General features: G+C 46.1%; 3 protein-coding genes, 1 non-coding gene and 3 pseudogenes across 14 annotated transcripts; 3 read left to right on the forward strand and 4 right to left on the reverse strand.

Annotated features, from left to right (window-relative positions):
* Positions 1-2134: 2134 nt before the first annotated feature.
* Positions 2135-24181, reverse strand: LCA5L (lebercilin LCA5 like). Its single transcript, XM_053917226.1, is given in 9 exon segments — positions 2135-2939; positions 5250-5367; positions 5533-5639; positions 6899-6983; positions 13355-13492; positions 16112-16626; positions 22617-22748; positions 22751-22762; positions 23019-24181. Coding segments are annotated over 9 exon segments (2154 nt in total). The 5' UTR covers positions 23344-24181; the 3' UTR covers positions 2135-2217.
* On the forward strand, positions 3204-3415 carry LOC112309660 (small nucleolar RNA U3). The gene has a single exon (XR_002975288.2). It is a non-coding gene; the product is annotated as a small nucleolar RNA U3 (small nucleolar RNA).
* Positions 10018-11087, reverse strand: LOC139440663 (hsc70-interacting protein pseudogene; annotated as a pseudogene).
* Positions 24182-30389: 6208 nt separating the features above from the next.
* On the forward strand, positions 30390-67857 carry SH3BGR (SH3 domain binding glutamate rich protein). 5 transcript variants are annotated; one of them, XM_071220538.1, is made up of 7 exons: positions 30390-30409; positions 45446-45631; positions 47169-47249; positions 53904-53978; positions 54869-54961; positions 64702-64831; positions 67413-67857. In XM_071220538.1, the coding sequence occupies exons 2-6, from the start codon at positions 45545-45547 to the stop codon at positions 64795-64797; spliced, it is 432 nt and encodes a 143-aa protein (XP_071076639.1). In that variant the 5' UTR covers positions 30390-30409; positions 45446-45544; the 3' UTR covers positions 64798-64831; positions 67413-67857. The 5 variants fall into 5 exon arrangements, with proteins under 5 accessions (XP_071076639.1, XP_071076638.1, XP_071076636.1 ...); XM_071220537.1 differs by lacking the exon at positions 30390-30409 and adding an exon at positions 32071-32166; XM_071220535.1 differs by lacking the exon at positions 30390-30409 and adding an exon at positions 34533-34820.
* A 9140-nt stretch (positions 67858-76997) lies between these two features.
* LOC128780278 (SKA complex subunit 2-like) lies at positions 76998-77375 on the reverse strand (annotated as a pseudogene).
* Positions 77376-110875: 33500 nt separating this feature from the next.
* Positions 110876-114558, reverse strand: LOC112308832 (tropomodulin-2-like; annotated as a pseudogene).
* Positions 113500-141463, forward strand: B3GALT5 (beta-1,3-galactosyltransferase 5). 7 transcript variants are annotated; one of them, XM_053917256.2, is made up of 7 exons: positions 113500-113592; positions 117081-117170; positions 122543-122669; positions 125347-125435; positions 126416-126494; positions 137383-137542; positions 138179-141463. In XM_053917256.2, the coding sequence occupies exon 7, from the start codon at positions 138179-138181 to the stop codon at positions 139112-139114; it is 936 nt and encodes a 311-aa protein (XP_053773231.1). In that variant the 5' UTR covers positions 113500-113592; positions 117081-117170; positions 122543-122669; positions 125347-125435; positions 126416-126494; positions 137383-137542; the 3' UTR covers positions 139115-141463. The 7 variants fall into 7 exon arrangements, with proteins under 7 accessions (XP_053773231.1, XP_053773235.1, XP_053773240.1 ...); XM_053917260.2 differs by lacking the exon at positions 125347-125435; XM_053917265.2 differs by lacking the exons at positions 122543-122669; positions 125347-125435.
* Positions 141464-142680: the final 1217 nt, after the last annotated feature.

Here is a 142680-nt window from a genome sequence, read left to right on the forward strand (position 1 = left end):
TCACTTCTAGTGGACACTTGTTTAGAATTACACATTTACCGCTCTCTCCTATGAGACCCTGTATTTCAAATCACTTTCCCTCTGCTTGAAGTTTATCTGTGGAGATGGGGGTTCACAAGCTGTTCCTTGCAAAAGCAGGCAGCAGGCTGGACTCAGCCCACAGGCTGCGGTTTGTTGACTCGCCCATGTGTTTTCATATTGTCTCTGTATCTTTTCATGTTACAATGGTGGGGTAGTTGTGACAGAGGATTTACCTCCTGTGAAGCCTAAAATATTTACTCTCTGGTCCTTTACAGAAAGAGTTTGCTGACCTTTGCTTCTGAATTTCCTTCAGTGAAGAGCTAATGCTGGCCGTCTCTGTTTTTGGTTCTCTGAAATTGTGTCTGTTTCTTCCTTATACTTGATCGCTTTGGAGGGTATGCATTCCAGGATAACAGCCCCAGCATGCTGAAAGTGCTGTTCCACTGTTTCCTGTCTTCCATGGTTGCCGCTGAGAAGTGCGGTTGTTGCTTTGATGAGAAGCTGCCTTTGGCTATGTGATTGCCTTTAAGATTTTTTCTCCTTGTTTCTGGCGCTTTGTAGTTTCATCTAGCTGGGTGTGAATTTCTCTTTAGTTCAATGTCTGTTTATTTTCCTGGGCATTTATTGCGCTAAATAATTGGATTGAAATCTGTTGTCAGTTCTGGAAAGTTTTTGGCCTTATCTAGATATTTAGCCCTGCTCCATTCTGTCTTCCCTGTTCTTGGGAAATGGAGTAGATTTTGTTAAACTTTTCGTTCTGTTTGCGTCTGCTAACCTCCCTCCCCTATTTTCCTGTGTCTCTCTGCATTTTGACACTGATCAGTTCTTCAGGTCTGTCTTTTACTCTTCATTCTTGTCTCATCAGCTCCTAAGCCTGTTTGTCAATTTAAACTATTATGTCTTTGAGTTCTTTGTCACATATGCTGAGCTCTTGTTCTTTTTATTCACATTTGTTGGGAACCACCCTGCGTGGTTTCAGAAGTTGTAACCACCCGCTGTGGCTAAGGCTGAGTCAGAGACCTTGGGACCATAAGCCACTAAGGAGACAATGCTTATTTCCCTGGGAGGGGTGCCACCTCTGCCCCCTTTTACTTCACCCTGCTTGGCCCCAAGCGGATGACCAGTTAGCCAATGACGGGTAAGATTCCTCAAGGGAGGGACAACCTAAGACAGGCATGGTCAGGAAGAGGCCCACTGGGAAGGACTTGGGGTGCTACAGAAAAAGGGGGTGATGGACCCTTGCCCCTCGGCTTTGACATAGCCTGAGTCCTCAATCTGTCTGCAAGAAGTCTCCTAATCTCTTGGCTGCCTTACTTCCCCTGCCTGACCTAAGCCTGAAACAATGACAGAGGTCGGTGAGGCACTGTGCTGGAACAGGCAGTTCCCTGGGGGTGATCAGGCCTAAGAAAGAATGTATAACGTCCTGTGAAACCTGCTTTGCTAAGAATGTCCTCAGTGTTCTGATAAGGGTCCAAGCATGAAATGAGTTTGTTTCCCAAAGTCTTATAACCCTTTAGCTAACTGACCCTGACTCAGAATAAGCCCTCAGAGTTCTTTGTATGTTATCTGTTGTTTGATCCTTACTGCCTGACCATGATTGATGAGCTTTACCTGTATTCCTGTGCAAATAAACCCAATAAAGCCCATTGAAGAAAAGGCTCTTGGCCCTTCTCCTTTGAGAGATTGGCCACCTGTCCTCCCCAAGCAGATCATGTCTTGGTAGACTTATTCTCATCCATGGTGGACGGGGGTATCTGCGGGCAGAGCCCCCTGCCCCCCATTTTCAAAAACTACTTTTATTTCTTTAAACATTTATTTTCTGGGTACAATAAATAATTTATTTTCTGGGTCCAGCAGGCGAAGTCTTTGCAGATCTGGTCCTGATATGTTGTTCCTCTCGGTTCTCTTACCACCTTGTTTTCATGTGTTTGGTGATTTTTTTTTTGGACTGTAAGTTTTTTTTTAAACTCTGGCAACATCTCACTTATAGGGAAAAAAGGTGTAGTTTTGCATTTGACCTGCTGTCATTAGCTAATATACAATGGACTTTAAAAATTAGAGCAGCAATAAATAAAACCTTAGTTACCCAAAGTCAATGTGGTTACTGAAAACACAGACACACACACCAAACTACAAAGTTAAAGGCCCAAAAGAACTAGACTATCAAACCAGAAGGTAGTAGAACATCAATCTTGTTTAAATAATTATTTTTATTTTTCCTTCTGTAGGTGAAGATGACTTAATAGAGTTCACCACAGTCACTTTCGAATCTCCGAAAGCATTGCTGGCGGAGGCCTGACGGGGGGGTGGCTGAGGCATCTTCGTACTTTTCCAAGTCTCCCCAGGCCCTTCAATAGCAGCACCGGCCCGGTCATTTTTAAAGACATAGCCCGACCCAAAGAGCTCCTCCATCAGACTGCTTTTCTTATCCCTAAAAGCTGCACCTGTTGCTTTGGTTCCGGAAGACTTCCCGAAAGAGGGCTCATACGCGCTCGCAGACTGCTCTGGCTTCAGGCCCTCTGCACACCCGCGCTGCTTGCCTATGCTGGGGTTGCATCTCCTGGGACCTGGGGTTGGCCCACCTGAAGCAGGGAGCCCGTGGTGCAAGTTTTCCGTAGCTACTGTAAACGAATAACGCTTTCTCTGTCTGAGGAGTATTTTCGTATTTGGAGCGCCATTTTTATTCGGTGCCTCGTCCATGTCACTTATTTGTAGACTTTTTTTTACCCCTTCTTTTGCTGCTTCATCTTGCTGCTGGCCTCCCCGTTCAAGGTGAATGACTTGAATTCTTTCTGGCGGTAGTTCTTGTTTTTTTTCTAAAGTGGTTTTCTTCTCTTGATCTGCTTTTTTCTCTCTCCGTCTTCCAGTATTCTCCAGAGCTGCTTGTACTTTCAAATGTTCCTCTTCCTTTGATAAATCTGTATTAGAAAAATAATCAATTTGGGGACCTTTAAAATGAATGGACTTGTATTTCAAGATGGCATGCATGTTTGCCACATTTGTTTACACCTCCTGACAAGCACAGTACAGTGACAAAGAAGGCAAAAAAATAAATGTATACGGCACTGGAACATGGGCAAGACACTATTAACAGGCACAAAATGTCGCACTCTCTTAGAACACACCGTACGATTGAGAGGAATGAAACCAAAAGAAAAGTGATGTTCATAAAGAAAAATTTGAAGACTGTACTCTCAGGGATCATGTCTACAGTTTGTTACTAGCGAAGTTTCTCTGAACGTGTAGAGCCTGCAACCGTGAGGAGGAGGTGCAGTGCTCTCTCCTGAGTGGGAAGCTGGCTTTTGGTGTTGCTTTTGCAACTGCCAGTAGCCATTGATGATCGCTCTTCTCTTCCTTTGGAACAGTAAGAGGGAGAGAACACAGTCTGAGTGGTTTCTAAAAAAAAAAAAAAAAGAAAAGAAAAAAAAATTGCCTATAAGGTCTTACTAGAAGTTCCAACACCAGTAGCTGGATGTAGTGCCAGTTAGGACAATGAGGATATTTTTCACCCACCCAATTGGCGAGTAATTTCCAGAGCTGGTGAGAATATGGGGAAATTGGAGCTTCCATTTCCCATTGGTGGGTGTGCAAATTGGCATAGCTTATTTAGATAACATTTTGGCAGTATCTGTCACAATTTTATATGAATACAGTCTTAGCCACAACAACTTCACTTCTAGGACCAAACCTTACATAAGGACACAATATGTAGCATAAGGACGTTACTGAACATGGTTAATAACAGTGAACCGTCCTAGAAGCCTGGCAGATCAAGGTCAAATAAATGACGGTACGTGCAGCCTGTGGAATTCCGGGCATTTGTGATAAAGAATGAGGTGGGTGAACAGGCCTGGACAGGAAAATGTTTCTCGGTATGTTGTTAAGTGAAACAGCCATGTCAGGAAGGGTGGTCCTCTCCCCGTCCTCGCCTCTTACGGGCAAAGACACACCCGAGTCCCGATGCACAAACGCGCAGAGACCACCCAGATATTCATCACTCGAGACCGCTGTTTGATTACAAATCGGAACGCCGTTCATTTGTGGGGACAGTGCTTGGCATGTAGAGAGCTGGCAAGCTTTCCGTGTGAACACATTCTAAAACAAAACTATTCATGTTCCAGGCAAATAAAAAAGGAATTCTAGTAAGAGAAGAAATATGTTTCAAGAATTAGTGGTGAGCAAAGAAGCCAGCAAGATGTATAGTTAATTCTAAATGACTGTTAACGTTATGCCCTATAACCCTTAAATGTTAAAGTTTGGAGACTGGTGGAATGCTTGTTTCCCACCTCCACCGCTTGCAAGCCCACCCGCGTACCTCGTCCCTTGTCTGGGTTGTGGCACCGGGCTCTAGGTGGCCTCCTTGAGGAGGTGGATCTGGTCCCCCTGGTGAAGTGCAATCCCAGGGTGACAGCTTCACCAGAGACAGGGCCACCAGTCCAGAGTCAAGGAGGCTTAAGCATTAAGGGCTGGTGTCATGGAGACCCCTGGTGCTCTCCATCCCTGTGGCAGCGAATGCCCGGTGAGCAGGTCCTTGGCCCGTCTGGGCGGTGGCCTGATGGAGGTGTTGCCCTATCATGTGCCACCACCTGTGTGGGCTGAGGGCTCACTTCACCCCACAGAAGCGATCCACCCTGACCTATGCCCAGAGCTGCAGGGGAGCTCTGGGGATCATGGGACAGGAAATCCCGAGCAGCCCATTCTGTCTGAACAGCTGCCTTCCGGACCTGCTGAGCAGCCCTGCCAGATGCCGTGTGCTGACGGGCTCTCTGCACCCAGGACGGGACAGGACCTCACCCTGACTGGGCCCTTGTCCCTCTGGGAGATGAAGCCACGGTCTGTGTCCAGCTTATCCCTTCCGGGAAGTCTTCAGTTGGTCTCCGCTAGTGGGAATGTTGCCCTTTGCTCAGTTAGCTGGGTTTGGTTTGCCTCTCTGTCTGTCAAACCTGAGCAGGTTGTTGCAGGGTCCATTGAGGATAGGGAACGGAGCGGCAAAGCAAGGGAATGAGTAACTGGCTGAGCAGCGGTGGTTTCCGGTGATGGGGAGGGGGATGTGGCTGGGAAGGGCCCACAGCGTGTTCAGGGGACACTAATGCTCTATTTCTTAGGACAGTGGCTACACGGTGTTGATTTTACAATTCTTTGAACAGTATGTCTTCTGTGTGTACACAGTAATTCACAGCTTAGAAAAATCAGTAAGAATAAATATGAATTAAAAGCTGTTAAATTACCTTCATATTTTCTCTCGGAATCTTCTTGCCTTGGTGGTTTGCTGCTGTAGCGAGGAATTACATGGGCTGTTTCCGTTGGCTTTTCTTTATGACCAGCATTTCCTGTTGTCTTTTTACCCTGTAATTCAGAAGAGCAGCAAAACCTCATCTTTTGGGTGTAGATACTTTTAAATTGTATTTCATGCAATGACTACAAACACTTTTCGCATAGAACGAGTGACTGTAGCCTATTTTTGTAAAGGTTGGTTTAATTAGATGCTACGAGATTTCAAGCGGGCTATACCTTGGTTATCAAAGCTGGAGCGTCTTCCGATTTCTGGGTTTCCTGGTGTCTCACACTTGTAAATGAAACACCCGTCCTGTCTGCTTGTACTGATTTCGTTGAAGAAACTACAGAACAGGTACATTACACATAAGAAACATATCTGACATTTGGAAGCAATCTTGATTTTTTAGTATAAAATGACCAACACTGCAACATAATAGAACAAAGTACACTAGATACTTTCTAAAACTTTTCAGCATAGGTACCGCATTTGCTGCTGTTGTGTTTCCCCTGCCGTTGCCCTTGTTTGGTCTTGCGTTGGGCCACCGAGCATACGGGAGTCCGGGTGGCCGAATCCAAAGCAGGCAGGCATCAGGTGGGCCTGCGCTGCGGTCTGAGGGCCTGGCGGCCCCCGCTTGCAGACGGGGTTCAGGGCTCAGGCGCCCGGCTGTGAGCAAGCCCCCCACCCGCGTTGGAGCTGCCCCGCTGAGCGGTTAGGTGGCCCAGGCAGAGGTGCGTGCCCATGAAATCTAGGCCGCCCTCTCCCTGGGGTATCATCCCGCTTAAATGGCCCGGGGCTGAGTGTATCACGGTCTCCGCTGGCTGTCATTCCGGACTGTAAACCAGAGGCAAACGAGGGAAGGCCAGGGACCTTGAGGCTGTCGCTTTTCAAAGCGGACGTGGTGACTTCCACCGAACCTGGGAGAGCGCTCCCGTCCTGCTTTCTGAGCAGAACCTGCGCTGGGCGCTCGTGGGGCGGGAAGTGAGGACACCTGTCCTGAAGGAAGTGCGCTGCTCGGGAGTAAAGAGGTGCCGGGTAACGATAGTGGCGACAACACGGGGACCTGACAAGCGTGGTGCTGGACAAAAGGAGCCGGGCACAGGGGGCAGCCACCGGTGACTCTCCCCGTGAACACAGCGACAGCGGGGATGTCCCTGTCCTGACCGCGGGGGGTGGGTACGCGGGAATAGATGCGCATCTGTCAGAACCCACCGCCTGGCGCACTTCATGCAGATGGGTGCGTGGTGGCAAGCAAACTACCTAAACAAAGTTGGTTTTCAAATCCACACCCTGGCTAATAGATACTCTTAGAAAGGTCAGGATTTGGCAGCCACTTCGCTTGGAGCTGGAAGCTCGCTCCTTCGACCCGCAGTGAGAACATCCGGGACCGAGCAGAGAGTGGGAAGGCAGGAACGTGCATTTTTCTGTTCTTTTCTAGCTGTTTCAACCTCGGCAGTTTCTTTATTCTTCTAGAATCACAAAATGTGTTTTAATGCCTAATAAAATGATCTTTAAAATATCCACTATTTTGGTGATATAAGTTAGGAAAATTCGACTAGATTCTTAAGAATAGACTTTTGAGGGAAAATAATTAAAATGTACCTTTTGGATAATCTTCTCTGTCGTGTAAATTTTTCAGTATCCGATTAGCATAGATGTTTTTAATTTCAAGCTCTCTATCCTTCTCCTAAAGAGAACCACAGTATCAATTTTTCTATAAATATTTGCTTTTTATCAACCTTGATTTCTTCTAAAAAGCAATTTAAGTGAGTTCAGTATTCTCTGAGTAAAATCTATAATTCTAGCTGAAATAGAAACAGGCCATATCACTGTATTTCATTCCTGACATCAAAAAGCACTTTTTCGCAGAGTGACAAAATCTTGTGATTGGGACAATATTTTTGAAAAGTTTCCAAGCCAGCTTCTGTCATTCCCCCTCCCCCCCGACATTTATTATTCTTTCCCATGCTCCCATACAGTGGCCACTAGCCGCGTCGTGATTTAAACTAATTAAAACATAGAAAAGAGTGAAATCTTACCCTTTGTAACAGCACAGATGGACCTAGAGGGTATTATGCTAAGTGAAATAAGTCAGAGACAAACACCACATAATTTCACTTATTTGTGAAATCCAATGAACGAAATAAATGAACAAACAAAATAGAAACAGACTCACTGGCACAGAGGGTGGACTGGTGGTGGACAGAGGGGGGTGGTTGGGGGCTGGGTGACAAAATTGAGGGGACTGAGAAGTACAAGCCGGCTGTTACAGTACAGTCGTGGGGATGTAATGTACAGCACAGGGAACAGAGTCAGGAATATTCTAACAACTACGTGTGGTGCCAGGTGGGTGCTGGAGATATCGGGGAGGGGACACTTTATAAAGTGTGTGGTTGTCCAACCACTAGGCTGCATACCTGAACCAATACAAAATAATATTGAAAGTAAACTGCAATTGAAAAATAAACTTAAAAATAAACTAATTAAGATAAAATTAGACAAGCAACTCCGCCCTCAGTCCCGCTACCCACACTCCGCACAGTCGTGGCTGGTGCAGACAGCTGTCCATGGTCACAGAGCGCCCCACCAGACAGGCCTGCGTTCGCGCGGCACGGTCACGGACGTCGCCACTCAGCTTCGAACCCCGATATTCTCTTTAAAGTCTCGGCAAAATGAAAGGTTTGAAATTCTAGCTTGTTGAGAAAAAACCAGATTTGATTAAATACCAAGCACGCCTTCTTACACATACATCGCAAGGTGAGCCTCTCAGACTCAAGGCCACTGAGTTTTAGTCAAAACCCATCAACAGGAGGTGGGCCTACGAGTTAAGGGTGTCCCCCATGTCTGATCAGAGAGGAAAGCCCAGGAGGAAAGGGCCCAGGGGTGGGGCCCAGGAAGAGACAGAAGAGATCTTGATATTTAGAGGGGCAAGTTTTGATTATCTGGAAAATTCAGTTAGAGAGTCAGTATGACCTTCAGCCCCAGAGAGCAGGAAGAGGCAGGTCAAGAGCTGCTGACTGACAGGTTTAGGATGGCTGCTGAGGCCAAGAGGTGACAGGAAGGACAGTCCTTCATGCTTGGAACTAAGGTTTAAGTGGTGGGTCACAGCCCTGGCTCGTGTGGCTCAGTGGATTGAGCCCTGGCCTGTGAACCAAAGGGTTGCCAGTTTGATTCCTGGTCAGGGCACATGCCTGGGTTGCAGGCAGGTCCCTGGTCGGGGTTGCATGAGAGGCAACCACACACTGATGTGTCTCTCTTTCCCTTTCTCCCTCCCACCCTTCCTGTCTAAAAGTGAATAAATAAAATCTTAAAACAAACAAACAAACAGTAATTAGTGGTGGGTCACAGAGCTGGGCCTGGATGCAGAACCAAAGACAGCAGGTTCAGAACACAATCCAGGATACTTGTGGGTGAGTTCAATTGGTTAATCCAGAGAAACAGTAAGAAGAAAATGCATATCTAGGAACGCTCAGGGAATCCCTGTGGACTCTTGGTAGGGAAGGACACAGGTGCAGAGTTCAAGGGGAAGCTGAGTCACGGTGTGGAGCCACATTGAGGTCAGCCCAGAGGGCTTCTGGGGATTGGAGAGGGAATGAGGTCTGAATAGACACCACCTCTTTGGCAGGGGTAAGCGCTTAGCCTGGATGTCAGCTGGGGTGCAGGACCCTGCTCAGAGCCATGGAAGGCTGGCATCCATGCCCTCACGGTGGCCCATGACCTAGACTCGGGGCTGGGTGACTTTCCACCATCCACTCCCATAACTCCTTTCGTCTTGTGAAACGGAAACCCTGTCCCCACTAAACATTAACTCCCATTCGCCCCTGCCCAAGCCCCGGGAAACCACCACTGTACTCTGCTTTATGACTTGGACGACTCAATCCAGGTACCTCATGTAAGTGGGATCACACAGCATTTGTCTTTTTGTGACTGGCTGACTGTGCTTAGCATGCCGTCCTCAAGGTTCACTCATGCTGCAGCAAGTGTCAGAATCTCCTCCCTTTCTGAGGGACTGAACTCCATTGTTTCATGTACAAGACATTGCCCTTACTGGTTCATCTAGGCAAATGCAGTAGGTCAGGAAAATTAACTCGTTGTAAGTCTCTTGGAATGGTGTTTCTCTGATATCGTATCAGCACTGGAAAAACAGTGGGCTTATTTTTTTCATTATCATTTGGATTTGGGGGAATGCTTTTCAATTTTTTTTTTTTGCATTTCCTTTTGCTTCATAATATGTAAAATATTTACAAGGTTCCAAAGTCATATTTACCAAAAGTATAGTCAAGAAATCTAGGCTCTATACCCATCTCTTCTGCTGTAGTATCTTCCTACTTCCATTGTTACCCTACTACTGCTTTTCTTTTAAAAATAAAAGCTAATATGTGGATATATTTGTATTGCCTTCTTTTCTTACTTTCTCTCTCTCTCTTTTTTTTTTTTTAGGAAAGAAGAATGTAGGGTTTAACACACCCTTTTAATTTGTTTTTAAATATTTTTAATATTTAAAAGTGTTTAAACTTTCTAATTCCCAGTAGGAAAACATTACCTGAAAGAATACCGTAGCAGCAAACCACTGTCAAATGTTGCAACTTCATTTGGGGCAGTGGGGTAGGGACCCTCCTCAACGTGCCCCAGCCTTATTCACAAGCAGGCCAGAGGTGCACTGGTTAGTGTTATTCTATATCCATTGCGTGATCCAAGTTGCTTTTCCTTCATCAAGGGCTTTATCTGTCAGAAGGGTATGATGCTTGACCTCCAGATCTGGCTGACAATTTACTGATGAGATTCATAACCTTTGGCTCGCTCTGATATTTTGACGTATTTGCCAGGTTCTGAGCCACATCCTGGAAGGCCACCATGACTTCTGGATCCTGAGTGACGGCAAGAACCTCTGGGTCACTGAGAATTTCCCTGGGCCCAGGCGCTGCTGCCGTACCAGGCATTCCTCCAGGAAAGTCACCTGGAAAAGAGCCGTACTGTGCTCCTGACTGTCTGGCTTCTTCCCTCCAGGCTCTCTCAAGTTCTTCCAGAGCCTTCTTAACCCTTCCATTCTTTCTTTGATCTCTTGCTCTTCACGGTTCAGCTCACACTTGCTCCGTTGTTCTGCAACTTTCTGGGCCCTCAGTTGAACTTCTTTCAGCATTGCACTGGCCTCTTCATCATAATCTAATGTACACGCAAGGGCACGATCACGGGCTGCTTCTTCCCAATGGCCCAGAAGTCTGTGTGCTTTCCCTTGCCCTTTATGAGGCTGAGCTGAATCAGAATTTGTCCCAATAGCTCTGTCACAGTCTCAGATGGCAGCATTTGGCTTCTGTAATTTGATGAAGACACTGGCTCTCCTGGCCCACTGAGTGGCCCAGCGAGGATTCAGCTCGATGGCACCTGTGAACAAGGTGATGGCTTTCTGCAGTTCACCATCACTTAGGGCATCAACGGCAGCCACGTTTTATCGTTTGCCTGGTGCCTCATCTCGGTTACCTCTGCATTTTCACCTTCCACTTCTTGCGGGTGTCAGGGTCTGCTTCAATCACATCCTCATTGTCAATTGCTAGATCACTTTCCTCGCTTGATGGTTGGTCTGTCTTTATGTCTGCCTCCACCTTGTACTGTTTTTCTTTCCTTATTTTCTTCTGATTTGATTTTATGAGGAGCAGGTGGTATTTTACCTCCCATGCTCTCTACCCACTGCCTAAGGAAGTGCATTTCCTTGGGATGCAGAATGCCTGGATCCTGCCTGCACATTTTCACGAAGGCCCGAAGCTCGAAGCTCGCTCAGTTTGCAGGGATCCATGCCTGGGAAGTGGTGGGAGGCAGCAGGTGCGGATTAGGATGCTAACTCGGTGTGACCATGTGGAAAGGGGCTGTATTGCCTCCTTTTCTTAAATAATAGCATACTATACAATTTCCTCTGCCTTCTTTTCTTCACTTATCAATATATCCTGGAGATTATTCCTTACTACCATATGGATTCCTCATTTCTTTCTACATATGCATAGAAATACATTGTGTGTAGGTTTATTTACTCTTTAAAAATAAATTTGGATCCTACTGTATATAGGATGTTGTATCTTTCTTTTCATTAAGCATTTCATTAAGTATTTCTCCTGTTAAATTGTTTTTTAATGACTACATACTATTTATATGCATGCATATGGCGACATATGAAAGCACAAAATTTATGTTAAAATTCCCTGATTGTGTCTCCTATACATGTGTGTGTATATGTATGTATGTTTGCCTTGACCAGTGGATCTTAAAGCTTTTTCTGTTAGCTTTCTAAGCTGGTTGCTATGGTCATGTATAGGGAACCGTTCCATGTGGCCTGGGGAATGTAGCCCAGTCCTATTGGAAAACCAACAGGCGTGAATTGGCACACAGGAAGCCAAACCCACGGATCGGTTTTCCTGTGGGAAACCAGGCCTACATTGTACCTAGGCTTCTATGAGGCTTGCTTTTTGCTAAAAATCCCTCACCCTGGATTGAGGCAGCAAATGTTTACTGCGTATCTTTAAAGTAGCTTTCCTAAAGTCTGTACTAAACCTCCCAGGTATGGAGTGTAACCAGTTCAACCACCTCTCCCCTTGCATCTGCAAACATCCTTTTCTTTGAGGTAATTAGCAACATTCTTTGCTTTGTTATCTGTAGGAGACTGTGAAGGCTGGCGTCATAGCAAAGGTTGAGTGCTTGCCAAAGCCGCACTGGACTGCTTGTATCTGCTAGGCGGATTCAGCCAGCAGCTGACGACAGCAGGGACCCGCAGGGGTTGCACAGGAAGTAGATAACTGAAAGCTTCAGCTGAATGTGCTGTAACTTTTGCAGAAGACATACGTTATCAGTTAGATAGCCTGGGAATGGACCGATCTGTGCCTGCAGCGTCTCCCTAAGTTTGCAAGGCGTCCTTGAGCTCTATCTAACCAACCGCTGTCATATGAGCGTGGAGACCACGGTCAGGGCTCATTGTCTCTCCACCAGAGGACAATGTCCCACCTGGTCCCCGCTTTTCCTTAAACTATCTGTGTTGTGTTTTTCTTCATCTCCTGTTGACCCCACTCAGGGACCCCCACTCTGTGCTGGTCGTAGCAGTTATCTGTAAAAGATAATCGCCTACAGCCAACCTGTGCATAGTAAATGAGGACCATCCTTGATGTAATGTACCCAGAAAAGTAATAAAAGCCTGTCCAGGCAGGGGCTGGGGCCCTCTCTCTCACTTAGAGAGTGGCCATGCCATCCTTTGTTCTCCACAGGACTTCTGCAGTCCGTGTGAATTTGTTCATTGCAGCCGCAACAACATGGACCCCGCGGGGTGGAGTCCACCTCAGTCATGTCCAATTTGGGCACAGTCCACTCTCTGAAGCTCCCTAAGACTCCACAGAAGGAAGAACCCAGTCTTTCCATGCTCTACAGAGGGAAAACCGACAGCCAGCTCTCCCCCCTCATCCTCTTCTCCTGCCTCTGAGTGCTCTTGAGGCTCCCGGGGAAAGGTCTTAATAAATTTCTTGACTCAAAGAATCAAGCTTAGATTTACTAGATGAAGCTTGGTAAAGCCATACTTATATTTCTTAAGTGTCTTATCTAGCTTTTCCAACTCATGGGACATTTTAGAAATCTGGAAGGCAGACATAGCAAAAGTTTGAAAAAATATTTTTAATCCTCATTTTTAAAACACACTTTAGAAGACAGTTTTTCAAGCCTATTTGCAAATTACTCTATTTTAATATTATAAGTTAACTTTTAAATTTAAAAACTTATTCTGGGTTCCATTAAAATATTAAGAAAATATAATAATATTATGTCATGTGATGAAATAAAAACAGTACAAAGTGCTGTCAATGAATAGAAGAGAACTTTACTTTCGCTAGTGAAGTGCACATTTACCAGGCTGCTAATTTATTTTAATAATTTCAGGCCCTCCATCTGTTCATATGGCTGTAGGGAAAACTGTTGAGAAACATATTCCCCAAGTTAAATAATTTAAAGATATAATAGGCATAAATAACTCTGACAATTTGGGAAGCAGAATTTCACACATTTTGTTACATTTCGCTTGAAAAGAAGTACCTTAAGTTTTTGTTGAAGGTGTCTGACTTCCTTCTGCAGAGTCTCCTTAGCTGTCTGGGCAGCTAACGTCTTCTGGTTCTCAGCGGCCAGCTGCCGGCTGAAGGCCTTACTCTTCAACCTCAGCTGCTTCTCTAAGCTCTGAAAACAGTATGTATTTCAACTCTGTAACCAGTATACTTTTATTAAAAGCATCCATTTTAATGGAACTAATTACATTTAGGAGAAGTGCAAATTTTTAGTACAATTTTAGTGATGACTTGTATAGGGGACATACAGTAGAAATAAATATAACCACAAAAATCCAAAATCCCAGATCGTGATTTTAGAGAATAAACGTCATGTTTTGAACCTAATGTTGTTATGTTCTGGAATTTGAGAGAACAGTTTTTGAACACGTTCTGAAAATCAATGCACATAACCAATGTCGGCTGTTAAACCGAGGCAGTCCTGCTGACACGAAGCACTCAGCTACCTTGGCGTGGTGTACAGCGAGTCCTCACCTGACAGGGTCAGTAAGTTCTTGGAAACTGTGACTTTAATTGAACGATGTATAATGAAACCAATTGGTATAGAGTTACATTCCTATGGCATCGTTCTGGTCACAAAAACATCACCAGCCCTCTAAATAAAGACTGAACACACCCTAATATTAAACACTCACATAAAGGTAAGCTATACATACATTTAAGAAAGATGAATAAAAACAAGATAATTCCTTTCCAACCCTCTGATTCCAGTTCAGGGTCATGTGTGGCCAACAGCTCAGGGTGCCAGTCAGGAACTACCCTGGACGGGATGCCCTTCCAGGGCAGGGCACACTCACACCCACACCCACTCATGCTGGGCCATAGGAGACACACCAATTCCCCTCAAGTGCACATCTCTGGGGTGCAGGAGGAAACCAGAGTCCCCAGAGAAAGCCCACGCAGCCATGGGGGGAAATGCAAACTCCTCAGAGACAGTGGCCCCTGCCAGGAATCCATGATTTTCTCCCATCAATGTTATAATGAAACAGCGTTGAATGAAACGTTATTTGAGGACTTGCTGTATTCTTTAAAAATCCTCCAAGCCCCTCTTTCTGAAGGGCTGCCCAGCATCGGCGCAGACCACCGTGGACCGCGATCCTGATGACTGGGACGGAAGCTGTCACAGGGACTCGCAGGGCCTCATGCAGACAGGGGAACAGCTGACAAGCGCTACCCACCCACAGGTCTCGCTACTGCAGGCTCGCCTGTCTGGAGGGAGAACTGTGTCACCGGAGAACTATTTGGTTTAGGCTTTGACAGAGGCATGGCCAAAGGCCTTTTCTTTCTTTCTCTCTTTCATTTTTTTTTGTAAAGTGTCATTTCCCTCATTGTAAATTTAGTCCCTTCTCATTAAAGGAAAGTGGGAAATATGGTAAGCTAAAACAATGAAATAATCACTAAAAACCCCACTCCTTAAAATATTAACCGTAAAAAAAATACGTGTTTTGGCTCACATTTCCCCTCCATAAAATGTCCTCCAACCAAGTGCTTCTGATAAGAAAACACTCAATTTCTTGAATTCTCTTTGTTTTGTTTATAGATATAAAAACATGTGTACGTACATATGTGTAGGTGAGATAAGAACACATTTACTTCTACACGACAGACACGTGCTAACACGGACGCGATATTACCCGAGAGGCCTGATACAGGAATTGTGAGGTCCTACTTGCGTGAGTGAAAACAAAGTTACTCATTGTTTTCTGTCGCTCACATGTCCAATTTAGGGGAGAAAATTCTCTTTGAAAATAGAGGAGGATTTTACCAAAGAAGAGATAACTGAGATTTAAAAAGTGAGTGAAATGAATTGATATTTTCTAATTATTTCAAGATCATGGAAAATACTGGTTTCTTACCATAGCGTATTAAAGAATTAAACAGTAAATTAATTCCACTTATGTGTTTATGTCTAAAGAGACCCAAACCTCTGATGGAAAATAAGCAGAATTCTCATTATAATCAAGGTACTCTACTGAATTATCCCTCGGATGGAATCCCCAAGCTTTGGACAATCATCACTGCTAAGGAAAATCAATCCATTTGTTTTTTCAATTATTTTCATTCCTTTTCCCTCTCTGTTCCCAGCAGTATTATGTGGGAAAAATTTCTATTTCTAAAATACCCAGATGCCTATGTGGAGGTGACTGGACAGACTGACGAGGGAGAATGTAAGGACAGGGACGGAAGGGATGTGCCCTGAGGCTTTCAGGGAAGCAGTCTTTCAGCAAAGAGTTTGAAGACCAGGGTTGGTTTCTCAGGCAGGTTGTATACAACACAGCCCAACACAACACAGCCCAACACAACACAGCCCAACACAACACAGCACAGCACAACACAGCACAACAGCACAGCACAACACAGCACAGCACAACACAGCACAACAGCACAGCACAGCACAGCCCAGCCCAGCACAGCACAACAGCACAGCACAGCCTTTTCAGCAGTGAAAGGTAAAAGGTCTCTACTCAGGAGAGAACCGCCCTGTCCAGTACAGAGCCTGGGGGCTTGCTCTCTGTAACAGAAAAGCACTTCCAGATCCCAGCTGTTTCTGTCTCTCCTTCAGGCCCACCTTCACCCCGCACTTCCTGCCCCCTAGTGGACAACAGCCCCATTCGAAGGCCTGCAGGGCAAGGCCCTTGGCGAGGCTTTGTTACGGGGGCGCAGAAGTGCTCCTGTGCCCCTCTGTATTAATTCTGGAACCGTAAGGAGTCTAGGCCCCTGCAATACAGACCTGTAGTTTTTGGTCATTTTCCTCCATTTTTGTTGTAAGAATAGCCAATCTTTGAGTAAGTTCTTCCCTCTCTGCAAGACTTTTGTCTTCAGAAAGTGTCTGGAGTGCCTGCAAGGCGTCTTTGGTCTTCAGCAATTCAATGTCGGTGTCTCTAAGTTTCCGAGATACAGTTCTTTCCTTTTCTTTGGATTTCCTAAGTAGCTGCCTTAAATTTTTAACTTCATTCTGATGTTTAACCATAATCTGAGGTACATTATTCTGTGAAGTCTCATATTTCCCTATAGCTTTCAAGTGCCTAAACTGAAGTTGTTTCAAAAACTGGTTTTCCACGACTGTGGCTTCCAATTTACGGTGTATGTCAGTTAATTCATTTTTCAGTTCTTTAATTCTGTGGAGTCTTGCTGAGAGTATGCGATGAGTCACAGCCTCTCTTCTCTGGACAATCGCATTGATTTTAGAATTTAAAAACGATGCATTCCAGTTGTGCTTTTTTTCAACTGAGATTTCCTTCTGGCCTGTTGAGCAGATAATCCAGTTTGTTACTAGTAATATCTCTATCTCTATAGATATGCAGATACGCAAATATAAATGTATGATACCCCTGTCTCCTGCACAGGCACACATGCTAATGGAAACGGGAAGGGAGAGAACTAACGTCTGATGAATACCCATGCGTGGGCTAGGTACTCTATATACGGATATCCCATTTAATACAAGTCTTTTAGGTCGGCAGTAGCCCACGCTGTAGCTACACATTTTTAGTCTGCTGTCCAGGGCTACATAACCGCAAGGCGACACAGTGGACCGAAAGCCAGGTCTTCTTTGACTCTGAAACCAATACTTCTTTTACAAAGCTCAACTAAAATTCATGATAATAGGTAACATTTATTAAGTGCTCACTGCATGTCAGATACTGAAGTAAATGCTTTAGAGAGATGATCTGATCTTCTATAACCTTCATTGTAAACCTTCTAACAATGTTATGAGGTAATGAGAGTGTAACATTAGAGCCCAGTGTTATGTATGCAGATCTCACATATTCAAAAAGACCCTTTAAAAGCCATTGCATGGCCTAGAGTATCTATATACAGACATCCCATTTCTCAATAAATCCAACAAAGACCATTTTTCCTCCATCACTGTGGCACTAAATAAAGTGGTTAGGGGGCTTGTGTTCAGGGGTTTATTTTAAACAAAATGTTTCTAAACAATATTATAACAAACTTATGAGTATCAGGTTTCTATAACTGAATTTGAGAATGTCAAATGTATGTGTAACATGACTGTATTGTTATTCCCATTTAATTTTTAATTTTTATTTTCTTTAAATATCAATTTGCTGTTCCATTTTTTATGCACTCATTGGTTGATTCTCATATGTGCTCTGACCAGGGATTGAACCTGCAACCCTGGTGTATTTGGACGATGCTCTAAACAACTGAGCTACCAGGTCAGGGCCTGTTATCCCATTTTAAAGATGAACAAACTGATGCTTAGCAATGTCGCTTGTCAAAAGCCACAAGGCTAGTAAGTGGGACAGAACCCAGGTCTGCGTGCCTCTGTATGATATGTATGTATGTATATGTGTGCCTCTGTGTATGTAAACACACAGGCATGTGCACACACAGCAGTAACTCATTGTTAATTCATTCTGGAACTCATGACAGGCGCTGAAACCGATGAGTACTGAATGGTTGGCGAGCCACCTCCCGTGAGACTGACGCAGGGCCCTCTGTTTCACTGTGAGGGAGGGGTGCCGAGTGGTGAGCAAGCACCGAGTGCAGAAACATTTTTTTCTCGTCAAAATGAGAACACAGTTTGATGAGTTCTGAAGCCAACAAGTACTGAGGTATGACTGAATTAGTATATCTATTTTCTGAGAGAGAGAGATTGAAACTGAACTGTAGAATCTAAAATACCTGTTCCCCATCCTGTGGAAAGAAGGGAGCGTCATGGCCAAGGTCACTGGAGCCCTACCCTTAGGCTTTTGGCCAAGCGTGGACACATCCTCTGAGACCTGGCTTAGTGAGTTTGCTATGGGAAAGTGACTGCCTGGGATGGAAGCAGTGAGCCAGAAGAAGCAGAGGGTGCTTGCTGGGAATAAAGCGTTTGAGTCTGGGCTGTGACAGACCACATGGACTTGACTGCCCTCACGGTATCTGCATCACATCAAAAATTGATGAACCGTCTTTACACATGTGTCTCCAGTGGTACTTATTTTCCCGCTGGTGACGATTCAGGAGGGGCTATGGTTAGATATTTGAGTATTTGGGGGTCAGCTTTTGAGGACAATGAAAACTGGAAGGCAGAGCAGGCCAGGCCCCGACACACACCAGAAGGCCGGCGAACACGTGCCGTGGCTGTGGCAAGGTCACCACTTGAATAACTTGGGCACTGGCTAGGGCAGCCCTAGACCCTGGCCATGTGGATCAGGCCCGATTAACATGGGTGGGTGGCGACTCTCATGTTTCACATCATGTCCAGCATGACTGAACTTCATCTCAACCTGCAATGTCTTCCAGCTCTTGGGTGATGTGACCCTGGACAGGAGAGGGAGTTCCCAGATACTAGAAGGGTGAGGGATGGGGGGGTCACATGGGCAGGGAGGCTTGTGTCCTTGTCTCATGTGTGTTCAAGTGACTGGAGGGTGGGCAGTTAGAATGGGTGGGCACCTGGGGACTCACCCCTGCAGCCCTGGGGCACTGCCAAGGCCACAGGCCGGGGTGTGCATGGAGCACATGGGTGCTTTGCAGAAAGGAGCTGTTAGCCTTTTAAAGGTCACATAGGCTCAGACAACGAACACAACTAAGTGAAGAAAATGAAGGACCAGAGGCCCTTCCCCAAATGTTCTTGTCTGCACGAGGCCCTCCACACGCCTTCCATTTCCCAGACACACCTGCGGGCAAACGTCTTGTCTGCACTACTGGGGGGTCTGAGAGGATGAGCCAGTTTGCTTCAGAAAGGTAAATGTGCCACTTGGCATTTGAGTGGTAGACAGCAAATTCACATTATATAGATATCACACATACTTACGTAACTATAAAGCTTACAGAAAATTAAAGTATAATTTAATCCTCAATGGTTTTATATCCCATTATCCTAACCTACACATAATAAGGGTAAGACTTATAATTTCTCACTTCACACAGTTAAGGCAGATTTAGCTCAATGATAAAAATACTTAATATTTTTTATCTTCACCCAAGGACATTTTTTTTTTTCATCAGAGAGAGAGAGAGAGAGGGAGGGAGAGAGAAAGAAAGAGAAACACTGATGTGAGGGAGAAACATCAATTGGTTGCTTTCTCCTATGCACCCAGATGGGGGGATTGAACTCACAACATGGGTATGTGCCCTGACTGGGAATCGAACCTGTGACCTTTTGTTCTACAGGATGATGCTCCAACCAACTGAGCCACATGGGCCAGAGCAGGATACTTAATTTTTAAACCACTGAACTAAACCACTCAATTTAAGTTACTTCATCAAAAATGTGTCCATTTAAGTCCATAGTGAACTGAAAAGGCACTTTTCACATTACTTACATGGCACTGTGCTCTTCTGGACAGTTCTAAGGGTGTGCCAGCACTCTCCCTTCACCCGCTCCAGCTTGCTCCCTCCTAGGGCCACCCTCACCCCCAATCCCTCCCGTTCAAAGGGCTACTGTCCTAGCCCGTGCTGTTTCCTTCCCCTGTCCTCCCCGGCCCCGTCTAGTCCCTCTCCTGGTCTCTCCCTCTTTGGTTTCAGCATCTCGTTCCCTTCCCCAGGCCTTCTGCGCCCTCAGTCTGGTTCGGCTCCTTATCCGGAGCCGTGTTCCCACTCGCTCCTGTTGGCCTGCCCTCCACCAGGTTCCCTCTCTTCAAGGTAACACTGTATTTCCCCTTAACGGACTCGCCCTCTTCCGCAGAGGACTAGGGTAAGGGGAGGGGCCAGGTGAGGGCCTTTGCCCTCTCTGATCTCCACAGCTCCCACAGCAGTCTGTCCAGGAGGGTCTCTTCACCACCCCCTCCACCTCCACCTTCCACCCGCCCCCTGCAGACGGCAGGGCAAACGGCATCCCAGCACCCGATGCGGTAAAAGGACCTCCTTTCAGTGGGCCAGTTATTTTGGAATGACTATCACACATTTTGGCATTGTACTGACAAAGCACGTTAAAGGAGGACATACAGGGGTGAGCAAAAGTAGGTTTATAGTTGTGAGTGTGCAAAACACAGAGTTTATTCTTGTATTATTATTTATTAACTATTGTATTATTTTCCATACAAACTGTAAAACCTACTTTTGCTTCACTCTGTATAATTGAAAGAGTGCTGAAAATACATTTTCTACGAAAGAAGGAAATAACCAGCTTTTGAAGATTAAATTGGAGAAATATATTGCTTGCTACTTATCTTTTTATTTCAGAGAGAGGAGAAGGGAGGGAGAATGAGATGGAGAGAAACATCGATGTGTGAGAGACACATCAGTTGCCTCTCACATGCCCCCAACCGGGGACCTGGCCCATAACCCAGGCACGTACCCTGACCGGGAGTCAAACCTGTGACCTTTCAGTTCACCGACTGGTGCTTAACCCACGGAACCACACCAGCCAGGACTGATGTTACTATTCTTTAGTGAATTCCAGGTCTCCATTGGTGTCTCCTAATCCAGTGTTCCCAGCCCCCAAGGATCAGACACCTACTTTCAACACATGAGAAAGCTGAACAGACACTGAACACCCACTTGAGAAGGGGCTGCACTGGCTAAAAGATTAAGCCTCTTTGCTTTGGGTTAGAATTATATTAATTACTTGCTGCTTAAATTTCTTTGACAAACACTTGCAAAACACGAGCTGTAAGAGAACAAAAGAATGAAAGGATAAACCTGAAAGGATGAAAGGTAATAATTTATCATTCTGTGACAAAGCTTAATGTTACAACAAGTGTTTTATGTTCATAATGCACTGGTACAAGGATCCTCAGTAGCATATAATTTGAGTTAAAGATGCACCCAGCCCCGGCTGGGGCGGCTCGGTGGATTTAGCGCAGGCCTGCAAACCAAAGGGTCGCCGGTTTGATTCCCAGTCAGGGCACATGCCTGGGTTGTGGGCCAGGTCCCCAGTGGGGGGCACGTGAGGGGCAACCACACATTGATGTTTCTCTCCCTCTCTTTCTCCTTCCCTTCCCCTCTCTGTAAATAAATAAAATCTTTAAAAAAAGATGCACCCAATATTTAAAATAATTTCAGAGTATTTGTACACAAAAGCGTCCCCTTTAGAATTCTGACAGTTTAGGTGGCTGAATTAATTTAGCTTGCTCCCGATTTATGAACAGGTATCTTGCATAAAACACATAACACACAGTAAAGATCTGTAGAACAAATACATGAGAAATTGGGTTTTAGAAGTTAAATTTTAAGGTGCTTAGAACTCAAAACGCAGTTTGTTTGTCACAGAAAGTTTCACAAATGCTAACTGCCCTCTCTCTGTCCCACGAAGCGCAGACGCAGTATAACATGTGGTAGGGATCCACGATCCCTGGTCGTAAACCCAGGAAGGGGCCACACCTTCCTGAATTTGGGGGCTTTATTTTTTAGGGTGCATGTATGGCATTTTCCACGGTGCTTCCATCCCAGTAGGGTCAGGGACAGCAGACTTGAATCAAAGCATAGTTTTTGAAATAAATATGACTATTCACACTAAGTGAAATAAATAAAGACCAGTCTCATGTCCATTTCAATCAGGTTTCTGTTGCTAAATTGGTTTTGGTGCCAAAGATTGGAAAAGTGTTTGGCGTTCGGAGCTTCGTGTGTTTCAAAGGCAGCTGAGATCTGTGCAGCTGCGGAAGCTGACTGCTGTGCGTGTTCTGCCGAGACTGGTGACCACCCTAGACGCCGGAGCCCACTGCGAGGGCAGGCACCGCACTTTGCATCTCCTGCCCTTGGCCTCGCCAGTGGGTGCGGGGCTGCCACCTTCAGACAAGGGGCTTCTAACCTTTCAAGAATCTGCTGAAAGCTGTGGGCCCTTCTCCCTAGAAGAGTTCACAAATGCAAACGGACAGAAACAATGCTAGCGTTTCATGCGGTTCACAGGCGTGGGGCTCAGATTCAGAACCCCCGCTCTCTAGCTAGGAAGAGGGGAACTGAAGACGCTAGACGACTCAGAAGAGGCAAAGAGGGTCCTAGTCAGGCTGGGGGTGAGAGGTGCATGTGCTCCCCACTCCCCAGGCTCTATTTTCCAGCCATTGACTGAAGGCCATTGTCACTGTCACAGTGGGAGAGAGTCTGGCTGTTTCTGGCATAAAGAATAGGTGTGAGCCCATGACTGCCTAACCTGGGGGAAGTAATCCGTCTGGGCCGGGAGGCAGGAAGGAGGAGACTGGGGCTGTCACAAGGCTGGTTCTAATTTGGACAGTTAGGAGCTGATGGTGATGGTGATGGTACTTCTAAAATCCACCAGGAAATGACATTATCAATAACCTTTGGAGCCACCTCTGTTTCCAAAGATAATCTTTGCTAGGATGCCTCACTGGACTTGGAGACCATCTTCTTGGGCTGTTGAGGCAGGAATTTATAGTTCATTGGTAATTCAAACTGTGATTCTTCAGCCGAGAAGAAAGGCAAGAAGCCAGTGAAATCCAGGTAGAGTGGTGCTCTGTAACAGGGCCCCTGTTAACTAAAAACGGAACCAACCTCACTAGTAGGCCCCAGTAGTAAGCCGTGCAAGAGGGTGTTACATTTTCCACCTAACTTTCTGTTATTTTCTTACTTCCTCTATTTACTAACTCCTTCTATAACACTTCATTTAGAATGCACATTTACAATATGGAAAAATAATAAAACGGTATGGGCCGCTTCCAATATTAGTGCATTAAATAATAATGTCATTATAACCATACCTTTGGTCTCGGTTGCGACATTTAGCTTCTTACCTTTAGGTTGGGAGACTTTAGAAATGCAGTTTTTCTTCTCCCCCTTTTTCTCCTTCACCTCAGGCTTCTCTGAATCATTTCTATGAACGGCTGTTTCTGAACATTCAGAGAGAAAGTCTTCCGAATAATCGTCGTAAGAACTCAAACTCCTGAAGGAACACGGAGATTGGCTGCACCCCACGCTCCTGGAGGAAGCGTTGCGGTTCCCTGGACCAGCGGCCGCGCTGGGGCTGCCCCTGTGCTCTGCCGATGGCCTGCTGTTTTCGGAGGCCACACCGGGGAAATGCTCGTCCGTGTGGGTTTCTGCTGTACCGGCCAAAGACATGGTAAACCTAACAGAAGGAAAGTATCTTTAGATGTGTAGCTATTGACGTTGAAACCAACCTATGCTTTATGGTAGGTAACTATAAAGAATCATTAAGAATGCAAAATAACACCTTATTTTGAAGTACTTTCTGGAAACATTTCAGTTTGGTTTTTATATTTTTCTACATAAAATATAGGATGTCTAAGCCTAGACTTTGGTGAAATTATATCCACAGGTAATATAAGATGCAGTTCATATCGATCGGGTAAAGACACTGACGACAATTTGTGAATTGGTGCATTATACTCTCCTTCTCTCGGCCTGGCTGTTTGTTGGCATTTTTTTGCCTTGGTCAGGGCCGAAGAAAGTGACCGTACTCACTGAGTCTGGGTGGCCGGGGTGGAAAGTGGCGCGTGCGACCCCCAGACGTGTTTGTCCAGGCGCCCGCGCTTGCACTGACTGAGGGTGAGGTCGCGCACCTTCGAGGTTAAACATGGAGATTAGGGTTAACCTACTTGATTCACGATGATAAGGGTTTGTATGTTTTAGTTCAGGAAATTCGCTTTCTTTTTATGTTTTACTGAGACTACAATAACATGAACGTGATTTCCCTGCTCATATTCAACATGATGGCAGAAGCAGCAGTTCGGGAAAACATGCGAATCTGCATCAGAAAATCATCCAGGGGTGGGAACTCTTTTGAAGAAAATGCACCAGGTGAAAAAATATCCATGTGTTTCGCAAATAACCAACCATATTTTCAATTATACAAAAAACAAACTTTTATAAATAATGGATTTGGAAAAATCAAACTGAGTTTGTCTAGTTATCATACAGGACCCGGCAGAAGGAAGGCCTGAGTGAGTGTGGTTGGTAGGGTAATAATATGGGTGTAATAACTTATAGTTTTAATTTGAACACTTCACCTAAAATGTCATATGCTGTGCTTGAGTGTGATACTGTTGTGTTACAGAATTACATGCTTGTAACTTTGTAATAAAAAAGGGGTGTTATTTGTGCCTAACCCTGTATGTTTAACTCTTCAATGTGAAAAGTAAAAATGTTATTTGGGAACTAAACAATAGTACAGTAGACTTCAAAGAAATATATTTAAAAGATAAAAACAACAATACAATTTGATGGTGTGATCCTAATATCTAATCAGGGGCATAAGGTGCCACGTGGTCAAAAGTCCCGGTAACCAAAGGCCACGACTGGAAAACTAAGACCTGCACAGGGTCACACTTCTATTGTGTAGGGGGGGTTAATTCAAACTAAGTACAAGTTAAAGTACTCTGAACACAGTAGTTCTTCATTCACAGATCGGCAATGTCTTAGAGAGAACAGGAAATCAGACACTAGAAGGGCCGCAAAGGACGCCCTGAATAAAAGGAACTTCGATTGGAAACCAGGCGGCCCTGCATCTCCGTGCCGCTGCCGCAATGAGGCTCAGTGAGGCTGCTCCCTTCACACCCACCTCTCGCAACCGCAGTCTGAGACACACCTGCCTCCCAGGCCTCTAAAAGGAATGTTTTCCCCTTTAAAGTTCTCAACTCTCCTGTTTTTATCAAGAAAGCAAAAGAGAAATCAGCTATCATCATGTCCTTGCCAACAGGAATCTAATACTACTCTCTCTACTCAGATGTTTTTCCCCCCGAATGTTTCTTCCTCCTTGTGCATCTGCTTGACGTTCTCTTCTTCTGGTGAAATACGTCGGGCAGCTCATGATCCCCTACTACGGGAGTCCTAGCCCAAATCTTTGTCTTAGTAAGGTTAGCATTCTACTTAGTATTTAACTGGTGTTTTGACTTCCTACGAGCTGCGTGCACATCACGTAATCCCAGCCACACAAAGGGAACAGGCTCAGACAGGATATGACTGTCCATGAACATGATTGTCCGTGTTTTCCAGCTTCAAGGTCAGGGCTGTTCTCATTAAGCGTCACCATGGCAAACTACACACCGGCGGTGACATCACCCAGTCCTAATTAGGAACTGACCTGCCCAGACGTTCTGCCCTGTGACTGTGGGTGGAAGCACAGGCAAAACCCCGTATTTCTGAAGCTTTACGTCTGGATTAGGAGACCAAGATGCTGGTGTAAGAGACCCCGATGTACCACAAATGTTCTGCTGCACCCCTCAGAGTCTCTCCTGTCCTCAACTCTGGGAGCCCCTGCCTCCACCTCTTCTTGCTCATGACCTGAGCCCCTAACTTCCTCCCCATGCATCTAGACAAAACCAGATAGCCTGAACAATGGTTGCTAATCTGCCGAATAATTTGTTTTTTGACCAGTCAGTTCCTGACACAAGCTAAACTTTGGCTGACCTCCCCTCCTCCCCTACCTCAGAACACTCCTCTGAGAGACCGCCTTGTGCCAGCATTGTGGGACAACAGCCTTGGCTGAGAGTTTTTCATGTTCCAGTCACAAACTGTCCCGCTGCTACAGTACCGGGAGTGTGCCAGAGTAGGTGATGGGCAATTTGAAGGCTGACAGACTTGGGTTTGAAGCTGGATCCGTTACTTAGTTAAATGATCTTGGCCATTTGTAAAATGTGAATAAGAAGCTGATTTCACAGTGTGAATAACAAGCTGATTACAGGGGGGAAGTGACTGGAAAGTGCCCCTCCTAGTACTGGCCACATAGTAAGCAATCAACAAACAGCAGTCCCCTTTTCAGGAGAGCCATTCTGGGACAGCCGGCACCAGGGCTGCCGAGCGCACCCTGATGCTTGCTTGGGACAGACGCGACCAAGAAAGAGCCAGCCCGTTTCCCCACCGACTGTCTTACCTCGAACGACTCCTGCAGCAATTTCATTAGACTGAAAACTCCCCGAAGGTAGATACTGGCTTGTCCCGGTCATCATGCCAGGCCTGGGGTGCTGCTGTCACACGGCCACTACGTGTGAATCCTTGGAGGGTGACCGCACAGCCCCGTCCACTGTGTGCCAGGCACAGAGGTAGGAGCTTACATACATTAGTTTCTTAAGCATGACGACAGGGCTGCTTAAGAAAATAGGTATCACCCACCCTCTTACAGAAGAGCAAACTAAGAGGCTCAGAAAGGTTAAGTAACTTGTCCAAGGCCACAAAAAGTGCGGGAGCTGAGTTCTGAATCCCGGTCTGTCTGCCTTTAACGTTGTTTTCACTACACCATGCTGCTTGACCCAAAGTGGACACAGTGTGACCCAACTCATTTATCACTGCAACCTGAAGGGGTCGGATTCTGTGAACACTCGTGGTAAGCCTTGGGGAAGTACGTGCTGCTTGGCTTGCATGATTTTACCTCTATTCCAGGGTTCAGAATCGTAGACTACACTGAACATAACCACGTGCTCCTCAATATTTTAGGTCAATCCGTGTAACTCACTCTGAATTTGAGGTGATAGGGACAGTGAGTTGGGGGACACCGTCAGGTTTAGGGGGAGGGAGTGGTGCCCTCTTCCATTCCTAAACGGGAATGCTGAGGCCTAGGCCTGGCTGCACCGCACCTGCGTTTCTCAAGATTCCCTCTGAGTCTCAGGCGCTCCCAGGGCTGGAACTGCCTCGACTGTCCAATGCGTCACACAGCGCAGAGTGCACCCTGGTCTCTAGTTTAATGAGTGTTGACATAACCCAGGAGAATACCCGTTTTCTCACTGACCTGATAAAAAGTCGTTGATGACTACTCCCGGGCCTAGAACTACACTTTTAGGTTGATTGCATTGATTTAGAGTGCCTTTGTATTAATATAGATCGGCTATACCTCACCATTGTTACCAGTAAAAACATGGCTTTCTGATTATGCAGCACATTATTGAAAGATCCAGGTCTTAGGCCAGCTGCCTGGCGTTATTCTTAAAGAAGTGGTTAATTAAAAGGTGAGGCGAAGAATGTTTACTTAGTGTCTGCTGGGCATGGAGGGTATGAAGAAAGCCAACTTCTGCCCTCGGGGATGTGCAAATAAGCAAAGTTAGCAATCACGTAATTAATGCCTGTGGTTAGCAGGCTGGGTTTTGATTTACGGCGGTGCACAGGTCGGATGTGACAGCGTTCGCATTTTGAACCATCAGTGTTTACAGTGTAACGCTGCCTGTTTTTATTGCGCTTGGAGCATAATTTCAGTATGTCGCCATCGCTATTGGGTTTATGGTAGTTTCTCCTCTGTTGGGGCTCAGAAACATACCCACGATTAAAATCACTGTTCTAAATGGAGACGTGTGATCCAGCTGACGATGATTTTCTGGAGCACTCCATGGTGGAGCGGCAACTCCCTGTGACGGTAGCAGACTTGTATATCATGTCCATTGAATTGCAGAATTAGAAATAAGAACATTCAAGATTGAGAAATACACCTGGAGCATTCAGTTCTGCTTTTGCAACAAGGCGGACGAGCAATGAACACCTGCTGACATGTTTAAAATGAATGAATGCATACCTGTCGTTCTCTATCAACCTTTCCAAAGATGCAGGAAGATCGGCTATATGTTCTGGGCGGAGGGTTCTTCACAATACAGTATTTATGAGGTTTCCAGGATAGTACTTTTTGACATGCTTTGGTCTCTTTTTTAAACAAAGAGTATATTGCAAAAAACCTAGAATGATATTATAGAAAGAAAGTGTTAAGTTCTCATAAATAAGTATGGAAACCTGGAGTAAGATACAGGTGAAGAAAGTGGACATTTAATAAGTGAGGAGGAACAACAGGCCGGATATCCGTCTGGAACTCAGAACAAAAGTGAATCCTTATTTCATTCCTACAGCAAAGTAAACATAAGAGAATTAAAAATGTAAATGTTAAAAACAAACCTGAAAAGAAAACATGGAGCATGATAAGAAAGCAAACAGTTAGTAGAAACAGTTGCATAAAGATTAAAAATTTTTTACTATGAAAAAAAACAAGTAGCAAGGCACATCAGCAACTGGATAAACTACTTTCAGTACGAATGAAAGGAGCTGAAGCAGACAAAGGGTATGAACACATTACAGGGCAGGCATATCACAGAAACACAGACCACTGAGGATATGCAAGGTGTTCAAATGAGTTCCGCATTAATTGAGTGGAGGTGAAGACAATTAGAGTCCAGTCTCCTCCATCAGAATGGCGAAGGTTAAAGAAGCAGAGGAGACGCTGTCACCGTAACTATGATGGACAGCAGTGCTGACCCCGCAGTCAGTCCTTGAGAAAATCAGAGAACGAGGCCCATCTCCGTACGTGTGGACGTGTGAGGGTCTCCGAGACACGTGCATTTTCTAATCGATGTCTATGTGTAGCTCAGCATCTGCCGCGGTAAAAGGAGTTAACATTCCATTTCTAACGTTTGAGACTTGCTTGGCTGTAAAAAGGAATGAAGTCTTACCGTTTGCAGCAGCATGGATGGACCTAGAGGGTAGTATGCTAAGTGAAATAAGACAGAGAAAGACAGATGCCATATGACTTCATTTATATGCAGAATCTAGAGAGCAAAATGAATGAACAAACAAAACAGAAACAGACTCATAGATACAGAGAACAGACTGAGGGCTGCCGAAGGGTTTGGGAAAGTGGGTGAAAAAGCTGAAGGGATTGAGAAGCACAAATTGGTAGTTACAAAATAGTCATGGAGATGTGAAGTACAGCACAGGAAATATGCATATTGTCAGTAACATTGTAATAACTATGGGGTGGTGCCAGGCGGGTACTTCAAATATCAGAGTGATCACTTTATAAAGTACATGATTGTCTACCCACTACGCTGTACACCCAAAAGCAATACAAAATAATAGTGAAAGTCAACGGTAATTGAAAAATAAAATTTCAAGAAAGGAAAAGAAAAGATTTAAGACTTGCATTTGATACTGTGGGGGGCTGATTCATTCCCACCCCCCTTGATGTCCAGATGCTCATTCCCAGACTCTGTGAACCCCCAGGCCCTGTGCAGAGCCTGTTACTTCACAAAGCAAAAGGGACTTTGCAGAGTGGTCGATGGCTGGGTCTCAAGGCGAGACTGCCCTGAATTGTCCTGGATTAGCCACCTAGGCCTGGTATAATCACAAACACCTTTGTTGGGCAGAGGGACATGGGAGGAGTTGGAAGATGGCACTGTGATGCTGAAGAAAGCTGAAGAAAGGCGCTTCACTGTGGCTGCGAAGATGGAGGAAGAGGTCAGAGGCCAAATACAGGCTTTTCTGTAAACTAGAGAAGGCAAGGGAATGGGGTTTCCCCTGGAGCCTTTAGGGGGAGCTTAATTTTTAGCTCCATGAGACTCATTTCAGACTTCTGACTTCCAGAACAGTAAGAGAATAACTTTGTGTTGTTTTAAGCCAGAGTCTGGGGTAATTTTTTTTTTTTTTAATAGCAGCAATAGGAAACTAATACAGGATACCTTGAAGAGCACCAAGAATCAGAATGAGACTAAAAGCAGGCTGTGAAACCGTAAATGAAAGTCACTCCTATAAATTTGAAGAAGTCAAAGAAGAGGGGGAGTTCAAAGGTTTTGGGGAAGTAACTTCTTGCTTCCAGAAACCGTCATCTGGACCACCTCCAGGAGGAAGAAGACGGCTGGCAGGGGAGCCTGTGGGGCTACAGGGCAGAGTCTCTCAGCACATTGGATGGAGACCTAGAAAGGCTGGCGGCTGTGCAGAGGTGTGGTGGAGGCCGCCAGCAGGTTGTGAAAGCAGGGTGTGGGGGTGGGGGAAGGCTGTGGAAGGCTAAGGGGTGACAAAGGTGACAGGGAGCTGGCGAGGTCAGGATGTTAATTACACAGAGCAAATAAGTTAATTGAGGAAATACGTAAATAGACTCCTGGAGGCCAAGGTTCTTCGTGCCTGAAAGGGCTTTACTTCTATATAAACAGGGAAGGCTAGAAGGAACCCCCGGTGTTGGATTAAAATAGGACATATTGGGTTCCCATGGACACGTGTATATAGATCCAGGAACTCAGATCCGTGTATGTGCACATGCAGGTATCTCTGTGTGCGTGGTGTTTCCTACCTCTGCTCTCTGAGAAGGCCTAGAAGCGATGACACCCCAGGAGCAACGAGCACAGTGAGCGCCACTCCCCAGTAAGAGGAATCAGGGCTCCTGGCAGAAGTGGATGGTTCAGGCCTGGGGCAGGTGAAGTTCAAGGTAAGGCTGGTGTGTGGGAAAGGACACAGAAGCCAACCTGAAGCAGTCTGCACTGGTCAAATCCAGGACATCTGACCATCACAATAAATGAGGGGGATACGGGAGAAGAACCTATTAAATCAAATAGGAACCCACAAGTCCATACTGATAGAAATAAGTGGGAAAGTTCTTCCTTATGGTAGAATGACAAATACATGTACACAGAATGGTAGAAATGGGTGATGGCTATTTGGCATCTGTCATGGAAGTAGCTGCAACAGGCAGGAGTTGTCAACAGATGCTGAAGGGCAGTGAATGGAAGTTCGACAAAGAGCAGGATTTGGCACAAACACGAAGGGGAAGGTGGTGACCTTGTGGGGAAACCTGGCAGACACCACCTTGACCAGGTCATCGGGTTCATCCCCAGTGGTGGGACAGGTGGACCTCATGTCTCCCTGTGACCAAGAAGGGTGCAGGCTCATTTCTTGGTCTTCCTATCAGGAGCATGGCCTGAGTAGGGTCATGAGGACACACCAGCCTGACCCAGAATGAGGGCCTCCCACAGAACGAAAGGCAGGATGTTAAAGGACTAGGCAAACTCTTCCCTGAGCTTATAAAAACAATATCATACAGGTAAGATGATTGCGTATCTCAGGGCACTCAGGACACCATTTCAAACGTGTATCCACTTTTGAGATGATATGTTTCCAGATTTTTGCTTCAAAAACTTGGTCACTCTAATATTGAAGGAAAGTTTAAGAATTAACACTGATTAAGAAGAGACGGAATATGCTATACAAGAAAAAATGTTTCTCTGGAAAGGCATCCGAGTTATACATAGTGCCAGCTCTTCTGTGGCAACGGGCCGTTTGTCCTCGGTTGTTTAATGTATGTTATTAGCTGAATGGACTGCTAAAATCTGGTCTAGCATGGAAATCCTTAAATAAAACATATCTTTAAATTAAACACACACATATACATATATGCACACACACACACGAAATCTCAAGCTTTGATAACACGGACATGTGCTATAACTTTAAATATAAAAGTTAGGTAGGTTTTGGTCTTTTAACAATTTTATATATTTTATTTTTGATAAAAAGCTTGAATTTTTCACCAGACAGCATGCCAAAGTAGTGACTTCAGGGTTAGAAACTGTACCTCTGCTGCCACCAAGTGGCGAGAAAGGAAATACACGTTTCCAGACGCGTGCATTTTAGCTCCCCCGCCACCGCCACATTTCTTGTTCATTTTCAGTGTTGACTTATTTCCAGTAGCAATTTCATTCTTTCTACTTTAGTAAAACTGTACTAAATTAACGCCCATTTGATATGTCTTACATGTTACACGTTCATTTCATTCATTCTTTCAACACATATTTGGGAGCTCACCATCTGCCAGGATCTGTGTGAGTTGTGGGCATTAATAAATGGAAGCAGAAATGTTCTTGTTTTTTTGTGGAGATTATGTGTCGGCAGTAAAATAGTCACAGCAGTGACTGTTCTAAGTGTTCTCAAGGAAAGAGGCACCACTCTGTGAGGACATAGTTGACAAAGAAATCGGAAGCAGACAGTGACCTGGGAAGTCCTCCGTAGAAGCACCAATCTGAGCTATGAAGGGTCAGTGGGGACTGAGTAGGCTGAGAGGAGTGGCGGGGCAGGAGGAAGAACGCCGCAGACACTGAGAGAAGACTGGACCAAGGCCTGGCGGGTGGACGAGGCCCACAGGGCTGGCGCGCAGTGAGAAGAACCAGCAGCTCCACAGGGACGTGGGGGGTAGGTGGAGGGAGCAGCTGCAGGGCCACGGGAGGGCATGCTCATGATCTGAATCACTAATCCAAGAGCAACAGGAAGCTAGCAGTAGGCAAAAGAGGGAGACTGGGGAAGGGATGATGTGACAGCGCCGCCTCCGAAGAGGTGAGCCTGGCTGGTGTGCAGAGCGAGGGCAGGCGGGCAGAGGTTGCAGAAGGCTGGATAAAGGGAGGCGGGAGTTGGGAATGACGAGCCAGGGACTATGCAGAGATGTGAAAGTGCACAGGAGACGTCACCAGGGCTTGGTGATCCACTAGGTGCTGGGGTGGCGGAACACTCAAGGAGGAATCCCAGTTTCCCACGGTAGAGGTCCCAGTGGGTGGGGCAGTGGGAGATTGTTTGCTCTTGTGCGTGTTGAGTTGGAGGTTCCTGAGAGGTCTTAGCCAGCGATACCACTGAGCTGGCGTGAACACAGCGGTCTAGCTCAGAGAAGAAGGCCCAGCTGGAAGAACAAAGTTGGGGGTCATCAGGGCATCACTCTGTGACTGACAGACTCGAGTATCAGTGCCCAGGTACTTATTACCGAAACCATCAGCACCGAGGTGAGCATTTGTCTCCATTTCAATTGGCCTCTTTTGGTGCTTCTCTAAAAACACCAAAGAAGAAAGGGTAGGGAGCAAAGAGCCTAATTTCCTATGTGACTTTTTTTTCTTCATTGGGAAGAAGTCCACAGACTATTTTATCCTTCGGAATAGCCAGTTTTAAAGTTCTGGCCATAGTTCCATCCAGCGACACTGTCATATGCCCAAGAAAGCCAAGGGACATCTTTCAATTTTTAGCTTGTTTTTAGTCAGGTGCTTATGTAGCTTTGTCTACCTGGTTTTTAAAGTTGCAATTCTCAAAATATGTACTAAAAATTGTATTTTTATCTATAAAATTCACGTGCAGTTTTTCCTAAACCCACTCACTCGAAGTAATAGAGAAAGGGGAAATTGCCTAAGACTGTCTGCATTCAAGGTCGGTGGGGCAGTGGTGGGGGGGGGAGTGGCTGGAGGGCGCAAGCAGGGAGACCAATTAGGAGGCGACTGAAATAATCTGATGATGGTGCCCAGAGCAGGGTGGTGACAGTGGGGGTTGGTAGAAATGGAAGGACTGCGCATCTATTCTGGGTACATTTTGAAGGACCTGTTGATGGACTGAACGTGGGGAGGAGGAAAAACAGCAGTCAAGGAGGACCAAGGCCTGGGCGACGGGGAGAATAGTTTCTAGTACCCAGAGTGGGTCAAGGTGTGGCAGGAGCAGGTTTGGGAGAATGTCAGGAGCTCTTCTGGACCTGCCCGGTGTTGAGGATGCCTTAGCCATCTAAGTAAAGGTGTGGGCAGGTGTGAGAACAACTGTCTGAGGTTCAGGGGAGGGGCAGGGCTGGAGATACACTTTTAGGGCTCGCTGGCATTTAGATGGGCTTTGAGTCTGTGAAACTGCACGAATTCATTTAGTTGAGTTAGTGTAGATGGGGAAAATGTTCAAGGCCACGTTCAGCCGTGAAAAACGGGTCTAAAACAAGGTAACTCTTGGCACAAGCGCTCCAAGGCTGCGCGGGTGAGGGACAAACACAGCAGACACTTGAAAGGGTTGAGAGTTCCACGGGCTGGGGCTGGGGAAATGTCCGCACTAAGGTGGGAAGTAAAAAAAGAAAATCCAAAAACAAAAAAGCAAAAGCAAGTAGGTAGATGCAACACTGAAGAGCTCAGATTCAGATATCATAGAAAAATATCTGCGGAAGCCTGCAAGTCGGGGGGAGGGGGCAGGGTGGTGTGGATGTGGTGAAATTGCCCCCTAGGGCCGGGGTGACTGGAGGCTGTCCGAGGGCCTTCCCCAGGCCGTACCCGGGCCGGCTCGGGGGCAGCCCCTACCCGAAAGCCCCCGGCGGCCAGTCCGCGGGGCTAGCGGGACCTCAGACGGAGCGGTGTGGTCTTGCGAGTGTGTGGCGTGGGTGCAGTCACTCTCTGGGCGCGGGAGTGGCACTAGGCCGAGCTGGGCAGGAGGGTCCGGCCGGACCACCTGGACCACCTGGCTACGTTACCAACTCGAACGCGGGCGCAGCACGGAGGCCGAGCCGGGGCCAGGCGACACCGCAAGGCCCGGACACTTTGGCGGGAGTTTTTGGTTCGGGCTCGGCCGGGACCGGGGCTGCAGGGGGCGCCGGCGGGGCCGTTACCTGCTCCGCTTCGTTCCCGAGGCAGCACCAACCCCCCGGCCTCTCGGCTCAGACTTGTCCCCTTGGAAACCAGCCCGCGGGGTCTCTTGGGACAGGCTGCAGGGGAGGAGCCGGGGGCGGGGCCGTGAGGCTCGTGCGCATGCGCACTGCGGACTGTGTCGGCCAGGCCAGTGACCGGGTTTGGTGGACCGTGGAGCGTGTCAGGTCCTGCGTTTCTCTCGGAGGGCGAAGTGGGATGAGCTGTGCAGACGTCTGTAAAGAAGCCGCCTGCCGCCCTTCTCTGTGGCCCGGCGTGAGGCGTTCCCGTAGGCGCGAAGATCCCGCTGCTACGTCCGGCGCTCGGTCGTTCTGGCCCACGCGCCGGGTGTTTTGAACCCGAGTCCAGGAGCGAGTCTAGCTCCCTGCCTGGGAGGGGCGGGGGCCCAGAGCAGAGCTCCCCCGAAGGCTGCTAGGCACGCAGGTGTGGGCGCCAGGTTCCCTGGGAAGGGGGTGGGCCCAGGCTGGCAAGTGTAGACGCCTGGTCTTTGCCTATTAAACTCTCTCTGTAAAGTTGGATTTCTTTGGAGAGAGAACATCTGATCACAAAGCAATCCACGTTTGGTGTGGAGAATTTAGAATAAACAGGTAAGTGCCAAGAAAAAGTAAAAATCAGCCCTGGCTGGTGTGGCTCAGTGGACTGGGCGCCGGCCTGCGAGCGGGGGGAATCACAGGTTTGATTCCCAGTCCGGGCACGTGCCTGGGTTGTGACCTGATCTCCCAGTTGGAGGCGTGCAAGACGCAACCAATCAATGTATCTGTAGCACATTGATGTTTCCCTTTCTTTCTCCCTCCCCTCTCCTCTGTAAAAAGTAAATAAATATAATCTTAAAAAAGAAAGTAAAAACCATTTAGATGATGGAATGCGTTTTAACGAACATTTACAGTATTCTCTTCCTCATTCCTACCCCCATTGTATTGCTGCCTTGTGTGCTCATAGGTGAATCTTGAGGTTACCTCTGTTTCCTTAGGATACATTCCTACAGGCGAAGCAAGGCAGAAGGGTTAAAAGTTATGTGCACACTGAGGCTTTCTGGAGGTGATGAAAGTCCGCCTTACAGGCAAATGTCTCCAGTCATTAACCCACATTGGGGATAATCTTACTTCTTTTTGAAATGCCCGTTTTATTGTCAAAACTGGACATCTTTGATTTTATTCACTTCTTTGATCACTAGGAAAGATAAATATTTTTCCATATGGCTAGTGGCCATTTGTACTTATTTTGTGATTTGCCTGTTCTGGCCTTTGTCCATTTTTGCACTAGGTTTATTCATCTTTGTAAAAATCATTTGTTAGAATTTTTGATGTCCGTGAAACCCAGTTCTGTGATATATGTTGCAAATATTTCCCCCAATCAATTACCTTTTAGTTGTGTTCACAGTGTATTTTGATATTTGTGGAGAGTCAGATTTATCGCATTTTCCCTATCTGGTTTTTGCATTGGTTTTTCTGTAATAGGGGCAGTGCACACACCCAAGCAGACTATTTCATTCCAGTATTGCTGGGTGGGTGGGGCACGGCTTTCCCTTCCCATCACCACCTCTTCCTCCAGTGGATAGCCCCTGTTTCTGCCTTTGAAAGGAGTGCTTCCTTCTCATGTGGAAGGGAGAGAGGTTCTAGGGGTACAGAGTTGAAGAAGTGCCTTTAGTTCTTACGGTGGTTCCCTCCATCATGCTACAACCCAAACATACGCATGTGTTTCTCTGTATCCATTTCCTAAGGTGGCTGTGTCGAATTGCCACAGATCTGGGTGGCTAAAACCACAGGCATTATTCTCCTGCAGTTCTAGGGGTGAGAAGTCTGAAGCTGGGGCCCATGCTCCTTCTGCAGGCTCTTGGGGAGAGCCTTCCAGCCTATTCCGGCTCCGGTTGGCTGCTGGTGTCCTTGGCTGTGGCAGCACCTCTTCTGTCTCGGCCTCTGTGTTCACGTGGTGTTTTCCTCCACGTCTCTCAGGTGTCTTACCCTCTTACAAGGACGTTAGTTCCTGGAGTTAGGGTTCCCCTGGCACCCAGGATGATTTCACCTCGAGATACTCAACTAATTTCATCTGCAAAGACCCCATTTGCAAATAAGGTCACAGTCTGAGATTTTGGGTAAACATGCATTTTGGGGTGGGGGGATGCTATTCAGCTCACTGCGGTCACTAAGGTGGTCACCGCTGTTGTTCTACAAAATGAAAACATGCCTTTATGTCTTGTTTTAGATTATGCATGAAGTTAGATAAATCAAACATAGCGTCTGGTTTCCTTTTTCCATGAGGTCATCCAAGGATCTCTGCGAAGCTTGGAAGCCCATACCTCATACTTTTATTGTTAAAATGAGGTCAGATCCTCCTTTTTTCAGTGTGTCCAGAGGTACACTTTAAATATTTTAGAGTCTTTATCAATTATACCTCAGTAAAGCTGGAAAAAAGAAAATTCTGTTGAAATGGATTCAAATCGAAAAATGTTGTCATTTGCCTAAAACACCAAGGACCAGTGAGGTGAAATGATTAGCCTCCTGCACCCCCACTGGATTAAACAGCTTATTTCTGAAGTGCATTTTCTAAGTCAGAGATTCATTGAGCTTTATTTTAGGATTCGTTTGGAATGTTTGGTATTTCTATTAATTATCTTGAAGCTCATTGGTATCCCGGTGATAAATTAAAAGGTCTTCAAGCTAGAGTTTTCAGATTTCAAATTTGTACATTTTCATGGCATTAGTAAAAGGATAAACATCTAAAAGTAATTCACAGTGAAAAAAGGGAGCTCTAGGAATTTGAGAGTAGCCTGTCAGGACTTTTTCTGGTGTGGTTTGCAGATAAATGGGTTTAGTTCAAGTCTTGGATACACCATTCACTGTTCCCATCGTCTCCCATTCTAAGTCCTCATCTGGGAGTAGACATATTGATAGAGCCCAGTTTTAGGGTGTTTGTGCAGATGAAGGAGTGGTTTATGCAAAGCACTTGGAGCAGGCCTGGCATGGGGCAAACACCGAAAAATTGTTAGCTGTTACTTCAAGCAGGAACTGTATGTCCGCCAGGGTGTGCCGTGGGAAGTGGTGCCCCGAAGGCAGCTTTGCCTTACGTGATCAGGGGAGGTATGTGCCCTAGGGCACGTGCGAATCCAGCTGTGGTTCATGTTACTAATTTACAAAATCAAGAAGTGTGCATAGCTTCTTGCTTTCTGAATAACATCCGGAGAAAAAGAACATGCTCACGTGACAAATTTTAAGACCCAGGTATTGAAAAATATATGTCAAAAATTGTATATCCTCAGTATAGAAATTTTGAAAATACAGACGACGAAAAGCGACAGTGACCTATGATCTTTGGTGGGCTTTCAAATAAAATTTACGATGCTGGTGGCTTCCACCCGGGGCACCATTAACCATCTCCGCCCAGGGCCTACTCTGGGGAGTGGTTAGCTTGGCACGTTGAGGCTGAGTTACACTCTGGTGGAATCATCTCAACCGCTCGTCCTGATGTAAATGAATTTGAGCTATAGTCCAGGGACAGGGCACCCTTTCTCATCACAGGCACCTGCCTGGGTGGGAGGGCAGCAGGCCTCCAGGCCTCTGGGGCATTGGCAAAGGGCCGTGCATAAGCCTGGCATTCCTCCCTGTTCCAGGACGCCAGGGCTCCACCTCCACCATGAGGAGCAAGGGACTTCAAAAATAAGAGGCTCAGGTGTTTAAGAGGACTGGATATCCCTCCTGGGGCCTTTGCCCCTAATGCCCTTGATCTTGATGTTGCAACCCATCAGATGAGTTGGTGGCCAGCATTTGGGCTTTTTACTAGATTTTGAATTCCTCCAACTTTGAACATTATTCAAATTATGTAAATAAGATGGATAGAGCCTGTGACAAACAGATCAGTTAACACCCCTCCTCCCCCGCCCCAGCATAGTGAGAGAATTTGCTCGTTGAAGGCCTTGCACTGATGCGCCAGCCACGGTCTCCCCGCCTCGTCTGGGGTGTCAGTGAAACTTTACCCATCCACGACCTGTCAGTTTCTGTTCTTTAAACAGAAACAGGTGGTCAACGAGAAAGTGGAAATAGGCCACTCATAAAGGAATCTATTGTATGACTGATTTTCTTTTTGGGCTGCCAGGAGACTTTAAAGGAAGGAAGCTGCTCTAAAGGAAGGAAGCCGCTCTTCATTTATTTAAAGGCCTTTGTGGCTCTTCGGACCCTGCCCGTTGTTTGCCAGAAGCCCTGTAAACACAGGGCTTTTTTGAGCCTTTTCTGAGGCTCAGTTGGTGTGTCCTGGGCCTTTCCAGCCCCGAAGAGCGCCTCCCCCTTTCCTAGCGCCTCCTCTGGGCGCCCGGCCTCCCTCCACCCCAAGGCATCCCTGCGCAGGGCTGTGATTGGTGCGCGGCGCAGCCTCGCCTTTTAGGGACTGTTGTCGGGCATTTGAAGTGATAAGGGAAAGGGTCCAGGGACTGCTTTTATCAACCAATCAAGCATTTTCCTGACAGGTCCCCAAATATTCCCGGGCCAATGGAAAGGATAGCCCAAGATGCCTGGGCTGCTCCCGGGAGAGGCAGATCTTAAGTTGCAGCAGGAGGGGCAGCGGCGCAGAGGAGCGCTGGGCCCCGCCAGCCCCGCCAGCCCCGCCTGGCGCGCTGGGCTGCGTCGCTGTCAGGATTTGTCTGGCGCCGCGTTCCTTCACAGGGGTGTGTTGGGGGGAGTCCTCTGCCCGACTATCAAAATGGTTATCAAAGTGTTTGTTGCCACATCTTCTGGGTCCATAGCGGTAGGTGTCCGTTGGAATTTGTGGGCTTTCGTCCTAGACTATTTTCCGAGTGGCGCAGACTCGGGAAGGAGCGGGATGGCCCAGCGCTGGCTTTAAATGTCTATTTGACGAGTGTGTAAGTAAACGGCGGCTCTGCAGCGAGCCTGCGTGCCCTTGCTGTCTGCGTTTGTTTTCACGGTGTTGAGGAAGTGTACAAAGTGTGTAAGCTGGGTGTAAGCTGGGTGTGAAAGGAGACACTGAGGAAGGGGGCGTGTTTGATTCTAGACTTCTTAACAAGGGATTTGTGTCCTATTGTGTAGCATATGTTATGGGATCAAAGGCTTTTTCTTGTTTGTGGAGTGCTTTTGCCATTCATTCTGCAGGATTTAGATAAAAGTTGCAGAGAAACGAGAGCTGTTTAACAGTACCGGGAGCTAGAAGACTAAAGCGACTCCTGGGTGTAATTCTTGTGTATGCGGTGTAACCCTACCAAAAGTGTAACACTATTATTTGAGGAAAATGATGTCACAGTGACAAGAACAAACATCCCTAAGGCCACAGTTTTGAATTCTCCAGGAATCCAAACGGACCGAAAATAGGCACTACATGCTGACCCCGTAGCAGTGGTTTCGTCGGGACCAGGCTGGGAATCAGCCATCCACCTGTCCAGCCCCAGCCCCCATTCTGGGCACCAGAGACCACCTGCCTTCAGAGACGGGGGCCGTGGAGGGATGATTTGGGCTTTGCCACTGACATTTGGACCCGCATTTTAGCAGGAGTTGGGGAGGCTGTGGAGAGAAAACAGTTTAATTAATCCTGAGAGCTGGAGACCAGCGAGGGGGCTGTTTCCTTTTATATCCAGGTCCTGGACCGGCTCGGGTGACAGCTAGGGTTTCAGCACTCACTGAGTCAGGAATGGTAGCGTAGGTGAGCGGCTGGCGGATCAGCTCCAGCGGCAGCTATTGAAGGCCCCGCTCCTAGTTCACAGGGATTCCAGAGAGGGCGAGGGGAAGACGAGGGAAAGAAGCCTGCCCACCCATTCTGAGCTCCCCGATCAGCCATGGCTAGTGATTTCTAGAACATCTTTTAACAGAAAAAGATGAGGAAAAATTCCAAATGTAAAACTCTGCGAAGTATTTCGTGGTTGTTGATGACCTCAGAAACTTTGAGCTGACCTGCAATGAGCCCACATTTTTGGGTTATTTAGTAAAAAATAATTTTTGAGGAAAATGGTTTTAGTGGATTTTAAATATGCTGTTGATGTTCATTGCTGGAAGCTTTACCACTCACCTGCCCATCTTCTGCATATTCTGCCGACCAGATCAGAATGGTCCGGTGCATCCTTCTGGAGACAATGAATAAATTGATGGATTTTTAAAGGATTGTTTGATGTCCTACATTCCTAGAGTTGGAGCTTGATTTCGTTAGCCTTGGAGCATCTGGAGAGGTACCATTTGTTCCAGGATCTTGGAAAAGCCACATTAACTCTGGTTCCCTAAGCAAATGTTTTGGTGACACTTGTAACCATGTGACCTTGGAAAAGTAATTTCACCTTGCCAAGCCTCAATTTCCTTATCTGAAAATGAGGATACAAATAATACTCCTCTGACAGGGTACCAGGAGGACTTAGGATACAATAGGCCAGGGGGCCTGGCATGGTGTCAGGGGCTTAATCAGTGATTAACAAATAGTATAATTATTAATGTCCTAATTATTAGCTCTGGTTAGTTAATATTATTGTTATAACTATTAGTTATTATAATTATTAGTTAATATAAATCCATATTACTGTAGTTGTTATAATTATTCATTAACATTAGTAGATCTGAGTCTCTGATGATTATTTTTCATAAGCATCATCCCAAGCCACATAAATAGAAGAATTTCGGTCCTATCCTAAAGAAAGAGAACTGGTCATTTCTGTAGTGTCGGTTTGAATGATGAATGATTTTTCTTGGGTGGGGGTGTTTTATGCAGAAGCTTCTTTGTAGGAGAACCTCAGGGCAGATGCTGTGACTTAGGCTGTGTGTGGGGTATGGGTCTGTAAAAGCTTTACTCCTTACGTCTTTAGCCTGTGTACTTCAAAAAGGAATTCTCGCCTGCGACCTAGTCAACAGGGGCGAGGCGGCAAGGCCTTTGTTGGATGAGTGAAATACACGTAAAAGGAACAAATTGTAATCTCTTTAAGAGGGATTACATCTATGCTCTGGGTATTATAGTGCAATGTTAACAGTTGATGCTAAAGTGAGGTTTTCACGGTGGAGTTTGGGTGAAGAGACCCTGGCAGCGAGAGAAGGCCTGTGCCCCTTGTGTGACCCTCCTGTCTTCCTGAAGGCCACTGTCACAGGGGGCTGGGGGACAGAGGGAGAGAGGATGGTCCTCACCATTTCCAATATGCACAGCTCTGGAATGTCAGTCTTTGGGACAGACCCTCACAGGGCTCCTGGGTCCCTCAGTCCTTTCTCCAGTCTTGAGTGAGTGTGAACACAGTGGGAAAACAGGCTTTTAAATTTGATGGATCTGGGTACAAGCCTTGGAAACTATTTTCATTCCCTGGCGCCTCAGCTTCGTTATTTTAAAATGGTGATCGGAGTTCAGAGCCAGCATGGTGATCAAGGCAGGTAAACGAGGTAGGCGTGCGGCTGGGTGTCTGACAGAGCAGGTTCTCACCTTGGGGTATGACATGCTTCTCCACGCATCCCCTTCCTGGGTTCTCAGCAGGACCCGTGAGGAGGGCGCTCGCTGTCCCTCCTGCAGAGGAGGCGGTTGGCCCGCAGAGCGCCTGCTCGGACAGCATCCTTCTGAGCCAGCACGGAAACGCAGGTCACCTCTCACTCAAGTGCAGTGTGCTTTTTACTACAGTACAGTGATCTCGGTTGGAAAGGCTCCCAACTGTACGAGACAATAAACAGGCGAGTGTCCCAAAGATCACTCTGACACATTAGTGGGCCCGACTGCAGCCGGGTGACTTCAGGACAGAGCACAACACTTTTGTCTGAGTAACTGTGACAGGGCAGGAAGTTCTCTGAGCCAATGCTGCTGTCCCAAACGAAATAGACCCCCAAGGACCCCCAGATCCTCAAGAGGGTCCACACCTTTCTGGGGCCACTGTTGGCCATGGTGCCCTGGAGCGGGAAAAAGGGCGAGAAGTGGAGGGGGCAGTGTGTCTGGTGAGAACTTCTGGGGTGCTGTGCCTGCCCCTCCCCCTGAAACCGTGAAGAGGAGACGCCCTCTGATGCCTTGTTCCTGGGGATCGGCTCAGGAGGACACATGGAGAAGAGCTGCGCTTTGACCGAGGGTCAGGGGGGCTTCTTGAACAGAGACCCCTCTAGGGGGAGGGCTGCAGGGGAGAGTCTCCCTCACTGAGGGTGAGCATCAGGGTGTGGGCAGAGGCAGCCATGCCAGCCAGCTGAGCTCACGTGCTCCCTACTCCCCTCTCCCCTCCCCTCCCCTCTCCTCTCCCCTGGCCTCATCCTAGGACCCTTCTCCAGCCCTGGCAGAACTCCAGGTCAAGGGCTCCAACAGCCAGATGCCTATGCCTTTGGCCCCATCTAAGTTACTGGTGTTTGGGAAGTACCGAGGGGCACATTTAACTTTTCTTCTCTTTCTCCGGGTGGGGGCTGAGAATAGCATTTCATATAATATGATGCACCTGACCATCGTTGACTTCCTGAAGACGCAATTGCTTGTCCCGTGAGAAATAAGGGTAAACAGGTCTTCCCTTCCATCTTCCCCGTCTCTGATTTTCTCACAGAAGAAACATGTCAGGACTTTGGAGGTTTCCCATCTATTCAGAAATCATGGGCTGAAGTGAAACCCTTTTGTGCAAGTCCTGGGGGATGATTGACAGAGATGAAAATAATGTTGGAGAGGTGGCAGCGGACCTTGGCCAGGCTGGTTTGGCTCCTGGGGGGTATTTGAGAAGGAAGGAAGACAGGGGTTTGGACAGAATAAAGGATGCTATCTTTTGAATATTTAATTAAAGGTACACCTGCCTAAAATGAAGACACCTGTACTCTTCAAAACAGCAAAATTATCTCTGAAAATACCTAAAGGGATAAGTAATGTATAAAGTGGCACAAGTAATTTTGGACAGGTTGGAAAGTATGTAGAGAAAACATGATTCATTGAGATGATAATTTCGTCCAACAACCTGTCATCAGGTCTGATGGGATTTTGTAATGTTCAGAAACTGAGCCTCGAAGCTGTGGAGTCTGGAGCCCAGTTTCTGGAGGAGGGGCGGAAGGTCTGGGCACCCCTCTCAGCACGGCCTTGGGAGAGGGCACAGGGCTGGAGGAACAAGCAAGTCCTCCGGCGGTTCCGGCAGACGCGGCGCTGAGGAACGTGCCAGCGCGCTGACGCTGGGAGCTCCAGGGAAATCCTATCATTCCCCATCGGGCTGTATGACTCTTATTTTTATATCTTGCCCACACTTGCCCCAAACTGAACCACATATCTTGGCGTAACTCTTACTGAGTTTGAGTGTTGTGCTGTGGCTAACAACCACCTTTAATTTATTAACCTAATGCTTTTATTTGCAATATCCTTGGTATTGTACCATTGGTTATTGTACCATTTGTACCATTGGTGGCACAAATGTTAATTAAAAGGTAAATGTGTAATTACTATTAATATATGTGTATATGTAACATATATAATTTATGTTAAAATCAATATTAATTTATATTATATTTATAATTAACATAACATATATAATCACATCACCACCCCAAATGAACTTGGGCTTAAGCATCCAGGGCTTAAGCATCTACACATACCTTACTTTTCCTTTAATTAAGAAAGAAACACTCAAAACTGAAGTCATTGATAGAATCATTCATTTTTGCAAAAATGAATAAAATAATTTTTGTTGGCATACTAACCTCTATGAAAGGAATCAGGTTTAAAACCATTTTTAATGTCTGGGTTTCATTATTAGACAATATTCAGAGGACTTAAAAATTAAGATATTGGATATTTCATGTCAAAAATACTTACAATTTTAAACTTATTTTAAAAAAATGACCATATTTTGCCTTTTATTATCTTTATCTTGTTACATATCTAATTCGTGCCAATGAGTTCTTTACATTTTCCTTTTACCTAAAGAAACAGCTTATGAACCTTTCAGATGAAGAGCTTGGCACGGTGTCTGGTGCAGATTAGACAGTCAATAAGCAAGTGTTGATTGATTATTCAATTGATCACTCTGGAACAGAGGCATCAAACTCATTTCCACCGGGGGCCACATCAGCCTCTCGGTTGCCTTCAAAGGGCCGAATGTAATTTTAGGACTGTATAAATGTAAATGTAACCACTCCTTAACAGTTAAGCGAGAGCTTGGTGCTGCCACTGGGTAGAAACAAGGTGCCGAGCTTGGTAAAACAAGGTAGAGGGCCTGACTCGGCCTGTGGGCCTTGTGTTTGCCACCTGTGCTCTGGAAGTTTCTCCCAGATGTTAAAAATCTGCAGTCCAGAGTCTGCTGTAACCTGTTTACCAGTGTTTATGAAAGGGCATCACGCATTTCTGGGAGAGAGTTCTTTGACTGGAGAGAGAAAATTGTTGTAATTCTTTCTGGAAAGGGCTTCTAAGCTTTAAAGATGGCCACCTTCATAAGAAGTGGCGGTAGGTGGAACAGTCACTCACCTGGACCCCGGGCTGAGAGAAGGTGTGGCCTTCAGAGCTGGGTGTGAGCAGGAAGGGAGAAACCTCTGGGAGAACAGAGCTGTTTCTCTGCATTGCTCTTGTGGGTGCCGGGAGAAAGGTCCACCAGCTTTCCCCAGCTTTTTCTCTGTCCTTCCCCTGCCAATGACCTCCACGCGGGGTTTTCAGTTTCCTGTATTACTGAACTCCTTTTGTTCAACGCGACTCACGTTCCTGTGTTTATAACTGTGACTGAGTGCATTTGTGTGGGTATACTTGGTATTTGAGTTGCATAGTAAATTGCCTTTTTTCTGTTTTCTTCTTGGTCTTCTCCCAATCATCATCTTTCTTTTTAACCAATTCTTATTTATTTTTTAGCATTAAAGCTTAGGAGAGAAAAAGATGTTGAAGATCTCACACAAAAGCTGTGATAAGAGCATGTCTCTTCTTACTGGGTTGGTTATACCATGATTTAAACATTGATGAGTTTAAAATTTCAGAATTTAAGTAATCACTCAGCTTATCCTTTATAATGAAGAGGTGTGATATTATTGTTTTCTTTGAATACTTAGTGAAATTATTTGTGTTGTATAATATAGTTGGATAAAGGATTTAACTTACGTAAATATAAGCAAAACATTAAAAAAAAAAAAAACCCAGTCTAATAGTTATCTTTCTCTTCTCTTGACCAGATTAGGAAAAAACAACAAGAAGTAGTGGGCTTTTTGGAAGCTAATAAAATCGACTTTAAGGAATTAGACATAGCCGGTGATGAAGACAACAGGCGGTGGATGAGAGAGAATGTTCCTGGAGAGAAAAAACCTCAAAACGGGATTCCTTTGCCTCCCCAGATCTTCAATGAAGAGCAGTATTGTGGGGTGAGTTTTGGTTTCTTGGAAAATTCTTCTCGCATGTATGTTTCTCAGAAATTGGTTAAAGCGGATGACTTTTGAGGCAGCATTTGAAGTTGTTCACAGTTTTCAGGTATGACCTATTTCTACCATCCAGTATCTGGATAGTAGGTCCCTTGTGAATAAGCTATTATTTGAGACTTACAACATGATGGAAACAGTAAAATGATGATTCAGAAGTTCTTGGGATTATTCTGGGTTCCTTATTTTTATTTGAGGAATTGAGGGCACTTTTCAAACACAGTGTGCCTTTAGTTGGAAGGGGTTGCAATCAACCTGGCAGTGGACACACGTGTACCCCGGAGGCACAGGGTAGTTTTCACGTTTATCAAGAGTGATTTGCAGAAGTCACGTCTTACTGTGGATGTAAGATAAATGTGCGTAAATGTGTCTAAATGGTTTAAAACCAGTTCTGGACATTCTGATTGCAACAGCAGTTTTATTGTATCCATTTAATGGTTCATTTCACCATAAAATCCCTTTTCCTTCAGAGTTTACAGATTCTATTTAGTAAGTCAAATTGTTGAAAAGGAGGAACATATACAAACTCAAAGGACTTTAGAACCTGAGAACTGGGAGTTATCTCAGGGGTCGTCTAAGCTTCCTAGGTCACTTTTCAGATGCCGCAATGTAAGTGGCCTGTATGTGGTTTTAGGTTTCTTGACACACGTAAGGGTAGGGTCAGCAGTAACGCGGCTGAGTTGGTTTGAGTGGTGGCTGGCTCAGGCGAGGCCACCCAGGCTCCTGTTTCTGGGTGAGCCCTTCTGCGACACTGTTGAAGCTGCGTCACAGCCCGGATGACGAAGATTGGCAGTAATAAAGTAGTCTGGGGGAAGATCTTTTGTATTTTACTGATAAAAACATGGAACTCTTCTGAGTTGTTGACAACTACACTACTGAAGAGTTGGTTTAGGGCTGGATCCCCGGTGGAGAGCTGACCCCTGGGTGGGGTCTGAGGTGGGGGTGGAGCTTCCCTGAGCTTCAGCTTTCAATGGACCGCTTGGTTTTAGATCACAGTTTCCTCCATTCTGCCCAAACAACCTCTGCTTCAAGCCCTCTGTGATCTTATGGCTCCTGGTATCGGAAGGGCCTGAGATGAGTCTGGGCCCTTGGAAGCTACTAGAACAACAGCAGGTTGTTTTAGTCTCTGCTGATCAGCCCCAAATCCCTAGGGCCAACCAGTAAGGAAACCAGCTAAAGCTGTGAAACTCTTGGAGAAGCCTTTTACTGTGAACACCTATCTGAGTGTTGTTAGCAAATTCCTGAGCACGAACAGTGTGCGTGTGTGTGAGTGAGTGAGTGAATTCTCACTGTGCTGCAGTAGGCATATTAAAAGTGTGTAAAAACAAATGTAAAGTTCACAGATTTCTTAACTTTGAGTCATCTTTGGCAGAGCAAATCGGCATAACCTAAATTAATGACTAATAAAAAAGAGATCAACTTAGGTGAGTATCCTGGCTCACAAGTGTGCAAAGTGTTTAAACATTCTTTTTCTTTGTTCCAGGATTTTGACTCTTTCTTCTCTGCAAAAGAAGAGAATATTATTTATTCGTTCCTGGGTTTAGCTCCCCCGCCAGGCTCACAGGTAGGCTTGAACACCTACCTGTGAGGTAGGTGCAGGTTATAGTGCAGGTTATAATACGTGAAGACAGAAATCAGCAGCGAAGACTGTTTAATAAATGATGATATTTAAATTAAATGATTTCAATACACTCCTTATTCTGATGAACTCTTATGCATAGAGATAATGCAAAGATTTTACTAACACGTTCCAAAACTATGCTTTTCATATATATATATATATTTTTTTTAAGTTTAATTTTAAAAAATATTTCTTTTATTTATTTTTAGACCGAGGGAAAGGGAGGGAGAGAAACATCAATGTGTGGCTGCCTCTCATGCACCCCCAATTTGGGCCCTGGCCTGCAACCCAGGCATGTGCCCTGACTGGGAATCGAACCAACAACCCTTTGGTTCACAGGCTGGCACTCAGTCCACTGAGTCACACCAGCCAGGGTGCTTTTCATATTTTTGCTTCATTATACTGTGTTATACAATAAAAATAGAAGTAAAATAAAACAAATGAAAGTTTTACAGTACCTTTAAAAAAGAAATATCGTTGCATTCAATAATCTGAAGTGTGCTAACTAAATGTGTGAAAATATTGTTGTGTTTATGAAATTTTGTCATGAATTCTCATATCCCTTATATTAGTTAATTTTATAATGATATATCACCTGCTTTAATTCTTTCTATTTAAAACAAATTAAACTCTGCTTTTTTAGTCTGATAAAGAGGGAAAAAGTAAGAGCTAGACTCAAGAACAAGGTGAGTTTCATTAGTTTTTTTTTTTTCCCCCTTCCAGTACGGTTTCATCTGTGATTATATATAATTACGTCTATTAAATAAAGAATTGTGCTAATAAAGTTAATGTCATGAATTCATCCAGTGATGATCACCCAGCCTCTCTCGTTGCAGCGACCCCTGCATTCCTCCCCTCTGCCAACAGACCCATACAGGACTCTCCGTAGACACAAGACAAGCACACGTTTATTTGACTCGTTTATTTCGCTATTCATTTGTGTGCTTGTTTGTGCCCAGCTTCATTTCTAAAGAGATATGCGATGACTGAGCCCAAATTAATTCTCACTATAGGAGAAACAACTCAAATCCACCTTGTAGAGATGGGCTTGTCCCAGAGGCATGTGTCTTCCATAAGTCAGCAGTCTTTGGGTGATGACATTGAGGCGTCCTAGTACTTAGGCTAACACCTGCAGGCCTGGCACTAACGCCTTCCCCAGACGGTAACACGTAGACTCCCCAGTTGGCTAAGGGGATATAAGAGGCAAAAACCTTCCTTTTTAATGGAATACCTGGCTGGCTTTGGCATCTTAAATGTAGCCTATTACATACACTTTATTAAGAATTTAAAACAAGTACTAAAGGGTATTCCATGCAAATTCATCTTTTTTTACTTGGAATTGGAGTTTGGTTTAGGAGTGTGTTAATGGGTCACGTTAGTTGAGTTATTACATTTCAGGGCTGGTGCCTTCATGTTAAGGTCCATTCCTTGGTGGCGACACTGAGGTCACTTGTGTCATGGTGGGTGGAGGGAAGAGTGTTGTAGGCAGAGAAGAGCAAGTGGAAAGGCCCTGAGCTTGGAGAGATCTACGGCCTGCCAGGGGCCCATGTGCTAGAGCTGGGGGAGGGCCCCCCGGGAGCCGGCAGCGGCAGGCGGGCAGCGCCCTGGACCCTGTCTTAAGGGCAGTGGAGACACTGTAAGCGTTTTGAGCAGAGGGGTAAAGGAACCTTACTTCCTTCTTTAAAACTCATTTTGGCTTCTGTGGGATGAATGGATCAAAGAGGTACAAGCTACGATAGTCATTCAGATGAGATGTTGTGGCTCGGACCGGGGTGGTGGGGATGGAACTCTACAGAAGTGGGTGACTTTAGCGTCTGTTTTGGAGGAGGAATTGATGAGACTTGCTGATGGGCCTTTGCTAAGACCTTTGGTGCTGTCAGCGTTGCTTGGGTTTGCAGGTGTTTATGTGTGCACATGGGAAAGTCCTTCAACTATCCTTTGGGAAGACAGGCACTTGATTTATGGAGATGATATTATTTGTCACAGTGTCTTTTTGTAGTAAACAACATTGTGGAGAAGTCAGCAAGGAAATTAATCTCACTAGGGCTAAAAATAGACACTCTTGACAATTATGTAGACATGTACCCTTATAAAGTGATAGTAAGCACCACAAGGAGCATTATTGCTTTTAGAAAATTTTTCTCATCTTAGGCAGGCTGTGCCAGACCAAGTACCAGGCTAGTTTTCCCAAGAGGGCTTTCTAAGTGTGCTTCGTCTTCATAAAGTCCACCTTCGTTCTTTACAAGCATCTGGTCACATCTGATTAAATGAGCATCAGTTTTAATCCCACGCTCCAGTGGAGACCTTGGTTGCATAACTGGTTTCCAATTTTGCCCTAGTAATAGGGGATACAGATTTTCATTGAGCCAAGGCAAGTAACTATATTGCCATAACGAATAAAAGGGCTCAGTAAGAATTTTTAAAGTCTGGAGGGGTGAGGCAGAGAGAATATCATTTACAAACATTTCCTTTCAACTTACAAAAGTAGAGTCTGCTACACTGTTATGATTCATAAGAAGCTTAAGAGGAAAGACAGAGGGCTTCCTTATGTATCCAGAATATAGAACATTAAGGTGACGTCAACAATATTGCGAACAAAAGCTGCCATCCTCCCTCATCGATTCATTTAGTCCTGTGGACGTAATTCTTGTTCCACTGGATCTGGGGTGAATAGTCTCATGAGCCCATCTGCCCCTTGACCACAGTTCTGGAAATCCTGACTTAGGGTTGCAAAAGCTTCTAGGGAAGCAGCAAAGTAAAACAAGCTAAGAAAAACATCCCTGGATGACCAAAGACCTGAGATGACTGTGCTTCATTTATTACTGATAATTTTCAGATGTGAAAGGCTTGATGAGAATATAACGAGAATGAGGCACCTGCCAAGAAAATGTGGTGGTTTCCGCGGTGTGCAAACAACATAAAAAGTTAATCCAAGAAAGTTTTAGATAAAATGTCTACAAAGGCTATTTTCGAAGAAGACAGCAAACGTTATACCTTATTGGTAAAAATGGACGAATACAGGAAAAATATTGCTATAACGTAATCATCTAGACACCTACTATACTGCAGATATATGAAGCATATGTACCATGCAACGTTCCATGAGTGCTAAGCGTATTCTTACCGTGTGTCGTAGGGATGTATCAACGCTCTCACATAACGAGATTCAGTCGGTCTGGAGTAGGCCCTGAGACCTATATATGAATAAAACTGCTTGTGTAGGTGATGGGCGTCCCCAGCTGAAAACCACTGTCCTAACACGTGCTCCACTTACTGAACTCGTTGTGCCATTACTCAGAATTGCTTTCCACGGGAGCCCCCTAGTCATACCAGAAAAGGAACGTGGAAACCTTTGATTGCATGTCACGTTTGGCTAGATCGAAATGAAAGAAGTTGAGTCATGACCTCATTAACACTTAAAGCAAGTACCTGAAGTTATGGTTGATGGCGTGTTCCGTCACTGTCGAACGCCAGGCTGTGAAGCAGCAGGATCAGTGTCTCCTAGGCATTCTTTGAGGGGAATGTTGCTAAGATGCCACTGGAAACTGCCCAGTTGTATTTATAGAGAGAGTCCCTGCAATCGGGAGAGAGAAGTCCAGTCATGACAGTGTTAGAGCGTGACGTGCGCAGACTGCCGTTGGGGTTGACCACTCAGTGCCAGCACTTGTGTGTCCCGGTGGGTGCTGTCCTCGTGGGAGCCCCTCAGGGAGTTCTGACATCACAGCAGCAATACCGACATTGCTCCAAAGAGGTTTCAGGCCCTGGCTTGTGCGGCTTAGTGGATTGAGTGCTGGCCTGCCAACCAAAGCATCGCTGGTTCAATTCCCAGTCAGGGCACATGCCTGGGTTGCGGGCCAGGTCCCCATTAGGGGGTGTATGAGAGTCAACCACACACTGATGTTTCTTTCCCTCTCTTTCTCCCTCCCTTCCCCCCTCTCTAAAAATAAATAAATAAAATCTTTAAAAAAAAGAGAGAGAGGTTTCAGATCTCATTTGCGTCCTGGAGGCATCTCCTAGCAGAAGCTGCATTTTGAGGGTGCACCCATGTGTGGTGACGAAGACACTGCTAGTATATCTGGATAATACAATTTTTGGCCCCAAATGACGTGTGATTAAAAGTTTTGATACTTGTTTTCTGGTACGGTTAGTGGGCTCCCCTTGAAAGCAATTTTGGGTGGTGGCAAAAACTGTTTAAATAAGGGCAGCATGTCCCAGTCACGTGAAGGAGGAAGAGCAGACAATTCAGATGCCTGCACATGAAGGAGCTTGAAGGGAGGAAGCAGAGGGAGACTTGGAGAAGAGTGGGTGAGATCCATAAAAGACATGAATTTGGAGTGAAAGCATGTTCTGGAATTTCCTCATTTACAACTGCGAGATGAACAGCAAAGAACACGGACACTGTCGAGGGCCACACTCTCGTTCAAGAAGATCAGCAGGGGATATACTTCAAACGTGAACCAAAACACAGAGAAATAGAAATCACGAGGGAAAGTCAAGAGTTGAGAATCAGGTCTCCAACACAGGAGACCTGGTGTGTGACTAACGGGAGTTCCAGAAAGAATGAGTAATCAGAGAGATCTGGGAGGGCCTTCTGGTTGGAGACGAGGTTGATTCCTCCCCTGCAGCCCCTTGTCTCATGACTGTGCAGGAAAACCAGAGAGGGTGCTGCCCGAGGAGTAGAAACTAGAGAAGAACCCCTGATAGATGGAAAGCAAAAACCGTTGGTTTGAAGAAGGGAACCAAGGTTCCAGTACGGGCCAAAGCCGGGTGTGGCTCTCAGGGCCCTCCACACCCCCAGGAGGTGTATTCCAGCTGTAGGTGCTGGCTCTGGGCATCAGTTTGGAGTAGCCGGACAGGTGGAACCCTCTCCCTCACCTCCATGCTGCCCTTTGTCCTAGCAGTGGGCAGTGGGCAGCAGAGGTGCCTGCCACCTGGGTGGAGTGGTGAGCGTGAGCTGGGTGGGCAGGCCCCGGGGAGCTGCTCTTCCCCAGGAGGAAGAGGGAGAAGGGTAGATACTGGCAGCCAGCCTCCACCCTGGGTGTACATCAGAATCCCTGGGTACCTGTTAAAGTTATAAAAGGGACGGACGGGCTGCCTCTAGATCCATGAAGCCTTAAACTCCGGGGTGGAGGTGGAGAGCTCCCTGGTGAATTCAAAATGCTTCTAATGTTGAGAACCACTTCCACTATTATCATTGTAATAATAGTGAAATCAAGAATTTTAAACTATCTTGGAAAAATCTAGGAGTGTGGAAGGGGGCATGTGAAAAAGGACATCTGTGAGCATATACATACAAGGATATTGTGTGGATGGGGGATTGGTCAGCTCTCCTTCAGGCCCTCTGATTACAAGTACGCTAAACCTTTTGTTGTTATTCCATACTTATCTGAAGCCTTCTCCATTTAAAAAATATCTAGTTTCTCTCTGGTCCTCACATTAGATGCTTTCCATCCTATGGATACACCATACTTCGCTTTTCCATTCATCCTTCGATCACCTTTGGATTGTTTCACCTGTTGGCTGTTGGGAACAATATAAAGTTGGGTGTACAAATCATCTCCTCTTTTAAGTGTCAGCTCCTTCTAGAATCTTCTTGTGTTGGTTCATTCCCCTCCTGTTTTGACTTTTTCAAAAACGTTTTTTAAAATTTTCATTTAAAAATGTTTTGTCCTGAGTTCAGAGTCACCCTGTGTTGGAGGACTGGGTCCTAGAGGGGACTGCGTGGCTGTTCTGGAGTTGGCATCGGCAGTGAGGTTGGGTTTAACAAGGATTGAGCCACACGTTATTCACAAGGACACAAAAAACTGTTATTCAAATAGAAACTGAAAGAAAAGGATGAGAAAACAACAGGCCTATAGAACCACAAAGGAAGCTGGAGTAGAATTAATAATATCAGATAAAGAGGAATTCAAAGCCAAAGGCATTAACCAGGGAAAAGGGCTATTATGTAATAGAAAATGGTGTCAGGAGCTATTTTAAACATGCACACAAATACAATGAACAAACTTAATGTAGTAGATATATTCAGGATGTACATATACACACACAAAATAATGCTGGATAGATTTAATAGAATGTGTTTTCCTCGTTTACTTATTAAACAGTTTCCAAAGCTGTCATACACTTGGTCACAGAAAACCTTCATAAACTTCAAAAAGGGGTGCTTTAGCAGACTGCATGCTTATCCCACACATAGACCTACAATCTGAAAGGGAAACATCATAAAAATGTGAGAAACAGATATACCCCATTTAAAATAACTCCATATCCAAGTGACAATAAAACTGACACTACAAGCCATCAAGTAATAAACAAAATATTGTTTCATACCGTAATCCCAACATATAGCTGGATTAATCAAAAGAGCATAAAGCAGGAGGTATAAACCCTTACTCTGACTTGTAGTGGACACTTTCTGCCTTTGCTTTCTTGTCTCTGTGGTGTAAATGGTGGTGACTGTCCTTCTTACTGAGGTCACAGTGTTGTGCAGATAAAATGAGGGATAAAGACAAAAAAACTTGAATAGTTAAATGATGTTAAAATGCAAGCTATTATCCTCAAAAATACCCTGAAACATTTTCAATTGGTATGACGCAGGTGACAAAGCCGACTGAGGAAGAGTCTCCCCTTCCCAATGGCGATGTCGTGGGAGAGGCGCAGAGCACCGCAGAGGTAAGAGTTGGTATCTCGAACCAGCGTTCTGCAGACCGGTTTCCTCAGGATGTCAATGTGGTCCTCACCTTTCCGTATCTATGTCTGTCCGTCCACCTTATCTATCGTCCGTCTGTCATTCTGTGTGATCATGCATCCATCCACTCACCCACCCATCGGTCTTTCCTCTTTCCAGCCAGCCATCCATCCACTAGCTGTCTGTCTATCTAGCACCTATCTAATCTTTTTAAATCTCTAAAATTATAAAGCCTCCCTCCCACAGGAACTATAGAAAACAAACATTGCCTAAATATTGAATCCTTTGGCATTCTCTTCATAAGCCTTAAAGAGGTAAATTGAAACTCCTCATTTGACAGGTTATTACTCTACGGTGCTCGTGAATCAGATCTGTTGAATTTCACCAAGAGCCCCAGTCCGCTGTTTCGATGGGTGGTGACCCTACACTCTAGTGCAGCAATTTTCCCGGCGTGTGGCAGCACACGGCGGGGACACGAGGGTTTTTAAAACGTGCAATACCTGACTATTTGGTCAGGGACACTGACCTCTTCTCCCTTAGATTGTCACATAAAAAAGTGACAACGGCCAACACAACAATAGCCGTCTGGTGTGAATAAATCAAAATTGTACCTAATTTTTAAAATCAGATTGCAGGAAGTATAATATATTTTTTGGTGTGCCACGGAATTTTATCAATTAGTTTGTGTGTGCCAGGAGATGACAAAGGTTGAAGGTCGCGTCTCTAGTAGCTAAGTGACCGAATAAGCAGGAGGTCTACGATTGTCTGTTTATACAGTGCGCATCCTAGTAAGGCCACCCTGGCACTGGTGGCCTGGCATTTCCTGGGAAGCTTATCTCAGATGAGTGACATGATGGGTTTCCTTTGTGACCAGGGAACAGAGACAGCTGAAGAAAGTGGTGAAAATGAGGCACGAAAAGAGGACAAGGAAGATGAGGACAACCTCGCTGAATCCCAAGAGAAGAATGTGAGTGCTGGCTTTTCTCACCGTGGTTTCCTGAGGCTCAGGTCTGTTCACCCAACATTTATGGAGCTCCTCCCAGCTGCCAGGAGTCTTCCTGGGCACAGCGTGAGGATGAAAGGAGGGAGCCAGGAGTTTAGCCAGGGAGGACGTGGGTCATTTTCATCCAACGTGTTAACTGCTGGGCTGGAGGTGGGTGCAGAGCTAAAAGGAAGCCCGAGGAAGGACCTGAACCCAGGCCTGGAGAGGCAGTCTAGACAGGACTTTAGTAGTTTGTCATTGTGTTGTTAGAGTTAGGTCGAGGGTTAGGTCGAATTCTTGTTCTTTATAAAACAAGGGACCTTATTCCTTGGTCACGAGCAATGGCAGGCTCCCAGCCTACATCCATCAAGAGCCCTGCCTGCTGGGGACACAGAGCGCAGGCTGTTTTGTGGGAAGCCAGTAGGAGCTGAGGATAGAAAGGGGGCCCCTGGGGAGGGGAACTGGTATCAGTTAAAATCCAGTCAGGGAATCGTAGCTCTCAGTGGATCCGAGGCCTGTTCCAGTTGAGGGGGTTCCACTTCAGGAGCCACAGGACAAAGGGTGGGGGAACGTGAGGAGGGGAGAAGACTGGTTCTAGAAGCGCCAAGCTGGGTAATGGGGGACCAGATGGACCGCTTATTCCAGGAGTTCTAAGAATGTGGCTGGGAAGGCAGGTAAGGGGGGAAGCAGGTACAGAGGGAGCCCGAACAGGTGGGGTTGTGGGCCTTGGGCTGAGCCTCCCCTTGGCAGAGTTTCAGTGGGCTTCTGTGTTGGTGCAATTGTAGCAAAGACCGTTGTTTACTGAACCCTGATGGTTTGCACTTTTACCTAGTTATTGTTTCCAAAGTGGTGTGGGTGGTTGGATCCCTGTTCCCAGCACATGGGTTGTGTCTAGGAAGGGCGCCCAGACTGGCAACCTGCTGTGAAAGTGGGGGTTTGGGGCGTGGGCATCCATCCGCCTTTAAGGAATTTAAATCTGGGAGGGCCTAGGGCAGTAAACTCCTCCTATTTGAAGATTGATGTTTCAAAATATGCATAATTTAAGACCCTTCGAAGTTATTTTTTTATTTTGAAGAAAGATGAAATCTTTCATTTTGACCTGGAAGTTAAATGGGGTTTCACGGCAGCCTGTGTCATTCAGAAATAATAAATTTAAATGAAATATAGGGACAGTTTCATTATCTTATAATTTAAAAATCTGTTTTTATAATCTGAACTTGGCATGAATTGCCTAATGCATTTACAGTGTTATTGATTTAAACATCAAGATTCAGTTTGCTTCTTTTAAGAGAGAGAGAGAGAGATAAGAATGGTACACCCAATCCCTTTCTCCCTTGAGGCCAAGAAGAAGGCGGTGGGGGGGGGTGGTTTGTACGGTCAGACCTGCTCCCACATCAAGGGCAGAATCTGCTTCTGTCTTCCAGCCCCCAGGCCAGGGTTAGTTCAGCAACGTGATCAGCCATCCAGTCTGCGGGTTCTCTTTGTTACTGGTTTTTTTTTTTTTTGCTTTTTTTTTTTTTTTTGAGAATATAATCATGCATTTCCCAATAAAGTATCTTTTTAAAAAAATTAAAACAAAATTTTTACTTTTTAATTTTTTATTATTTTTAAAATTTTTTATTGTTATTCAATTACAGTTGTATGCCTTTTCTCCCCATCCCTCCACCCCACCCCAGCTGAACCCCCCTCCCTTCCCCACCTCCATCCTCCCCCTTGATTTTGTCCATGTGTCCTTTATAGTAGTTCCTGTAATCCCCTCTCCTCACTGTCCCCTCCCCACTCCCCCTGGCTATTGTTAGATTGCTCTTGTTTTTTTTAAATTCTGAGCCCAGAGTGAATTATAACCTTGTGAATTCTGATAGGAATTTAAAAAATCATTTTTGTTACTTTGCATGGGCTGTGATGAAAAAAGTGAGTACAGGAAAGTTTTTAAATTTTAGATGAAGATATTAACATTACATTATCAAAGTCATTTTTTAACTTTTTAATAATATTCATTCCAAAGAAGACAGATTCTGACTTTTTCTCATTTGATAAGTGATATATACTCTTTGACTGACTTTAATTCAGTTAAATAACAAAAACAACCCCATAATTTGTCAATAAACAGATTAAAAGTGACATCATAATATGATTCGCTTTGGGAGTGAATAGGGAGGATGCAGAAAGGAGACAAAAGCTGTCTGATGTTCAGAAGCTGCGTTTTGTGCTCTCAGAAGCTGCTCTGTTTTTGTGGCTCTGGGGTCTGTCCGTGGACGTGAGGCTAGGACGGCCAGCCAGCTTGCTGTTCGTTATCACACCTTCCCCACAGGGCTCCCAGGCTTAGGCAGGCTCATTTGTGATCAACAGAAAGGCCAGTTAGATCTCAGTGTTTTACCTTTTTAACACTGATTTTCAAAGTACTAGACACATCCTGGTAGGTTCTTGTAGACATTACAACCCAGGAAAAGCCAAGTCTTTTAGATGAAAACTCTGGCTCTGTTGAACCCTTTCTAGAGGAGGTTTTGTGGATTCTTACATTTTTTCTCCTGTTGGCCCATGGTATTTAAATAGCTGTGCTCCGAGCTTCCCACTTTACCCAGCACTCCCTGAGCGACAGGAAGGACGTGGCTCTGTGGGCTGGGATTTGGTTCCTGAGACTTGTGTGCAAGGGGTGGCAGCTTCCACTGTTTCTCTCGATGTCATTACATTGGCTGTGCCTCCCCCTCATGGCTGTCAGGAAGTCCAGCCTGGGGGAAGTGTTTTTGGGACCCTCGGCTCCCCAGGGTCTCAGGGTCATCCTGCATCTTGGGTGGTGACTGGAAGGGGAGAGGGCTCTGCTACTTTGTCCGTGGTGGTCGTGTGGTGCGGTTTTCTGGCTGCCTGTCGTAGCTGTTGAGCACTGGTCCTGTGCAGAGTGCCCAGGGCCACCCAAGTGCCCCAGGGGTCCCTGGCTCTGCTTCTGTGTGCAGGCAGGACCTGGGCAGAACCACTCCTGGAAAGCCACCTCCCCTGTCCCCTCTGGCTGCTTCCATCTCCCCACTCCAAGCCCTAAGCTCCAAGCTCTTTTTTTCAGAAACCATGTAGCTTGATTACCTGGATTAGCCCAGGGTTTTGAACAGCAAGGCCTATAACTTCTTCCATGGGGGCTGAGAATCAGGACAAACATGTGGCTATTTTCTTGGAGTGTGGGATGGGCAGTAGCAACTTGACCCTGGCCCCGCAGTTTTGTGTAGTAAGGAGAACAAAACAAGAATCTGTAGCCTGGTGTTCAGCCACACTGTTTATGAAAAGGAATACAAATGCATTTTAACCTTTTATTCTAAAATAATTATGGACTCAGGGACATAGCACAGGTCTATGTGCCCTGCCGCTGGCTTCCCCCATGGTGACATTGTGTGGTATATGGCTGCAGGGTGACATCGGAGCCAGGAATACTCATTGCTGCATCTCTGTTAGGTAGACTACAGACCTTGTTCAGCGTTCACCACTTTTTAAACCTGTCACTTGTGTGTTAGGGACCATTTTCAAGTGCACGATGGTGCCAACTCCCGCAGGAGCTGGCAGCATCAGGCTGAGCGACACACCCGCTGAGTCAGCGCCGAGGCACGGGCTCATCCGTCTGATCTCAGCCACTGCGCGAGCTCACTCTGTGCACATGTGCACACTCAAACGATGCCCTATTGATGGGGAGAAATACTCACCTAAGAATGCTGTACTGATGGAGAAGACCAGAAACAGGACAGAAACTATTATCTCCTTTAATGATGTGGACCTCCCCTGACTTCCTCTGCAAGTCCCCAGGGTTCCTAAACACAAGGTGCCAGGGTGTGTGCCTCGGCCTGCTGACAGGGTGGGGCAGCGTTTGGGAGGCAGGAAGAGACCCTTGACTGATGCCGAAGGAGACATGGTCTGTAGCTGCAGACCTGCTGTAGGGGAGGGGGCTCCGTGAGGACCCAGGGGGTGATGAGGGGCTACGGGGCAGCGGGGGGTTCGTGGCTGGTACCTGAGGAGGGAAGGAGGAAAACGGCAGGTCCCCTCAGCTCCGGGGCACACTCTCAGAGGGACCGTAGACTGGGTCATCGTGAGGACCTTATAAAACTCTGGAAATGTTGAGGCTGCTTCATATTTGTGTTTGATTTTCATTGATTTTAAGTTGTGTTCTCTGCCAGCTCAAGTCCTCTCCAAAGTGTTTTAAGACTTTGGCCTGATTATGGTCTGTAAGTCACCCCAGCTCGGCTCCTTCCAAACCGGTTGGGAGGAAAGTGGCTTCTGCAGGAGGCAGACATTGATGGAGGCCCTTGGGCAGCTCCCATGTGCCTGCCGACGGGGAGAACTCAGGTGTTGCCGCCGCTCTGAGCCGGCTGCCCTGTTCAGGTGACTGCTGGCCAGCTCTCAGCTTCCTTCCATCCCTGCCACCTGTCCTAACCGGCCCAGCCCGGCCCTCACCACAGCTGACACCTGTCCTTACTGCTGGCCTCACACCACCTTGGCAGCCTGCTTCCCTGGCCAAGTTCCCACTTCTGAGGCTCCCCGACTAGCTTTCTTAGAAGAGCAACACGGTGAAAGAATTGAAAGTTGCAGCTTTGTTAGGGGAATGGTTTATACCCTGTCCTAAGATTTTGCAAGAGTTTGACCATGTGATTATACTTATTTAAAAAAAAACACAACTTTTTGTCACTATAATTATCTGCCCAGCATAATACCTTTTAAAAAGCCCTTTTTGTCAGCCTCACTCTCTGCCAACCATAAAAGTCAATCCAAGGATTGTATGTTGGTAAGGATCTGCCTGATTCTGATGTTTTACAATTCTGTGAACTCAGGATGGACATTTAAGTGTTTAGTCAATCTAGCCCACCCCCTCCTGAGAGGGATTTGAGACAGGAGGGGCTACCTACGTGCACTCATCCAACGGATGGGGTGCTGTCCCTGCCAGGCCCAGTTCCAGGGACTGGGCGTGGGCTGGGAAACACGGTCCCTGCCTCCAGAGTGCGGGCTCTGATGGGGCTGGTGAGGGTCAGATGGAAGGTTCTTCAGAGCTTGCTTGACCCGGGCATTTCTGTAAATTCTCTGAGCAATTCGTTTCTCTGCTTAATGTCTCGTTCAAGAAATGAAGGTCAGTTCAGGTATTGTTAAAGACCCCGCTGTCCCTGTCCTGCCGTAATGGCTGCTGGCCAGCCTGTGAGGCCCCTGCGGCCCTCCGGGCTAGCTCTAAGGATGACCCATTTTTAAGAGTGTATCTCTTCTTAATTCACTTGTTTCAGCTCAATATTGTTAGTACAAATAATTGGATTTAGAAAAATGTAAAACTCACAGAGCTGGTAATTCTGTGTTGCATATTGTGAATTTTCATTTGATCTGATGTGGACAAGAAGAAAATTAATGTTCTTTGAGATCGAAAGAGTTCGTAGCTGACTTTCCATGCTGCTTTACCCAGGTAACACGCAGACTGAGCTCACACCTTGGGTGCAGACAGTGGCTGGGTCCTGCAGATCCAAGATGAGTGGGATTTGCACACCTGAAACCTGTGTAATTTTGTCAGCCAGTGTCATCCCCAATCCATCCAATAAGAAAACCCCCCAAATGAGTGAGATACAGGTCAGGCCTCAAGGAGTACTCAGACCAGTCAGGGAGACAGATGAGAGATGATGATTACGGGAGCCACGCAGGGACCCTAACTCAGCCTTCTGGGCCAGGAACGTCTTCCTTGAAAATGTCATTTTAAGCAGCATCCTGGAAGGCATGGCTGATGTGAGAAAACAGCATGCTTGCCCTGTGGCTGAGACAAAGAGGGTGACGGTTGAGCCTAGATGGGTAACGGGGGGCCCGATGGTGGTGGCCTTCCAGCCATTCTGAGGATGACAGGTGTATCTTGAAAAAGTCAGAAGTTTTGTTGTCCTTTGTTGTCACGGCAAGGTCTGTTGTCTTTTAGAACGGTATGTCTGGCTACTATGTGGAGAACAGGTTGGAGACAGGGAGGACTGGAGGAGAAGTAACATGGAGGAGGAGGGCCAAGACACGGGCAGAATGAGGCAATATTAAAGAGGTTAAGTAGTGCGGTGGCTCAGAGGACTGAGCGCCAGCCTATGAACCAAAGGGTCTCAGGTTCGATTCCCCATCCAGGGCACATGCCTGGGTTGCTGGCCAGGCTCCCAGTAAGGGGTGTGTGAGAGGCAACCACACATTTGATGTTTCTCTCCCTCTCTTTCTCCCTCCCTTTCCTTCTCTCTAAAAATGAATTAAAAAAACAAAGAGGTTAAGTCATCGCATCACTGAGAACCAACCTCTGGATTTTGCAATGAGCGCAGGACTCTCTTTTCCTGGACATTCTTTTAGCAGTGAAACATGCATGCTATCGGTGGGTGTTTAATGCAAGGCCAGTCCGTGCTGGGGCTGACTCAGCCTCGGCCAGCTGGATCAGGGCTTTCAGGTTCTGCATTTTCCATGCCAGTCATCAGAAACCTGAGTATTGTTCTGGAACTGGCCGAGAACATAAGGCTGGGCTGGGGGTTGCCACAGTGTGGTGGGTCCTCTGTGACTTGCATTCCATGGTTTTGCCTGTTCTGTGACTCATCTTGAGAGGCAGCAGGTGGGGTACGGAGGGCTCTGATTTAGGAACCAGGAGCCTTGGAGTGAGTTCCAGCTGTGTTGCTCGCTTGCTCTGTGACCACTGGCAAATTGTTTAAATCTGTCCCTACCTGTCCAAAGAGGGAAGTGGGTGAGAGGATGCCTGTGGCTGTGGTTGCTTTTGCCTCCTCAGTCCGGGATGCCGTGAGCGCACTGCCCGAGCAGTGAGGCTGAGGAATTTTTAGGGACCACTTCTGTTACCCAAAGCAACCATCGTACTCCGGCCCCGGGGAGGTGGATCAGAGGGCCATTTTGGGAATGGATGGGAAGGCTTTACTTTCTTGCAATTTTAGCAGGTATGTCTTGGTTCTATTCCTTTGATCTGAGAAAAAAATAATTCCATAGAGAATATAGTCAGTAATACTGTGGTAGCTATTTGTGGGGCCCAGTGGGTACTAGACTTACCAGGGATCCCTTTGTAAATTATATAAATGTCTAATCACTACGCTGTACACCTGACACTAATAAAAAATACTATGGGCTGTCAACTGTAATTGAAAAATGAAAATAAATACCACTGCCACCCTTCCCCTCACTTTGTTAAAAAAAAAAAGAGAGAGAAATTCCAGTGGGCTGACAGAGCGGGGGCCTGTCTGAGCCTGTGATGGCCTCTGCCTCCCTCCGGTCACAGAGAGACACCTTGCAAATGTCTCCCTATAACCGGAAATCAGTGTGTGAGTGGTACGTGGTTCAGAAACGGTATCATTTTGTCTGATGGAGGAGGAGTGTCTGATCTACGTTTATTAATTGGTTCAAAGCTGTCATAAAGGCACACTTATAAGGACACAAAGGCAGAAAAGACGTAGTTTTGTTCCAATTTTCTAATCGCTTACATACATGGTAATCTATGGAAATTTACTAGGTAGCTCTATAGATCTGCAATATGTGTTGGACATAAAGATAGAAGTAAACACATAATTAAGCAGTATTAATAATTAATTCTATTTTCTCAGGTGTATGAGTGACAGAAAAGTGTCTTAATCTCCTTGTATTCCAAGGGCTTCAATCTATGATGCATGAGATAAGTAGGTATCACTTAGTTATCAAATCTTTGCTGTTTCTATGTTTTACACATAGATTATTGTCTTTCATTTTGATGAGCATGTATTTTATTACAGTTTGCTTAATATTTTAGAATCAACTTCAAACTCATGCTAATTTATATTTTTTCTTTAATTTTGGTTTATGGACCTAAGGAGGAAGAGGGAGAGATAGCAATGGAGGAGGTACAGTAGCAGATTTAATAGTTGTACTTATAAAAAGCACAGGCTTTTATAGTGAGAAAACTGTAGCTTTAGCCACATTCTCTTTGTTCATTGTGATATAAAGACACTGATGCAACCCACGCTCCCAGAAAATCCTTTCATCTGCGGAGAAGGGAAATACAAGTTGGAGATCAATTTATCCAGGAGAGGTGGCTGGAGAACGAGGGCTTGGCTCTAGTCCTTTTTCTGAGCCTCCGGTAGCGAAGGTATTGCCAGTGACGCGAGGCTGAGCTGGGCCAGGTCATTAGGTGGAGATTTCTTCTCCATCCCCTCACCCCCCATTGAACAGTGCAGTTTGTGCAGTTTGCATGGTGCCCCATGCTGCTGCTACGGCCGCCTCCTCTTCACCTCGCTGTCCTTCCCTGTGGTTATGGGGGTGGCTGATGCACCTGACACGGGGCAGGTGAGCTGGACTGTGGTTTGTGAGTCCTGGGAGGAGGGTGCCATGCAGTACAGGGCCACACAGGGGTTGCACTTAGATTGGTGTGAACAATCAGGGGGTTGGAGGTGGGCTCTGTTGTATGGAGAGGATAGGGTGTCCCTGGTTCTCATGGAGGATGTGATTGGCCTGTTTGTATATTTCGGGGCATGTGCAGATACCGTGCCAGGTCCCTGTGATGAGGAGGGTTGCTTGGCTGGGAGACCTCATCTGCTGGAGCGAGTGGGAGGGGGTGACCCATAGGTAGGCCATTTCAGGTCTTCCCGATTTTACCAGATGTCAAGACAGCAGCAGAGGGGGGCACCTTAGACGCTGTGAATTTCAAACACGTAGCTCTTCCTTAAGTGTCCAGAAGCTTTGTGACCTCAGGAAACCATATGGTCCCAGAATTTCTGTCAGGGATCTATCCAGGGATAAATAAAGGGTGAACATTATTGATAAAGGGGGAACATTATTGATTTGGGAAGACTTTTTTAACCTGCCTCCCCAACTGAGGTTATAGGACAGTGGTTCTCATCCACTGGCAGGCATTAGAATCACCTGGTGGTTTTGAACCTCAAGAAGCCTGCCTCCCTCAGCTGGTGACTAAGACCCTCCAAGGCTGGCAGGCCTTCTGGGTGTCTGAGAGCGCTGAGCTCTGGAAGCTTCCACGTAGGGAGAAGGGATGAGAGATCACATAGACATACAGGAGTCTCCAATTTCTTGTTTGGGTTATAGGATTCCACCCATGGCCAAGGACAAAAAAGAATTAGAATTAGCCAGGGCTGGTGTGGCTCAGTGGATCAAGAACTGGCATGAGAACCAAGAACTGGTTGAATTCCTGGTCAGGGCACGTGCCTGGGTTGCAGGTCAGGTGTTGGGCACAAGAGGGAACTGATCAATGTTTCTTTCACACATTGATGTTTCTATCCCTTGCTTTCTCCCTCCCCCTCTCTAAAAGTAAATAAATAAAATCTTAGAAAAAAGAATTAAGATTAGAAACATAAACATATACATTCAATAAAATAGTGCATTTAAGAAAGAAATGTCTGAAATGAATAAAAGTAGAATAAGAACTAAAATATAAGAGAATCAGGATAAAAGGTTAAGAATGAAAAATAAGAAAGTATTGGAAATTAAGAGTATTGAGGGTATAAGACTTAAAAGTACAATGAAAACATTAAAAGAAAAATTAGAAAACAGTGTTGAAATTATTAAGGATAAAATTTAAAGGAATAAAGGTTATCCTCTGTAACATGTAATTTAAACTGTTCCTGGGCTAGCTGGCATGTTTATTGTAGAGTCTGGGGTGTGCGTGTGTTGGGTGGGGTGTGTGGGAGGCTCTCAACTCTCATTTGGGACTTGGCACTCCCCTCCTCACTGTATCTGTTGACTCTTACTCTTCCCACTAATAAAGCGATTTTTGTTACAAACAGACGGGAGAAGTAACGGAGGAGGGGGCAGAAGGCGAAGCAGAGGAAGAGGAAGCTGAGAAAGGAGACGAACCAGGAGAAGGAGGAGAAGATTCTTAGGCCTTTCCATGCTTCACTTCTTCAACTGTTTCAGGTAGTCACCTCACTCTGGGTTGAAAACTTGTTTTACCACATGATCTCTATACCGCATTTCAGTGGTAACGGAAGTGGCTTCTAGTTCCAATCTATCTGTCTGTCTCCCCGAGGCTCGGGGCTGCCCCTTGCTGGAGCCACCCGGCTGGTGGACTGTCAGACCCGTGGCTTGGGCACTAGGGCAGGGAAACCGATGAATCCTAGGAAGGAGTGTACCTTTGAGGAAGAGCCTGCTGTGTCCTTATTTTCTCCCCTTTCTCCACGTGACCTTTGTTATGTGAAGGTACAGGCGGTGTTCTGTCATGAGCTTCTAGTACGCAGACCCCTCGGCCGATCGGTATACTTCCATGTTTATAGGGGAGCGACAGTTGATGTCCACGGTGGTGGCAATAATTTCCAACTTCCAAAAGCCACAAAGCTGGCTGTCATTCATGAAAGACAGATATTGCTGCTAGATATTTAGTGGTAAGAGCTCAGTTTGACATGTTTACCTATTAACTATTGACCAGAACACTCATGTAGAACACAGGAACAGTGACTTCACTTTAGGGATGTTTGATAAAAAGTGCGTTTGCGGCCTTGCAGTTTTAAACTTTTACCGATGATGGAAAACAGTTGTATAATCCTTATGTTTGGCAAGTGCCACCTAAAAATATTCTTAAGATAATGACAGTATCTAGTGATAGTAGATGTAAGAACATGGGGGAAATGCTCAAGGAGCAAGGGCCGTGCAGATGAGACAGAATGTGCGAAAACACCTAAAGATCACTAAGTGCTATAAAAATATCTGGTTTTACAAGACACGTAGCAAATACTTATGTAAATATATTGTAATTATTTGGCCCTGCAACCAAATCGGAGGCAGCAGTTTGCTCTGGTGCTATAAGGGTTCTTTTTAAAATTTAAGTTAAAATTAAGAATTTAAAAAAGTCTCCTTACTGTCCGTGTCACGCCTCCACACAAGACAGGTTTCTGCGCTGCTGGAGTCAGCGGCGCCCGGGAGGCAGGAGAGAGTAAGGGAGCGAGCCCCCCACCCACCCCACGGGTCTTCATAAGGTCTGCCTGCGATGGAGCTCCGCGCCCATTCAGTGCAGGGCGGGCGGAGGGATCTCCTGGAGAAGAAGAAAGAAACCCCCAGTGCTTTGTAAATTATCTGCCCACGAGTCACACCGCTCCCTGTACCAAAGCCCAGTTTGAATAGCACCAACCTCCTCTCATAACATACTCACGCCTAGACGTGAAAAGCTAATATATAGTCTCGGAGCTAAACACATTTTGAGGAAATCGTAGATCTGGTGAGAGTAGCCGTCATAGTTTGTTCTGGGACCACGAACGTTCCAGCACTCATTTACTTAAACTTCACGGCAAACCTAGCCCATCATTGGATGTTTCACCAGGCGGTTTCCTTCCTGTTCTCGGCACATATATTTCTACTTTATGGCCTAACATTATCATTTTGGGCATGACCCTTTTTCTTTTATTTACTTATTTATTTACTTTCCATTGTCACTATTGAGAGGTCTGGTGTCAGTCTTCCTGGGGTCCCTAATCCCGTTTCTGAGGAATAGGTTGAGAGCCATATTTGAAAAAAGGAACAACTGCAAGGTTAGTTTTCAGAGGTTTTCTGAAGAATGGTTGGAAAGGAAAATAAGCTGATATTTATCTTGACACCCCCCAAAAAATCCCCACAGTAAAAGACGCATATGTACTGTGTAAATTCACTTCTAGTCACTCTGATCGTGAAGTTCTCTGAGAGTCACGCAGTTCTAATGCGGCAGTCACGAAACCATACTGAATGTGGAACGGCGCGGCCGAGAGAACCCTTTGTGCTGGCAGATGGCTTTGTAGGCTGATTTAAACAACACCAAAGGGTGATGGCAGCTGTGGCCAGTGCATTGTGCCAGTTTCTTTGGTGGCTTCTGGTTCGGAATTCCGTCCACAGAAGCCTGTTGTGGGGTCAGAATGCCTGATCAGGAAGAAGCGAATCAGACAGCTCCCTACATCCCACCCCTGACCCCTGGAGGATTCAGTATCCTTCTGTAAAATGCAGCCTGGCCATGCAATCCAACGTTTGGCAAACCGTTCAGCCTTCAAAGACCAGCCTGTCTCGTCTCGTAGCTCACGTAGGTGGTGTTTAGGGAGAGTGTGGCAGTGAATGGAACCAGGAACACATTCTCATTTCCTGTGTCTGACACTGATGTTCAGGTGATGCCCCTGGAGAAATACCAGGTAGCAGGAGACTGAAATCACGCTCCCAGAGGGGCTCCCCCAGAACAAGACTGTCAGCTGAGCCTCTCTGCTCATTCTCCATGAAAACGCAGTGGGGACACCCTTGACACCGAAGACGTGGCCTTCCTTGTGGTGTTTGCCATGTGCTAATACAGAGAAAGATGTAAACCCAGTCTGGTTTCCTGTGAGAAACACTTCATTTCCTTTCGTGCGCTTGGAACAAATGAGGACTAGTGGTTTACAGAATAAAAGGCAATATTTCCCTTTCTTGCATGATCAACAGTGAGGATTGTGCTAAACACTCTTTCTCTCCCTTTAACAGCCGTCTCCCTAATGCTCTCCCTTTCTTTCAGAAAGCCCAAGTCATGAAGCAACATTTCAGCCGTCTCCCCACAAACCAGACTCGACACATGCCTTGGCCTGAAGCGAGCCTACCTCTCAGTGCACCTGGGGCTCACAGAGGACGTGCACTGGCTCAATTAGGTGTCTGTGGACCTTTCTACCTATCGCATCACCGTGAAATTCCACGTCAGGGCAACACGCATACCTTCTCGGGCCTCACATTTTTGGCCTTTGCCTAATTTTTTCTTTTGCTCTGCATGAATAGACCTTCTGACTAATACCCTGAAAAAGAAAAAAAAGAAAGATCTCCAAATATAGAACTTCTCTTTGTGCTAGGACAAGTATTTCTTTGTATGTGCCTTATACTACTTGCCTCAGAATTAGCTTTCAAAATAAAATGCTTTCCAGAGAACAAGCACACAAATAAAGATTAGTAGCAAAGATCTTGTCCCAAGAGCATCCGATTTTTTTAGTTTTGGTCTCTACTCGAATGTGCCTGCACTCCATTTATCTGTTGCCATGTCCAAATCCTCAGCAGAACTTTTCAGTCTGCTTGGGTTGGGTGTGTTTTGTTTCACCGATTAGTGGGTCTGTGTGTTCAAACACTGCTGATTGTCTTGTGACGTCACATTTTCTATCATGCACACCGCTGTGTGCACTGTCTTTGAAGCCTTGTCCAAATGTAACCCTACTGTCCACATGTGCGGGGATAACAGAAAGGATAAATAAATTTACAACCCAGCGTCCTTTGCATGTTTCTACACTGAAGGGCGTGGCTGCTGCTTTTTCTCCGTGGATTGGCAGCTGCGGCTGCAATGTGCCGAGCCTGGGCCTGTAATTTTGCCTCCTGATGCCATAGTATCTGTCCCCCAAGAGCGGGTCCAGCGCCGATGACTCACCCACCAGGTAGGTTTGACAGTGCTTTTCCACTCACGTGCTGTACCTTGGTGTATCACAGATATTTTTCTTTCTTGGAAAGTTTTGTTGACATCCCTCCCTGTTCAAGTGAATGTGCTATTTATTCCTTGTATTTTTCTTGCAAACGTTGCTTCTGTGCTGTTGGAATAGCTCATTTCCTTGCTTTTTAAGGATGCTTTTCTCATTCAAGGGTGATTATGGCAATTCAACCGGGTGTGCCGGTCAACTTTTCCTCCTCCTGAGTCTGCTGGTTGTTTTGCAGCTAAGCCTGTTTGTGTTATTTAAGAGTGTTTTCTATGGTGGCAGAAGCTGTGCGGATCTCAGGAACTCTGGAAAACAGCTCTTTTCTGGCTACCCTAATAACAAAAACAGGCCTTTTTAAGAGAATTAAGATGATTTTGTTCCAAATCGTTGATGTAGGCAACTTTAAAAATATTTCTCCCTTTGCTAAAAATGATGTGAGAGGCTACAGTGAAATGGAAATTCATATAATTAATAAATTGATCTGTTTGTCGTTAACTGCACTAAATCACGCCCCATCTAGGAGTGCGTTATTTTATAACAACTCCTTGCACAAATGGCCTTACACTTTCTCTGGGCCGACGCTTAATTCTTTTGTGATCCGGTGGGATAAGGACAGATTATTCATCTAGGAGCCAATTTCCCTCCTATTTTTCACATTGTAAATGAAAATAAATATTTGTGCTAATAATAAGCTAAGATAGCTGACGCAGTCACCGGCAAGCAGTGTCCGCGGCGCTGTGGCTGAGACGAGACAAATTCACACGGACTACCGAGTCCTGTCTGGGCAAAGGGATGGCACGGCCACTCTCTCAAGAGGAGAGTGCCCCAACCCTTGCCTTGACAGGCTTTTATTGGCTTAATTTGCATAGGAATACAGGGAGTATATGGAAAGCTCATCAATCACTGTCAGGGAGTAATAATCAAATAGATAACATTCAAAGAACTCTCAGGGCTTATTTTGAGTCAGGGTCAGATAGCTAAAGGACCATAAAACTTTGGGGAAACCAACTCATTTCCTGCTTGGACCCTTATCATTTAAATTGAAGGTATTAGCAAAGCAGGTTTCACAGGATTTTATGCATTCTTTCTTAGGCCTGATTGCCTGGGGAACCCACCCTTTCCAGCACAGGGCCGTACCCACCTCCTGCATTGTTTCAGGCTTAGGTGGAGCAGGGGAAGTAAGGCAGCTGAGATTAAGAGACTTCTTGCAGACAGAATGAGGACTCAGGCCATGTCAAAGGTGAGGGACGAGGGTCCATTACCCCCATTCTCTATAGCCCCCCAAGTCCTTCCCTGAGGGCCCCCTCGTGACTGTGCTGTCTTACGTCATCCCTCCCTTGAGGAATCTTACCCGTCATTGGCTAACTGGTCATGCACTGGGGGCCAGGTAGGGTGAAATAAAGTGGGCAGAGACGGTGCCCCTGCCAGGGAGATAAGCTTTGTCTCCTTAGTGGCTTAGGGTCTCCAGGTCTCTCAGCCTTAGCAATGGAGGGATACAATCTCTGAAAGCAGGCAGGGCGGTTCCCAACAGATAACAAGCCAGACCATTTATATAAATTGGATTACTTTTTTATTATGTTGTCTTTCTGTAGTCATAAAAGGAATATTCTAGGAGAGTATTATTTATTCACATTACACTTTTTTCTTTTTATTGTTGTTCAAGTACAGTTGTCTCCATTTTCCTACCACTTTCCCCGGCCCCCCCCCCCACCTCCCACCTCCCACCCTCCATCCTTCCCCCACTTTGGCTTTGTCCATGGGTCCTTTATACATGTTCCTTGATGACCCTTCCCTTCTTTACCCCGTTACTTCCCTCATCCCTCCCCTCTGGTTACTGTCAGTTTGTTCTTAATTTCAATGTCTCTGGTTATATTTTGCTTGCTTGTTCATTTTATTGATTAGGCTCCACTTATATGTGAGATTATATGGTATTTGTATTTCACTTAGCATAATGCTCTCCAGTTCCATCCATGCCATCTCGAAGGGTAGGAGCTCCTTCTTTCTCTCTGCTGCTTAGTATCCCATCATGTAAATGTATACCACCTTGTTTTGATCCACTCATTTACTGATGGGCATTTAGGCTGCTTCCAGCACCTGGCTATTGTAAATTGTGCTGCTACGAACATTGGGGTGCATAGGTTCTTTTGGATTTGTGTTTCAGGATTCTTAGGGTATAATCCCAGCAGTGGAATTGCCAGGTCAAAAGGCAGTTCCATTTTTAGTTTTTTGAGGAAATTCTATACTGTTTTCCACAGTGGCTGCACCAGTCTGCATTCCCACCAACAATGTACTAAGGTTCGCTTTTCTCCACAACCACGCCAGCACTCGTTGTTTGTAACATTACATTTTCTTTAAAGGATTATTGAAATGCAGACATTACTTGGATAACAATACCATAGAAATAGAATAAGTTCTTTGCAGATTTGGCTTAACCTTCAATGGCTAGTGGGCCCAGTGGCAGAGGGAGGGAAATCCCCAAATACAGACTGTGCAATATCAAAATATAATTTAAAAAATCTATATGCTTTATCAATAGAGGAAGTTTCTGGAAACTGAACAGCATTATGAATATGTAAAAAAGAATAAAGAAAAACCCACTGAACAGGCAAAATCATTCTGCAAAAAAGAGACAAGACCAGAAAATGGAATAATTATATGATTTATATATAATTATATGATGATTTAATGCTAATAGAAGTTCAAAGAATTTGGTTTATTAGTCTATGGGAGTCCTAAACATTCAAAGTAACGGTTCCTTTGTGTTTATAATTAGAAAAGCAAATACCCCAAAATTTGAAGGCATTTTTTTCTAACTGCTAAACAGGAAGTGCTCCCTTCTCCTCTCCGCTTTTTCTCCCTCGTTTTCTTGCATTTCTATGGATTGAAATCATTTCATACGAAAACCCAAGATATGCAATACAAGTGCTTTGTGGTTGTCATCGAGTTCTTAGTTTTCCAGATGAAATGTATTGACTGAGAAGGCTCTTGAGGGATATTTAAAACTGTCTTCTTTCAAAAGCAGTGTAGCTGCTACACCTGTGCCGGCAAGGTTAAGTGACGTGGCCCCAGTGAGTTGTAATAATAGACACTGACCATTAGGTGGGGACAAAACACAAGCTTCTTGATAAAGTGTCTGCCCTCAGAGTCCTGGGCAGGGTGTCCAACTTAGGGCACTGTTGAAGTCAGAAGGTGGGCTTGAGGTCTTCGTTAGCCAGAGGGAAAACTAGCAAATGAAAACTCCACACCCCTTGGTCAGTTAATTAGTGTATTGTTTATAAGGATTTTATCCAAGATAATTTGTTTTGGGCAAAATGTCATTTATGCCTTCTTCAAAGCCATTAAAACGAATAATTGGTAGTTTGAATTCTGCAGCTTTGCATTACACACAGAAGGAGTCAAAATGGAGTCAGCAGTCGATCACCTACGGCAATTCTGTTAACGATACAGGATCTTCCTTTAGCCTATAAATGGTTCTAGCTCCTGAGAGGAGTATAAACAGAACCCTGGTTAGCCGAGTGTCTGTTTCAAGCCTTTTAGTCATAGTATAATACACTTCCAAATATCTGGAAATAGATCCATGATCCTCACCAAAGCATTCATTCTATGGTTGTCTAAGAGACTAAGCTTTAAAAAAAAAATTGTTTCTGCCCTGGCTGGTGTAGCTCAGTGGATTGAGCACGGGCCTGCAAATCAAAGGGTTGGGGGTTTGATTACCAGTCAGGGCACATGCCTCGGTTGCAGGCCAGGTCCCCAGTGGGGCGGTGCGTGGGAAGAAACCACATATTGATGTTTCTCTCCCTCTCGTTCTCCCTAAGTGTTGCTTTTTACAGAATTGTATTTCTGGCTGAGAAACAGAGGCTCAGAGACCTTAAGGAGCTGGCCCAGGAGCACATAGCTGGTGGGTCGTGTGACAAGGAGGCCAGCCCCCTGTGTGACTCCAAAGGCCATGGTTATTTGTAACTACTGTTTCTGGCTGCCTGTCCAAACAGCTAAGGCAATTTCATTTGCGGGAAATGCTGAAGTTCCCCAGACAGACTCTGCGGTGTCCATGGGGCCTTCCTGGCCACTGGACTCAGGCAGACACCTCTATGGTGAAGAATGAAAGTGAGGCTGAAACTCTGGGACGCTGGCCGTGTTGTCTTATCATTTCCTGTTAAAAACAGGAGACTCGTCAGCTGGATTTTAAAAATTTACCCCCATGTTTTCATGTTATCGACTTTTTGCTATTAAGCTAGTCCTTTATTGTGACCTTGTGGGAATTTAGACTAATATCTGGCTCTTGATGTTCTGCGTCTTAGTAAACCACACTTCCACAAAGTCCGCAGGCTACTCTGGAGTCTTTTTGTTGAGCCGCAGGAAGATTTTGGAGAAAAAGAGAGCCTTGTGGGGATTCAGTGTTCATTTCCTCCAAGTGGGCGTGAAAAGCAGGCGCGGGAGTGTTTGTGAGAAGAATTCAGCGTGGCCTGCAGTGCGGAAAGAGGTGAGAGTGGCCTCGGTGGGCTGGCCTGTGCTGGAACGCCCCGCCCCGGCTGGGCCACAGGATTAACAAAATGTGGAAATGATACTTCAGTGGCACCAGGTAAATGGCCTGCGGCCCCGGATCCTCCCTGGACCACCCTTCTCTCCACTGCTCCACAACCCAGCTTACAAAGGGTTAGCCCCCGTCTCTACATGGGGCCACTGAGCCCTGTTCCAATGTCTCAGCCATGTCTGTTGCCACTGGTCAGTCCCCACGTCACAAAATCATTTGAATGTAACTCCTGGCAAAATTATTAAAAAAAAACAACCCAACCTTATAGGTATCAGGCCAATCATATTCTTAACCCACTTTTCAGTATAAAAGACCCAACAATCCATTGCTCTCCCCCCTCACATTTCAAACACATACTTGAAGTATAAACAGTCCAGGTGAAGTTTATTTCCACGTTTTTCTGGCCATGCCAAAGCACAGGCAGACAGCACAGTGTAACTAACGGTTGTGAGCATGAATTTGGGGGTCAGACAGCATCACTTTTGATTTGGTTCTGCTACATCCTCGCATGGCAGGTTATGGCAAGGCACACACCTTCTCTACGCCTCACCTGTTTTTTCTCACCTGTAAAATGAGTAAGACACCATCTACTTCACAGTGTCGCTGGGGAACGAGTGGGTGCAGAGGCTCACCTGTAGGGCTCCCTATGGGCTGGCCAGTATTTCAGGTGGGGTCCTCCTTGGGGTCCTTCAGTGCTGAGTGCTGCCGCGAGACCTCTGAGGCTGCAGCTGTCAATTCCAAAACGGCTTCTTCTGTTGCTTCTGACTGACTTGGTAGACACTGAGTTCAGCACCCCCCTTTCTGTTTTCCTTGTTAGTCAGAGAGTCTATCCTTGAGAATTATTTGATTAAAAAATAGGAAGTAAAGTAAAAAACAGGTTATAAAAATGAAAAACAAACTTAATGTTGAGTTTTGCATTCATCGTCTTTACTCCATTTGCCTGCACAGTGGGAGGGAAGTTGGCCACAGCTGTGTGCCCTGCGTATAAAAATGTTTGGAACGTAAAGATGTTGGCCTCTTGGGGCAGAAACCCTGCAAATTTCTTGGGGTTCAAATCTTTGGCTTTAAAAAATAACAAATATGGGAATTCCTATTCTACCCAGCTATTCTTTTCCTTGATAAGACTATATTGTTGAGTGAAAATAACACACAGCTTAAGGCAAAAGCAATAGCAATCTTCATGCTAAAAATGTCAGGAAGTGAAGATGGGAAGGGGTGTGTGTATGTGTCTGAAGAAAATAATGCCAGAGAGGTGGAAACTTTGAGCAGGAAATGGGGAGCAGGGAGCTTCCGGACCAGGTGTGCAGTTCTCGTGATGGCAGCATCCTGAGCTGCCCATTCTCCTGCCAGTCACACGGACACCCGGGACAAATGGTTACAGGTGGCGGGTGAGGTTCCAAAGGACAGTGGTTGTTTTCATTTAAGAGTACTTCCTCTGTTCATGCCTATTCTTGGCTAAAAGCTCATTTGACTTGTCTTGGGGAAGCCAAAGGAAGAAACTAGAAATACACCTAAGAAGTGGAAAGGCTTCTTATTTGTAAGTGATGATGATGGAAGATTTTTTTCAAAGATGCAATTGCAGATGGACTTTTATTTTTTTATGAAGAGTAATAATATAATAGAAGTCTCGGAATCCCCTTTCTTTTTGCCAGTATAATCTCAATGTCAGCTAAGCATAGCTGTCCTTTAAGATTTACTTAAATTTGGCTCAAAGTCCTGTTTCATTCATGGAAGGAAAACTGTTTGCCACTGGAAATTTTTAAAGGGAAAATATTACCTTGTTGGAATGTCTCAGCAAAAAGATAAAATCCGGGCAGCAGCGCCTCTTAAGTGTGATTCTCTGGTGATTTTTACTCCCTGTCTCCCAGGTCCAGTTCTGAAGCCAAAACGTGTTGCCAAAGGCAGCAGATGACCGCATAAATTTCCCACGCCTTGAAGTCCAGCCAATATCCAGTTTTACTGCCCCTTGGTCCTTGGTGCCACCCAGAGGAGCCAACTGTACGAAGATAGTGGTGCAGGGGTCCCATGTAAATCTGAGTAACGTCGCAGCCTCGGAAGCCTCCTTCCTGGCCACACGCTACAGACAAGACTGGAGCAGAATGACTGTTCTGCAGAGACAAGCAGAAAAAGTGGGCAGGGGACGCTGAGAGTTCCTAAGCCACCTGCAGGAGGAGACTAGTTTTGTCTCCTACCTCAGGCTCCTGCTTAAGTAGATGGTGGTTTGGGTGGGTTAATTCCTTTAGTCAACCGAACAGGTGTGAGGTGATATCTCCTTGTGATTTTAATTTGCATTTGCCTGATGATGAGTGATGTTGAGCCTCTTTTCATGTTTATTGACCATCTATATGTTCTTTTTGGAGAAATGTCTGTTCAGGTCCTCTGCCCAGTTTTTAATTGGATTGTTTGTGTTTTCTTTTTGGAGTTGAGTTGTCCGAGTTCTTTATAAATTTTGGTAAACTGTAATAAAAAAATAAAATAAAAAAGAAAGGCGAAATATAATACACGGGAGTAAATTCTACAGTCAGTATAAGCATCTTTTTAAAACAAGTGAACCAGTGTGGTCAGAGGGAAGGCCAGATGGTGCAGACTGGGGTGCTAGGGGCCTTTTCAGGGTCATGGATACACAGCTGCTGGAGTCAGGGTCTGAACCCAGGCCGCTGCATATCTCGGGGCCACGACTCGCCTTCTCTGTGCTTGTTTGGGACATGACACCGTAAACATAGTGAATCCTCCCCACTCCTCCTCCTGACTCTTCGCCCCCCTTCCTCCACTTCTCTTCCCTCTGTGTTTCCTCCTTTCTCTCATTCCTTTTCTCCTCCTTTTCCTTCCTCCCTCTTCTTGACATTCTTCCTTTTCTTTCTCCATTTCCTCCTCCTCCTCTACCTTCTTTCTTCTCAGTGTTCCTACAGCTGCCGCTTGCTGGATGTCTTCTGTGTCCCAAGTGTTGCATCAAGCACTTTACCTGCAGTATCTCATGAAGTCATACATTTGGTATTATCCTCCCCATTTTGCCATGAGCAGATGGACACTTGGAAACCTCCTCAGGCTCCCCAAATTCTCACAATAGCAAGGGGCTGGGATTTGACCTCAGGTCTGCCTGGCTTCAAAGCTGGTGCTTGTCACAGCCGTGGACACTGTTCCTTAATATCCACATAGGTGTCTGTCTCAGTCTTAATTGTGCAGAAAAAAGCTCATACCCTGCATTTTGTCGTATATAATGCGCACCCATGTTTTGTGTGCATTATACATGGGATTCTTATACCCATTATTCTACCCATGGTATGTAAATCATTATACTCATGTAGAATGCGCATCCTTTTTTTCCCTCAAAAATTTGGGCAAACAAGTGCACATTATACATGGCAAAATATGGTAGTTCCCCTTCTTGGCATGGGTTCTGTTGCCCCCAGGCCTTAAATGCCTTGTAGGTTTTGTAAAACTCCAAAGTAAATAATACCTGCCCTGGTATTTTATGCTTGTGTAGGTTGGGTTGACCTCACCTTTATAAGGACAGCCAAGATCCTGGAGCCCGCTCAGAGTGGTCCCGCCTCTGCATGCTGCATGCTGCTCTCATCGTGGCTGGCACACGGGGCTGGCTTCTGCTGGCCTCTCTTGAGGGGCCCTACTGGAACTACATAAGGGATGCTGACGACCCTCCACCCAAGACCTCTGCTTTCCTCTAGGGCCCAGTATGACACATCTGTGCCTCACCTTGAGTAATCCTGATTTCTGGAAGAGAATTTATGCCTACAGCACACAAATTACGGTTTTCAGTTGGTCACAATCGTTTTTTTGACTGATAGAACTGAAACATTCATTTTCAGTGGGCCAGCATGTCTGTGTACCCTGATTACACAAAAACAGATGCAAAATAGTGTTAACACTTTCTTGCCTGAAGCTGCAAAACTAAGTGTGTGTGCATAATATATTATTTAAATCCCTTTATTCCCTTTCCATCCTTTTGACTGAAATTTATTATCTGCCTTTCTTATATTCCCTTCTCTTGTGAAGAGCCTCACTTTTTAGCCACCCAGGCCAAGTCCTCTCCTTCACCATACCCCACCTCTGCTCACCAAGTGCTGACAAGACATCTTCCTAAATCTCTCTGGAATTGCTCTCTTCTTTAGTAGAGTTCCCTTTTGCAAGTCCACTTCTTCTTAAGTCTGACGAAAGATTTTATTTGCTGTACTGCTGTTTTCTCTTCTTCAGTCTGTGGTGTCAGCTCCGGGTCTGTTTGCTTCTGTAGTTCTTGTATCATGGTCATAGTCTTATTAAGAATAGTCTCTTTCTGCTTGTCAGCGATTGGCTTAAAGCGTGCATGCAAAGGTTGCTGTCGAGACTTTATTGCTGGTAGTTCCTGTAAGAGTGTAACTGGATTTTTCTCGCCCCCTGAATCAGGATGATTAGTCTTGATTTCATATTCTAGCCTTTGTTGAAGGTAACCCAGGTCAGAGGGAGCCTTCTGGAACACCAATTACAGCTTATGGACCTCTTCCTCCATGTTGAATAGTTGACATTCCTCAGGCCCTGGCTGCACTTAAGCTGCCATGTTTTTACTTCAATGTAAAAGTAACGCGTGTTTGAAGAGGAGGGGTTTTTATCCTTTTTGAAGTACCTTGTCATGGGATTCCCTGGCAGGAAGCCCCACCCAGGCCTGGCATTGACACACGGTAAAGACACGGGTGTAAAGGCCTTAAGTTCCATTTGCCGAGTCACGAGTGAGACTGTTGGTTGGGCCACACCATGCTCCCAGCGCTTTCAAATACCAGAACTGAGATGCATGATTTTCTCCCGTCCGAGGGGCACGATGGTTTTTAATCCAAGAATGAAACCAATAGAAACTGTGGGTAAAAACCAAGAACCGAGTCTGTTTTCTAGCAATATCTGTAACCCTAGAAGCCTCCCGTGTGGACCTGGTAACCATGGTGACAGCACTGCCACGGCAGGCTGCTCTCAGAGCTCTGCATGCCCAGGCTGGAGGCTCAATCCTCTTACAAAGCCTCTTCTGGGCTAAGTGGGCCCAGGGTCATGACCATGGCCTTGGCAAACCTTCAGCCTGAAGACCCGAAAGGGAAAATGGGAGTCTTTATTTCTTTTTTTAAAATCCTCATCCAAGGACAAGCTTATTGATTTTTAGAGGGTGGGAGAGAAGAAGAGAAAGGGAGAGAAGCATTCATGTGAGTCAGCTGCCTCTGGCCTGCAGAGCCTTGACCTGGGACTGAACCCGCAACCTAAGCAGGTGCCCTGACTGGGAAACAAACTGGCGGCATTTTGGTTTACGGGACGACGCTCCAACCAACTGAGCCACACCGGCCAGGGCAAAAAATGTGAGTCTTAATCTTTGCTCCATTGATCAGTTTGTAAGAAGATGAATGAAAAATGCTAGCACACCTGATGGGTGTGCCCAAGTAATTGGGGCTCCTCTCCTAAAAGGTGTCTTTGCCTCATTCCACATGTTCCCCCAGACATGCACTTGACGCTCATCGTCCACAGAGTTGGGACGCATTTTTTAAATACTCCTCATTTTATGTACAAAGGGTGCAGTCGCCAAAGCTGTCCTGAAGGTCTAAACGGGATGGCACAAGCCATCCTTCTACAGAATCGGCTTCAACGGAGCTCCTGCCACGAGAGTCTTAGCTTCCATTAGTGGCTCCCTGAGCTGGTCTTGCTGTCAGCTCCCTCCTTGGAAAGAAAGTGGGATTCAAAGTAGCACCTTTATCCAGTTTGAGACCAGATGATGTGTACCTTAAGTTTCTTTTAATCTATGAATTTATTTTCTTCCTTGTGCTTTATTCCTTTAAGGAAAAGGCTGATTTATCTTGCAGAGTTTCCCACTATCTGAAGTTTCCTGTCTTCCTGTGTTGTCTTGAGATCTGGACCAGATGCTAGAAAAGTTTAAATTTCTCTTATACCTATTTAGTTTTGTGAATTTTGAATAACAAATTTTTATTCTAATTTTTTGTTTCAGTCAATATTGCTATCTGTAATAGAGGGATGTGTGTGTGTGTGTGTAAATTATGACCTGATTGGTGTGGCTCAGTGGGTACCTCATTGTCCTGCAAACCAATAGGTCGCTGGTTCGATTCCCAGTGAGGGCACAGGCCTGGGTTTCAGGCCCGGTCCCCAGTCAGGGTGTATGCGCGAGGTAACCGATTGATGTTTCTCTTGCACATCGATGTTTCTCTCTTCTCTTTCTCCCTCCCTTCCCTTCTACCTAAAAATAAATAAATACAATCGTAAAAAGAAATATATGAGTTCTGCTACATTTAGGGTTTACGCATGTTGTTGTTCATACGTTATACCTCAGTAAACAATAGTAAAAAATGACTGCTTCCCATAAAGCCTCTAGAATCTGCTCATATAAAATAAAAATTTCTAACCAATTAAAAAAAAAGAAAGTAGCACCTTTTTCATGATGCAATTTCCACAAGAATTTTAGACACAAGATTTAGGGAGTTTATTGTCAACAAAGATAGCCTGTATGTTATAAAACTGAGGAGAAAGTAGATCCCAAGTTAATAAAATGTCTGGTGTGGGAAACATTGAGCCTGAAAAGAGGCGTAATCTTGAATTCTAAAGAAAGAGGAGCGCATAGTTTGGCCATTTTGGGGACGGCAAAACCATGTCTGAATTCTAGCTCACTGTGGCGCAGGACAGTAGCTGTGCTGGAAGTTAGAATGGTGAGATCCTAGGCTTTGTGGTTGGATCTTGGTTTTCTTATTTTCCAGGTGTGAGATTTTGGGTGAATTACTTAACCTCTTTGTAGGCAGTTCTTGAGTTCTAAAAGGGGGCTAAAAACAGCACCCACCCTCTGTGTGCTGTGAGGCGTGAACACGGTAGTCGGTGTGATGTGCTTTGCACGCTGACAGAAGGGCCGACACTGTTCGTGATGTCGTTGCATGCTTTGTGGCTCAGTTGTGGCTAAGTCCGTCCGATCACACGTGTATGTCTGTGGGAACTGTTACTGTTTAAGGGTTTAGCCTACGGATATTTGCATAAATATGGAATGATAAAAGTGCAGAATGTGGTGACAGAAGGGGACAAAGTTAGCCTAATTTTTGGCTTGTGATTGAAATTATTCGAGGTGTTGGCTTCAGCTTCTGGACTTGACAGGTCATGGTAGAATCAGCTATGGGATGTGTAAACCAATGTGCTTGGTACACAGCATCCTGCCTTGGGGACAGGAAGGGCTGGTGACGTGAAGGGTGTTCTTTTCAACAGAGGAGAATTAGGAATGCACATCTCATGGTGAACTGTGTTCCTCGGGCAACTGCCAGCCTGGGGTCGAGACCTGGGAAGAGGGAACACTAGGGAATGTCGAGAACAGGGGATTGTAGAGCAGGGTCTAAGCCCATCTCTACATTGCAGCCTTGACCTATGGCTATGAAAATCGGACGGCAGCGAACCCTATGGGTCTTAAGCTCAGGGACAAAAGGAGCGGAAGGTCTGACTGTGTCTTCCAGTGGGTGGCTTGGGTTTTGGTTCCTGAAGCTGCAAGGGTGGGATCTGCCAGGGGCTGTGTGTGAGGTCAGGAGTCTGGGCTCCACGGTGGGCAGAAAGGGCAGGGTGCACCAGCCAGCTCTTCTGATGGCTGCTGGTCACTTCCCCTCACTTTTCCATGATTTTGGCTCCTGGTTCACCACCACTGCCCTGCACGCCCCCCTCCCCCCCCCAGCCAGCCTTAATGCCTCACAGTTTCAACACATGCAGCTGATTCATCTAACAAGGGACTTTCTTGTTCCTTGAATCCCTCTCTTCCAGTAATGGAGTCCTGCACCCCAAGCCCCTCTCACTCTTACGGTTCTTAATACCCCTGACCTCTGCTATCCAATATGGTAACCACTAGTTAGTCACATGAGGCTATTTACCTTTAAATCAATTAAAATTAAGGATAAGTAAAACTTTGGTTCCTTAGTGGCACCAGCCAGTTTCAAGTGTCTGCGACCAGCGGCTACCATATTGGCTAGGGCATCATCACAGATAGTCCTGTTGGGAATTCCCAGCATAGCTCATTTTTTTATTACAAAGTCTTCTATCACAAAATCATAAGCATGTAATTCTGTAGCATAACAATATCACACTCAAGCACACCCTGTGACATTTCAGTTGAAATTTCAAATTAAAACTATAAATTATAACACCCATTTTATTACCCTACCAACCACTCTCAAGCAGGCCTTACTTCTGCCAGACCCTGTATTTACATATTAAATTATATATTAGTGATTATGCTATTACAGTTGTCCTGATTTTTCCCCCTTTGCTCCCTTCCACCCAGCACCCTCCACTCCCTCCGGCAAACCCCCCCCCCCCATTGTTCATGTCCATGGATCACGTGGGTAAGTTCTTTAGCTACTCCATTTCCTATGCTGTAGTTTACACCCCCACGGCTGTTCTGTAACTGCCTATTTGTACTTCTTAATCCCCTCACCTCTTCACCCATTCTCCCTTTCCTCCCTCCCATCTGGCAACCTTCTGGTAACTAACTACTTTTCTCATGCTGCTTTTAAGATTCTCTCTTTATCTTCAACCTTTAGCTTTTCAATCATGACATGTCTTGGAGTGGGCCGCTGTGCACCCATCATAATCGGTAGCACAGCTCTCGTAGCACAGCTTGTGACTCCATCATCTCCAGTCACTGCAGCTCCTCCAATAATCTCAGCCCGACGCTCCCCACTCTCTGCCCACCTTCTCCGGGCTTCTCAGGTTACCTCCGCCTACTACCTGAACTCTGCCGATCCTTTGCATCTTCAAGAAGCTACACACGATTCGCTGAGTGTAACCTCTGTTCACTGTCCCTCCACCTGCCTCCCCAGCCTTGCCTCTCTCCTCCCTTACTCTCAATTTCCTGATCAAACATTAGAGTCAGTGTCTTGCACATTCTCCACTCCCTGACTTCTCACGGTTGCCTGTGTTTGCTTGGTGAAACCATAACCTTGCTTAACTTCAAATTGTCATGCACGTCTTTGCATCCAGCCAACGGAATGGAGGAGGAGAAAACCACACAACCACACGTAGAGTCTTACTCAATTTCATGACCACAAACATCTAGTGTTCCAGTACTGTGCTTTCCTGGTCTGCTTGCTTCCTCATTCTTCCTGACAACGGTTTCAGCTGTTTCCCACCATCCTCTGCTGCATCCCTGCTCTCAGCTACTGACCTTGCTTCCTTTTTCACTGAAAACATTAGAGAGACAAAACATCCCCACACCCCCACCACACCTCCATGGCTGTGTCATCAGCTGTCCTGCCTGCTGAGGCAGACAGGGACTGCCCTGGCATAGATGGATTCTCCTGCTTGTGTCTAGGACCCGTCCCCTGAAATTTTTTAGCAATGCCCTTGCCCCTCTCGCTGGAATATTTATTTTGATTTAGTAAAGGCAGTGTCCTCTGGGCATGCCTGTGTTTAGTGGGCTGCTGGGAGTTTTGGCTCAGCAGCACATGGACGCAAGGCTGCCCTCTTCTCAGAGCCCCTTGATCTTCCCTCCAGCACCTGCCATGGAAGTTCTGGCCCTTCTGCTTCATTTATACCTTCAGGTTTCCAAAGGCCAGCCTAGCAATTTTCAAGTAGTTGTTTGTTTCTTTTTAAAAGAGATTTAATTAATTTATTTTTAGAGAGGGGAAGGGAGTGAGAAAGACAGGGAAGCATCAATGTGTGGTTGCCGCTCATACGCCCCCTACTGGGGACCCAGCCTGCAACCCAGGCATGTGCCCTGACTGGGAATTGAACAGGTGGCCCTTTGGTTCACAGGATGGCACTCAATCCACTGAGCCACACCAGCCAGGGCCAGATTATTGTTTTTTAGGACAGTCTTAGGTTTCCAAAAAAAATTGAGCAGAAAGTACAGGGTTCTATGCTCCCACCTCTTCCTCCCCCACAGTTTCTCCTATTAATAGCTTGCCTGGGTGTGGCACAGTTGTTACAACCAATGAGCTGAGATGAACACATTATTTATGGACTAAAGAGCACAGCTTACATTAGTGTTCTTGTCTTGACCAGCTCACTGACAATCTACTCCACCTACCATGTTTTGAGGGGTCAGCCAGAGGTTTGGGCATTTTAGACACGTCACCTGGGGCTCCCCTCTCTGACTTTTTCGTCTCTGAGACTCTCTTCTCATTTTTCAGGGGCTGTGGTTTCCCCGAGCCCTGTCCTTTGGATTTTTTAGGCTGCCTGATGAGGTGCTGACTTTACCTTTAAAGCCATTTGAAGGTCATCTGAACCGGAACCTCATCCTCTGCTGATCCCTTCTTCCAGGTTTCAATCCCTTCAGCGTCTACCTGTTTTCTGTGCTCTCTAGAGTCTTCTGGTCATTTTGGGGGGGTCCATTGTTCAGAGTTCATTTCTCTTAGAGAGGCTGGACTTGCTGAGCCAATTAGTACAATTATGTTTAACTTTTGAAGAAGCTGCCAAAGTGATTTTTAGGGTGGCTGCATTTTTTTCTACATTTGCATTTTGGAAAATGTTGGCCACTATTTCTTCAAATTACTTTTCTGCTTCCTTTCCTCCCTTTACTCTTTCTGAGATGCTTGTTACATGTAATAACCATGCTTGACAATTTCTCACAGGTCTCTTGGTCTCTGTTAATTTTTCCTCAGTCTTTTTTCTCTCTGTGCTTCAGAGGGAAGTTTCTATAATCTATCTTCAGGGTCGCAGAGTCTTACTTCTGCTCTCTGTCAAATCTGTTATCGAGTCCTTCTGGTGACAGTTTCCTTTCACTCGCTGGACTCTTCACCCCTAGAATTTGTATTTTTTAAAATTTATAATTTCTATCTCCTTAAAAAATCTCTATTTGTTGGTTTGTCATTGTCATAATTTCCTTTGAAAGGTTTTACATATGGTTTTCTTTAGTTTCTTTAGTATACTTAGTATATTTAATTGCTTTGACGTCTTTGTCAGCTAAATCCAATAACTGGTGACACTCAGTTTATTGGCAGACAATTTCCCCCTGACTTATGGGTCACTATTTTATTTGCATGTCTTATAATCGCTTTGTTGAAAATTTATCTTACATTGTGTATTTCATCCACTTTGGATTCTTCTTTTCCAACTAAGTGCTTTCGATAGTCTTTTCTTCTGATTGTTTCTTTGTTTAGTGACTTATTTGGGCTAACTCTGTGAAATCTGCTCTTTTCCCTGTGGAATCCACTTGCTGCTGAATATATGTAAACACTTTTTAAAGCCCAGTTGCCTAGGGCTCACTCCTCTGCTGGTGTATCTTCGCAGTTGGCCAGTGGGGCTGTGCGAATGTGGAGCTATATTCTCTGAGCGCAGAGATTCATCCCTAAAAGTCTCTGTGTCGAAATTCCAGGTTGAGTGAGGACAAAAAGGGTTAGTGGGGGCCTGAGTAGGAGATGGACCAATGAAAGCACACACTTAAAAATGTATGGAAATACAACGCATGTTCAGAAGAGAGCTGTTATCCTAAGTGCTCAGTTCACACCTTGACCCAGAACTCAGCCAAGATGCAGCATATTGCGAGAACCACAGAACCTGCCCCCTTCCAGTCACTGGTGTGCTGCTAGGGCGACCACTGTCTCGACTTCTAACAGCGGAGACTAATTTTGTCTGTTTTTGAATTTCGTGTCAGTAGAATCTTACAGTTGGTCCCCTTTGCTGCCTGGATTTTCTCAGCAGTGTACCTGCCTGCAAGGTTCACTTGTGTTTATTGCTCGTTGTGGATCGTTCCTTCTTCTTGCTGTGTGGAGTTTCGCTGCTTGACTCTCATGGCCTGGGAAGGACCCAATACCTAAGCACTCCCACGTTTTACAACAGCAATCTGTAAAAATTTTGGTCCCTGTACCTGAATGATGTGCATATTTTGATAATGGGCAGAGAAGGAAAAAGAAAAAAAACTAAATCAGGCTGTGGCCCGAACACTGTGTAAACCTAACAGACTACATGTATGCCTATTACAGAGTCTACAAGTTGTCTGAAGCATGTATTCTATAACTTTATAATTTTATTTTCTCCTTTCTCTGCTTGCTCTCTGAATTCCTGATCCTCGGGATATAGCATGTTGGGGGAAGGGTTTCTACATATGTTCATTTTATTTTATAAGAACATAGCTAAGTAAAACTATCCCTACAACATCTGTTGCCTGGTTTGACCACTAATTCTATTTTAAAAACATTTCCTCTGTTGAAATACAGGAGGTGTGGCTGTGGTAGGCCAAGCGCTAAGGAAGCCACGGAAGGACGGGCTCTTTGCCTGCAAAGCACCTTAAAGATCTAGTCAGGGATACGGGGCAAAACAAGGCTCTGGATTTGGGGGAAAAAAGACCACAAGTGGGGAAAGCTGCCTAATTTTTCCATCATCCTATCTAGTTCCTTCAAAGTCCCCTAGCACCTGGCCACTACAGGTGCACGTTTTATAGGGACAGGAGGGGAAGGGGATGGCTTCTCTCTCCTCCTGGCCCCACTTTTTCACTCTCCATGAGGTTCATCCTGGAAATGCTACATACCAGGAGGAATGGAGGGATGCAGGGTGGGCTGGGACGGGAGGAGATGGGGAGAAAGAAGAAATCTAAATATTGGTGTGAAATGAAGGAATGATGATTTTGGCTAAATGTAGACTTTTTTGAAGTATGGTTTATATCTGTTGTTTATAAATATATCCTGAAAAGGCAAAATAAGTACAGACGTGAAAAGCATTTGATGATCACATTTATTTTAATTTTGGGTAAAAGGTGAGACTCCAGGGGATAAATGGAAACAAGTAGAAACTGGTGCTTGGGGGCATGGCCGGCCTGTTTGCCGGTTGCAGAGAGAATCCACCAATAACAAAGAAAGCCTTGGGGAGAGACTGCAGGAAGTTGAACTAGGAACTGCTCCAGAACCCCACACATGGATTGTAAGGTGACTGTCTTAGGCTCCGAGCCAGCCATCTCTGCCTGGGCAGCTCTACCGCCCTGAGCATGAGGGTGAGTTTGTTTCCTTCACGCTCAGGCAGGTTTCTACATATGCTCAGTAGGGAATACATACATTTTGCACATTGATTGAATTCACTCGGCAACTTTATACAAATCTTAGCAGAACATTTTTTTTTGCACTGGCAGAAGCAAGAGAAACATAAACTACTGCTTGAGAAATGATATGGTTAAAAACAGACTTTTTCTTGGAGAAAAAGCAAAATTAATGACTTTTGTGACCTTGTAGGGATAATGCACAGAAGACAATGAGGAAAGCCTTGAGTAAGTCATGGCTATTTACGAGGGATAGAAATGGACTTTTAAAATGTGAAGAGGCCAATCTAAAACATTATTGTATATATTAATACGAAGCCAAGCATTTAAAATGCTTTCTTGTATAATGTAGCAGATCCTGTTAAACAGGTGCAGTCCCCAGCTTTCAAAGGGCATCACTGGAAACTCTCCTGGTGGCCAGACAGAACTTAGAGACATTTCTCAGCCTCCTGTAATGGCTACTTAAGTAATTTAGGAATCGATATGATTCAATAATTCATAATTATTACATAAAAATTTTGCAGCTATTTATGTCTTAAAATCTTGTTACCAGAGACAAAATATTTTGGGAGTATGAAAGAAAAACAGGTTCAGAAGATACTTGCAAAGTAAATTCTTAATCCAACTCTGGGAAAGTTTGCAATTTTAGAAGGTCCTAAAGGCAGGGCAGGGCTGGGCAGCAGCTCTGCTGCCCTTCACCAGCCTACTCTGGTTGAGGTGATGGGGTCCACACAGGACCAGGGAGAAGCTTGGCCCTGAGTCCTGATGTCACAAAGTCTTAAAACATCCCCTTTGCTTTTTACTTACAACACTACTTTCTGAAGGAGACCCCCAGTGATGGGCTGGGCACCCCCAGTTTCCCTGGTTCCCTCCAAGTTTCCTCCTCAGGCCCCAAACCCCACTTCCCCTCCTCCTTCAACCCCAGAGCCACCATCCACCCCAATAAGCTTATGAAAATGGATGCCTGAGTGGGGTGGAAGTAACTCCAGCCCCACACCCCATTTCACTTGAGCTTCACTTAGACTCCAGCTACACCTAAGTGAAATATTTAACTTAATAGAAAGGCTCCACCCCATCCAACTTACGAGTGCACTTTTCTACAATAGGCCACACTACTAAGACGGGAGTCAAAGCAGCCCTACCTAATAAATAGGAACAAATATAGGGAGGCTGCCAAAATGAGGAGATGAAGAAACATGGCCCAAATGAAAGAGCAAAACTCCAGAAAAAGAACTATACAAAATGGAGATAAGCAATCTATCAGATGCAGAGTTCAAGACCCTGGTTATTAGGATGCTCAAGGAACTCATTGGGTACTTCAACAGTATAAAATCAACCCAGGCAGAAATGAAGGTTACACTAAATGAAATAAAGAAAAATTTGCAGGGAACCAACAGTGGAGTGGATGAAGCTGAGAATCAAATCAATGACTTGAAACATAAGGAAAAAAAAAACATGCAATCAGAATGGCAAAAAGAAAAGAGAATACAAAAAAACAAGGATAGGCAAGGAAATTCTGGGTCAACTTTAAACATAACAACATTTGAATCATAGGGGTCTTGGAAGGAGAAGATAAAAAACAATAAATTGGAAACTTATTTGAAAAAAAACAGTGAAAGAAAACTTCCTTAGTTTGGTGAAGGAAATAGACATACAAGTCCAGGAAGTACGGAGAGTCCCAAACAAGATGGACACAGAGAGGACCCTACCAAGACACATCATAATTAAAATGCCAAAGGTTAAAGGAAAAGAGAGAATCTTTTTTTAAAAAAGATTTTATTTATGTATTTTTAGAGAGAGGGGAAGGGAGGGAGAAAGAAAGGGAGAGAAACATCAATGTGTGGTTGCCTCTCACACACCCCCTACTGGGAACCTGGCCTGTAACCCAGGCATGTGCCCTGACTGGCAATCAAACCTGTGACCCTTTGGTTCGCAGGCCAACACTCAATTCATTGAGCCACACCAGCCAGGGTTAAAGGGAGAATCTTAAAAGCAGCAAGAATAAAGCAGATAGTTAACTACAAAGGAGTTCCCATAAGACTGTTAGCTGATTTCTCAAAAGAAACTTTGCACACTAGAAGGGACTGGCAAGAAGTATTGAAAGTGATGAAGAGCCCGGACTTACAACCTAGATGACTCTATCCTGCAAAGCTATCATTTAGAATGGAAGGGCAGACAAAGTGCTTCTGAGCAAAGCTAAAGGAGTTCATCTTCAACAAGCTATTATTACATGAAATGTTAAAGGGACTTATTTGAGAAAAGGAAGATCAAAACTGTGAATATTAAAATGGCAATAAATTCACAGCTATCAACAACTGAATCTAAAAAACAAACTAAGCAAACAAGCAGAACAGAAACACAATCATAGATGTGGAGATCGTTTGGAGGGTTGTCAGTTGGGAGGGGAGAGGAGGAGAATAGGGGAAAAGGTGCAGGAATTAAGAAGTACAAATTGGGAGGTACAGAATAGGCAGGGGGATGTTAAGAATGGTATAAGACATGAAGAAGCCGAAGAACTTATATGCACAACCGATGGACATGAACTAAAGGGGGTGGAGTGCTTGGGGGAATGGAGTGTACTGGGTGGAGGGGGGCAAAAGGGGAAAAATTGGGACAACTGTAATAGCATAATCAAAAAAATATATGAGAGAACCAAGATGGCGGCATAGGTAGACACACTGCGCCTCCTCGCACAACCAGAACTGACAGAAAATTGAACAGCAAGGGGGTCCGACACCAAGGAAATACAAAATAAACATTCATCCAGACCGGTAGGAGGGGTGGAGACGGGCACCGGGGTGGAGAGGACTCACGTTGCCGTGGCGGGACTGAGACTGGCGGAGTGTGGGACGAACGGGGCAGGCAGTCCGAGCACTAGCAGACCCTTCAACCCTACATTTGCGCAGATAAACCGAGAGGGCTGGACTCAGAGTGGCGGAGAGTGGGGCAGGCAGAGCAGTGGGTAGCACCCTGGGGCCCCACATTCACACACAGATAAACTGGGCGAACGGCGGGGAGCGGAGCAGACCGTGCAACCCAGGGCTCCAGCTCCGGGAAATAAAGCCTCAAACCTCTGATTGAAAGCGCCCGTGGGGGTTGGGGCAGCAGCGGGAGAGACTCCCAGCCTCCGGGAGAGGTCGTTGGAGAGACCCACAGGGGCCTAGAGTGTGCACAAGCCCACCCACTGGGGAACCAGCACCAGAGGGGCCCAGTTTGATTGTGGGTATCGGAGTGAAAGACTGAAATCCGGAGGAGAGTGAGGCGGGTGCCATTGCTCCCTCTCGGCCCCTCCCCCATGTACAGCGTCACAGCACAGCAACCAGCGTTACCCCGCCCTGGTGAACACCTAAGGCTCTGCCCCTTAAAGTAACAGAAGCGCCAAGACCAAAAAAAAAAAAGGCCCAAATGACAGAACACTTCAAAGCTCCAGAAAAAATACAACTAAGTGACGAAGAGATAGCCAACCTATTGGATGCACAGTTCAAAGCACTGGTTATCAAGATGCTCACAGAATTGGTTGAATCTGTTCGAAAAGTAGATGAAAAAATGAAGCCTATGCTAAGAGAAACAAAGGAAAATGTACAGGGAACCAATAGTGATGCAAAGGAAACTGGGACTCAAATCAACAGTGTGGACCAGAAGGAAGAAAGAAACATCCAACCAGAAAAGAATGAAGAAACAAGAACTCGGAAAAATGAGGAGAGGCTTAGGAACCTCCAGGACATCTCGAAATGTTCCAACATCCGAATTATAGGGGTGCCAGAAGGAGAAGAGGAAGAACAAAAAATTGAAAACTTATTTGAACAAATAATGAAGGAGAACTTCCCCAGTCTGGCAAAGGAAATAGACTTCCAGGAAGTCCAGGAAGCTCAGAGAGTCCCAAAGAAGCTGGACCCAAGGAGGAACACACCAAGGCACATCATAATTACATTACCCAAGATTAAACGCAAGGACCTACATCCAAGATTACTGTATCCAGCAAAGCTATCATTTAGAATGGAAGGGAAGATAAAGTGCTTCTCAGATAAGGTCAAGTTCAAGAAGCTCATCATCACCAAGCCCTTATTATATGAAATGTGAAAGGGAGTTACCTAAGAAAAAGATCAAAAATAGGAACAGTAAAAATGACAGCAAACTCACAGTTATTAACGACCACACCTAAAACAAAAACAAGAGCAAACTAGGCAAACAACTAGAACAGGAACAGAACCATAGAGATGGAGATCACATGGAGGGGTGTCAATAAGGGAGTGGGAGTGGGAGGGGGGGGAAAGGTACAGAGAATAAGTAGCATAGATGATAGGTGGAAAATAGACAGGGGGAGGGTAAAAATAGTGTCGGAAATGTAGAAGCCAAAGAACTTATAAGTATGACCCATGGACATGAACTATAGGGGGAATGTGGGAGGGACGGGGTGGGCAGGATGGAGTGGAGTGGGGGGGGAAATGGGACAACTGTAACAGCATAATCAATAAATATATTTAAAAAAATATATGAAAAAATAGGAATACAAAAAATAAATAAAATCTTTAAAAAAAGAATTAATAAAGAAATGGTGGCACATAGGATTAGGAGCAATGCTTGGACCCACGCTAAGTCACCCCCATAGCCTGTGATGCCCCTCCCATGTCTAGAGTATGGAAGGGAACAATGGCTTCAGTGACAGTGGATGATCTGCACAGCAGTTTAGCTGGTGGGTTCCATGTGTGACCTTGCAGGGGTGAAGTATGCCGCTAAGGACTTCGGGTGGCATCATAGGTCTGGGTGGCCTGTGTGTGGAGCTCCTCTCGTCTGGGCCCTGGGCTTCTGGCCCACGACAGGACTGAGTGGATGGGCTGAACAGACGGACACTCAGCCGCTCTGCTCCCTCCGCAGCTCCCACCCCACTAGAAGTGCTTTTCTCAGCTGTGCTATTCTTTCCTTTCCTGCGTGTCTGCCTCGGTGTCACACAGGCTGTGCGTCTGCCTCGGTGTCACACAGGCTGTGTGTCTTGCTTCCTGGGAAAAGGCTGGTTTTTCTTAGAGACCCGCCAGCTAAAAGCTGTCTTTCCACGAGAACTGGGTGTAGCCTTTGGATCCTCAGTTCTTCTCATCTGGTCTGTCTTTTGATGGGACTTTCAGGGTAGAAGTGGGAGGTGGGGGTGTTATGGGTTGCACTGGATGACTCCCAAATTCGTAGGTTGAAATCTTGACCTCTATTGCTTCAGAAAGTTTCTGGAGATAGGATTTTTACCGAGTGAACGTGAGGTCATTATGGAGGCCCCTAATCCAATATGACTGTTGTCCTATAAATGGGAAATTTGGAGACAGACTTGCAGATGGGGAGAGAGCCATGTGAACATGAAGCCAGCCGTTACAAGCCAAGGGGAGAGGGTGGGACAGAGGCTCCCTCGCAGTCCTCAGAAGGAAGCACCTGTGCCAGCACCTTGACTTCAGGCCTTTGGTCTCCAGAACTGTGAGGCAATACATTTCTGTTGTTTAAGCCACCCAGGCTGGGGCACTTTGTTATGGCAGCCCTGGGACATTAAAACAGGGTGAGTGACAGATTCCGAGCTATTTAGGAAGCCTCAAGTATGATGGTGAGAAAGAGGGATGCATACACATTTATGTGTATGTATATATGCATATATATGTATATACACACACACATATGTTTGCATAATCTCATTTTATTTTGGTATGAGGAATGGGGAATCCTTTTAAATAGGGGGAGATGCATGCTCCTCAGTAGGTTTATTTGGATGGCGCTAAGCTGTCAACCTCTGTCCCCCATGAGAGTAGCCTCAATAGCAAGGCTGTGAGCAGCTGTTTCAGAGTTTCAGCTTCGGTAGGTGCCCTGAGGACTGAATGGCCTATTTAGAAGTGATTTTGTTACTTTTGGTTTAGAACATCCTGTTTGCCAAACCATACTAAGTTTGATGCTTCTGATCTCTCTGCCACAAAAGCTCATTAGAGTTTTCAGATTCAAAAATGACCTCCCATCTTAGGGATGGCCCACCCAGGGCTGTCCTCCGTGGTTTGGGTCAGGGTGGTGGCTGTGGCATCTGCAAGTCCTGGAACAGCTCCGCAGTGTTTGGATTATTTTACAAGAGGCATGTACTTTCCATGTGTTTAGTGCAAGTATGGGGAAAACTAACTGTGCTTATTTCCTTTCACTCCCAAACATCTCTTTGCTATCCTGAGAGAAATATCCATCAGTTGCCTCTGTGTGCCCCCAACTAGGGACTGAACCTGCAACCCAGACACAGGCCCCGACCAGGAATCTAACTGGCAACCTTTTGCTTTGCAGGATGACATCCAGCCAATGGAGCCACACCAGTCAGGGCTTGGCTATAGATTCTTAAAAGGGACATTTACCCAACAGGAATAGAAAGTTTGGGAAAACGCAACTATGATCAGGACTCACAAATGACCCTAGATGGAAAGGCATCTGGAGGAGAGAGAAGGCTGCACAGGAAGGTCCTAGTGCTCAGCCTTGAGAAACAGTGTCCAAAGGATGGAGGGCCAGGCGCTCCATTCGAATGGAAAAAAACTCTCTGGCAGGGACCCACGAGAAAGGGGTCTGGATGGCTTTTGAGCCATAAAAGGAGAAAAGCCGACAGGGTCACTCAGTCTATGGTCTGCCAAAAGGTCTTCCCATTGGAAAGAGCAGAACAATGTATGAAGGGAATTAGACGTCGGGGAGCTGAGAGGGAGTCAGAAAATCTAACACACATTTAAATGGCAAATGGATGCTCAGCTCTCAACAGGGCTCGTCCCAGAGTACTTCTCAGAGCTGCTGCCAGGCGCCCTTGAGGATGCATCATCGTGGGAAGGGGACTGGGAGTGGGAAAATGGAGACTCTCTGGTCTAGAAAACTTCAGGTCTGTCCCTGGTGGCTTCTGGAAGCCTGTGTGAAACAAATGGCTTCTGAACATTTACAAAAGCAGACAATGAACAGTGAGTGCCAGCTGAGGGTCCTGATGAAAAACCACAACCAGTTAGCCTCATTTTTCATCTTGTTTTTAATTACGACTACTTTATGCATGTTTCTAACTCATGAAAACACTTGACAAGGATTCTGGCAGAAATATTCTTCACTAAGGGGAGAAGCAGGGGAATGAGAGGCTAGAGACCGGAAGGTGGGTCTTAACGGATGAATGTCTGTCTTCAAATGGAGCTGATCAAGGATGTGGTTTTGAGGTAAAGTGCTGTAATCTTGGGCCACAGGTCTCTGTCCCAGGACAGATTTTTAAAAAATTTATTAATATATTTTATTGATTATGCTATTATAGTTGTCCCATTTTTTCTCCCCTTTATCCCCCTCCACCCTGTACCCCCCCTCCCACCAGCATTCCCCCCTTTAGTTCATGCCCATGGGTCATACATATAAGTTTTTTGACTTTTCCATTTCCTGTATTATTCTTAACCTCCCCCTGTCTATTTTGTATCTACCATTTATGCTTATTATTCCCTGTACCTTTTCCCTCCCCCTCCACCCTCTCCCTCCCCACTGATAACCCTCCATGTGATCTCCACTTCTGTGAATCTGTTCCTGTTCTAGTTGTTTGCTTAGTTTTTTTTTTTTTTTTCCCTAGGTTCGGTTGTTGATAGTTGTGAGTTTGTTGTCATTTTACTCTTTGTATTTTTGATCTTCTTCTTTTTCTTAGATAAGTCCCTTTAACATTTCATAAGGGCTTGGAGATGATGAACTCCTTTAACTTGACCTTATCTGGGAAGCACTTTATCTGCCCTTCCCTTCTAAATGATAGTTTTGCTGGATAGAGTAATCTTGGATGTAGGTCCTTGCCTTTCATGACTTGGAGTTCTTCTTTCCAGCCCCTTCTTGCCTGCAAGGTTTCTTTTGAGAAATTAGCTGACAGTCTCATGGGAACTCCTTTGTAGGTAACTGTCTCCTTTTCTCTTGCTGCTTTTAAGATTCTCTCCTTATCTTTAATCTTAAGTAATATAATTATGATGTGCCTTGGTGTGTGCTTCCTTGGATCCAACTTCTTTGGGACTCTCTGAGCTTCCTGGACTTCCTGGAAGTCTATTCCTTTGCCAGATTGGGGAAGTTCTTCTTCATTATGTTTTCAAATAAGTGTTCAATTTCTTCTTCTTCTTTTTTTATTGTTCAGTTACAGTTGTCTGCATTTTCTCCCCATCTCTCCACCCCAGCCAAACCCACCTCCCTCCCCCACCTCCACCCTCTCCCTTGGTTTTGTCCATGTGTCCTTTATAGAAAACCCCTCTCCCCACTGTCCCCTCCCCACTCCCCTCTGGCTATTGTTAGATTGTTCTTAACTTCAATGTCTCTGGTTATATTTTGTTTGTTTTTTCCTTTTGTTGATTATGTTCCAGTTAAAGTGAGATCATATGGTATTTGTCCCTCACTGCCTGGCTTATTTCACTTAGCATAATGCTCTCCAGTTCCATCCATGCTGTTGCAAAGGGTATAAGATCCTTCTTTCTCTCTGCTGCGTAGAATTCCATTGTGTAAATGTACCATAGTTTTTTTGATCCACTTATTTGCTGATGGGCACTTAGGTTGCTTCCAGTACTTGGCTAAATTGTGCTGCTATGAACATTGGGGTGCATAGGTTCTTTTGGATTGGTATTTCAGGGTTCTTAGGGTATAATCCCAGCAGCTGAATTGCTGGGTCAAAGGGCAGTTCCATTTTTAGTTTTTTGAGGAAATTCTATACTGTTTTCCACAGTGGCCACACCAGTCTGCATTCCCACCAACAATGTACTAGGGTTCCCTTTTCTCCGCATCCTCTCCAACATTTGTTTGTGGATTTGTTTATGTTGGCCACTCTGACCGGTGTGAGGTGGTATCTCACTGTGGTTTTAATTTGCATCTCTCTGATGGCTAGTGATGCTGAGCATCTTTTCATATGTCTCTGGGCCCTCTGTATATCCCCCTTGGAGAAGTGTCTGTTCAAGTCCTTTGCCCATTTTTTAATTGGTTTGTTTGTCTTCCTGGAGTGGAGTCATGTGAGTTCTTTATATATTGGCAAATATGATACACTGAGGTATCATTGGCAAATATCTTTTCCCATACTGCTGGTTCTCTTTTCATTTTAATGCTGTTTTCTTTAGCCATGCAGAAGCTTTTTATTTTGATGAGGTCCCATTTGTTTATTCTTTCCTTTATGTCCCTTGCTTTAGGGGATGTGTCTGTGAGGATGTTGCTGCGTGGAATGTCTGAGATTTTCCTGCCAATGTTTAAGTGTTCAATTTCTTGCTCTTCCTCTTCTCCTTCTGGCACCCCTCTGATTCAGATGTTGGAATATTTAAAGTTGTTCTGGAGGTTCCTAAGCCTCTCCTCATTTCTTTTTTAATTCTTGTTTCTTCATTCTGTTCTGGTTGAATGTTTCTTTCTGCCTTCTGCTCCAAACCATTGATTTGAGTCCTGGTTTCCTTTCCTTCACTGTTGGTTCCCTGTAAATTTTCCTTTATTTCACTTTTCACAGCCTTCACTTTTTCCTCTATTTTGTGACCACAGTCAACCATTTCTGTGAGCATTCTGATTACTAGTGTTTTGAACTGTGCATCTGATAGGTTGGCTATCTCTTCGTTGCTTAGATGTATTTTTTTCTGGAGCTTTGATCTATTCTTTCATTTGGGCCATATTTCTTTGTCTTGGCAGGCCTGTTACACAGTAAGGGGCGGAGCCTTAGGTATTCTCCAGGGTGGGGCAACCCACTTGGCTGGGTTGTGATGCTGTATGTGGGGGAGGGGTCCGAGAGGGAACAATGCTGCTTGCTCAGCTCTCTGCCTGCTTTCAGTCACTTCTCTCATTACCCACAAGCAAATTGGATCCTTCTAGTGCTGATTCCCAGGTGGGTGGGTTTGTGCATGCTCTAGGCCCCTGTGAGTCTCTGCAATGGACTCTCCTGTGAGGCTGGGAGTTTCTCTCGCTGCCTCAACCCCCACATATTTTTTCAGTCAGAGGCTTTGAGGCTTTATTTCCCTGCGCTGGAACCCTGGGTTGCATGGTCTGTCTCGCTCCCCAGTTGTTCTTCCCAGTTTATCCGAATTTGGGACCGCTCGGTCCACCAGCCGCTACCTCTCCCACCCCGGTCCTCTAGGCATTGCCTTGCCACGAGTCCTCTCTGCCCTGCTGCCTGTCTCCGCCCCTCCTCCCAGTCTGGATGAGTGTTTCTTTTTTAACCTCTTGGTTATAGGACTTCCATACAGTTGGATTCTCTGGCAGTTGTGGTTGGTTTTTGTTTTTAAATTTGTTGTTGTCCTTCTTTTGGTTGTGTGAGGAGCAGAGTGTATCTACCTATGCCTCCATCTTGGCCAGAAGTTCCCCAGGATGGATTTTTTATTGCCAATCAGGCAGATGATAACTTGGTAGATTTACTAATGAGAATGCAGGGTCCCTGCATGCTGTCACTGTGCCTTGTAGAAATTCATGCCTCACACCAGGCCTTAGCTAATGACTTGCACCTAATGGACCACCAGTAAGTATGTGTTGAGTGAACAAATGAATTGAACCTACATGTGAATTAAATTTGCAAGTCACAGAACCAAGTGGAAATTCCCATGGGATACTCTAGATGACAACATTTTCTAAATGCTGGGACATTTGCCAAGAACCAATATAAGATGAAAAAGAGTAAATGTAAATTTCTGCATTTAGTTTTATCATCTCCCCCCTCACCCCCGACAGCATGTACTATATGCAAAAGACCTGGAGACTTAATTGACAGTGAATTAAAAATGGGGCAAAACTTAGGGCTGTGGACAAGCTTAGGCCACACTGACAGAGAGGTGGTGCCCACCTGGTCCCTTCATTGTCTGTGGTGTCCAGATCACACCTAGAGTACTTTATTCATTGGTATGTGTGACATATTTTCAGAAGGAATGTCCACATTGGACCAGAAATGGGCAATTGAAAACCATCATTACACAGAACTGGTTAAAAGGATGAGGAACATTTAGCCAAGGAGAACAGAAACTTGGAGATGAACTTGTTGCTAGAATAGCGTACCAGATTAGTGCTGGCCCATGAACCTACTGCACGCAAATCCACACAGCGAGTTCAAAACCCTGAGGACTCCCAGGGCTTCCTGCGGGCAGTTAAGTTCTTGGGGACAGGGTGCCAGCTCAGTAAGATTTCTGATCACCCTCTGTGTGCCAGTCAGAGAAAATTTAAATTCAAACAATCCCTTGTTTTCAACGATTAGCTTAGCATTGTTAGAAGAATAATTCAAATTCTATGATTTAGGTAAGTAGTTTGGGGCTCTAAAGAGTTCTTTGGCATTGTTTTTGAATTTAGTGTTTTTTTAATGGAATTTATTGGGGTGACATTGGTTAATAAAATTATATACAATTCTATAAAACAGCATCTGTATATTGTATTGCGTGTTTACCTCAAGTCAAGCCTCTTTCCGTCACTGTTTGTCCCTCCTTACCTTCATCTACCTTTCCCAACCCCCTTTTCTCTGGCAATCACCATGCCATTGTCTGCGTTCAGAATTTAATGTTAAGTTTAAACAATGCTCAGGTTAGGATTTCCCCTTCTGTCCCTACCGTGATCCATCTACACTGAAAACCCTCCTGCTATTAACAACAAACTCCAGAAATACTGGATAACATACAGCAAAATCCTTCAAAAGCAAGGTTGAGCTCGCCAGAAACAGAAGCAATATTCAAAGAGAATCATGGCTGAGAATTTTCTAATCTTATGGAAGGACACAAATCTCAGATTCAGGAAGCCTGATGAAACCTACCTAAGAGGGATACGTAAAAATAAACAACAGCTAGATACATGGAAAGGAAATGGGAAACCACCAGAAACATAGACCCTAAAGGTGACCAGGGAGCAAAGTCATCAACATACAAAGAAACAAATTAGACGTCATCAGACTCTCAACAACAGCAGTAATTCAGAGGGCAATACAGTAATGATAAAAATAATAGCGAGCGTTACTTGGCATTATTATGTTCTGAGTGCTTGATGTTTCCTGTCTCATTCCATGTTCACAATGCCCTGAAAGGCAGGACCAGAGTTATCCCTGCGCCGCCCCCACGGGAGCCGAGCCCAGAGGCTCTGGGTGATGGGCAAAGCCAGGGCTGCATTTCTGGGGCTCTGAACACTTAAAACCATCGTACCGCATAGCTTCGAACCGCTGAGAGCAAACAACCTTCAACTTAGATTTCTTCACCCAGCCAGGAGTCACGGAAGACTGGGGGCAAGAGAAGACACTCTCAGACAAACAAAATGGAAAGAACTAACCCTCCAGCGAAAAGGACTACTAAAAATAAAAGGGCGAACTATATAAAATAAAAGTAACAACGACAAGTAAAGGGAAGGTGGATGCAGAACGATGTTGCTGTGAGGCACCAGAGTGGGAAGACTGCACCCCACCTGTGAGGTCTGTAGGACCAGAGAGGTGATGAACTTTGGACTTATGTCTTGTATGCCTAGTCTAATTAAGGACAACCCTCCACAGAACAGAAGGAGGACGCATAATTTCCGAACTGCAGTCGACACTCGGAACAGTGTAGGGCTTGGGACACTGCCCCCTACCCAGTTGAAAATTCACGTGTAGCTTTTGACCTCCCCCCAAACTTAGCTACTAATAACCCACCTACTGTTGACTGGAAGCGTTACTGATAACCGAAAGTCAATTTATGGATATTTAATATGTCGTATATATTACATACTGTATTCTTACAATTAGGTAAGTTAAAGAAAAGACAATGTTATTAAGGAGAAGGAAACACATTTCCAGTATTTATTAAAAGAAATCAATGTATAAGTGGACCATACAGTTTAAACCAGTCTTGTTCAAGGATCAACTGTACAGAGAAAAAAGGAAATAAAGAAAACTCAATTTATCTAGTATTTTGATTAAAATATTCAAAGTCATATTGATCCTCTTTTCTTAGTTTTTTGTTATTGGATATGAATTTAAATGGGACTCTCATGTTGGGAGGAGGGACATTAACTAACCTACACTGTGTGCCTACTGTGCGCTGAATGTTTTGCTTACACTGTCTGAGTTCATCTTCACAGTAAACCTATAAAAGAACGAGTATTGTCCCCAATTTACAGATACAGAAACCAAGGCTCAGAGAGTGCATGTGACCTGCTCACGATCACACTGCTTCTACGAGGCAGGATAGAAGTCCAACCATGACGCTGAGTTAGAGGCCAGGGTATTTCCACTTCCCTGGGCTTTCCAAACTCCCAAGGAACAGAGAGAGCTTTGTGAGGGACTGTCCCACTCGCGTGTGCCCCTCCCCCGCCCCCGTGTTCTGCCTATCCCAGATAAAGAGACTTGCTCCTATCTGTCTACTGTTGTTGAAATATGTGGAGAGGCAAAGTCACTTAAAAAAAAGTCACTGAAGGGGAAGGGTTTTCAGGAACAACTATGAAGGACACAATGGACAAAACCAAGGAGGGGTGGAAGCAGGGGATGGCTGGGGTGGGGGGGGAGTCATGGGGGATAAATGCAGACTACTGTACTTGAACAATAAAATACTTTAATAAATAAATAAATAAATAAAATTTATGAGGCTTTTCGCCAGTGTTTATCTTCTCAGGCAACAAATGTCATCATGGGGGGTGATCCAGGACATCTTTTGTATGCAAAGAAAAAAAGCAAGGAGTCCTCTTACTACACACATGGGAATACCTGACCTTGAGTTTTCACCCAAGACCCTTGGAGACCGCAGCCTCCCACGCCTGTGCAGCCCCTGCTCCCAGGAGGGTGGAGACTTACTCTGCCTTCCTGTGAAAAGAGCGAGCATTCTGCCCTTTCCGTTTGACTACACGCCATGGCTAGTCTTAACATGGGGTTAGTTAGCCATGAAGGATTTACATGAATCTTTACCTGTGCTTGTACACCTGCTGCTTTGGGTCTCACATTCAATTCACGCACTCACTCAGTCACGCATTCACTCACTCAGTCACGCTGGCTGAGGGTGGTTAGCAGCTTGCTCAAGGCTATGAGCTTGTATTCGGAAGGCCCTTGGCTTTAGATTCCTTTTATATGGCTCTCCCATTTTGTTAGCGTATTTCTATTTAATCTCCTTTCTCTATGTGATAAATCTTTATCTAAATTGATGTATGTTCAATACTTCCTATACTTTACTGAAGGAGTAGTATAATTCACTTTCTGTAATTCTTTTTTGCCCAGAGGCAACCTGTCTTGCTATGTTTCTGGCCGAGCATTGCTGTGGATTCAGTCAGTCCAGGGAGGTGGCAGGTAGGGTGTGCAAACACTGGGTGCTCCTGGCCCTGCCAGGGCGGGGACTCGGGCCAGGACTGGAGGGATAAGTGGGTTCAGCTGCTGGGCAGTCCAGCCTGAAGGCCGAGGTCTGAGGGAAGCAGGTTGGACGAACGTACTGGAATCACCACAGAACTTTAGCCTGTGGAACTGAAGGGGTGATAAGATCTGAGTGCAGATGGGCTCGGAGTCCCAGTTTTGACCCCTCTGTCCTGGTTGATGGCCATTGTCTCAGTCTCCTTGCTGACCGAGCACTTGTCCCTCATGTCTCTTTTTGCAGGTGGGGAAAGTCAGGGGCTTTACATGCCAGAAGCGGGGAGTTCATGTGGCTATTGAGAAGCACTGGAGGCAGATAGGCTGGCATGAGCCCCTCAGTGTGTACCCTGTTGGGCAAAAGAAGACCCATTATTCACTGGCTAGGAAAGCAGAGTCAGATTTGACCATTGGTAGCCAAGTGATGCTTTAAGTGGGATTCACCCCTTACAATCCCTCCTCCTGGGCCTCCTGCCTCCTGAGACCACAAGATGACCACGTGAAGAAAAGGCACGTCATCCCACTTTGTGGTCCACACTGTCCTCTTGGTTTCAGTTTGTCAGAGAATTAGCATGGTCGAGAGAGGTAGAAATGGAAGTTTCATGCCTAACCAAGGGCGAACAAATTGTCTCTTTACATTTATTCTAATCATTAATCATATCAGAATGAAAGAAAACATTCTTCTTTAGGGCCTAATATATGTACATTTATAAGGATACTATCAGTAATTACCTTAAAGTAGGAACATATTATAAACAGATCTCCAGTGCTTCATCTTAAAACATAAAAGGTGTTATGATTATCCTCACTTGAGAAGGGTATTTACATGTAGAAACAAAATCTCTTTTAAAACAAATCATTGGTAGGTAGTCAAGACACCAGATTTTGCACGTGAACACGAGCATCATTCTTCTCAACCCGAACAGTGTGAAACCACTGAGGCGTAGCTATAGTAACAAATTATTTCCATAAAATTAATCTAGGAAGACTTGCTTCTATTTTAATTTGTTAAATTTTTCTTATATTCTGGGTTTGGTAAACACAAGAGCTCTTGTGGTAGTTTTGACTCAACTAAAATCTAGAGAATGCCACATAAACTCAATTATTTTTGTTACACCTTCTTTTGGAAGGGAAAGGAGCCAATATTTATGTTTGTCTGGTGGTGCCCAGGAACCCGAAAGATATTTTAGGTGTCAAATAGATCCTAGCAGCTTCATGATTCTAAATTTGGGGTCTGGATTTGGGAAAACAAAATTAAAATAACTTCTGAGAAGAGATGGGCCACAAAACAAAAAATAGTTGTTGACATCCTCACTAGTAAGAGTGAAAACACAGCATTTAAATGGACACAGGGCATTGTCTGCTGTGGCTTAGTGGGTTGGGTGATGAATCTGTGACTGAAAGGTTGCTGGCTTGATTCTCGGTCAGGGCACATGCTTGGGTTGCAGGCCAGGTCCGCAGCAGGGGGAGTACAAGAGGCAACCGATCGATGTTTTTCTTGCATATCCATGTTTCTCTCCCTCTCTTTCTACCTCTCTGAAAAATAAATAAAATCTTTAAAAAAAATAAAATGAATGTGGGAGAAGCTGATATCACAGTAACTGAGAGTATTAATCCTTCCAAAGGAAGAATATTGCTTCACCCAAGATGACCTAAGACACCCCCTTCTGGAGCTGGCCAGCCTGGAGTCTGCCACAGAGTGCTAAAAATTCTGGAGGAGCACAAACAGCAATTACCTGATGCCGTGAAAAGTAAAATAGCACGCAGACTCAGGAGAGGAGTCAAAGTGTCATGCAGCAGCCCATACGGGGTGAGTGTTCTGTGTTTGGTTTTTTATTTTATCTTTCTGCTTTGACCTGTGGGTTGTCCTGGTGGTGAAACCATGCCATGAGTGTGGGCAGCAAGCATCTGAGGGAAGCCCCGTTTTTCTCAGTGTCTAGCGCTGCGCCCGGCTCCCAGGGACTGCCTGTGGATTGCTGTTGAGCGAAAGACCCAAGAAGGAAACCCGCTTTGCAGCCACCGCTTTAAGGTTTGCGATTTTTTTTCAGTCTGGGGCAGGTCTAGCCGAGAGGGCAAAGCCAGGGGCCATTTGTAGTCAGGATTTTAACACTCGGTTTGGATTCAAGAGGTAACCTGAAGTGGGAGCTAAGGGTGATGGCAGAGAAAGCCCAATAAATTCAAAAGAAATGTTTTTAAGAGCTCTTTTAAAAAAGTATATTTTATTGCTTATGTTATTACAGTTATCCCAATTTTACCCGTTTCCCTTCCTTGACCCAGGTCATGCATATAAGTTCTTTGGCTACTTCACTTCCTATACTGTTCTTAACACCCCCGTCTATTCTGTACCTACCAATTTGTACTTCTTAATCACTGCACCCTTTCTGTGCTGGGTGGTCTGGTGTGGGGCTGGGATCCCTCGCTCTTGAGGTATCCCTTCCTATTTTTACCCACCACACATGGACACACGTGGACCTGCCCATTCTGTGTCTCCAGGTCTCTGCCCCTCCTACCCATCTAGATGAATGTGACTTCTTTAATTCCTTGGTTGTCAGACTTCCTCCCATATAGCTTGATGTTCTGACGATTCTGGGTGATAGTTCCTCTGTAGTTTAGTTGTGCTTTTTGCTGTGGTTGTGCGAGGAGGTGAGTCGTGTTTACCTATGGCTCCATCATGACTGGAAGTCTGAAGAACTCTTGTGGCAGGTCAAGTGTGAAGGCTGAGAAAAATGGTCCTGTCCTTCCTTGTTCTATAGAAACCTACCAGGGAGGACTGAAATTGTAAATTATTGAATAAAATCTTGCTTTACCAATGGGGAACTTTGACCAACTTTGGAACAGCTATTATTGTCACTAAAAACACAAAAGTGAACTTGACAGCGTTCATTTACAAAGTAGGCATTCAGCGCAAACCGTTTTCTCAAGCTGTAAAACAAGAGTAATGATGTGTCTTTTTTATGATCCCGTTTCCTTTTTTTTCCTTTTTTGGTTATTTTTTTTAAAATTATTTTATTATTGTTCGATTACGGTTGTCTGCATTTACCCCCCACCCTTCCCCCACAACCCCACCCATCCCCACCTCCCTCCGCTGCTTCCACCCCCTTGGTTTTGTCCATGTGTCCTTTGTAATTGTTCCTGAAAATCATTCCCCTTTCCCCTTATTATCCCCTCCTACCTCCCCTCTGGTTACTGTCAGATTGTTCTTAATTTCAATGTCTCTGGTTATATTTTGCTTGCTTGTTTGTTTTGTTGATTAGGTTCCAGTTAAAGGTGAGATCATATGGTATCTGTCCCTCACTGCCTGGCTTATTTTACTTAGCATAATGCTCTCCAGTTCCTTTCCTGAGATTAAAGCCTTTGACGTGGAAAATACCTGTGAGGGTCCCTATTTTGAGAACTGGGTGACTTACTGGAGCCTCTCTGTCCCAGGCGGAAACCTGTACCCACTGCAAAGTGCTGCTCTCCCGTTACTTAACTAAATAAAGCTATTTATTCAGTTTCCTCCGTTTTCTAGATTATTAATGTAACTCAGTGGTTCACTTCATTCCAGAGGGTTTTTTTTGTTTTTTTTTTTTTTTGCTAACGGCACGACACTGCACTTTCTTCCATGAGAGTGTTTTTGTACCCTTGACGATAATTCTCTCTGTAGGAATACATGAACATGTCCTGTTTACAGTTCTGTGGGTAGAAGAACTTGGTTCACAGACCAGTCCTGATGTGTTGGGATGCAGCTCCCAATAGACTCATCGCTGAAATATCTACTGTATGGTGGGTGACCCTGCTCTTGAGCAGATACAATCATCAGCTCAAATGATTTCCAAAAACCCTTTCCTTGGGACCAGGGCTTGGTGTAAGTGCCAGAATGAACATACACACTGTCCCCCAAATCTGGACCATGACCGGAGTCAAAAGAAGAAGAGAGACAGGAGTTTTGTTGCCTCCCTGAGGTCCCCAACACTGGATCCTCTCCTCTCCCTGCATCCCCAGCCCTGTGGCCCAGGCTGCTGTCTTTGGGAGAGCTAGACATGGCTTGGGTCACCGCCTCCCACTGAAACACACCTGTCTCGTGTCCCAGCACCCAGCCTCAGTGCCACCCCTTCTGCAAGGAATGCTTTAGTTTCCTTTTTCTTTTTCCTTTCTTCTCCTCCCCTCCCTCCCTCCCTCCCTTCCTTCCTTTCTAACAGAAGGGAATGGAGGGAGAAAGAGGGAGAGAAATATCAATGTGTGGTTGCCTCCCATACACCCCCACTGGGGACCTGGCCCGCAACCCAGGCATGTTCCCTGACTGGGAATCCAACTGGCAACCTCTTGGTTCACAGTCTGGTGCTCAAGCCACTGAGCCACCCCAGTCAGGGCAGAACACTCTTAGTTTTCAACAAAGCTCTGCCACATTTTAGTGCAAATGACTGACACCTGGCTGAACCCAGCGATGGGGGTGAGAAACCAAGAACTGAAAGAGTTGCCACCTCTTCCCCATCCTTTTCAATTTATAGGATGCAGAGGGTGGGATTCTAGGGGGTCACAGCAAGGTAGGTAGGGATTTCCTCAGTGTCCACCGTGCACTATTTCACACCTAAATGGTAACACTTTGCAAGGTTTCTCAGTCTAAGAACAAATGACATCAGGTCTCTATCCCCACTTGAAGTGACAGACACGTGAGCCAACAGAAAGCAGCCCCAGGGGTGTGGTGAGGTGAGGGCTGCTGCAGGGGCAGAGACAAACAGGGCAGGACGATGAAGCTACCGACTGCACAGGGGAGAGGAGGTGGCATTTGATGTGGGTTTTGTTGGGTGAATAGGAATTTTCTGGGGAAGGGAAAAGGGGACAGGAGAGGAATACATAATGGCAGAGTGGTCTGCCACACCTGGCGGATTGTTGGTGAGAGGGGCTGTGTACCCCTGGCCAGAGCTGAGGCCGGGAGAGCAGCCGGGATGATTTATGAGTGGCCCATGCACCCGGCCAGGAGCAACCATGGTTTCCAGCAAGGGCCCAGTTTAATTAGGACAGATTCTTCTAGCAGTGGGGCTCAAGGGGGGGCCAATCCTGGGGTTCTTACAAAGTGCCAGCCAGAGATGCTGGGGCCTGGACTGGGGTTGGAGGCAGAGCTGGACTTGTGAGACTGACTTAAGGAAGACGTATCAAATTCTGTGAGAGAGAGAGGAGGGACCTCAGACTTCTGTCCTGGGTGTCACTGCAGATCCAGAAAGGCGATTTGAAGAGGTCCAGCTGGCTGGTAGGGAAGCCTGTGAGTCAGTGGTGACAACTAAGAGTAGTCACACATCACCCCCGGCCCACCTACCTGACAGCCTTGTGAGCTGTGGCAGTTGTCAGAGAACAGACTGAGGGTGGAACTTCGCAGAGACAGAGCCATGGTCCCAGCCGTCCCCACCACATCCAGGCTCACAGAGATGCAGCCAGTGGAGTGTGGCGTGGCTGGGGGAAGGCCTGCCCACACATTTCTGCTCATGGCAGGAATCAGGGCCAGTGTTGGTACTTCTGTAAGCCCATTGGCTAGGGCCTGGGTCTCATCCAGATGAGTAGATTTGAGCTTCCTGTTTTCTACTTGCTTCTTGGACAAGGCACGTGAGAACCCTGGTGTTCCTGAACTTAGATGTCATGTTGCCAAATGAGTATGAGATCGTAGCAAAAGTAATAGATGTAGCACATCGTTATTTATTTCCTGGTTTTATTTTGCTCTAGTGAGGATCTTGGAACATTAGTCCTACAACACGCTCTTTGAAAAATGGGCTGTGGTTGGAGAAGGCTGCATTCTGCACGCCCCTCTAGAACCTTCACAATGCACAGAGAAGGCCCTGAGAAGCCCTGTGCTAAACACTTTATAGTGATGTACAACATGATGACCACGGTTAACCGACTCTTCTGCGTATTTGAAAGCTGCTAAGAGAATGGATCTTAAAAGTTCTCATCACAAGGAAAACTTGTAACTCTGTAAGGTGATGGGTATTCACTAAACTTATTGTAAACATTTCACAATATATACATATGAAGTCTGTTCAGCAGGTGTCCAGCTAGGTACTGTGAAAAAGAGACATTTATTGAAGAAGAAACAAGGTACAAGAAACATTGTACGTAGGACAATGATGCCTCAGTCCCCTTCAGAGTAGGCACCTTGGAACCTCACGCAGTTCTCCCAATTGCCATCAGCTGCCCTGTTGTATTTTCCTGAATCTCATCGATGATCTGAAATCTCTTCCTTTTCAAAGGTGATTTTAGTTTTGGGAAAAGCCAGAAGCTGCAGGGTGTCAAATCTGGGCTGTAGTGGGGGCTGAGTCATCTGGGTGATTTGATGTTTTGCCCCAAAACTGTGCTAGATGTGATGCACGAGTGGGCATGTTGTCGTGATGAAGCTGCCAATCACTGGCCCCCCATAGCTGCGGTCTTCTGAGTCATCCGAATAGTTTCCATGGAGGAACGTTCAAGCCTAATACAAACTTTGATGCAGATTCATTGCTCTACTCGCTCAGTGAGTTTGAATGTGACAGTGACCACACAGTACACACACTCACTCAACAGCGTCTTCTGCCCCCACTGACTAGTACAGTGAAGTCATCATTGTTTACGCATGTGCAGTCCAGTCCACTCGCCGTGGCTGCCAGGTTTCATCGATGTGGCGCAAACAGTTCTTGTTGTATCAACAATGGCTGGACTGTTTTCAGGCAGCCCTCAGTATATCAGCTCATTATGTCCATATGATGTGTGGTTATGTCAGATCGTTATGTAACGTGGCTGGACGCTTTAAACTCATACAATGCTACATGACAATTACATCTCAGTAAAACTGGAAAAAACTTTACAGATAGGGTCTCTCTAAGTTCTTAGTATGTGAGATCCTGGACTCCGTTTTTTGTTTTTTAAATCCATGTTTAACATCCAGGGGACAGGCTTTTGTAAATGTCGTCCCAGTGCACACAGACCTGGAAGACCTTTTAACATCCTGTTCTCAGCTCCAGGAAAGAGCTGAGGCCCTGCAGGGAATGGCTGCCAGGCTTTCCCTGGCCTCTGCAGGGCAGCTGGCCCTCTTTGCCTTGATCTTCCTTTTCCCATTTTACCTGGTCTCTAATTAATTTTTCTTACTGCTCTTCACCCTATTCCCAGGGGCTTTGCCTCAGAGGAAAGTAGGGTAATTGGTTCTGTGTTTCTTTTTAAAAGAAATCGCTTCCAGCCCTGGGGCTAATTACAACTTTATGGATTTCCCTTCTGAAACAAATCTCTGCTAATTTCTACCAGTTCTTCATTTGCTTCAGGCTAAAGTGAGAAGCACTGTATCCTTAACTCTTTTCTCTCACTTTAGATTTTAGATTCATAACATTTATAATAAAAAGCGTGGGAAGGAATTAGGTGGGCTAACAAAGTAATATACATATACTGTTAGGTTATTTTTAGTTGGCAAGGAGCTGCTTTATGGGGGCTGATTACTTGACCTCTCCGTGGCTCAGTGTTCTCATCTGTAAAAAGGGAACAGAACAACACCTCATAGAACTACAGTGAGAAATGAGTTAATGGTTGCAGAAGTATTTAGAACAATAATTGGCACAGAGCTTTAATAATAATAATAACTTTACTTCTAAAAAAAGATACTTAAGCAAGTTTTCCTACAATGATTACGCTTAATTCTTTTTCCCAGGCTTTATTCAACAAAACCAATCATGAAAATGGAGCCTACACAACACTGTTATTTCTTCACTCACCAAGCATTGCTAGCCCCTTTTGCTTTGTTTTTGGCATCAGAAGCACTTCTGTGGGCATAAAAGACCATGGAATAGCAGAGCTTGGGAAGGCTCCAAGGGGAATCAGAGCCTATGGCTGCGTCCTGGTGGTTGGCCCCCTCACTTGCTAGAGATGTGCCTCTGGGTCATTTGCCCACCCACAGGAGCTGGCAGGTACCCAGGGCTCCCATGTGCCAGGCAGAGTTCTTGGCACATAGAACTCCCTTTCCAGCTCCCACTTTCCCAGCCTCAGTCAAGGGCAGTTGAAAGAGCGTTGGGCATAGTCCTAGGGTGGCAAGGTGGCATCTCCGGGTGACGGGAGGGAGAGGGTGTTGAGTGGGCTGGACGCTCCTTCCCACACCCCCAACTGACCAGCTCTGACCTAGCTCACTTTGGGATTGGGGAGGCCCACTCACCTTCTGTTTGAAGGAGGAGTTTCTAACACTAAAAAAGATGGAAAACAACCGATGAGGCCCCACCACCCGTCAGAATCACCCACCTCTTCCTCGGTACTCCCCCACATTTCGTAGAACTTCTGGCAACACTCACGTCCGGGTCCAACTCCTAACATGGTCAGTGACTGACCAGTTGGTCTCTCTTCTGCCACTGGGTGTCCCTGAAGGAGAAGGGTAATGACTTTGATCTTGGTTGTTTTTGGTGCCCTCCTCAAAGGATAAGCAATGTGTGAAGCCAGAATTCATGCACTTGAAATGAACGTCTTCTCTCGCCAACGGCCCTGGGAGTTGACCTCCTCTCCAGTGTGGAGCCATTTACAGGGCGCAGGGTATGTGAAAATCTCCACAGTGGTAGAAATATCTTTGAGTGTGAAGTTGTCAACACCTCAACAAGTCACTTAGCAACCAGGTAGAAAGCTTCTCTGATGAGAACGACGTGTCCCTCCAGCAATGAGTTTCTTGTTAGGGTGGCAGATGTTCTGAAGGCCGTGTCCAGACATGGGCGAGGTGCCTGATACTCCAGCGAAACGTGGAATTAGAATGGACTGGGCCTTAGAGTTCAGTTGTGTAAAAAGAAAGCACCGGATCCTGCAGGAGCATTCTCAGCCTTCGGTCGAGCGATCTGGGCCCTCAGGACAGCTCTGTGACTATACCCAGGGTGCAGCTGCAGAAGCTGAGGGTGCAGCCCACTTACAGGAGAGCCGGGAGGCTGCAGAACCGGCCGTTGGTACTTCTCCATCACCTCCCAGGCTAGGAACTTCCAGCCTTAAGATTTGAGATGAATGCCTATTTTTATTTTATTATTTATTTTTTCACTTTTTCTCATACTAAGTTCTTTATTTTATTTTTGAACATTTTTTATTGTTGTTCAAGTATAGTTTTCTGTCATTTTCCCCCACCCCAGCCCAACACCCCAGCCCTCCCCACCTCCCTCCCATTTCCACACCCCCGTTATTGTCCATGTGTCCTTTATAATTGTTCTGGCAAACCCTTCTCCCTTTTCCCCTATAATCCCCTCCCCTCTCCCTTCTGGTCACTGTTGGCCTGTTCTCAATTTCAGTGTCTTTGGTTATATTTTGCTTGTTTGTTCGTTTTGTTGATTAGGTTCCTGTCAAAGCTGAGATCATACCCTTTGCGACAGCATGGATGGAACTGGACAGCATTATACTAAGTGAAATAAGCCAGGTGGTGAATGCCTATTTTTAGACTTCAGAGTCTGGTTAGGATTAGGACCCCACACTCTCCGGAGATGTGGAGGGGGCATACCCCCGGCGGAACGACAGAGCATGAGGATGCAGATTCAGTGTCAACAGCCACCCCAACGGCCAAGAGCCAGTGGTCATTTTCTGAGTCCTTGGGTTGTTCATGCGCCCCAAATTGCACTATTCTGGAGTAACACTAAAATAAAATACTCACATGAAGACACGAAACACGAAATGTACTGATGTAGGTTCCTATACTGTGAACTACACCTTGGCTGTGTCCCGAGGGCTGGAGGGCTCTATTCTTTAAATCCTCGGCCTAGGACACGTTTATTGATGAGAGAGAGAGGAAAACATTGATCAGTTGCCTTCCATATGCGCCCTGACCAGGGATCAACTCCGAAACCTAGGTATGTGCCCTGACTGGGGATTGAACCTACAACCTTTTGGTGTATGGTTGATGCTCCAACCAAGCCACCCGGCCAGGGCTGTAGGCTCTCTCTATTTCCCCACAGGGGGCTGTGTCATCTGCACTCAGCCCCCCTCACTAATCTGACCCTCATTAAACCAGGGTGGGCTGCTGCCTTTTCTGGTCCCACTCAGAGTGACAGCCTCTTAATTGTCAGGGAAGGTGTGGTCCCATCTACTTAGAAGGAGGAGGGGCCACAGCCTTGTCTTGTTATAACCTCGAGGGCCATACTGGCTCCGGCCAACAGTTCCTCGGCCCCTGGAGGGGTTGGGGTTACAGTTATGTTCTGCAGCCCTCACCCAGGTGGAGAAGAAGCCAACCTCTTTGTGGAGGGTGCTCTGAGCCCAGGTGGGACAGCCTTTTCTGGGCCATGTGGGCAGGGTGTCCCTCAACGGGACAGTGGTGTGCCTCCACGTATCACACCTCTGTCAGCCACAGACCCCGTAGCTCAAATGGCTCACCGGACTAGCTTTCGGCATCCCGAGGGACTGGGATACAGCTTTGCCGGAGGAGCGCGTGAGCAGATAAAACAATTGTAAATATTAAAAGAGATAAATAAGTTGTGCTGAAAAAGAGTGACAAATTATTAGTTGTGTGGTTAAAGGAAATGAACAACCTTTGATAACATAGTCCTGATAGGGAAGGAGAAGAGTTTTTGTTCATTTTTATTTATTTAAAAATTAAACAATTTTTAAATTTACTGATTCTAGAGAGAGAGAGAGAGAGGAAAGGAGTGAGGAAGGGGGGAGAGAGAAAGAGAAATATCTTCACAATCATTGGTTGTTCTTGTACGTGCCCTGACTGGGGATGGAACCTGCAACCTTGGTGCATTGGGATAACGCTCCAACCAACTGAGCAAAGCCCAGAGCCTGAGCTTTGTTCAGTTTTAAATGGTTCCTGAGGTGACACTTCACTTCTTGTAGAAACTTACCTTTGGTCTCCTTCAACTTGCTTTTTGTGAACCAGGTCATTTTTTTCTTTGCGATGGCGACTGCCACCCGTGCTCGTGGCCCTTGCTTGCTAAACCGAATCCAAATTGGGGATCCTTTCCAGAGAACATTATGCTGAGTGAAATAAGCCAGTCAGGGAAAGACAAACACCATATGATCTCACTCATAAGTGGAATCTAATGAACACACTGAACCAACAAGCAAAACAGAGACAGACGCATAGATGGAGAGCAGATCACAGCTAAGTGGGGGAGGGCTGGGGGGACGCATCCGGCAAAAAGCAGAAAGAACTCATGGACAAGGACAACAGTTTGGTGATTGTGTGGGGGAAGGGGGGGTATAAGGGGACCACAAGGTAATGGAAAAAAAATTAAAAATTAAACAAACGAACAAATTTGCGGATCCTTGAATTCTCCTCGAGCACCTGGACAATTTCCCTCTCCACGGCTGTCCCCAACTGCTGCCTCTGGCTGTCACCTTGATTTCCGTCAAATGTCCTTTCCTCTTGGTCCCCCTACCAGGGCCAGGGTCCCAGTTCCAGTTGTAAGTGGGCCCCAATGTTCTGGCTTTTGAAGAGCCCGCTTCCTTGCAGCGTTCCCGCACAGGCGCTGGCGCAGGGTCGCTGCGGCGTGGCCGCCAGGCTGAGCTTCTTCACAGGCGTGTTGGTCTCCAAAGCCTTCGAGAGGCCTTCGGGGTCAGAACTGGGACGTTCTCCACGTTGAGACTGGCTTCTTGGAGGCCGACACGGTTGGCTGTAATCTGCCGCAGCCCTGCTTCCCCATTTGTGGGGTTTGGTGGTTGCTCAGATAGCAGCTGGACCTTTCCGCCTTTGACCGCATTTCTCACAGGCCCTTTGCCACCTTTCCTGGGGGACGCTTCTCCATCAAACTTGCGATTATTGAGCCAATTGTGTTGTGGAGTTCAGTATCGGAGGCCCTGGCCAAAGCTTCTTCCGGTTCTGGATTGGGGTCACTTTTTCTTCTTTACGAGTTTCTAAGGGCTTTTCTTTGGGGACAAAGATTCTCCCTTTCTTCTCTCCAGTGAAAGGCAGGGGTCCCCCATCTTTCTCTTCCAAAGCATCCTCCTCCAGGTACATGAGGAGGGGCTCGAGGTCCAATGGGCCGGCGGCTGCTTCCTGTGTCTGATTCTGTGGGAATCCAGTGGGACACTTGAGGGATCTAGGTCATCAGGAACATTTTCCGAGTGCTTCAGTCCCTCTTCTGAGAGCTTGCCAACAAGCCCGTCTCCATCAATGCTCTTGTATTTCTCCACCTCTTTTTGAAAAGACAGCGCTATGCTTTCTCATATGCCTTTCTCCCTGGCCATGAACATTTAAACGGGCCAGCGTCCTGAGACCTCAGAATACCATCCTCACGCCCATCCCAGCGCCAGTGGTGTGAGCTGTCTGTCAGTCAGTTCATCAGCCCCAGGACAGCCAGGCCCCTCGCTGAGGCAGCGCTGGGCTGGGTGAGCACCCAGATTCCCCACCTCTTAGGCTTTGGCACCCCATCTTCCTAAATCTCTGGGAGTCTTCTTCACCCCATTCCATACACTAGCTCACTTCGTCTTTGCCCGAGAAGGACCCCAAGCTAACCACGGGGAAATGGGGCTTGGCATTGTTTTGAAGCTATTGCAGCTAAGAGAGATTAAGGAAAAGAAATCTGATTCATTTGGCCTGGGGGAGGGTCTGAGCATTGGAATTTTCAGAAATTTCCAGGCGGTTTCACTGTGCAGCCAAGTATGACATCTGCGGAATCAGATGATCAATGATATGTTCCCAAACTCTTAAGAATATACGTGCATATTTTTGCACACAAGTGTATGTATATTTTTCCTGCCAGGGAAAGCTGGGGTCCCACTGGCACCCTCCCATCTGTCTCACCACTCGCTGTGCCTCCTAACTTCTCTGTGCCCCGGTTTCCTCATCTGGGAGAAGGGAATTGGAACATTACCCACTTCATTCCCTTGTCCTAAGGGTTAAGCTGCCCCCCATGACACCTCATTCCCTCACCTGACCTTGACTAATCATTGCTCACAACGAAACCGTTTGCTATGAAAACGCCTCTCTTTTCTGGAAGTGGGGGGAGGGTGTTCTTTCTGGAGGCCTCGGGGTTTGGGGATCACAAGACTGAGCTGCCTTCTGAGTACACAAGAGTGTTTCAAAGTTAACTCTGAAACCGTCCCCTGAGAGGGCAGGAGGGGAGCTCCAGGCACCGGCCTGAGGGAATCTGAGCAAACCCCACCACAGGGAGTGTCTGGTGCTCAGAGAAAGATGCTCTTCCCCTTGGGGCCACGGAGGCGGAACTTGCAGACGGCTCCTGCTACCTCCCACGCTGCTCGGGGAGCCGGTGTCCTGCGGCTTCTCTAAGCTCGCGCCAGGCTGTGGAGGGGATTCCGGGGCTCTTGCCTTCCCCCCACAGCTGGAGGGCACTGCAAGTCGCCGGGCACTGCGTGTCGCCCTCCAATGCCCGCCCCCACCCCCCACCGCCGCCAGCTCCCTCACCTATCAGATTCAGTGTGCGCATCGCGCGCCGCTCCTCCCACGCCGAAGTGCGGTGCGGGGGTGCAGGCGGCGCTCGGCCTGACCCCGCTGCTCCAGGTCCCGCCGCTGCCGCGGCTCTGCAGGTCCCCCTGCGGCTCTGAGCTCTCTGCAGCTGCAGCGGGGCTGGACCGCTGAGTCGTGCGGGACGCATGGTGAGGGCCAGGGGTGCGGGGGCGCGCACGCGGGGGCCAAAGGCTGTGCCGCTGCCGGGGCGCAGGGTCCTCTGGGGGTACGGACACGCGGGGACGTGGGGGACGCAGGAGGTAAGGGTGTGCGCGCCAGCCGCGGAGAGGGCTCAGGGCAGCACCGGCCCAGGCGCAGGCACCAGAGGAGGCGCGGGCTGGGGTGCTCCGGGCGCTCAGGGGGTGGGGCGCGGAGGGCGCGAGGACGCAGGGGTCGGGGGCTGGAGAGCTCGGGGCGGGAATGTCGGAGGGATGCCGGGCTCGCCCGGGGGTGCCCACTCGGAAAGGAGACTAGGGCCGGCGGTGGCTCTGGCCCGAGCGCTTTGGACCGCCGCGCACCCTGTACTGCAGGCTGGAGGTACTTTTATTTTTACATTAAGGAAAGTGAAATGGTTACGGGCCAAATTTTATCAAACTTGGTATACCAGTGTTCTTTTTTTTGTTTTGTTTTTTTCATTTACATTTTCCATTCCAGTTCCACTGTCAGCAAATTTCAGTTACACAGCGTTGTTGAGTGTGGTCCCCCGTCTCCCCCGAGAGCCTCAGAACCTCTGCCCGTTTTCCCAGCCCCAGGCCCCAGCTGCCGCTTTTCTATTCTGTTCTATGAGTTTGACTTTTTAAAAAATCCTCACCCGAGGACGTTTTTTCATTGCTTCTAGAGAGAGGACGGGAGAGAGAGAAACGTCCATGTGACCCACTGGCCACCTGGGGTGGAATCTGCACCCCAGGCATGTGCCCTGACCTGGAATTGAACCGAAACCTTTGGGTTGTAGGACGAAGCTCCAACCAACTGAGCCACATGGCCAGGGCTTTTCAAATTTTGTCTATTTTTAATTTGTATTATTTTTTTACAATTCCACATAGAAGTGATACCATGGAGTACTTGTCTTTGTACGGAGGGCTCATTTCACTTAGCATGACGTCCTCTGGGTTCATCCATGTTGTCACAGTTGGCAAGGTCCCTTCTTTTTTAAGGCTGAATAATTCTCCACTGTGGATATACGCACCATTTTCTTGATCTGTTCATGCATTCACAGCCACTCAGGTTGTTTCTGTACCTTGGCTGGTCTGAAGAAGTGCTGCAGTGAACAGGAAGTGCAGGAATCCCCTTGAGACAATGTTTCATTTTCTTTGAATTCTATAGCCAGAAGCGGGCTTGTCAGATAGTCCGAGGTAGTTCTATGTTTAACTTCTTGAGGAACCTCTACACTGTTTCCCAGAGGCTGCACAAATGGACATTCCCATCAGGAGTGCAGGAGGGCTCCCTTCCGTCCATGTCCTCTCCAGCATTTGTTATTTCTTGCCTTTTTGATAGTAGACATCCTAATAGGTGTGCAGTGGTATTTCATGGTTTTATTTGCATTTCCCTGATGGCGAGTGCTGTTGAGCATCTTTTCATGTACTTGTTGGTCATTTGCATGTGTTCTCTGGGAAAATGTCATTCAAGTCCTTCCCCATTTTAATTGGATTATTTATGTATCTTTTGCTAGTGATGTCTTTATTTGTGAACTGTTACCTTGTCACGGCGCCCAGGAGGTGGTTCTGTTACTCTGTGGGCACAGTGCTAACGTGAGATTAGGGAATAGACATCTCACAGTTAAAATGGATAACCGAATCTGAAAATCCTGTCACCTCTTCAGTTCCCTGCAGACTGCGGGAGTTGTGGGGAGGCTGACAGGCAGGGTGGGGAAGGGACATCTTCACGTTGAGTGGCAGTAGGGTTTCGACTTTGTGGAGGGGATCAGAAGGGAGTCCCTTTGGGTCCTTCCTACATGCAGTTAGGTACCTTCAGAGTTCGTTAACATTTTTGACAATATCTGTACCAGCTGTGTGTGCATGTGTGAGAGAGCGAGTGTGTGTGTGTGTGTATGTGTGAAATATGCCCAGTCGGGGTTGCCTCTAACTTTTCAAAAAATCCTCTTTCTGTTTCACTTCTTTTTTGGTTTAGGTTTCTGACTTCCTGGGGATAAAGACAGCTCCCAGTAACAGAAAACCCTTTCAAACCTGCGGTAGTCACGTGTTGTAAAGCTCCTTTTCTCTCTTTACGTTAGCACGACAGACTTAAACAAAATCACCTTTTGTAAATAATGGACATCAGCTCCCATCTCTGCATCTCTCTCAGTTACTGTCTCTGCCCTTGTTTCATGAGACAGGAGGAGAATCTAAGGAAGATAGAGATCTGGGGAAGGGTCATATTCCAGGGAGTGCTGGGGGTGGGGCAGGGCTGCTGCACTCAGCGCCCCACAGACAGGAGATTCCCAGGCTCGCAGAGCTGGGGAGCGGCAAGCTGATTCTGCCCATCCTCACAAGTGATACAATGTTTCAGTGAAGTGGTAGAGTCTTGTACATGTCCATCTGTATGGTGCTTCTTCTTAAACTGGTACATGTAATATGCAGATTGTTGCAAAGGGAGAACACTCGATATCTTCCTTCTGGCGAAGTGAGTAGGAGAAAGACAAATACTGGATGATCTCCCTTATATGTAGAGTCTGACAAAACCATCCAAAACTGAACTCACAGATGCAGAGAACAGATTGGTGGTTGCCAGCGTTGGGGGTGGGGGATGGGCAGAACGGGTGCAGGGAGTCAAGAGGTGCAAACTTCCAGCCGTAGGGTAATAAATAAGTTCTGGGGATGTGATGTGCGGCCTGGTAAAAACTACCTGTCTATCTACCTGTCTTTCTTTTAAGGAATGGCTGCATTCTGTTAAGACCTGTTTTCTATCTCCTTTTATTTTTTCCTTTTTTACAATTAAAAAATTTTTTTCATTTACAGTTTACATTCAATATTATTTTGTACTGGTTTCAGCTGCACAGCCTAGTGGTTAGACAATCGTATTTCTGGTTTCAAGGCAGTTCATCTCATACAGGCTCTTTGTTAGGTGAGTTAGAAAATAATGAAGCTGGGATAAGCACAGCGAGGATCTCACTGTGAGGTCCCCTGACATTTAGCTCCTGGAAATGCAGCTCAGCCTGAAAAGCCATTTCACTAAGCTGTCACCTCAGCAAATTGACAAGGACAGTGTTTTGTTTGCAAAGCTTTCTCCAGACGTTGGGCTCCCTTTCTTTTGTAGGGTTTCTCAGTAGGCACTTTGAGTAAACGAGGACCACCACCCATGTCTGATTTTATGGGACTCTGTACACGTGGCCAAGCTCCCCCCCATGGGCCACAGTCTTCACGTTTTCGTCAGGGGAGGGGGCCTGCAGCCCTCCTTCTGCAGTCAGGCACGCAGGCCAGCTCAGCCCAATCCTGGGCGGGTGTCAGGCTCTCTACCTCCTACCTGGACATGGAGTTGGCCCTGGGCTCCGCGCCAGGCATCGGGGTCCTAGATGTCTTAAGATTTTATTTTCTCAGATACTGTAAAAATTTATTTTCACATAGGTCAAGTCCATGGCTGATTGAGGTTACATTTTTTTTTAATCCTCACCTGAGGGCATGTTTTTCCATTGCTTTTTTAGGGTGAGAGAGAGAAACATCAATGCAAGAGAGAAGCATTGATCGGCTGCCTCCCGTACACACCTGGACTGGGGATTGAACCTGAAACCCAGGTATGTGCCCTGACTGTGAATCGAACCCGCAACGTTTCATTTAGGGGTCAGTTGAGCCACACTGAGCTGAGCCACACTGGCCGGGGCTGACCCAGGATAGTTTTGAAGCCAGCTGTCCTTCAAGTGTTGAGTCTTCATTTCATGGCATTTTGGTCATTTGACGTGTTTATATCAGCATGTGCTCACACAAGCTCAGCAAAGAGCCAGAATACGAAGCACCTGCAGTTAGATCCCGCAGCACAATTCCCTTCAGCTCCCATTTCACTGGCCAGAATAAGTCATGTGACCATGCCTAACTTCAGAAGTTTAGGGAAGTAAAACCCTCACACTTGCCAGGAAGACACAAAGAACCAAAATATCGAATACGATTATATAATAATCCGGACTGTTTGATATGATACAGTATTGTTTGTAAATAAGAATAGCTTACTTTTCTCTTCTTCCAATTCTTATGTCTCATTTTTGGGAGGTCTTATTGCATTGGCTGGGCCCTCTAGTATAATGTTTAATAAAAGCAGTGATAATGGACATATTCATCTTGATCTTGATCTTAATGGGAATTCTGTTAGGTTTCTCTCTTAAGTATAATTATTTTAGGTGTTTGATGAATACCCTTTGTCGAATTTAGGAAGTTCCCTTTATTATAAGTTAGTGCTAAATTTTATTGCTTCTTTTTTTTTTTTTTCGGCTGTATCTTCTAAGATAACCATGTGTTTTTTTCCCCCTCTTTAAACTTATTGCTAGAGTATATTAATAAAAAGCTGATGTATTATTTAGGGGTTTTCCATTTGTTCCACTTGTACTTTTCTTTTCTTTTTTTATCCCTGTCTGAAGTTGAGAATTTTTTCTGTTCTTTTAAAACAGCTTGTACAAAAGATAGATTTTTTTTGTCCCTTTAATATTTAGTAAAGTTTACCTCAATATCTTTTTGTATTATTGTGTTTTAGGGTGTGGGCAGGTAGAATTTTGATTATAGACTTCATGTCTTTGTTCAGGTTCTAGTTCTTTAGTGAACTTTGTTATTTGTGAATTTTTAAAAAGTAATTTCATCTAAGGTTTGGAATTTATTGACATAAAGTTGTTCATAATCTATTATGATTAAACTTTTTTCTCTGTGGTTGTGGACCCTTTTAATTTTTAATATGGTTTATTTGTGCCACACTTTTGGTTAAATTATGCTAGAATTTTATTAGTTTTTCTAATAAACAGTTTTAGAGTATGTAGATATCATTTTTGTTTTATTCTCTATTTTGTGTTTTTCTCTTTTGCTTTGCCGCTCACATCCTCATTTCTCTCCTTTCTGCCTTTTAAGTGTTCACTTCATTGTCTTCTTTCTTTCTTACTGAAGCATGTGCTTAATTTATTATAAATTATTCTTTTTTGATCCATAAATTTATTCCAAAGTAATTTTTAGTTTCATTCCACATGTTTGATAAGTTCATTAGTATTTGGGTCCTCCTTAATCCATAATTATTTCATGTATATATTTAAAAGTTTCAGAACATATTTTTCTTCATTATGTTTTTATGTTAAGTTTTAGTTCCTATAAATGGTACATGTGCAATTAAAAAGAATGTTTATTTACTATTTCTTTACATATTTACTAAATGAAATGTATTAATTTTTATCAAATCACTATTATTACTGTATTTTTTGGTTTATGTTATACTTTCTGAGAGAATGTGTAAAAATACACTTTACCTTTGCAAAACTGTCAGTTTTGTGCTATACGTTTTGAGGTGAGGTGAAAGGCTTACAGGTTTGTCAGGGCTCTGTCCTATGATACGGTGAATTGCCGTGTCTTATTGGTGGTTTGGGCTTTAATTCTCTTCTTTTTCTAAAAAAATTATTTTTTAAAATCAATCAATTAATTAATTAATTATATCTTCACCCAAGGACATGCTTATTGATATTTTAGAGAAAGGGAAAGGGAGGGAGAGGGGGAGATACCTTGATGTGGGAGAGAAGCATCGATTGGTTGAATCTGAAACCTAGGCACGTGCTCTGACTGGGAATTGAACCCTCAACCCTTTGGTTTATGGAATGATGCTCCAACCGAGTCATACCGGCCAGGGCTTGGATTCTCTCTTGTCTCACGTAGCTGTACTAGCCATCTGCTCCCTTCCCTTTCCCTGTTATTTGCATGTATCTTTCCCACCTGTCTTTGTCCCTTTACTTTGGGTGTGTCACTTGAACCTGAATATAAATGGATTTTTTTTTTTGCCAACCTGACAAATTCTGTTTTTAAATAACTAAGTTTAATCCATTTATAAGAAGTATGATTTCTTAGGTAGTTGGACCTAATTCTATTTTCTGTGTTTTTATCACCATTTTTTTTTCTTTTTAGTTCTCTTAATTTTTTTGTCTTCTGTTGAATTGATAGTTTTCTATGTTACCATTTTCTCCCTTTGCTGGTTCGCAAGCTACAAACTTTATTTTCATTCTTTTAATGATTATCCTTAATTTTGAAGATGCATTTTAACCATTATAATTTAAAGTTTTTCATTATTTCTGTCGTTTTCTATCTCACGACAAGGACCTTAGCACACTTTAATAATCAAACTATCATTCTCTTTATTTTGTAACTGTTGCCTAGTGTTCGGATTTAACTTTTAAACATTAAGTATCACTTATTTTGCGCTTGTTATTCCATCTGGTAAGTGATGGTGCTCTTTCAGGATAATGAAAACTGATCATGCTAAATGCCGTGGGGGGAGATTAAACTTCAGAGAAGAGTTAGGAGGTGAGAAGGGAATTTTTCTTTTTTCTTCTTTTTTTAAAACGATATATTTTATTGGTTATGCTATTATAGTTGTCCCATTTTTATCTCCCTCTGCCCTCCTCTGCCCTGTAACCCCTCTGCCCCGTACCCCCTTTCCATCATCATTCCCCCACCTTAGTTCACGTTCATGGGTCGTACATGTAAATTATTTGGCTTCTCCATTTCTTATTCTTAGCCTCCCCCTGTCTGTTTTGTACCTACCATTTATGCTTCTTATTCTCTGTTCCTTTTCCCCCATTCTCCCCCCTTCCCCTCCTCACTGATAACCCTCCAGGTGATCTCCATTTCTGTGAATCTGTTCCTGTTCTCGTTGTTTTCTTAGTTCGTTTTTGTTTTTCTAGGTTCAGTTGTTGATAGTTGTGAGTTTATTGTTATTTTACTGCTCATATTTTTGATCATCTTCTTTTTCTTAGATAAGTCCCTATAACATTTCCTTTATTAAGGGCTTGGTGATGATGAACTCCTTTAACTTGACCTTATCTGAGAAGCTCTTTATCTGCCGTTGCATTCTAAATGATAGCCTTGCTGGGAAGAGTAATCTTGGATGTAGGTCCTTGCCTTTCATGACTTTGAATCCTTCTTTCCGGCCCCTTCTTGCCTGCAAGGTTTCTTTTGCGAAATCAGCTGATAGTCTAATGGGAACTCCTTTGTAGTCAACTGTCTCCTTTTCTCTTGCTGCTTTTAAGATTCTCTCCTTACTTTAATTATGATGTTCCTTAGTGTGTGCTTCCTTGGGTCCAACTTCTTTGAGACTCTCTGAGCTTCCTGAACTTACTGGAAGTCTATTCCTTTGCCAGATTGGGGAAGTTCTTCTTCATTATGTTTTCAAATAAGTGTTCAATTTCTTGCTCTTCCTCTTCTCCTTCTGGCACCCTTATGATTTGGATTTGGAACATGTAAGTTGTCCCGGAGGTTCCTAAGCCTCTCCTCATTTTTAAAAATTCTTATTTCTTTATTCTGTTCTGGTAGAATGTTTATTTCTTCCTTCTGGTTCAAACTGTTGATCTGAGTCCTGGTTTCCTTCTCTTCACTGTTGGTTCCCTGTATATTTTCCTTTATTTCACTTTTCATAGCCTTCACTTTTTCCTCTATTTTGTGACCATACTCAACCAATTCTGTGAGCATTCTGATTACCAGTGTTTTGAACTGTGCATCTGATAGGTTGGCTATCTCTTTGTTGCTTAGTTGTATTTTTTCTGGAGCTTTGATCATCTGTCCTTTCATTTGGGCCACATTTTTTAATCTTGGCTGACCTGTTTCCTAGTAAGGGGCAGAGCCTTAGTTATTCACCAGGGTGGGACAACCCGCTTGGCTGCGTTGTGATGCTGTATGTGGGGGAGGGGTCTGGGGGGAACAGTGCTGCTTGCTCTGCTCTCTACCAGCTTTCAGTCACTTCCCTCGCTACCCACAAGCAAATTGGGCCCTTCTGGTGCTGATTCCTGGGTGGGTGGGTTTGTGTACGTTCTAGGACCCTGTGGGTCTCCAATGGACTCTCCTGTGAGGCTGGGAGTTTCTCCCGGTGCCTCAACCCCCACAGGTTTTTTCAGTCAGAGGTTTGAGACTTTATTCCCCTGTACTAGAAACTTGGGTTTGAGCAGTCTGTCTCGCTTCCCAGTTGTTCCTCCTGGTTTATCTGCATGTGGGTGTGGGACTGCCCTGTCTGTCAGCTGCTGCCTTGCCCACCCCAGTCCTCCAGCCGCCGCCTTGCCAGGTGTCCTCTCTGCCTGGCTGCCCATCTCAGCCCCTCCTACCAGTCTGGAGGAATGTTTCTTCTTTTATTCCTCGGTTGTCAGACTTCCATACAGTTGGATTTTCTGTCAGTTGTGGTTGTTCTTTGTTTTTACATTTGTTGTTGTCCTTCTTTTGGTTGTGTGAGGAGGCAGTAGTATCTACATATGCCTCCATCTTGGCCGGAAGTCACTTAGAAGGGAATTTTTTGTGTGGTTGGTTCCTAATCATTTAGATTCATAAAGCAGGGTGGCTCTCAGTCTCCTGCTGACTCTGCTGTACGCACACTCCATCAGTCTTTATCTATTTCATCTCATTAGCCTGTGGGATGCATTTCTCACAAAGTGTTCTAGACTCAGAGAAATCTGGATAACCCTGCCTACCAATCTTCTTTTTGAGATTTGCTGTACACATTAATTCAGTAAGTTTCCAAAAAGTCCTGCCATAAAGAAGCCTGTTTCATTTTGTTTCATCTAGTGGTTCCTCAGCTTGAAATCCTACCCTTTCCCATACCCCACCCACTGCCCCCAAGCATACCTGGGGCCTCTTGGTGCCTGGTGGGGCACAGTTTTGGAAAATTGGACCTCCACTGCCAGCAAGCACTCTACATTCCCTTTAGCTCTGATCTCGGCTTCCCTTCAACCCTTGATTCTTTTCTTTCTTTCTTTTTTTATAAATAGTTTTATTGGAGTATAATATCAGTATCATATATTTTACCCATAAGCTTTACAATAAAATGAAACCCACATTCTTTTTTATTATTGTGGTGAAGTACTTAATATACTTAAATTGAATGGACCATTTTAGCCACAATCCATGGCGTTCAGTATATTCACAATGCTGTCAACCATCCCTTCTCTAGTTGCAGGATATTTTCATCACTCCCGAAGGCATCCTTGTCCCCATGATCAGGCACTTCTCCCAACAGTCCTCCAGCACCCACCATCTACTTTCTGTCTCCATGGACTTGACCACGCTAGGTACCTCATGTAAGTGGAATCACACAGTATTTGTCACTTCACTTAGCATAGTGCGTTCAAAGTGCATCTGTGTTGCAGCGCTTGTCAGAATTTTCTTCCTTTTTAAGGCTAAATGATACTCCATATGTCTATACATTATCTGTGTGTAAACACATTTTGTTCATCCATTCATCTTGTTCATGGACACTTGGGTTGCTTCCAGCCTTTTGGCTACTGTGACTAATGCTGCTATGAATGTGGGTGTACAAATATTTGAGTCCCTGCTTTCATTTCTCTTGGGTTTATACTCAGAGTTACTGGATTGTACTGTTATTGTTTTATTTTTTTGAGGAATTGCCATACCATTTCCCACAATGCTGCACCATTTTATATTCCCACCAGCAGTGCACAGGTTAAATTCCAATTTCTCTACATACTTGCCAACACTTGCTATTTAAAAACAATTTTTTTTATCATAGCCATCCTAGTGGGTGTCAAGTAGTATCTCATGGTTCTGATTTGCATTTCCCTAATGATGAGTGATGTTGAGCATCTTTTCATGAATTTATTGGCCATCTGAATATCTTCTGTGGGGAAATGTCTATTCACGTCCTTTGCCCATTTTTAAAAATCAGGTTGTTTGCTGTTTGTCGTTGATGAACCCCCACTTGTGAACAGGTAAGGCGCTCTTACTGTCATGGACTTTAGTTCTGGGAGAGTTGTTGACTGGCATTTAGTTCTCTTTGGTTTTCTTGTTTCCATCATAGCTCTTCATTAGTCACCACTTATTAATCTCCTAGTCTGTCCTGTCCTCAGGGTTGCCTGAACAGCCCTATTTTTCCCCACCCCTTCCCACATCCCATGGTTGTTTTTTTGTTTTTTTTTTTAAATGCAACAACTATTTACTGAGTACCTGCCTACATGCTTCAAGTGGGGTACTCAGGCTAGACCCCCAGGTTACATAAATGAATACCAGTCCCTGACTACAAAGAGCTCACAGTCCAGTTGGAGAGTCAGCTAGAAGAAAGGAAAATGCAAAACCAGCACTCCAGTAGATGTGATAGTGTGCTTTGGGAGTCCAGGGAAGAGAGGATGATCAGTTCTGGGGAGGACAAGATGGGAGAAGCCTGTGTAGAAGTAGTGGTGTCTGAGCGGGGGGTTCCAAGGGATGTATAGGAGCTCTCTAGCAGCCACATGCATGTTTTGGATCCTGGCCTCTTTAGCTATTGGTTGATGTATGGAAAGTTTTAAGCTGACTGCCCTGATTGCCTTCTTTATCTTTCTAAGAGGCCATTTGCTCTCTGATTTTAGCCCCAGCTACTCCACTGAAGCTGCCTTTTGGAAGTCTGAGAGCTTCGGGCTCCACAATTTTCTGTAGGGTTGACACTGATGATGACCCCTCCCTTCTTTAGGCTCTTTTGAGCCCTGGGACACTTCTCTGTGACACTGAGGGATGGGGGGTGGTGAGCAGTGGGGTGTTGGACTGTGGACCCTTGGGTGCCTTTACCAGGCTCTGGATGCTGGCTTTGACCTTTAACTCACTCTAGGACCCAGGCTAGTGATTTCACTGTGTGGGGTCTCCTCAAAAACAGAGAATGTTAGCACCCCCTCATAGATGTGGTGACAACGAATGAGTACCCACATAAAAAGTACGTGGCATAGTAGCTGGAGCACAGGAAGTGTGAGTGTTAGCCATTGTTGGGACATTAATGTGGTTTTTCTCTTTTGTATCCACTTGATCCCTTTTTACCTCCATTTCCCCTCCTGACTCTTGTTTTCTAAATTCTACTCTTTGTTCTTCATTGTTCTGATCCTAGATGTTGTCTCACTGTTGCCACTTCAAGGTCCTCCTTTGTGCAGGCAGATTCTAACCAGGTGACCTCTGGACATTTTAGTAGGGGTCCTCCCCTCTTTACACACAACTGGACTTACTTTTTGGAGAACATTTTGACCCTTGTCAATCACTCCATGTCAGCCTGCTTTCTCGCCAGATTCTGCCATGTCAGTTCCACTCGAAGTCTGGAAGAATTTGACCTTATGGCAATTTCTAATAATTGCACTAGTTTGAAGATGAAATCACGAGTGTCACCCTGCACACTTGTGAGTGGACCTCACAGGGCCACGTCAAGTGACTGTCCTGAGCACATGTCAGAAGGATTGCAGGGCCTTACAAATCAAGCAAACTAACATCACAGAAGTCTTAGGAATGATTTCGAATACCGCCTGAGAGCTTACTAGTTCCTGAGTACCACGAAGTACTTATTTGATTTCACAAAAACTTTAGGAGGTTGTTCACATTATTTTTTCATTTTAAGTTTTCAATTTCTCATTTCTAGAGGAAACTCTTAAGAAGTTAAGTATGCGCAGAGTCTCAACTAACAAGTGTCAGACCTAAGATCTGACCCAGTTCCCTTGGGTTCCAAACACAGAACTCTTAACACCTTGATTGTCCTCTATATGTGAAAACAACAGTTCCCATGTCCATTTCTCATTTTATTTTTTCTTCCCACTTTCTGTATTAATTGAATGTGTTAGAGCTTAGTCCATTTGAAAGAGAGAGAATGTGCATATTTATCAGTAATATTTTGTTTTAATGTTTGGATAAATATAATCCTGCTTTTAGTTTTATCATCCCTGTTCTTTTCTATAATTTTTGTTTGTTTTGTGAACTCTTTGAGAGCTTGGTTCTTTTCTTTCTTTCCTTCAGTAATGAAAATACGTAAGGCTGTGCATTTGCCTCTAAAAGCAGCTTTGAACACATCATGAAAAGTTTAGTGTTATCATCTGTTTTGTTTTGTAAGTAATCTGTTATTACACATTTAATTTCTACTTTGACCTCATAGTTACTTTTCTTTATTTCTAAGAGGTTGGGACTTTTGATGATCTTGATCAAAATTAATGTTATTTCCTAATTTTATTGCTTTATGACCAAGATGATGGCTTTTTGTTTTCCTCTTAAATCGGTGGACAGTTATATTGCTATTGAGAAGCACATGCAGTTATAATAATGGAAATGCTGGTTTAAAATGAGAACGATCAGGGTTTGAAAATGGTGCTTAGAAGTCACTTATTTTAGTCCTCAAACTTTATTTGAGTTCTTGCTTCTTCAATTGATATGTTTTGTTCTTCTTATTGTTAAAATATAATGTATATCCTCAATCTACCAAGCTACACCAGCCAGGGCTAAAATATAATGTATATTCTCAATAAAATTCTCAGGACACATTGGTAGCTTTGGTTTTTTTATAGGAAAATGGTCCCAGCCTGTTCTGTAACAACCGGCACTCAAGGTGAAAAAATGAAGGGGTGGAACAGTAGGACCCTTTAACAAACCCACCAATGTTGAACATTTTTAATGAGCTTTTAAGAAATGTCATATTTTTCACTGTGAATCATCTCACCTTAAAATCTGTAGTTTTCCTGCCAAAGTTGTCTTTTGTGAAAGCTGTGTACTTCTATGCAGATTTGGAGTGGTGTAAGAGTGAGCTCGGAGCAGATTCCACAGTAACCCAAATGTTGGAGAGGGAATTTTCTGAGCAGCGGTGTCTTGGTTCTGTGAATTCTCTCTGTGACTATCATAGCCACACTCTCCGACGTTCCCATGGCAGTGTCTCATGCAGTGATGGCTGGGGCATCAGTGACCTAGGCCAGTGAAATTCCTCTCACACACATTTGTGGCTTCAGGGATTCGTGAGAAGCAGTGAAAGACACAGGAGGGGACTGTCCTCTGACTAGGACATGATGTCCGCGTGTTACCATTTTCTTTCCTATTTCAGGGAAGGTGGTTTCCGTAGATTCACTGGAAAGCTGTGGTTGCCTTGAGGTGTCCAGAGGAGAGGACGCAGTCCCTGGGAGGTAAGACTGGCAGAAATACTGAACCGAGGAAGGGACACCGCCGAAGGCAAATAGCTCCCCAGTCGTTTTCAAATCTTTGATGCAACCATTTGCCTGTTCTTTGATAACTTTTCCTGCCTGTAGAGTTTTCCCCAAACAGAAATAAAAATCTAGTGTGGGAAGATTTTTCTCATACGTGGGAAAATTTCCCTTTCGGATGACTCATGGTGAGAGGAGGAACACTCAGTAACAGGACTGAACGCAGTGTTGCCCTGGGCGTGGCTCCATCTTGTGGGCGTGGCTCCATCTAATGCTGCTGTGGTCTTTGTCGCTTAGTGGAGCGCACCAAAGGCACGTTGCAGATTATTTGTTCCAGAACTACTCTGAGTGATTTTATTCATGGATTTACTTAGTAAATGTGTAAATGTAGTACTACCATAACAAGGTACCACAGACCGAGTGGCTTTCAACACAGAAACGAATTGTCTCACAGCTCCGGAAGCTGGATGTCCAAGGTCAGGGTGAGGGCAGGGCTGGTGCTGAGGCTGAGAGAGTCTGCCCAGCCTCTCTCCCAGCTTCCGTGGTTTGAGGCCAGTCTTTGGTTCCCTGGCTTGTAGAAGCATCACCCTGATCTCTGCCTTTGTTTTCACATAGTGTTTTGTGTATGTGGGTCTGTGTCCAAATTTCTTCCTTTTGTGACCTGACTTTAACTCATCATAACTTCAGTGACCCTGTTGTGAATGGAGGCCACATTCTGAGGTACTGGGGTGAGGACTTCAGCATATGGATTTTGGAGGAACACGATTTAATCCATAACAGTAAATATGTATGTACGCAGTAAATGTTTACTGAGCATTCATTATGTGAAAAGTATGGTATAGGGTATTGAGACTTAAATAAGTATTTCCTGCCCCAAGACACATCTAAGGAGGAGGGAGATGTATAAACAAATAACTATAATCTGGTAGCATTATGGCAAAGATATATACAGGAAATTGTGGTACCAAAAAGGGAAATGGTTAAGTCTGCTTGTCAGGGAAGTTTCACTGAAGGGGCAGAGTTCGGGCTGGGTCTGAAGGGATTAAAAGGAGTTTCTGGGTGGAACACAGTCCTTGGACTGGAAGAGCCACCTGGAGGCCTGAAACACAATGGCACACTCATGGAACCTTTAGCCAGAGGTGGCAGGAGTATAGTGTGCACTGGGGAGCTGATGGGTGGCCACTGGAAAGTTTTAATCGTTGGAGTGATGATGTTGGACTTGGGCTTTGGAAAAGCTCTGTTGATTGACAGCATGGGGGCTGGAGGGCCAGTGGTTAAGTCTGGAGTTTGTGAGATGAAGCAGCAGCAATGGGCAGAAGTCTGGTGCTGATGTCGCAGATTATGAGGCTCTTCAGCCTGAAAGGAGGGGTGGAATTGAAGATGTCTTGGGCGTGGAGTTGGCGTTTGGGTTTGGAGTTAGTTAAAAAGTGTGGAAGAACAACATGGATTTGCATATTGTTTTGTGCACCATCATGGAAGTGGATAAGGGAGTGTCAGTGAGAAGAGAGGTCAGGGGCATGCCTGAATTTTAGGAGCAGGATGAGAAAAGAGCCAACATAAGAGAAGCAGAGTGAAAAACCCAGGAGATGGGAGAAGAAACAGATGAGCATACCACAGAGGGAAAAAGCTTCGGCAAACACACCTACCAGCCCAGGCTGGCCGTGGAAGGTCAAGCCTGCGTAAAGCCAGTGTGCCTGTGGGTTGGTGTTGACATTGCATTCTTTCTTCTCCCTTTTTAAAAGATTTTATTTATTTACTGAGAGAGAAGGAGGGAGGGAGAAAGAGAGGGAGAGAAGCATAGATTGGTTGCCACCCATACACATCCTGTGTGGGAATGGAACACACAACCCAGGCAGGTGCCCTGACTGGGAATCAAACCGGTGACCTTTCGCTTTGTGGGACAGCATTCAACCAACTGAGTCACACTGGTCAGGGCTGATGTTTTGTCTTTCAAAATCTTATCTGGTATATATGTATGTATCATCAGTTTGATAACCCAAGAGGCAATTTGAATCTTTTCTAAAATTTTTCAAAGAACACCAAAGACAGTTTTATTCATGATACCCAACAAAAATTTACGTTCTCTCTACACTCTGTACCTGCTACCTTCCAAGTTCCCCTGTCCCCTTGCTCCGAAGTCCCCTCGGTTCAGCGCTCGCTAGCCCTTTCTCTCAGCCCAGCATCTCTGCTCTTCTCTGTGGGTTTTGTTTTCTTCTCCTAGTGACTCTGCTTTTTCCAGAACTTCTCAGTTCTTCCCTCATCCATTACCCTAATTTCATGCAGCGGGCAAGCTGGTAAAGGCAGGATTTGTGGTAGATTAGGGGAGAGAAGAGGCTGTAAGCATTCCTAGGTCAGTTCTTTTCCAACCCAGAGCAGGCGGTGGGTCACCTTTGGCAAAGTGGTTTCAGAGAAACCATGGCAGTGGCCAAGGCAGGACATTGGGGAGCACAGGCTGTTTATTCCAGAAGATTCATCTGGAAGGGAGAGAAGACAAGAGACTGACCAGATGTCTGGTGCTTTGAACATTTGTTTCGAGTGAATTTTTGTTTTGCCGTTGTGCGTAAAGCAGGAGCCCACCTACGCAGTGGCTGTCATCTTAAGCGGAAAATCAACACCGTTCGCATTGCTCACTGCTCATTGTCGATATGTATTGTCATTGTGTCTCATCTGACAGAGCCACCAGGCCAGAAGCCTGGGTCCCAGAATATGGATGTTTTCTACTTGAGCATTGTGACGGGGACGGAGTTGTGAATGGGGATATACTTTGGAGCTTACTGACACAGGGAAAGCGTGTCCTTTGTTTTCTGGTCGTAGACTCTACCCAGATGATTCATCTTAGATCATTTATTCAACAAATATTTGTGTGTCTCCTGCGATTTCCTTCCCACCGTGCTGGGCCGTGTGGCTCCTGGGACAGTTGGGGACGAAGCAAGGCAGATACAGTATTCTGTCCTTCCTGTGCTCATTTATTCTTGACCCAAAGATTCCTAATGGGCAGTGACTGTGGGACTCTTTGCCGAAGGCTGAGTGACTTTGGTCTGGGAGCGGGGGAGTGGTTGCCGTGACTTACCTAGTGGGGGAAGGAGCTGATGTAGACAGGTGGCTCCACCTATTGCACAGGGGCTGCGAGGCTCACGCTTGACTAGCTGTCTTGCTCCTTGATCCCTGGGTAATAAGAGAATTCTGAAAGGGAGGTGTGGCTCAAAGTTAGTTGTCACCGCTGGAGCGGGGTGCTGCCAAGTTCAGTTTAAATTAGTGAAATGGTTATTATGTGTAATAATATTTTCTCTTCTTGCTTCTGTGTCTGGGAAACACCCGGGAAGTACAAAATGATGAGCGGACTATGGCCATGGAGGCGTCCTGAGGAGGCCCGCACTCTGACCCTGAGACAGGCCAGTGAGCCAGGACAAGTAGAAGAGGGAAACTGAGGCAGACAGTTCAAGGAAGCAGTTTAATCTCCAAATCCTGTCTTCCCTGTCCTTCCTAAGCAAGGACACAAGAATACATGATTTGCACTTTTCCTCCCCACCCAGAGGGAAAATAGCTGATACCACCCTACTAGGGAGACAGCAGAAATCCAATTCGCAGCATTTGCACCAGCCCCACCCAAGGAGGGATGTAGCCCGGGCAGTAAATCTCGTTGTGCACATCAGCAGAAAGCTGATGAGCATCCTGTTGTGACCCCCCCCCCCCCAAGAGCTCCCTTAAACTTCCAGCCTTTAAAAGCCCTCAGGACGAAGGACCCAGGGCAGGCTCCCTCTGGGGCACACCTTTCTTCCCCATTTCTTTCTCAGGTGTGCTTTCCCCCTAAGTTCTAAGGGTCTCCATGTGACTTGGGGAGCAATGGGCAGTGGCAGCTCTTCCTGGCTGACCCCCTGAGCCTGCCCTCAAGGCCTTTTGTTCTCTGACTTCCTGGTGAGCCCACAGTAGCTCCGCCTTTGTTCACTCCCCTCAAGGTGAATCGCAGTCTCAGTGAGCCAGCCCTGTGTAAGCTCCCTCCTGTTGCTTTTGCAACCCTAAGCCCTTCCTTGTTTCACCGTCCCAGCTATAATAAACACACTCTCAAAACCATCTGGACTCCTGTTGTGAAATTGGTATCTTTCCTACCGGAAGCCAAGAACCCACACTCTGCAGGCTCACCGAGGCAGACCCTCTCCCAACCCGGTTCCTGTCCAGTAACAGTCTGGGTAAGAATATTCATAACCAGCACAGTATTTATACACAAATGGCTTTTTGAAACTTCTTTCTAGAGTATCATGTAGACGTTGGCTTTCTTAAGAAAACTGTCAAGATTTTTATGCACTCCTAGTTGCTGATTCTCTTTAACTGTGTACTGTTTCACTCCTCCTGGCTCACATTTGTAAGTGAACGTCTAACTTGATCAGCCTTGAAGCTTCAGTGAAGTCTCTTGACAACTGTGTAGGTCAGTGTTAAATTTTAAAAAAGGGGCTTTAACCTTCCCCCATCAGCCAGTGTCCTGGCCACCTGTCACGCCCTCCTCCTTCTGTTCAGGAATTGCCTCAGGCCAGGCCAAGGGATCCTGACTCAGTGGGCAGAGGTCAGGAGGTTTCGCTCTACTTCTATGAGAAAAGCAACTCCAAGTGCCTTCTCAGGTCCTGTGTTCTCAGTAGAATCTGCCACTCTCCTGAGGACAAGAGCAAGTCACGACAGGCCGGAGGAAGCTGTGTGATCGCTGCATAGGAAAAGCAACAGAAAACTGAGAGCTGAGGAGAAGGTAGTGCATCAGCTCGAGGCAGAAATTGCCCATCTGTTACGAGGGGCTCCACTGTGAGGTAAGAATGTTCAGCCTTGCTCCCTGTGGTGAAATTGAGGGCATAAAATAGCCCACAAGCCAAAGGACATTATAGCAGAAGGTAAATGATGATTGCAATTACCCTCAGCAGTCTAGAGAGTGGGCTGCCTGTGCAGACCACACGCGTGGTGTGTGGACTCAGCTTTTTGCTCATTCATGGATTTTTGGGGTCACCTGTCAGGGCTGGGAGATTTCCAGGCGGAGGGAATTGTCCCAGGAGAAGCAGTGGCTTGAGCGCAGTCTCTTGTGTACCCTGGAGAGTGAAGGTATGTGAGTCAGGAGAGTCTGTAGAGGTGTAGCTGCTTCTGAGTCACTTCTGTTGTGTTGACAAACCTGTGGACTTGAAGTTTGTGCCCGGACAGCTGTGCTTTGTTTTGGGCATGCACCCTTCTCTGAGCGAAGGTGATTTTCCACCCTCTTACTAAAGCCCACGTCCTGGGACCAACAGGCAAGTGCTGGAACTAACACTATGCGTGCTCCGGTAGTTCCCCATCTCTCTCCTCTGCACAGTTTTTTACTCCCCTTCATGCTAGAGCAGTTGATTTGTGTTTCTGAACACTCTCAACAACAGCCACACTTTGCCTCCAGGGCCTGCCAGCCTCCTCAGTGTGAACAGTGGGTGGAACGCTTGAGATTATGATATTACTTCCTCTTTCATTGAAATAAGCTAGGTTCTCTTTCTTCTGGGAAATAATCGGAGTCTAATGAAATGTACATAAAGCAAAAATCCCAAATGTACTGAAAATTTTTGTAGAACAAGTTCATCCCGGGGAGATGCTGTACCAAGCAAGTGTTTGCTTTCATGTAGAAAAATGTATCCAGTGGCACAGATGCATGATTCAGCTTTTGGAGATGTGGGCATCTCTTGTGGTCCATTCAGACCTGTGTTCCAAATACTGTGCACTGGCTGACACTACAGGGGTGAAAAATACAGAGAGTGCTCTGTCCTTCTGGTGTTATTGACCAGTGGGAAAGGTGGACAGCAGTCTGCGGTTTGCCCAAAGAAATAATAAAATCTGATCCCATTAATGAAATTGATAAAATGCCACACAAGGGGTGCCATGGGTAATACATCCAGGACATTGCCCTGGAGGGTTAAAAGGCAGAGATTTATGCGTTCTAAAGAGAAACCAGAGTGTGCCTGGAGGGTTACGCTAGAGCTAGCTGAGCAGAGGTGCAGTGGGGTAGAAGGAGAAGGAGGCGTGAGGGACATGTGTACAGGGAGGAAACCGGGTCTCTTCAGTGAGCTGAGAGGGAACAAGTGTGGCCCAAGGGTACAGGCAGGGGGAGATCAGCTGGCACCGGGAGGGCAGGATGCAGCTGATTTGTAAGGAGCTTGGTGGATGGGTCAGTTGCCATCTTTTTTTTTTTTTTTCTTAAGTCCTCACCCTAGGATATATTTATTGATTTTAGAAAGAGGGAGAGAGAGAGAGCCTAATGTGCTGGCAGCCTGATCAACTTCCAGCTTCCACACCTGTGAGAAGGTGGCTGTCAGGTGTTCTCTGGCATTTTGTGAGGCAGCCCCGAGCTGCCTAAGATGCCAGTCCCTGAAATGCCTCTCTGAGGCTCTACCTGATTGATTCTGAGGCTGGCGGTCATTGGCATGAACCCCTGGACTCCATCTCCACGGCCACTTGGTTTGATTGGAGATGCCATATGCAGAGCGAGCGGGGGCCTCTCCACTGGATTGCGGAGAGGGGTGAGGGGCCCCATCGGATCCCGGACTCATCAGCCTCTAAAGCCTAGAGAAGGCTTGTGGACCCCCTGCTGTCTTCAGAAAAGGTCCAACTCCTCACGTGCTCTGTAAGGCCGTGCTGAGCCCACCCTGCCTGACCTCCAGCCTGGCCTCCAAGCTTTCTGTTTGCAGAGTACTCTGTTTCTGGAACCTACCAGGCCCCTCTGGGCTTGCTGCCTCTGCCTGTGGGCCTCCCGAGGGCAGCCGTCCTGAATGTCCCCAGGTGGGACTCCAGCTCTCTCCTCTGCCTGTCAAAGAAAAAGCAGCCAGACGGGAGAACGTGCGAAAACAGGTTTGGTTCAGAAATGATTGCGATGGGTGGGCGAGATCTAGTGGAGCTGGGCTGCGCTCAGTGGCAGCACGGGCAGCGGGGCTTCCCAGCCCGGGGCAGGGCAGCCTCCGTGGGTGGGAGTGACGAGGGGGATCCCGCTGACTCCACAGGGTTCTTGCCAAAGGCGGGCCAGGCCAGGCAGACACCAAACTTGGAGGATGGGGGGTTTGATCAGATAATGAGGGGGGGTTCTGGCTCAGCCCACTTAGCAGGATTCTTGCTAAAACTGGGCAATGCACAGATGAAAGTCCAAAGGCTGAGGTCTTGTTGAGAAGGGGGTTCAGAGAGATTCTTGGTCAGGCCCACTCACCTCCTTGCTGGTGGTCCTGGGGGCTCTGATCCCTCAAAGGTTCGTTTTTCCTATTGTTGAACCCTGGGCCCCTGGGCACTGCCTGCCACACTGTTTTTTTCTTAAATTGAATTTATTGGGGTGACATTAGTTAATAAAGTTGTATAGGTTTCAGGTATACAATTCTATCATACATCATTTGTCCATTGTATTGTGTGGTTACCACCCCAAGTCAAGTCTCCTTCCATCCATCGCCATTAATTTCCCCTTTACCACCTACCTCCCCCCCTTCCCTCTGGCAGTCACCATACTACTGTCTGTGTCCGTGAGTCTTGTCTCTCCCCCCCTTTTTTTTTTTTTTTTTTTTTTTGCTTAATCCCTTCTCAGATGAGGTTTTCTCAGGCAGTGGCAGAGCTTGGGGTGAGGCCGTTGTGTTCTCTTGTAAGGGCTGTGGGTTCCACCAGAAGTTCTTCCAGCAGGATGTACGCTGTCCTTAGCTGGACAGCCTCACAGGATGGGCACAGAATGCTCCCAAGGCCGTGCTGGTGGGGGCACTTCCTAGTGAAGTTTCCTGCAGCCACCGCCAGCGTGAAAGGTGAATGATGAATGTGATTTTTGTTCACTGCTCTTGGCTGAGCTGATGAGGTGACATGAAAGGCAGAGAAAGAAACCATTCCTCACTGGGTTGGGACATGTGAATTTCCTTCTCACCAGGCTCCCTCTAAACACCTCTGCTTGCAAACCCCCGCCCCTGGCTGGGCGACGACCCACAGCATCCAGGACAGCTGGTGTGACTGGCCACACCCAGGGGGCGCTCCCGTTGGGCCCCCGCGGAGGGTAAGACAGTTCTTACATGGGAGAGGGGTTGAAATAGAGTTGACGATTTGTTTTGTTAAGCAGGAAAATTAAAAGAATTGCAAGCACTATTACCATTTTTTTCATAAAATTAAAAAAAAATCTTTTACCAAAAAGAGTGGCAAAAATGTGCTGTTCACTGTCCCACTTTGGTCAACTCCCGTCCTGACTCCCAGGCCCAAGCTCAGCCCTGGCTCTGTCAGAAGGGCAGGTCAGATAAAAACGACAACCACAGACCTCAGAGTGACAGGAAAGGGGGGGTGACCTTGCCCAACACCTCGGACACCCACAGTGCCGTTGTCTTCCTGCCCCTCAAATTGCTGCCGTCGTCAGTTTTGAAATGTGAGCGTCAGGCATGTGGGCCTGTAGAAGACCCTGAATGCTGACCAGGAGTAGTACCCTGGGGTCTGACGCCTTAGATGGGGAAAAAATTACTTTCTTATTTTTGTGAACCTTTAACTGAAATTTAGCCCTTCTTCCATCATGATTCTGGGCACAGGAGCAGTTTCCAGGGGCTGCAAAGTACCACACACTGAGGAGCTTAAACAGCAGGTACTTACTGTCTCCCAGTTCTGGAGGCTGGAAGTCCAAAACCAAGGTGTTGGCAGAGCTGGTTCCTTCTGAGGCTGTGAGGGAGAGTCTGTCCCATCCTCTCCCCAGCTTCTGATGGTTGCTAGCCATCTTTGGGTTCCTTGGCTTGTAGAAGCAGCACCTGAATCAGTGACATTGTCACATGACATTCTTCCTGTGTGTGTGTGTGTGCGCATGTGTGTGTGTGTCTGCATCTAGATTTCCCCTTTTAAGACACCAGTCAGAAATGGATTAGGACCCACCCTAATGACCTCATTGTAATTGGGTCAATTTCTGATCTCCAAATAAGGTGGCATTTTGAGGTCCTGGGGGTTAGGACTCTGGCATATGACTTTGGGGGTCAGACAATTTAGCCCATAACAGGCACGGAAACCACGTAGCAGTAGAGTCTGTGCCTTTGTCTCCAAAAGAAGTCACTGATACTTTCACATCGTAGTGCAGTTGTGGATGTTTCCCAATGAGCTCGTGCCGCCTTCCACATGAACAGAGTGATTTGCCACGGAGCCAGAAGTCATTGGTGGAGACAGCAGCGAAGAGTGGCACAGTGGCACCACTCACAGTGGCACAGAACATTGTCCAGCGTGCTTTAAACGCATTTTGATAAATGTATTTCAACATAATTGATTTCCTTTGTAGTCCTAAGTGTTTTGTTTTTATGAACTGTGTTAAGAAGTTCGTGGTCTCTGAGGCCTGTCTGGAAAAAGTCCAGCCATTGTTAATATAACGAGAACAGTTTGCGCAACATCAATGTAACCTGGAAGCCAAGGGGAGTGGACTGGAATGCACATGTGTGAACAATGACGACTTCACTGTACTAGTCAGTGGGGGCGGTAGATGTTGTTGAGTGAGCATGTGTACTGTGTGGCCTTCACATTCAAAATGACTGAGTGAGCAGAGCAATGAATCTGCATCAAAAGGTCACTCACTGTCCTTTTTGGTGGCCCCCAGGCTGAGTTCTCTCTAGGTGCCCTGGAGCATCTACAGGCGTGGCCTGGGATGTGAGCCACCAGTCAGGAATGAGGCTGTCAGAGCAACTTGCAGACCACCCTTCCTGCTGTTTGGGTTTGGGTCATCCTGTGGACAGGACACTCCACTTGTCTGTGACCGGGAACGTGTGGGCAGAATGCTCTAGCAAGGTGGGACTTGAAGGGGAGAACCGAGTTGACATTGCTGAGTGCCACCCATGCTATTAAAGGGCACACTCTGCCTTGGCCGATTGGCTCATTTGGTGGGAGCATCGTCTGTACACCAAAAGGTTGCAGGTTTGATCCCCAGTCAGGGCACATGCCTAGGCTGCAGTTTCGATCCTCGGTCAGGGTGCGAGGCAACCTGTCAGTGTTTCTCACACCCATGTTTCTCTTTCTCTCCCTTCCTTTCTCTCTACAATCAATAAACATCCTCTGGTGAGGATTAAATCAAAATTAAAGGGCACGCTTTGGAAAGAAGTCACGACAGAAATAATTACGGCCCAGCATCCAGGGCCTTCTAACCCTCCTGCGAGGGAGGCATTGTTCCCCCAGTTGGAGACGAGGACACAGGCCTGGCGCATTGTGGACCCCGTGCCAAGTCACACCGCCACTGTGGCCACACCGCCTGGGAACAAAGTCTCCCCTTCCACACCCCCGTCTTCCCATCCCAGCAGCCTGCCTGACGTCCGCAGCGGGGCATTTTCTTTCCGCTCTGCAGCACCTTTAGCTGATTCCCAGTGGAAAGCGGAGTAGGTGCTGATCTGACAGGGAACAGCGTTTCTTCATGTCACTCGGTCATTTCTTTTCCTCTGGGCCCCTCTGTCCTCCCTCTCAGGTAGGATGGCATTTTGAAGACACAGGCACTGAGTTGAGAATTGATGGGTTTCTTTCTTCTCCATGTCAGGTTCTTTAAGCGTCGGCCACACTGTGGTCGTAGAGAAGGCTGACTGTGACAGGAGGCATCGGACTGTAACTGACTCACGTCTCTGAGCAGCGCTCCGAGTGCTGCTAATATTGTACCTTAGGCCAGAGGGGACGCTCGGACACATGCATGATGTTATTTTTGTCAACAGGTGAACCAGGTAGTGGAATCTGTCTCTGTTGTACTCATTTTACAGATGACAAAAGAGAGACCGGGTGAGGCTGTAATGTCCTTTCAAGGTTATGAAGGCCAGTGGTACGGTGATGCTCTAGCGAACAGGAAGGCTCAGTAGGTGGTGAAGAGCTGCTTGGGAGGCAAGAGTGATGTGAATGACGCTACTCTTTTTTTGTTGTTTTTTTCTTACAGTGATTCTGAGAAAGAGTGCCATCATTTTCAGTGAGCTAGCCAAGCCAGAACTTGAGAGCGCAGAACAGCCTGTGCTGACAACAGTTTGGAACAAATTTCCTCTTGGAATGTACCCTGTGGCTTAGCTTTCAAACCAGTGGTTCATCTTACTCAGGAGAACGTGAGTTATTTGCTTTCTTAACGGTCTGACGTTAACATGAATCATCCTGTATTTGTTGAGAACAGAGGTGGATGAGCGAAAGATGGCAGACTCGGGTGATTTGAAGAAGTAACCTAAAACAGTAAAATTACAAACCACCACTAGCAGGGTGCGATCCAAGGCAGTCATACAAGTCAGGAAACTGGTCTTCTTCTTTCTGGGAGTAATGAAATGGTGCTTGGTTCCGTCAGAGAAGAATGCAGATGGTCCGCACATTCAGTTCTAGAGCGAGTGGTTTCCAGTCTTGCAGGTGATCCCGCTAGACATATTTTTAGACTCAGAGAAGGCAGAGCTGGAAGGGGCTAGTGAGAGATGTGGCTGTGTATCTTTCTAGAAGGGGATGGTGAAGTGGGGGGGCTGGCCCTGGGGCCAGGACCAGCGTCCATTCCCTGTGGTCCTGATCGTATAGTGTGGAGTGAATGGCCCCAGCAGCCTAACTGTCAAACCGCAGCATCTGATCTGTGTGCGGTGAGATCCCAGAGCTGCTGAAACGCCAGCCACGAAACACGGGTCTCTTCCTCCGTCCCAGCCTCCCGGGATAAAGCTACCATGCTCCCCTGCTTTCGAGGTGTAACCGTTTGATTTTGCCCCTTTCAGATGGCTTCCGTGAAGATGAGATGGATGTACATTTCCCTTGTGGTTCTGGGAGCCCTTTGTTTGTATTTCAGCATGCACGATCTGACTTTCTTTAAAGGAGAGTTACTTGTTTTCAAGAAAGACAGCGGGAAGTTCCTCCAGCTCCCAGACACCGATTGCCAGCGGGACCCTCCCTTCCTCGTGCTGCTGGTGACGTCATCGCCCGAGCAGCAGTTCGCTCGCCTGGTCATCCGGAACACGTGGGGAAAAGAGGTGGTTGTGAGAGGAAGGCGGATAAAAACGTTCTTCCTCCTGGGAACCAGTGCCAGGAAGAACATGGTGGAAGTGGTGGCCCAGGAAAGCAGGCGACATCGCGACGTCATCCAGAAAGACTTCGTGGACGTTTATTTCAACCTGACTCTGAAGACCATGATGGGGATCGAGTGGATCCACCACTTCTGTCCGCAGGCGGCGTTCGTGATGAAGACGGACTCTGACATGTTTATCAACGTTCACTATTTGACTGAGCTACTGCTGAAGAAAAACAGGACAACCAGGTTCTTCACTGGTTTCTTAAAAATGAACGAATTTCCGATTCGGCAGAAGCACAGTAAGTGGTTTGTCAGTAAGTATGAATATCCGTGGGACAAGTACCCGCCTTTTTGCTCCGGCACGGCCTACGTGTTTTCCGGCGACGTGGCGAGTCGGGTGTATAATGTTTCAGGAAGCGTCCCCTTCCTTAAGCTGGAGGACGTCTTCGTGGGGCTCTGCCTCAAGAAACTGGAAATCCGCCTGGAGGAACTTCACTCTCAGCAGACCTTCTTCCCCAGCGGGCTGAGCTTTTCCACCTGCCGTTTCCGGAAGGTCGTGGCCTGCCATTTTGTCGGGCCTCAGAAGATGCTGATCTACTGGCGGGCTCTGGAAAGTTCCCTGGGAGAAGAGTGTCCAGCTGAGTGAGGGGAGCCCAGGGGCACATCTGGACGTGCTTCTGACAGTCCACGGTGATGGTTTTTGAAAAATCTTGGGATGGCATTGCTGAAAATTGTCAGGGGGCAGGAAGGGAGTGAGGAAGGGAGATGAGGAAGGAGAGGGAGGAGAGGAAGGAGAGGGAGGGTGACGTCATAGAGTGTTCCAAATCCAAACTAGAACGGAAGCTCAAATGAAACCACTGATCAATTCGGACTTAGTGCCCAGGCAATAATAGGCTCCCCCTCTGAGTACCTCCACCATTGCACTAGGTGTTGGGTGCACACCTGCGCTTTCTCATTTCAGCGGCCAGCGTCCACGTGAGGTGGGGGTGTTACCATTCCCATCTAACGCAGGAGGAAACAGCAGCTTTGGCAGGTACAGGAACTTGTCCTCAGGCTCCCAGCCAACAAACGTCAGAGCAGGGAGGGAAATCGAGGGCTTGAGGATCCAGTGGGTGCCCCCGGCTCAGCCCACCCACCCCTTGAGAGAGAGTGGTGGTGAGGAGGCTCCTAGTGCAGCCTTGCTGCTGGTGCTGCCCAGTCCACGTCGGGAGTCCTTCCTCAGCGCCCAGCGCTGTGCTCTCCTGTGCTAAGACTGGGGTGAACACATGCATCTGGCTGCCTTCTTTCCTGCCATGGGTCCGGGGGGCGGGGAGGACACTGCGTCCCTGTTAGCAGCGTGGCACTCAGGTCCTCCCAGAGGATAGCCTGCCATGGCTGCAGCTCAGTCCCTGACAAACCAGTTTTTATAAATTTTGCTTCGAAATCACTGCAAAGCCTGGCCTCTTATGTGGACTTGTTGGCACACACTGCTGCCTCCCCAAGAGCACGGTATCTACTCTGAGCCACCTGGGCCTCCTGTCTGTTTGCTCCAGATGCTCTGGGCTGTGCGTTAGGTCTCTAAGTTCACACCGGAGGGCAGTCAGGCGCAAGGCTTGGTCGGTGAAGTATTCTGGGAGTTTTTCCTGGGATTCAGGTGGGTTTATGTTAAGACCCTTTCAAGGTCCCCTTGGACACTGATTGCCTCACTGAGCCCTGTTCAAGTGAGCGGTTGTCCTGTGTCTGTTGCCCAAGCCTGACCCAAGTTCCATCTTTGAACTTCTCATGTGGCCAAGAAACAGCTGAGTTTTGTGGTGTGGAGTTCAGCCTCCCATGTCCTCCCAGAGGATTATGTGAGCCTGTTGTGCAGGGTTGTGTGAAAACAAGGTACTTCTTTGCAAGGGCCTTGGGCCATTCAGCCACTGTCCCGTTACATGCAGGTCGTCTTGCTGCTGATCATAGGAATGGATGGTTCTTAGTGTTTACTTTATTGGACTTGACTTTACTAGCACTCAAAGCAAAGGCCTCACGTGGCTGTGTAACGTGTATGTGTTGGACTAAGCTCTGACCTGAACTCAGGAAGAGATACGTGCTGCAAACTGGCCACGGCCATGCTGAAGTGCAGTGTGAGGTCTGGTGTCCTGTTTTGCACAGTGTGTGTGTGTGTGTGTGTGTGTGTTTGGATTGAGCCACTGCTTTTTAGACGTGTTTTCTTCCCCTGGCTGCTCTGAATGTGCTGGGTCATATTCAGAAGAGCTGCCTTTTCAGGTGGGAAAAACAGGCGCTGTGCGTGTCTTCTGAAGCCCAGGTTTTGCCAGGGCCACATCCCTCAGTCCCGTAGGATGGGCCGCCTCTGATCCCATAGGTAACGGTGTTGGTTGGGCAGTAAGGCTGGTCTGTGCTTAGATGTCCACTTGTCTGGTGTGTGTGTCCGTGTGGCCCAGGCCAGTCAAGCCAGCCCCTCTGCACTGACAGCTTGGGATCCAGCTATCTCAGCGTCAGCCGTGACCCACGCATGTGCAGGCGCTACCTTCTTCCTTCTGTGCTTACAGCAGCGCCGCTGGGAGGGCACTGCCAGGGTCCCTGCTTTACCGATGTGGAAGCCGAGGCAGAGAGAGAGGGTGACTAGCTAGCTTGAGGTTACGTGACTGAAAGTAGCAGAAATAGCACATGAACCCACGCTGCTGGGGGCACCACACGTCGGTGACACACAGGCCTGTGGCCCCAGGCCATCAGTATCCAGGAGGATGCGGGAACTCCCTCCCTGCTCAGGCTGCTCAGGCCCCTCCCGAAATTTCCTCAGTCTCCCACCGCCACCCACAGCCACTTGCCAGTGTCTGAATCCCTGGACCCTGCTGTTCACTGGACTGCCCAGGCACCAGCTCCTCCAATTCCGGATTTGATCTCCAGCTCTTCTCACCTCCTCTGGAGCAAGACTCCTGCCCGGGCTTCCTGCCCACCCTCACCGTCCATTTCTCTCTCTGTGGTTCACCCCACAGGCATGCAAACGTACTGTCATTTCCCCCCTAAAAAATCACAGCAACCTTCCCTTGACACCTCGTTTCCAATTTCTGTTCCCTTTGCACTTTGTGCCCTCAGGGGAGTTACATATATTTGTCTTCTGAAATCCCTCTCCTCTTGTTCCTGACACCCCGTCTAATCAGACTTGGGTGACCCCCCACTCCATTAGATGGTGTTCATCAAGGTCACCAATGGCCTCCGTGGCTGGGTCCACGGTCAGTTCTCAGTCCTCATCTTGCCAGAACACACGCCTGGTCTTGCTGTTCCCTGCCCAGCTGTCCTCACTGGCCACCGGGACACCCGATGCTCTGGGTTGTCCTCCTCCTTGCTGGGCACTCCTCTTCCGTCTCCTTTGCTTGTCGTATCTTCACTTTGACTGCCAGTGTGGGCATGCCGAGGGCCCAGCCTCGGCCCCCCTTTCTTCCCTGGCTCTGCTGTGTGCTCTGGTGGGCTCATCTAGCCTCGGGATTTTAAATGTTCATCATTGTTGATGACCCCCTGTTTGTCTTCAGCCCAGAACTCTCTCTTGCTCGCCATCTTGTACATTGCACTGCGACCTTGACATTGCATAAAGAGACCATCCAAAATGAACTGCTGATGGCCCTTCTCCCACTGGAGTGTGGCCTGGGATGGTGTAAGTAGCCACCCTACCCTGGCTAAGAGACGAGTGAGCCGTAGAATGGGTGACGCTGGGTCACGCTGGTTGCTACATGGAGACGTTTGCTTCTAAGAAGATTTCTGAGGCTTTGTGTTTATCACTTATCAGAAGAGCGGCTGCCCAAGAATCACAGGCGGTTCTAGTCTTGCCTCTACCACTAACGTGCCAGGTGACCGTCAAGCAGTCTTTCCTGCTTTCTGGCTTTGAGTTCCCTGCAGACCTGGCTCTTTGTCAAACTAATATTTCTACCTACTAAGCCATCACGGGGGGTCATTTCTGTCACACTCCTATACACGAAGTGTCCGGCCTGAGTGAGGGTATGCGAATATGTGCTCAAGGACTTAAGGGGCACAGCTGACAGGTTGTCAGACATAATCAACCTTAATCTAAGTGGGAAAATTGTGTCCATGGCCGAATGTATTTTTGGTGTCACACTGTTTGGCATCGTGTCTGTACTACTACCTCCCTTCTTGGGTTTAAGACATTGGTGCCTCATGCATGTTGAGTTTTCATGGCCGGTGTGGCATTCACTCAGCCTGGCCCAGAGATCCCGCCAC

This window comes from Desmodus rotundus, chromosome 2, assembly GCF_022682495.2.
Source record: "Desmodus rotundus isolate HL8 chromosome 2, HLdesRot8A.1, whole genome shotgun sequence".
Taxonomy (NCBI): Eukaryota; Metazoa; Chordata; class Mammalia; order Chiroptera; family Phyllostomidae; genus Desmodus; species Desmodus rotundus.

Excerpts from the sequence above, each read along its gene's own strand:
- SH3BGR (XM_024561734.4), top strand. The coding sequence starts at position 38,895 with ATGCCTGGGCTGCTCCCGGGAGAGGCAGATCTTAAGTTGCAGCAGGAG. Across the intron at positions 39,132-45,445 it reads CATCTTCTGGGTCCATAGCG|ATTAGGAAAAAACAACAAGA; the intron begins GTAGGTGTCCGT and ends TCTCTTGACCAG. Across the intron at positions 47,250-53,903 it reads CTCCCCCGCCAGGCTCACAG|GTGACAAAGCCGACTGAGGA; the intron begins GTAGGCTTGAAC and ends GGTATGACGCAG.
- B3GALT5 (XM_053917256.2), top strand. The coding sequence starts at position 138,179 with ATGGCTTCCGTGAAGATGAGATGGATGTACATTTCCCTTGTGGTTCTG.